This window comes from Rana temporaria, chromosome 4, assembly GCF_905171775.1.
Source record: "Rana temporaria chromosome 4, aRanTem1.1, whole genome shotgun sequence".
Classification (NCBI taxonomy): Eukaryota; Metazoa; Chordata; class Amphibia; order Anura; family Ranidae; genus Rana; species Rana temporaria.
In genome coordinates this window covers 16363716-16507894 of record NC_053492.1, presented here as the reverse complement: position 1 = coordinate 16507894, position 144179 = coordinate 16363716, and the positions used below count along the sequence as shown (strand labels likewise).

General features: G+C 43.5%; 3 protein-coding genes across 3 annotated transcripts; 2 read left to right on the top strand and 1 right to left on the bottom strand.

The window, feature by feature from the left end:
* Positions 1 to 8280: 8280 nt before the first annotated feature.
* LOC120935558 (vomeronasal type-2 receptor 26-like) lies at positions 8281 to 30040 on the bottom strand. The gene is made up of 7 exons (XM_040347608.1): positions 30001 to 30040; positions 26750 to 26858; positions 21200 to 21491; positions 16500 to 17300; positions 13118 to 13336; positions 10658 to 10781; positions 8281 to 9188 (listed from the first exon to the last, which is right to left on the bottom strand). Exons 1-7 carry the CDS (start codon positions 30038 to 30040, stop codon positions 8281 to 8283), a joined length of 2493 nt encoding a protein of 830 aa, XP_040203542.1.
* Positions 30041 to 53080: 23040 nt separating this feature from the next.
* On the top strand, positions 53081 to 75776 carry LOC120935557 (extracellular calcium-sensing receptor-like). Its single transcript, XM_040347607.1, has 7 exons — positions 53081 to 53124; positions 54371 to 54662; positions 62207 to 63122; positions 66765 to 67078; positions 71572 to 71695; positions 73611 to 73843; positions 75093 to 75776. The coding sequence occupies exons 1-7, from the start codon at positions 53081 to 53083 to the stop codon at positions 75774 to 75776; spliced, it is 2607 nt and encodes an 868-aa protein (XP_040203541.1).
* Positions 75777 to 94358: 18582 nt separating this feature from the next.
* LOC120935556 (vomeronasal type-2 receptor 26-like) lies at positions 94359 to 132394 on the top strand. Its single transcript, XM_040347606.1, has 9 exons — positions 94359 to 94383; positions 104728 to 104914; positions 109630 to 109921; positions 112786 to 113595; positions 121197 to 121415; positions 123449 to 123501; positions 124177 to 124230; positions 127204 to 127346; positions 131484 to 132394. Exons 1-9 carry the CDS (start codon positions 94359 to 94361, stop codon positions 132392 to 132394), a joined length of 2694 nt encoding a protein of 897 aa, XP_040203540.1.
* Positions 132395 to 144179: the final 11785 nt, after the last annotated feature.

Sequence of the window (144179 nt, the reverse complement as noted above, 5' to 3'; positions counted from 1 at the left end):
GTAGCACAAATGCCGTACGCCGCGCCAACGTTGCGCGGAGAGGCAAGCATTGCATTCAGCAAGCTATTGCTCCCAACGCTGCGTCAGCGTGGCGTAGGTTTCGAGGGCGCAGGCCGGCGTAGGTGGAAGTGGGCGTGACCCATGCAAATGAGGCATGACCCCATGCAAATGATGGGCCAAGCGCCAGACAGATACGTATCACGAAACTGCGCATGCGCCGTGACGTTGACGCATCCCCCTGCGCCTGCTCACAACCACGTCGGAACAACTGCCTAAACTACGCCGGATCACTGCGTACGGCGTGAACGTAACCTACGCCCAGCCAGACACACGTCCAACGTAAAATACGCCGGCTTGTGTTCCCTGGTGCAGACCTTTGCATGTCTGCTGCTGGGTTGCACCTCCTTTATGGGGAATAACTTTACGCCGGACATACAACTTACGCGCACCTCATTTGCACCTCATTTGCATGTTTGAATGGCTAATCAATGGGAGCGCCACCATGCTCCCAGCCTAAATGTGCGCCCACTCTACGCCGGCGTAAGCAAGCTACGTCGGCGGGGTGTAGCCTGTTTTTAGGCGCATATTGGTTTGTGGGTCTGGCGCACACATACACCGGCGCACATTTGCACTTACGTCGGCGTAACGTGATTTACGCCGGCGTAAGTGCTTTGTGAATCTGGGCCTTTGTGTTTACGGCAGGCTTCTTGGAAGGTGGTTAACCACTTTAGCCCCGGGCCTGTTTTTCAGATTCGGTGTTTACGAGACTAAAACATTTTTTTTTGCTATAAAATTACTTAAAACCCCCAAACATTATATATATATTTTTTCTAACACCCTAGAGAATAAAATGGCAGTCATTGCAATACTTTTTGTCACACCGTATTTGCGCAGCGGTCTTACAAGCGCACTTTTTTTTGAAAAAAAACACTTTTTTAAATTAAAAAATAAGACAACAATAAATTTGGCCCAATTTTTTTACATATTGTGAAAGATAATGTAACGCCGAGTAAAATGATACCCAACATGTCACGCTTAAAAATTGCGCCCGCTCGTGGTATGGCGTCAAACTTTTACCCTTAAAAATCTCGATAGGCGACGTTTAAAAAATTCTACAGGTTGCATTTTTTGAGTTGCAGAGGAGGTCTAGGGCTAGAATTATTGCTCTCGCTCTAACGATCGCGGCGATACCTCACTTGTGTGGTTTAAACACCGTTTTCATATGCGGGCGCTACTCGCGTATGCGTTCGCTTCTGCGTGCGAGCTCGTCGGGACGGGGCGCTTTAAAAAATTTTTTGGGGGTTTTCGTATTTATTTTTATTCATTTTACAATTTTTAACACTGAAATAAAAAAAAAAAAATTATCGCTTTTATTCCTATTACAAGGAATGTAAACATCCCTTGTAATAGAAAAAAGCATGACAGGTCCTCTTAAATATGAGATCTGGGGTCAAAAAGACGTCAGATCTCATATTTAGGCTTAAATGCAAAAAAAATAAATAAAGTTGAAAATGTCATTTTTTCAAATGACAAAAAAAAAAATGTTGCTTTAAGACGCTGGGCGGGACTGACGTTTTGACGTCACTTCCGCCCAGCAGAGCTATGGGGACGGGCGAAGGAGATTTTTCCTTCACTCGTAACCCCGCTCAGCTCCCGAACGGTCCCGATCTCCTCCGCCGCTACCGACGGCTACGGTAAGCGGCGGAGGGCGCGGGAGAGCGGTGGGAGGGGCCCTCTCCCGCCACCGATAACGGCGATCTCGCGGCGAATCCGCCGCGAAGACTGCCGTTATCGTTTACACCACCGCCCACTGAAGAGATGAATATCTCGGTTGTGGCAGCAGCTGCTGCCGTTACCGAGATATCCATCTTTAAAGTGCCGACGTAGAATGACGGTGGGCGGTCGGTAACTAGTTAAAGTAGGGCGAATTAATGGGTGGGCTTTGCAAGTCGAAGGGGTATGTCTGGAAGTTATCCAGAGGATTTGAGATAGCGGAGAAGGGGACACAGCGTGTTCTAGTTGAACCCAGGGGCGGACTGACCATTCGGGCACTCGGGCACTGCCCGAGGGCCCCATGCCACTAGGGGGCCCCATCAGGGTTGCCAGCCTCAGTAAAACCAGGGACAGCATGTAAAAATCTGTGTTTTTTTAAAAATCACAAGATTATAGCTGCCCCGCCTCTCCAGTACCTTTTTAGTGTGTGTGTGTGTGTGTGTGGCCCCATAATCAATTACCTGGGGGCCCCATAATCTCCTATTGCCCAGGGGCCCCATGAGTTATCAGTCTGCCCCTGGTTGAACCCATGCCTTTACCATAGAGTGGATGTTCCAGTCGGTTATCCTGGCCAGGTGGCATGCTTTGTGGTATTTCTGGAGGTCTGGGAGACCTATGCCACCTTTGAGTTTGGGAATCGTCAGTCTAGAGTAGCTCAGTCTTGAGTCGCCCCATATGAAGTCCGTACAGGCCTTCCGGTATGATGAGAAAAAGGTAGGAGGAAGTTTTATGGGAATGGTTTGTAGGAAATATAATAATCTAGGTAGAATGTTCATTTTTATAATTGCAGCCCTGCCAAACCAAGAGAAGAGACCAGTGGACCATGACTTAAAATCGTGCTTTATTGTTTGTAGTAGCGGTCGGCAGTTTTTGGAGTAAAGGTCTGCGAGGGAGGAGGGAAGTTGGATGCCAAGGTATGAAATTGTGTGTTTTTCCCATTTAAATGAGAAATTAGATTGGCATTGTCGACATATGTTCATAGGTAGTGTGACATTCAGAGCATGAGATTTTGTAAAATTGATATGTAGGTTGTTTAACAAATTGAAAGTTTGGAAGTCTTTGAGTAAGTTCGGGATCGTTGTAAATGGTTCAGTGAGAAAGAGAAGGATTTTGTCTACAAATGCAGCTAGTTTGTAGGTGTGGTGGGTTATTTCACATCCTTTGATATCGGGGTTTGCTCTGAGGCGTTGGAGTAATGGTTCAAGGGTAAGGACAAAGATCAAGGGCCATCCCTGGAGGGTTTCGTTCAATATTGAGAAGGCATTCCATGTGGTAGCCGTCTACACAAACTTTTGCTGTGGGATTGGCGTAGAGCATAAGTATAAGGTTTAGCATGCGATGAGGGAGACCAATGGGCTTTAAAGCTTCTGTCATGTAGTCCCATGCATAGAATACATGAAGGTAAAACAAACTTTGTGCCTTTACAACCACTTTAAATCTTTGTAAAGTGAAGGTTATCCCCTTTTAGATAGTTGTCCCCAGATCTAGTGCTCACATTGGGGCCTTCAGTGTTTTTCTTGCCAGCCAGATGCATGCTTACTTTTAAATCCTCTGTCTGATCCTACTCCTGCCTTCCATCTGTCTTGTACCCTGCTGCCTATTACCTTCCATTCCCTACCATCCCATTTTAGATAGTTGTCCCCAGAACTAGTGCCCACATTGGGAGGACCACCTTACCCCCTGTTCTGTTGACAATGGTAAAATTATATGGTAAATGGTAAAACGGTAAATGTTCTCATTAAAGCGGAGTTCCGGCCACAATTTCACTTTTTAAATATAAATACCCCTGTAATACACAAGCTTAATGTATTCTAGTAAAGTTAGTCTGTAAACTAAGGTCCGTTTTGTTAGGTTGTTACAGCATTTAGACACTTTATAAAATAGAAATTGACTGGGGCCATCTTAAGTGTGGGCATCATGAAGCCAGACTGTATGACTTCCTGGATTTCAGCCTTGCAGATCTTGCACATGCTCAGTGCTGCACAAGCAGTGTAATAGGTTTCAGATCAGGTTTCAGCACCTGTACTGTCCAAGTCACATGATTCTTCAAGACTGGGGAGTGCACAGACTCCTGGAAAGTTACACCCACTACATTCCCAGGAGTCTGTGCGGTGTAGGTTAGGAAGCTTAAGCACCTAGGTACAGGAAGAGGGAAGATTAACTATTCTGCCTAGCAACAACACTTTGAAGGCATCTAAAAAAAAAAAAAAAAATCTTAAAGGACTAATGATTTTTTTTTAAAACGACTGATGTAATGTTATATTTATGGGTGGAACTCTTCTGTCCATGTGAAGCAGACAGTATCAGTCTCCCCAACGGGAAGCAAAAACCTAATAGAGATTTGTATTACTTTTTACTCTCTCCAATGTTATAGAATTAAGTTTTGGCTTTAGATACCATTCAGCTATTATTACATTGAGATAAGAGATTACATTTTAAATGAAAGAGACCAATAAGTGCAAAACCTTTCCATTAAGATTCTGTTTAATGCGGAAAAGTCGCCTTAAAAAGAAAGTACTTGTCAACACTTCTATCATAAATTAAAACCAAACTACACAAATGGTTTATTTTCCCCTTGGTGACATTGGACAGAGTGAGGAAAAGCATTCCTATATTATTATTATTATTATTATATATACAGTACAGACCAAAAGTTTGGACACACCTTCTCATTCAAAGAGTTTTCTTTATTTTCATGACTATGAAAATTGTAGATTCACACTGAAGGCATGAAAACTATGAAGTAACACATGTGGAATTATACATAACAAAAAAGTGTGAAACAACTGAAAATATATTTCATATTCTAGGTTCTTCAAAGTAGCCACCTTTTGCTTTGATTACTGCTTGGCACACTCTTGGCATTCTCTTGATGAGCTTCAAGAGGTAGTCACCTGGTGCAGCACCCCATCACTCTCCTTCTTGGTCAAATAGCCCTTACACAGCCTTGAGGTGTGTTTGGGGTCATTGTCCTGTTGAAAAATAAATGATGGTCCAACTAAACGCAAACCGGATGGAATAGCATGCCGCTGCAAGATGCTGTGGTAGCCATACTGGTTCAGTATGCCTTCAATTTTGATTAAATCCCCAACAGTGTCACCAGCAAAGCACCCCCACACCATCACACCTCCTCCTCCATGCTTCACGGTGGGAACCAGGCATGTAGAGTCCATCCGTTCACCTTTTCTGCGTCGCACAAAGACACGGGGGTTGGAACCAAAGATCTCAAGTTTGGACTCATCAGACCAAAGCACAGATTTCCACTGGTCTAATGTCCATCCCTTGTGTTCTTTATCCCAAACAAGTCTCTTCTGCTTGTTGCCTTTCTTTAGCAGTGGTTTCCTAGCAGATATTCTACCATGAAGGCCTGATTCACACAGTCTCCTCTTACCAGTCCTAGAGATGTGTCTGCTGCAAGAAGAACCTAGAATATGAAATATATTTTCAGTTGTTTCACACTTTTTTGTTATGTATAATTCCACATGTGTTACTTCATAGTTGTGATGCTTTCAGTGTGAATCTACAATTTTCATAGTCATGAAAATAAAGAAAACTCTTTGAATGAGAAGGTGTGTCCAAACTTTTGGTCTGTACTGTAGGTGCAAGGCAGGAGTGGGATCAGGCTGAGGATTTAAGCATGCATCTGGCTGGCAGGAAAAACACTGAAACAAAGGAAACAGTAGAAAAAGGAACTAAATAACCTCCCAGCAGCCAGCATCAGATGGATACTGATCACTGGGATTGGCTGGCTGCTGGGAGACACCCATTGGTGGACACTAGAAGTACAATCTCCTTCCCATGGAACCACAGTGCCACCAGTAGGCTTTCCAGGTGCTGACAGATATACAGTATCTCACAAAAATGAGTATACCCCCTCACATTTTTTTAAATATGTTATTATATCTTTTCATGTGACAACACTGAAGAAATGACACTTTGCTACAATGTAAAGTAGTGAGTGTACAGCTTGTATAACAGTATAAATTTGCTATCCCCTCAAAATAACTCAACACACAGCCATTAATGTCGAAACTGTTGGCCACAAAAGTGAGTACACATTGGGCCCATAATTGGGCCCATATATGTCAATATTTTGAGTGGCCACCATTATTTTCCAGCACTGCCTTAACCCTCTTGGGCATGGAGTTCACCAGAGCTTCACAGGTTCCCACTGGAGTCCTCTTCCACACCTCCATGACGACATAGCGGAGCTGGTGGATGTTAGAGACCTTGCGCTCCTCCACCTTCCATTTGAGAATGCCCCACAGCTGCTCAATAGGGTTTAGGTCTGGAGACATGCTTGGCCAGTCCATCACCTTTACCCTCAGCTTCTTTAGAAAGACAGAGTTCATCTTGGAGGTGTGTTTGGGGTCGTTATCATGTTGGAATACTGCCCTGCGGTCCAGTCTCTGAAGGGAGGGGATCATGCTCTGCTTCAGTATGTCACAGTACATGTTGCCATTCATGGTTCCCTCAATGATCTGTAGCTCCCCAGTGCCGGCAGTACTCATGCAGCCCCAGACCATAACACTCCCACCACCATGCTTGACTGTAGGCAAGACACACTTGTCTTTGTACTCCTCACCTGGTTGCCAACACATACACTTGTCACCATCTGAACCAAATAAGTTTATCTTGGTCTCATCAGACCACAGGACACGGTTCCAGCCTTAGTCTGCTTGTCTTCAGTAAACTGTTTGCGGGCTTTCTTGTGCATCATCTTTAGAAGAGGCTTCCTTTTGGGATGACAGCCATGCAGACCAGTTTAATACAGTGTGTGGCATATGGTCTGAGCACTGACAGGTTGACCCCCCACCCCTTCAACCTCTGCAGCGTTGCTGGCAGCACTCATACGTCTATTTCCCAAATACGACCTGGATATGACACTGAGCACGTGCACTCAACGTCCTTGGTTGACCATGGCGAGGCCTGTTCTGAGTGTAACCTGTCCTGTTAAACCGCTGTATGATCTTAGCCAACATGCTGCAGCAAATTTTCAGGGTCTTGACAATCTTCTTATAACCTAGGCCATTTTTATGTTGAGCAACAATTCTTTTTTTCAGATCCTCAGAGTTCTTTGCCATGAGGTGCCATGTTGGACTTTCAGTGACCAGTATGAGAGATTGAGAGCGATAACACCAAATGTAACACACCTGCTCCCCATTCATACCTAAGACCTGGTGACACTAACGAGTCACATGACATCGGGGAGGGAAAATGGTTAATTGGGACCAATTTAGAGATTTTCACCTAGGGGTGTACTCACTTTTGTTGCCAGCGGTTTAGACTATAATGGCTGTGTGTTGAGTTATTTAGAGGGGACAGCAAATTTACATTGTCATAACAAAAACAAAAAACAGTCACTAGAGCTCCACCCAATTGAATAATTACTGGGGAGGAAAAGATAAAAAATAATAATAGCAACAATTCCTCAACCCAGTAAAAAATACCATCACCTTTGTAGTCCTATTTGAAGACAAGGTGTGTTCCTCTGAATAAGGGCAGCATATAGAGAAAGGAGAAGGACAGAGTCCAAAAGGATTCTTTAATGATTGGTCACAGTGATCACATGGTAATCTAAAAATGTGAAATGGTCTCTCGCGCTACTGTGAATATATAGTGAATGATTGAATAGAATAAAATGTCAAAGCAGCAATACCTAAAACGTGTTAAAGTGGGGGTTCACCCTAAAACAATTATATAACATTACATCCAGCATACTTCCGACATGTACAGTATGCTGGTATTTTTTTTTTTGCCGTACATACCGTTTTATTGTTATTTTCCCCCGCGGCTTCCAGGTTCTGATTCCTGCGGGACTGGGCGTTCCTATCCAGAGGTTAGATGATTGACGTCTGGTGAAAAACTTCCCAAGGCGCATAAGGCGTGTCACCAGTTTTCCGTAAACAGCCGACCTGCGAGTCGGCTCTATACGGCGCCTGCTCCCGCCGTGTAGAGCTGACTGCGCAGGCGCCATATACAGTAGAGCCGACTCGCAGGTCGGCTATTTACGGAAAATTGGTGACGCGCCTTATACGTACACACGATCGGTTCGTCTGATGAAAATGGTCTGATGGACCGTTTTCATCAGACGAACCGATCATGTGTGGGCCCCATCGTTTTTTTTTCCCATCGGTGAAAAAACTCAGAACTTGTTTTAAAATTATCTCATGGTTAAAAAAACAATAGAAAAAAACGATCATCTGTGGGCAAGTCCATCGGTTAAAAATCCATGCATGCTCAGAGTCAAGTCGACGCATGCTCGGAAGCATTGAACTTAATTTTTCTCAGCACGTCGTAGTGTTTTACGTCACCGCGTTCTGACACAAATGTTTTTTCAACTGATGGTGTGTCCGTTTTCATCGGATGAACCAATCGTGTGTACAGGGCATAAAAGTAAACATGCTGAGTTACTTGATTGACCAGAAAGAATTGACAAAAAAGCAATAGTACAGAAACATCATATAAATCTACTATATTTTATGTTTTATTTAGGAGTACAATTTATTACAAAACTCTTCTCTCCATTATACTTGTTTTAGTGTTCAGTTCCGGTCTCCATAAGATAATGTAACATTTGGGGAGAAATATACAACCTAAGACCCCGGCACTGGAGCTCAGTATGGCAAATATCTCCACAGCCACCATGTACTTCCCTCTGGTGCTCAGATAGGCCGGGATCATGGCAATCCACACACTGCAGAACACCAGCATGCTAAAGGTGATGTACTTGGCCTCGTTAAAAATGTCCGGTAAAGTCCTCACCATGAAAGCCAGAACAAAACTCACAGCTGCCAGAAACCCCATGTAACCAAGAACAGAATAAAACCCAATAACTGATCCTTCATTACACTGAACAATGATCTTGTCCTGATAAGAAGAGGTGTCCAGCTCCTGGAAGGGAGGAGAGATGGACAACCAGATGACACAAATTATGACTTGAATGGATGAACATAAGATGACAATGCCATTAGAAAATTTGGTCCCAAACCAATGTTGCCACGGACTGCCAGGTTTGGTGGCCTTAAATGCTAAACAGACCATGATGGTTTTGGCAAGGACACAAGAGATGGCAATAGTGAAAAGGATCCCAAATGAGATTTGGCGTAACAAGCAGGATATATCAGCAGGACGTCCAAGAAAAAAGAACACACAAAGGAAGCTCAGCATGATGGAGACCAGAAGGGTAAAGCTCAGGTTGTTGTTGTTGGCTTTTACAATGGCTGTGTCTTGGTGTGAAATAAAAACTAGTAATATCAGTCCAGTTATGGCACAGAGAACGGAGGAGAACAAGGCAAAGACCAGTCCTAAATAGTCATTAGAGTAAGACAGAAAATCCAGTCGTTTTTGGACACACCGATCCTTCTTCTCATTGGGCCATTCATCGTATCTGCATTGCTGGCAGTTTTCACTGTCTGGAAGAAAAAAAAAATGATTCAGTGATGTGGATCATTCAGTGACGTATAGTTGATTTTTTAAAAATTTTGCTTATCATTTGATTGTTTATCATTTGGTATGGTCATCATCATTTGAATGATTATCCTCTGGTAAGGATTTATTTGGATCTTCAGTCCAGATGTGTTCATACAAATTGAATGTGTCATTACGGCTTGTAAGAACAAGTGCCTGGGGAAATATAATCGTCTTGGTGTAGGCTAGATGACCAAGGGCCAAATCAACAGACGAAGTACGCCGGCGTATCTACTGATACGCCGGCGTAATTTCCTGCGTCGAATCTTTAGTTTAAATCCTCAAACCAAGATACGACGGCATTTGGGTAAGATCCGACAGGCGTACGGCTTCGTACGCCTTCGGATCTTCGATGCATTACTTCGGCGCCTGCTGGGTGGAGTTCACGTGTCGTTTTCCGCGTCGGGTATGCAAATTAGCGAATTACGACGATCCACGAACGTACCCGCGGCCGTCGCATTTTCTAATGTCATCTGTAGTCGGCTTTTTCCGGCGTACAGTATAGTTAAAGCTGGTATTTTGCGGCATATAGATAGCCATGTTAAGTATGGCCATCGTTCCCGCATCTAAATTTGAATTTTTTTTTTTGCGTAAGTCGTCCATGAATAGGGATGGACGTAACTCATATCTAAGTTAAAAAAATGACGTTGTTGCGACGTCATTTTCGCACAAAGCACGGCGGGAAATTTCTGGACGACACATGCGCAGTTCATTCGGCGCGGGGGCGCGCTTCAGTTAAATGAAACCCGCCCCCAACCCGCCCAATTTGAAATCCGCCGGCCAGAAATACACTACGCCGCCGTAACTTACGGCGCAAACTCGCTGAGGATTCGAATATACGCCAGGTAAGGTACGGCGGCGTAGTGTATCTCTGATACGCTGCGCCGATCCAAATGTATGTGGATCTGGCCCCATGTCTTTATTATCTGCTGGTGATATTCTCTAATGCTGAATTGTCCTTATAATAGGAGTGTATCATAAATTATTATACAAAGTGTTGCATCATAGAACCTAAACTAACAGAATCATTTTTACAAATTACCCAATTATCCAACAATTCTAACCATAAAATGTTTGAAAACGTATAAACAAGTGCACGGGGGTTGGAAGGTGGAATGGGGGGGGGGGGGCTTTTATAAGTTGTTGAATGAACTCTGGGACTGGGCCCTTCTGAGGAACTAAAGACCAATTACCAATAATTCTACCAATCAAATTTAGAGAAAGCTTTATTATGCCAAAAGTCAGAGTAGTCCTCAAAGTACATACATACATACAAAGTACATCCAGAGCAGAAGAAGAGACACAACCAAATTAATTCAGAATGGTGTTTCCCAATGAATATCTATAAAACTATTATTCAATATGGACATATATGGAAGAAACAACTTCAGTAATAGTATAAATCTCCATATACCGCTGACATTGGATATCTCTCCCTCTGAGCACTGGACACAGTCATAGCAGCAGGCATGGATTCCGGACCTTGGGACTTTCCTGCTTCCTGGTAAACAGTTCTCCGAACACTGAGACTTTGGGATCTGCAAATAAGGAAATAGGCTACAGAGGTTTACATGCTGTGGTTAATTTTCTCTATGCTTTGAATCAAAGAATGTTGGGAATCAACAAAGAGTTGTGCAAGCACAATCTTGTACCACTCTTCTAAACATAAAAAATACATTTTTAGGTCACCTGAGGCCAGGTGACAGATGCACACCGTTGGGGTCAGGAGTGCATCGCTATAGTAGTGAACCCTATGGCTGACTGCTGCGGATGGAACTCGGGGTTAGGACGGCAGGAGTGTAAGATCCAGCAGGTGTTCACCAGAGCCTCTAGTGGTGAGGATGGACTGGGCTGCAACTGAATCCAGGTCGTGGCCCCCAGAGTCCCCCAGCTCACGATCACAGTAGGCTATAGATATAGGGGAAAGCAGCAGCTCAGGATACAAGTATACAGTGCAAAAATTGTCCAAAAAAAATGCATATATAATACTAAAGTCAGCGTATAAATAAAACAGCTGGTAGTAAGGCTCGAAGCCCCAACCAGACGCGGTTGACACCTAATACAGGTAGTCAAAAACGGCAATGCATATGGATATCCAGAGACCGGCAGCTCATCGTATCAACAGCTGACATCATCAGGGGTCGCGGCGGATCTGGTGGGGATACGTACCACATCCGCCACCCTTTGGAACGCAGGTGGAGCGCAAACGGCATCCCTGCCTTACTCCAATAAGCAATTTTATCTCATATCTATGTAAGTGCAACCTGTATATTCTTAATACATTTTATTGATGGTACTGCACTATGAGGAGCTTCTGTTCTTGTTTTTCTGATAAATATGCCATTTCCATTCAATGATTTATGAAAATTTCTGAGCTACCGGTCTCTGGATATCCAAATGCATTGCCGTTTTTGACTACCTGTAATAGGAGTCAACCCCGTCCGGTGAGTAGGACATCTACATAGTGGTTAGTGGAAGGAAATACACTGGAGGAATTAGTAAATTCACAACTTTATCGTCATTTTTGATATTCTAAGAGTATTTACCAGCACTGTGTGTGAGTTTAATTTAATCTTTGGTGGTGGACTATTGGACTGTTTTCATTTATTTTATTCACTTGTCACTTTATGTATTATAGTAATTATTTTAGCGCTGTATGAAAACATAGGCCCGGATTCACGTAGGAGAGCGCATCTTTGTGTGGGCGTAACGTATCCTATTTATGTTATGCCTCCGCAACTTTGACAGGCAAGTGCAGTATTCACAAAGCAAAGTTGCGGCGGCGTAGCGTAAATAGGCCGGCGTAAGCCCGCCTAATTCAAATGTGGGAGATGTGGGCGTGTGTTATGTAAATGTATTGTGACCCCATGTAAATGACGCTTTTTATGAACGGCGCATGCCGCATGCGCGTCCGTGAAAGTATCCCAGTGCGGATGCTCCAAATTAACCCGCAAAAAGCCAATGCTTTAGACGTGAACGTAAATGACGCCCAGCCCTATTCGCGAACGACTTATGCAAACAACGTAAAACGTGAACATTTTTACGCTGTTCCGACGTCCATACCTAACATTGGTACGCCTCATCTACGCCTCATAGAGCAGGGGTAACTTTACGCCGGAAAAAAGCCTTACGTAAACGGGGTTTACTGCGACGGCCGGGCGTACATTCGTGAATAGGCGTATCTAGCTGATTTACATATTTCTAGGTGTAAATCAACGTACACGCCCCTAGCGGCCAGCATAAATATGCAGTTAAGATACGACGACGTAGGAGACTTACGCTGGTCGTATCTTATACAAATTCTGGTGTATCTGATTCTTTGAATCAGGCGCCAAGATACGACGCCTCAGACTCAGAGATACGACGGCGTATCTGGAGATACGCCGCCGTATCTCCTACGTGAATCTGGGCCATAGTTGTTTTTCTCTACACATTCATTGTGTACTATTTTGTGGATCTCTGAGATTGGTCACAGTGATCACATGGTACACACAAGGCCAATCACAGCCCATCTGTACCATGTGATTAGCTGTGGCCAATCACAGCTAATCACAATAGTACACACTGGATGAATGATTTCATTCATAAAAAATGGTTGCTTATATCACTGTTATAAGCAATCATAGTGTGTAAAAAAAAAAAAAAAAGCCTGATCACCTCCCCATAGTAGTATTGCTCTGGTCACAGTATGTAAAACAAAATCTGAAAAAAAAAAAAGAAAAAAGTGTAATAATACATTTAAAAAAAAAAAAAGTGTTGCATGAGCAAGCAATTGTTATTTAAAGTGTGACAGCGCTGAAAGAGGAAGATTGGCCTGGGCAGGAAGGGGGTGAAAGTGTCTGTTATTGAAGTGAACAAAGAGAGTGTATCTAACCTTATTCATTTCAGTTTTCCAGATAATATTCTCTACCATGATGAAGAAATTCTTCTGAGATCTGTTTGTTGTTAAGGTTTTGCCAACTTGTCTTTGATTTACAGAACTTTTGTTTAAAGACCTCCAATTCATAATTCTGAACGATGTGACAAGTTCACCATTTTCTTTAAAAAGTAGGTCACCCTTTGAGCTTTTCAGATTTTTGACCCAATAATAAAGCTGGTAAATGAAAGAAAAAACAATAATCATACAGTACCTTCTCTGTAATTGATCATACTAACATTTGTTCATATAATAAGCTTGTTTTAGGACAAATGTTTTATATTTATATTTATATTATACTATACTAAACTACAGTGGGGCAAAAAAGTATTTAGTCAGCCACCAATTGTGCAAGTTCTCCCACTTAAAAAGATGAGAGGCCTGTAATTGTCATCCTAGGTATACCTCAACCATGAGAGACAAAATGTGGAAACTAGGGATGAGCTTCGAGTTCGAGTCGAACTCATGTTCGACTCGAACATTGCCTGTTTGCCTGTTCGGCGAACAACGAACAATTAGGGGAGTTTGCGGCAATTTCGAAAAGCCGCGGAACACCCTGTTAAAGTCTATGGGAGAAATCTAAAGTGTTAATTTTAAAGGCTAATATGCAATTTATTGTCCTAAAAAGTGTTTGGGGACCTGGGTCCTGTCCCAGGAAACATGTATCAATGCAAAAAAAAGTTTTAAAAACGGCCGTTTTTTCAGGAGCAGTGAATTTAATAATGCTAAAATTGAAGCAATAAAAGTGTAATATTACTTTAAATTTCGTACCTAGGGGGGGTGTAAAGTCAGCATGTGAAATAGAGCATGTTTCCCGTACATAGAACTGTCCCTGCATAAAGTGTCATTTCTGAAAGAAAAAAAGCCATTTAAAACCGGCTTTGCGGCTCTAATGAATTGTCGGCTCTTTCAATTACAGAGATGATTCATTCATAAAGAAAAAAAAAATGTGTGGGGGTCCCCCAAATTAAATTACCGGGCCCTTCAGGTCTGGAATGGATATTAAGGGGAACCCCACCGTAAAAAAATAAAAAATAAAACGTAGGGTTTCCCGCAAATAACCATACCAGGCCCTTCAGGTCTGGTGTGGATTTTAAGGGGAACTCCACCCCAAATAAAAAAAAATGGCGTGGAGTCCCCCTAAAAATCCACACCAGACCCTTATCCGAGCACGTTAACCTGGCCGGCCGCAGAAAAGAGGGGGGGACAGAGTGCGGCCCCCCCTCTCCTGAACCGCACCAGGCCACATGCCCTCAACATGGGGAGGATGTCCCCATGTTGATGGGGACAAGGGCCTCATCCCCACAACCCTTGCCCGGTGGTTGTGGGGGTCTGCGGGCGGGGGGCTTATCAGAATCTGGAAGACCCCTTTAACAAAGGGGACCCCCAGATCCTGCCCCCCCTATGTGAATTGGTAATGGGGTACATTGTACCCCTACCATTTCACGAAGGAAGTGTAAATAGTTAAAAAAAAACACACAGACACCGTAGAAAAAAATCTGTTATTAATAAAAAAACAAACAAAAATCCAGCGATGTGAATCCACTGTCTCCTATCCAGCGATGGATGATCTCTCTCCAGCGATCTCCCCCTCTGACGCACCCTCGTACGTCACTGGGAAAGCCCTGTCTTTCAGGGTCTTTCCCAGTGACGTACGAGGGTGCGTCAGAGGGGGCAGAGTCACGTGATGGGTGGCCGCTTCCCCTATTTAAGTAATGTCACAGCTCCAGCGCGTCATTCCGCTGGGCTGTGTCCAGCGGAGAGTAGAGCTCCCCTGCTGCGCTCTGGACGGATGGATCTTCTGCATAGCTGGACCGGACCGCTGATCATCCATCGCTGGAGAGATCATCCATCGCTGGATAGGAGACAGTGGATTCACATTGCTGGATTTTTTTTTTTTTTTTATTAATAAAGGATTTTTTTCTACCGTGTCTGTCTGTTTTTTTTTTTAACTATTTACACTTCCTTCGTGAAATGGTAGAGGTACAATGTACCCCATTACCAATTCACATAGGGGGGCCAGGATCGGGGGGTCCCCTTTGTTAAAGGGGTCTTCCAGATTCTGATAAGCCCCCCGCCCGCAGACCCCCACAACCACCGGGCAAGGGTTGTGGGGATGAGGCCCTTGTCCCCATCAACATGGGGACATCCTCCCCATGTTGAGGGCATGTGGCCTGGTGCGGTTCAGGAGAGGGGGGGGGCGCACTCTGTCCCCCCCTCTTTTCTGCGGCCGGCCAGGTTAACATGCTCGGATAAGGGTCTGGTGTGGATTTTTAGGGGGACTCCACACCATTTTTTTTTATTTGGGGTGGAGTTCCCCTTAAAATCCACACCAGACTTGAAGGGCCTTGTATGGATATTTGCGGGGAACCCTACGTATTTTTTTTTTTTTTACGGCGGGGTTCCCCTTAATATCCATTCCAGACCTGAAGGGCCTGGTAATTTAATTTGGGGGACCCCCACACATTTTTTTTTCTTTATGAATGAATCATCTCTGTAATTGAAAGAGCCGACAATTCATTAGAGCCGCAAAGCCGGTTTTAAATGGCTTTTTTTCTTTCAGAAATGACACTTTGTGCAGGGACAGTTCTATGTACGGGAAACATGCGCTATTTCACATGCTGACTTTACACCCCCCCTAGGTACGAAATTTAAAGTAATATTACACTTTTATTGTTTCACTTTTAGCATTATTAAATTCACTGCTCCTGAAAAAACGGCCGTTTTAAAAAAAAATTTGCATTGATACATGTTTCCTGGGACAGGACCCAGGTCCCCAAACACTTTTTAGGACAATAACTTGCATATTAGCCTTTAAAATTAACACTTTAGATTTCAAATGTTCGAGTCCCATAGACTTTAACAGGGTTCTAATGTTCACACGAACATTTGGTGTGTTCGCAAGTTCTGATGCGAACCGAACAGGGGGGGTGTTCGGCTCATCCTTAATGAGAACCTTCCAGAAGAACAACTATCTCTGCAGCACTCCACCAATCAGGGCTGTATGGTAGAGTGGCCAGACAGAAGCCACTCCTCAGTAAAAGGCACATGACAGCCTGATTGGAGTTTGCCAAAAGGCACCTGAAGGACTCTCAGACCATGAGAAACTAAATTCTTTGGTCTGATGAAACAAAGTTTAAACTCTTTGGACTGAATGGCAATCATAATGTCTGGAGGAAACCAGGCACCGCTCATCACTTTGCCAATACCATCCCTACAGTGAAGCATGGTGGTGGCTGCATCATGCTGTAGGGATGTTTTTCAGTGGCAGAAACTGGGAGACTAGTCAGGATTGTAATAAAGTCATTGCTTAACTGATGTAGGTTGTTATGTACAGTACCTGAGTTATCTTCTCTGGAGCCTGACTTCCTATAGACAGATACATGTCGTGTAGAGCATGAACCAATGAATAAACTGCTCTATAAACTCGATCAGTTAAACCCGGGTTTTGAAAACTAATGAATTCAGTGACACGTTTAGTCCCAGAGCAGTTGTGAAGAGACGTTTTATATACCGTACTATAAAATCGATTACGTGACTCATTGGTTCCTGAACAGTGTAGATGTAGCAGCCATATGTGTTCCAGTAACGTGTCCTGAGGATGATTCACAACCTGAAAACTGTCATAAAAACTCTTCATGTCAGGAACAGGCAGATTATAAAATTCTAGAGTTAAACTACCTGTAAGCATTTCTCTGAAATGTTCCATAAGAAACGTATTAGAAGCAAATATTGGTCCATAAATGAATGTCTTATCATAGAGCACATGGCGCACTTCATTTAAAAGATCGGCCATATATGAAGAAAAGGTCCCACAAAGAATTATAACCTGAGCAGACGACTTTCTAATGGTCTCAATACTATTTTTAAAAGTATTTTCTGTAACGCTCAAAATTTCAGGCTTTATCTTGATCATGTAGGCAACACAAATGCCCTTCATGGTTAGATATTGAGTCAGAAGTTGGGTTTCTTCATTACCGCTGTCATCATCAGAAGAGAGAACTCCAACCCATGTCCAGCCAAAGTATTGGAGAAGACCCGAGAGTATGAAATAAATGCTCCGGTTACTTTCAACTGTCCGGAAAAATGTGGGGTAGATATTTCTGTTATTGAGAACATAAGTGGTTGCACCATAACTGACCTATAATGTAAAGATATTGGAATCCTTGTACTTCGTATCCCTATAAAAAATCTACAATTTTAAAAACAGATAAATGACAATTTGATTGTTGCATTAATATACCTAAAGACTTATTGTCACCTTTCTGAAACAAGTGACCATGTCTCTGCAAAAGCTGTGCCTGACCCCTATCATGTGATAGTGTATGGGGCTAGTGATTGGTAGTGACTGTTAGAGGGGATCGGGTCACACACGCCTCTCGCTTACATACCTTGGACCTTGAAGAAGGGGAAACACCCCCGAAAGCTTTTCCTGAAAAATTGTATGTTAGTGCAAATAAAAAAAGTATCACGGACAGTACTCAATTTTCTCTGTCACAATTGCACTAATATGGCTACAATCGCTTCCATACCTGAAAGTCCCATTTAATCTCATCAGGAGTAGGGGTGCAACGGATCACAGTTGATCCGTGATCCGAACGGGTCACCCCCTTCGGATCGGAACACACTGTGATCCGCGGATTGCCACGGCTCCGGAGCTAGGCCGAAGCCGCGGCCTTTCCTAATGTTACGGCGGCGGCTCCGGAGCTAGGCCGAAGCCGCAGCCTTTCCTAATGTTATGGCCGCGGCTTCGGCCTACCTGCGGAGCCGCGACCATAATGCTAGGAAAGGCCGCGGCTTCGGCCTAGCTCTGGAGCCGCCGCCGTAACATTAGGAAAGGCCGCGGCTTCAGCCTAGCTCCGGAGCCACGGCCATCTTGGTACACCCGGCGGCGGCCCTCCTCTGTTTACACCCACAGAGGAGGAGCCCGCACTCGTGGGACACACCGCTCGGGGAGTGTCTGTCGGTACTAGCTGGGGGGGTCACTGTACTGAGAGAAGGGGGTCACTGTCCTGAGAGAAGGGGGGTCACTGTCCTGAGAGAAGGGGGATCACTGTCCTGAGAGAAGGGGGGTCATTGTCCTGAGAGAAGGGGGGTCACTGTCCTGAGAGAAGGGGGTCACTGTCCTGAGAGAAGGGGGGGGTCACTGTACTGAGAGAAGGGGGGGGTCACTGTACTGAGAGAAGGGGGTCACTGTCCTGAGAGAAGGGGGGGTCACTGTCCTGAGAGAAGGGGAGGGGGTCACTGTCCTGAGAGAAGGGGGGGTCACTGTACTGGGAGAAGGGGGGGGTCACTGTACTGAGAGAAGGGGGGGTCACTGTACTGAGAGAAGGGGGGGGTCACTGTACTGAGAGAAGGGGGGGTCACTGTACTGAGAGGAGGGGGGGTCACTGTACTGAGAGGAGGGGGGTCACTGTACTGAGAGGAGGGGGGGTCACTGTACTGAGAGGAGGGGGGGTCACTGTACTGAGAGTCACTTTGCCTTGCATCAGCAAGGTGGTAGTGTCACATTAAAGGGCAACTTCACATTTAGACGAAACGTGTTGGCAAATTTAGTTGGCTATACAATAGATCCAATATATGTTTTTTTTTGTCTTTCTGTGTATAAGACTCTATTGCATCTTAAAATGCCTGCCTGAATCTATCTATCGTTGATTGACGGGTGCAGGACAGAGGGGGTGGCGCTCTTGCGCCCTCTATGGACGCACCCCCACTGGGGTGTACTCATTTTTGTGAGATACTGTATGTAACCAATGTTACACTCACCACTTTTCTTTTTGATTAGTGAAGTAACCCTTGAAGCAAATTATTCTCTGATCGCCCAGTTCTGGGAGGGCATCTATTGACGTCCTCCCAGAACCACGCCCTCCCCCACCCACTTTTTTATTATTGCATTTAAGTGTAAATGGGAGATCTGAGGTATTTTTGGCCCCCACATCTCACATTTAAGGGGTCCTGTCATGCTTTTTTTATTAAGAGGGATGTTTACATTTCTTGTAATAGGAATAAAAATTACCTAATTTTTTTTTTTAAAAGGACAGCCAAAAAATACGAAATAAAAAGTAAAATAAATAAGATTTTTTTTTTAAAGCGCCCCGTCTCACAGAGCTCCTGCGCCAAAAGCGAAAACATACATAAGTCGCGCCCTCATATGAAAACCGTGTTCAAACCACACATGTGAGTTATCATCGTGATCATTAGAGCGAGTGCAATAATTCTAGTAAAAGACACTGGGCCAGATTCTCAGAGGAGATACGACAGCGTATCTCCAGATACGCCATCGTATTCTCTGAGTCCGGCCGGTCGTATCTATGCGCCTGATTCATAGAATCAGTTACACATAGATTTCCATTAGATCCGACTGGCGTAAGTCTCTTACGCCGTCGGATTGTAACTGCATATTTACACTGGCCGCTAGGGGCGTGCACGCTGATTTACGCGTCTAAATATGTAAATTAGCTAGATACGCGAATTCACGAACGTACGCCCGGCCGATGCAGTACATTTACGCCGTTTACGTTAGGCTTTTCCCGGCGTAAAGTTACCCCTGCTATATGGTGGCGTAAGTGTGGCGTACCAATGTTAAGTATGGCCGTCGTTCCCGCGTCAAATTTTTAATTTTTTACGTTGTTTGCGTAATTCGTCCGTGAATGGGGCTGGACGTAATTTACGTTCACGTCGAAACCAATGACGTCCTTGCGGCGTACTTTGGAGCAATGCACACTGGGAAATTCCACGGACGGCGCATGCGCCGTTTGGGAAAAACGTCAATCACGTCGGGTCAAGCCTAATTTACATAACACACGCCCACCTCTTCACAATTTGAATTAGGCGGGCTTACGCCGGCCTATTTACGCTACGCCGCCGCAACTTTCTTTTAAGAATACGGCACTTGCCTGTAAAAGTTGCGGAGGCGTAACGTAAATAGGATACGTTACGCCCGCACAAAGAAACGCCGATCTACGTGAATCTACCCCCTCCTCTGTAACTCAAAACTGGTAACCTGCAGACATTTTTAAACATCGCCTATGGAGATTTTTAGGGGGCAAAGTTTGTCGCCATTCCACGAGCTGCTGCAATTTTGAAGCGTGACATGTTGGGTATCAATTTACTCTATGTAACATTATCTTTCACAATATAAAAAAATTAATTGTGATAACTCATCTGTTGTCTTGTTTTTTAAGTAAAAATTTTTATTTTTTCCAAATAATTTGCGCTTGTAAGACCGCTGCGCAAATACGGTGTGACATAAAGTATTGCAACGACCGCCATTTTATTCTCTAGGGTGCCTGGAAAAAATATATAATGTTTGGGGGTTCTACGTAATTTTCTAGCAAATAAAACTGATTTTAACTTGTAAACAACAATAGGTAGATTCAGGTACATTTGCCTAAACTTGCGGCGGCGTAGCTTAGCGTGTTTAGGCTACGCCGCCGTAAGTTAGCTAGGCAAGTACATGATTCACAATGTACTTGCCTGCTAAGTTACAGTGGCGTAGCCTAAAGCGGGCAGGCGTAAGGGCGCCTAATTCAAATGTGTGTAAGGGGGCGTGTTTTATGTTAACCCCCTAGATAACCCCCTCTGGGAAGCTCTCTCCCGAAGGGGTTACCTTGCGGGCGCGCTCCCGTGTCATACAATCGTCGTCCATAGCCACTGAGTGTATGACTCGGACCTGCCCCCCGGTGGCCGCGTCATTGGATTTGATTGACAGTAGCGGGAGCCCTTGGCTGCACTGCTATCAATCTATCCAATGAAGAGCCGAGAAGAGTGACGCAGGATCGCACCCATGGAAATTCGGGGCTCAGGTAAGTAAAACGGGGGGGGGGAGGCTGGGGGGCCAGGCACAGCTCTATTTGTGTGGAAAACAGCCAAAAAATTTCATATGGGTACAGTGTTGCATGACCATGCAATTGTCATTGAAAATGTGACAGCGCTGAAAGCTGAAAATTGGCCTGGGCAGGTAGGGGTAAATGTGCCCAGTAGGCAAGTGGTTAAAGTACCACTGTTAAAATAGGAGTTACAGAGAAACCATTTCCATACCTGAGTGTATCTATACAGGGCTAGTATCTGGGCCATGTTCACTGTAGTTACAGAGTTTTGATCCCCGAAAAAGCCGATTAACTTGCCGCTTTTCCTACAGGAATAATTTGGCGCCGTCTGTCCTGGTCCAGATAAGATCTGTAAGATGCTTTTCACAGCTTTCCTATTGTCATTACATGAATCGTACATATGATATCCCAGAGTCATATTTGGTAAAAGTGTTGGATCTTTATTAATTTCGTTGATGGCAAAACGAATTGTCAAGAAATATCGGTAATATGGAGGAATGGGCCTGAGGAAGTAAAAATTAGAAAAATACTGTCTTATGTAAAACAATGTATATCTCTTGATCCTCTCATTTTTTACCTCAACAGGGATGGCAATACTTGACCTTACCGGGCCATGGTTTCCTTTAAAGTCCCAAGGGATGGAAATACATGACCTTACCGGGCCATGGTTTCATTTAACCACTTAAGCCCCGGACCTTTAGGCAGCTAAATGCCCAGGCCAGGTTTTGCGATTCGGCACTGCGTCGTTTTAACAGACAATTGCGCGGTCGTGCGACGTGGCTCCCAAACAAAATTGGCGTCCTTTTTTCCCCACAAATGGAGCTTTCTTTTGGTGGTATTTGATCACCTCTGCGTTTTTTTTTTTTTTTGCGCTATAAACAAAAATAGAGCGACAATTTTGAAAAAAATGCAATATTTTTTACTTTTTACTGTAATAAATATCCCCCAAAAACATATATAACATTTTTTTTCCCTCAGTTTAGGCCGATACGTATTCTTCTACCTATTTTTGGTTTAAAAATCGCAATAATCGTTTATCGATTGGTTTGCGCAAAATTTATAGCGTTTACATAATAGGGGATATTTTTATTGCATTTTTATAAAAAAAAAATTTTTTACTACTAATGGCGGTGATCAGCGATTTTTTTCGTGACTGCGACATTATGGCGGACACTTCAGACAATTTTGACACATTTTTGGGACCATTGTCATTTTCACTTAAAGCGGGGGTTCACCCTGTTAAAAAAAAAAAAAAATGTTTTTTTTTATTAGACCATTACTTTCGGCATCGTAGCGCGAGCTACGGTATGCCGGTCTTAAATTTTTAATCCCCGTACTCACTGTGCTATCAATGATTGAAGAATCCGGGGAATGGGCGTTCCTATGGTGAGAGAAGGTGATTGACGGCCGGCCCTGGCACGTCACGCTTCTCCGGAAATAGCCAAAATAGGCTTGGCTATTCACGGCGCCTGCGCATAGCCTGTGCGCAGGCGCTGTGAATAGCCGAGACCTACTCCGGCTGTCTTCGGGGAGCGTGACGTGCCAGAGCCGGCCGTCAATCATCCTCCCTCTCCATAGGCACGCCCATTCCCTGCGGGAGTCGGATTCTTCAATCATCGATAGCACAGTGAGTACGGGGATTAAAAATTTAAGACCGGCATACCGTAGCTCGCGCTACGATGCGGAAAGTAATGGAATAATGAGGTGAAGGAGGGTGAACCACCGCTTTAAATTGCATTCTTTATTGTGAAAATGACAGTTGCAGTTTGGGAGTTAACCACAGGGGGCGCTGAACGTGTTAGGCTTCACTTAGTGTGTGTTTACAACAGTAGGGGGTGTGGCTGTAGGTCTGATGTCATCGATTGTGTCTCCCCTATAAAGGGGATGACACGATCGATGCGCCGCCACAGTGAAGCACGGGGAAGCCGTGTTTACATACGGCTCTCCCCGTTCTTCAGGTCCGGGGAGCGATCGCGACGGAACGGCTATAAACGAATAGCCGCGCCGTCGTCCCGGATCGCTCCCTGCGGGAATCTGCCCGCCGCACGCAGCTCTGGTTTAACCAATTACCTTCCGAAGACACATAATTAGTGAAATAATGTCCACCTGTGTGCAATCTAAGTGTCACATGACCTGTCATTACATAGACACACCTTTCTGAAAGGTCCCAGAGGCTGCAACACCTAAGCAATAGGCACCACTAACCAAACACTTCCATGAAGACCAAGGAACTCTCCAAACAAGTAAGGGGCAATGTTGTTGAGAAGTACAAGTCAGGGTTAGGTTATACAAAAGTATCTAAATCTTTGATCTATGATCCCTAGAAGCACCATCAAATCTATAATAACCAAATGGAAATAACATGGCACAGCAGCAAACCTGCCAAGAGACGGCTGCACACCAAAACTCACGGACCGGGCAAGGAGGGCATTAATCAGAGAGGCAGCACAGAGACCCAAGAAAACCCTGGAGGAGCTGCAGAGTTCCACAGCAGAGACTGGAGTATCTGTACATAGGATGGCAATAAGTCATATGCTCGGTAGAGTTGGGCTTTATGGCAGAGTGGCCAGACGAAAATAAATTACTTTCAGCAAAAAACAAAATGGCACGTTTTGAGTTTGCGACAAGGCACGTGGGAGACTCCCAAAATGTATGGAGGAAGGTGCTCTGGTCTGATGAGACAAAAATTTTACTATTTGGCCATCAAAGAAAACGCTATGTCTGGCGCAAACCCAACACATCACATCACCCAAAGAACACCATCCCCACAGTGAAACATGGTGGTGGCAGCATCATGCTGTGGGGATGTTTTTTAGCAGTCAGGACTGGGAAACTGGTCAGAGTTGAGGGAAAGATGGCTTGTGCTAAATACAGGGATATTCTTGAGCAAAACCTGTACCCCTCTGTGTGTGATTTGAGGCTAGGACGGAGGTTCACCTTCCAGCAGGACAATGACCCCAAACACACTGCTAAAGCAACACTTGAGTGGTTTAAGGGGAAACATGTAAATGTGTTGGAATGGCCTAGTCAAAGCAAAGACCTCAATCCAATAGAAAATCTGTGGTCAGACTTGAAGATTGCTGTTCACAAGTGCAAACCATCCAACTTGAAGGAGCTGGAGCAGTTTTGCAAGGAGGAATGGGCAAAAATCCCAGTGGTAAGATGTGGCAAGCTCATAGAGACTTATCCAAAGCGACTTGAAACTGTGATATCCGCAAAAGGTGGCTCTACAAAGTATTGACTTTAGGGGGGTGAATAGTTGTGCACATTGACTTTTTCTGTTATTTTGTCCTATTTGTTGTTTGCTTCACAATAAAAAAAAAACATCTTTAAAGTTGTGGGCATGTTCTGTACATTAAATGATGCAAATCCTCAAACAATCCATGTTAATTCCAGGTTGTAAGGCAACAAAACACGAAAAATGCCAAGGGGGGTGAATACTTTTGCAAGGCACTGTAAACAGTCAGAAAACGCACAACAAAAATTGAGGGCACACACAATCAGGGCACACACAATCAGGGCAGACATACACACATACACTAACACCAATGGTGAATGTGGTCAGGTTTGCTGTCTGCACACATTTACATGTGCAACAAATTATGCATTAGCATTCAAACAAGACAAATATAAATGAATATAAATGAAGTAAGCACACCAAAGTATCTTTATAATCTTCAAGATGATTAGAATCTGCTCACCTTAGACACACCATCATACTGTTAAGATAATCTCCTCCTGTGTCCAGGGCTGTCATAAAATGGTTGACAGTGAAAACCCCTCCAATGATGATGTCTCCGTCCTGCACATATTCATAATCATCAAAGGCTCTAACAAGATTCAGATGACAGGCCGGGGAAGGTCTCTGTATCTCAGATACACAAGGTGCCACACACATCAGCATTACACAGAGCAGTACTGTAGAGAGGTGACAGGAGGATGGAGCTGGAGATAGGACACCCCGAGATAATAACACCAAGTACCCCAATATAAGACATGAGATGAGGAGAGGTCTGTACAGCTCAGGATCAGGTAGCATGGCTCTTTGCAGGGAAGGTGATCAGTGTTGGTGACAATGATAAGAAAAAGACAGTCACATCCTTTATATACACTATAGAGTGATTGTAGATAATGAATTCTACATTTACATCTCAGTGTTTGTGCCGTAGACAGATGTATCTTCTTCTACAAAACAATGCTAAAAACTGCAATACCACTTATAGTTGGATCCATCTTTTAAGCGTAAAAGTAAAAAAAAGCGTGAAATAAAGAAATATATTCTTGTGGACTTTGAAATCACATATTTCCTCAGTTGAACGGAATACACTGCAAAAAAAAAAAGTGTATATTGTCATCTGCATGAGGACCCACGTAGACATGCGCACTGCCGAAAAATATTTTCATTTTCATTTCATTCGTTTTTCGGGTCATTTAGTTACAATCGCAATTCGCAAATTCATAAATTCAAAAATTTGTACATGCGAAAATTTGAAAATCAGAAAATTCAAAAGAATAACTAACTAACTAATAATTAACTATTAAATTATTAGTATTGGCATTTTCTTTCAGATTTGGCCGCATCTAAACAAATAGAACTGAATGAATTAATAATAAATAATAATACTAAAAAGGTTTTATTATTATTATTATTATTATTATTATTATTATTGTTATTTATTATTATTAATTGGTTACATTCCATTCGTTTAGATACAGCATTCGTTATTTCAGATAAATTTGTATTCGTTAAGTTCACTAACAGCCAAATAGAAAAGGAAATTCCAATACCTTTAATTCAATAGTTAGTTATTACTAGTTCGTTTTTTCAAATTTTCTAATTTACGAATCTATGATTTACGAATTGCGATCATCATCTAATGACCCGAAAAACTAAAACAAAATTTTTATTCGTTAAAATCACTAACAGCCAAATTTAAAAAGGAAATTCCAATACCTATAATTTAATAGTTAGTAATAGTTAAGCTATTATTAGTTAGTTATTTCAGATTTTCTGGTTTTCAGATTTCCGAATTTTACATTTCAGAAATTACGAATGTAGGAATTTTCAAATGTACGAATTTTCAAATATTCAAATCTTATTTTCGATTTTTGAATTTTCGGTTTTTGTGATTTTGACATTTTGAATTTACGAATTTTCTAATTTAGGAATTTACGAATATTCAGATAAATTTGTTAAACGGGTTTTCGTTAATTTGGACATTTCCGAATAACAAATTTGTCAAAATGTGTTAAATAACGAATTCAGAACAAAACAAATTGCACATGTCTAGTCCCACCACATCACAACATTTTGGCTGCCTTGAGCTCTATAAACAGTACATCCCGAGATCTCCTGATGAAGTCATTCTGGGAAAAGCATAGCGAGTTTTAGCAGGTGATGTACTCTGAGAGTAAGGACAAGCTTGTGATCTACCACTAATAGAGGTCAAGAAAGCCAGAATGTTCCTATAGTGGTGGGATCCTATACTGAAGACAATATTTCTATACTCCCATGAGGCTTATCATAGTGCTTAATGCAATTAAGTCATTGACCACTTGACCTCCGGCAGATTTACACTTTTTAAGTGTAAAAGTTTAAAAAAACAGAAACTGTAAAAAAAAGAAAGAATATTCATATGGGGGGCCAAATTACCTGGAAGTTGAATTTCCACACCTACATATCTCAATTTAGAGGTGATGTCATATTGCTTAGTATAAGACTTTTAGTTGAGGGACAAGGTATTCTCAATGAGCCAAATACCATTCAATGGGCATGCCATCCAAGCCAGGAATTTTATGTTTGGCAAACAAAGTAAGGGTTTTGTCAATCTCCTCCACAATTATTGGGCTGTCTACGAATTTTTGGTTATCTGGAAATAAAGAGGGGGCTGAATGTCGCTGAGATAATCCGTGAGAGCTTCAGGCCTTGTACAGTACACACGGTCGGACCAAACCGATGTGACTGGTCCGTCGGACCGTTTTCATCAGTTCACCTCTGAAGTGGCCGCACGGCCTGATATGTGTACACACCGTCAGTCCAAAATCCAATCGGGTCAGAACGCAGTGACGTCAAACACACGACGTGCTGAATAAAACGAAGTTCAATGTTTCCAAGCATGCGTCGACTTGATTCTGAGCATGCGCGGGTTTTGAACCGATGCTTTTCTGTACTAACGATGGGTTTGGTCCGATGAGGCAGCGGTCCATTGTTTCGGTTTTGAAGCATGTTTTAAAATTTTGGACCGAAGGAAAACAGACCGATGGCCTATACACACGGTCGGTTTGGTCCGATGAAACTGAACTTCATTCTCATCGGTTTGATCCGACCGTGTGTACAAGGCCTCAGAGTCATAGTTCGCTAGGGAGGTATACAGATCAATGTAAAATTGTAAAAAAAAAACATTCAAAATACATTGTAGAGGTGTGAATACTACCCACACTATCCAAAATCCTAGGGATAGTGAAGGGCTTGTGTATGGGTTTGGCTAGAAAATCTAGTAAACAACCATTTTTGTCGCCAGAGTCAACAATGTGCTGGGCTTGATACAAGAGCTTATTTTGGGTTTTGTTAGTCAAGGCAATATTGTAGGACCTTTGAGCATCCTGCCATAAAAGGTAATTCTGTTGCGAAGGGTCAGACACCTATTGACGCTCCCTGTCGACCGACAATTTGCAACAACTCAGATAAGGTAGCATTGTTGGCTTTCTTAAGATCACACACACTTGACATTTAGGAGCCCCCATTATGGCCTTGAAGTCATCCCATTGGAGGCCTGAAGAACCCTCAGGATCTATGTCCTGCCAATAAGCTCTCATGGCATCCCAACGATTGTAAAGCACCATAGGGTCCACTAGCCAAAAATGGGCTCATCCTTCAGGCCCGAAATGAAATCCAGGGATTTTTTTTTTTTTACTAGGAATGGCGGCAATTAACGACTGTCTGCACGTCGCCACCGCTGCCCGCCTCACAGCCTTTCAAGTCTCACTCTCCGGGCCCCCGGCTACTACTGGGTGGGGAGCGGAGGAAGATCACTCCACCAGGGAAGGCAAGGAGATAAGCAGGCAGGCGGCTGACCGGGACATGAGCCAAGGCAGAAGAACATGTGAACGGAGTTGGATGGGCATGCACCCGAAACTGAAGAAATATTCCAGCACACGATCGTCAAAAAGGGGCACAGATAATGGCAAAAATACACCCCTAAGCTAGTAGGAGTGGCGGAGTGGGGATGTGTAATTCAGATTTTTTTTTTTTAATTCTGCACTGACTGTCTTTGAAATTGCCCCAGCCCCTGTTCAAATCCAACCCGGGGACAAAACCGGGGGCAGTGTCCTCAATCTGGGGACTGTCCCTGAAAACCGGGGATGTCTGGTCACCCTAAGCTAGCTGCTACCATAACAATGATATCCCTCTTCAAACAGCCGAGGTATAACGACGGCGGGCCGTCCGTAAGCGGTTAAAAGGATCTCATAAACTAAAGCCAGATGACTGGATGATTATTAAAAGATATACAAGGAACATAGGTGTGTGCAGCCTATTGCATTAGGGCGTGCACCCCAAAGCTCAAACACATGGTACCAATCACTGGGTTCATACAGCAAGGTAAGAGGCCGGTAAATGACATTACCACTTCCCCCAATCATTCTGAAACATCATCTGTGTGTGCCCCCGGGAGGGGGGCCCCAGGCATCATGGGGTGATTGTGGTGCATGACATGGAAAAGTTTGGAGCCACAATATTTGGCTACACCTTCCTCTTTATTCAAGTGCTTTAATTGTAGACAATGATAAAATGTACTTTATAACATATGCATATATGTGATTTAACCACTTAAGGACCGCCTCCTGCACATTTACGTCGGCAGAATGGCACGACTGGGCACATGCACGTATAGGTACGTCCTGTGCTAGTATCCAGCTGCAGTACCAAGCTCGGGGACCTACGGGACCCGTGGACCCGATTGCCGCTGGAGGCCCACGATCGGTCCCCGGAGCTGAAGAACGGGGAGAGCTGTGTGTAAACACAGCTTCCCTGTTCTTCACTGTGGCGGCGCATCGATCGTGTGATCCCTTTTATAGGGATACACAATCGATGATGTCACACCTACAGCCACACCCCCCTACAGTTGTAAACACACATGAGGTCACACATAACCCCATCAGCGCCCCCTTGTCGTTAACTCCCAAACTGCAATTGTCATTTTCACAGTAAACAATTCATTTTAAATGCATTTTTTGCTGTGAAATTGACAATGGTCCCAAAAATGTGTCAAAATTGTCCGAAGTGTCCGCCATAATGTTGCAGTCATGAAAAAAATCGCTTAGTAGTAAAAAAAAAAAAAATTTAATAAAAATGCAATAAAACTATCCCCTATTTTGTAAAAGCTATACATTTTGCGCAAACCAACCGATAAACGCTTATTGCCATTTTCTTTACCAAAAATAGGTAGAAGAATACGTATCGGCTTAAACTGAGGAAAAAAATGTTTTTTTATATATTTTTGGGGGATATTTATTATAGCAAAAAGTAAAAAATATTGATTTTTTTTCAAAAATGTCGCTCTATTTTTGTTTATAGCGCAAAAAATAAAAACCGCAGAGGTGATCAAATACCACCAGCAGAAAGCTCTATTTGTGGGAAAAAAAGGACGCCAATTTTGTTTGGGAGCCACGTCGCACGATCGCGCAATTGTCTGTTAAAGCGACGCAGTGCCGAATCGCAAAACCTGGCTGGGTCCTTTAGCTGCCTAAAGGTCCGGGTCTTAAGTGGTTAAACAGTTGTTCAGCCAATGTGAAGTAAATTTGTCTTTTATCTGTCCTTCATTTTATGTCTGTTTCAGCTATACTATATACGTTCTAAATGCTTTTTACTTGTTGCACAGATGAGTCTGTTTGTACACCTATGGTTAAAGGAGCTGTAAAGCCAGAAGGTTTTTCTAGATTTCTAATTCCATGCATTAAGATAAAAAAGCCTTCTGTGTGTAGAAGCCTCCTCAGCACACCTCTAATACTTACCTGAGCCCCATCTCTGTCCAACGATGTCCACAAGTCCCATGGCCGTCTGAGACTCTCCCTCCTGATTGGCTGAGACACGGCAGGGGTGCCATTGGCTCCCATGGCTATCAATCAAAATAAATTAGCTAATCAGGAGAGAGAGGGGGTGGGGCCGAAAAAACAGCTCTGTGTCTGAATTGACACATGGAGCTGCAGCTCGGCTTGGGTGTCCCCATAGCAAGCTACAATATAAGGTAGGGGTTGCCACCATCCCAAATAAATCTGAATAAAAATTGTTTAAAGCCTTTCATGGGACTATTAAAAAATACAAAAATATTTTCCTTTATTGATAACACTTCATATTATTCACCGCAGATTCCCCGCAAGATCACCGTTATCGGCTTCGGGAGAGGGCCCCCCTCCCGCCGCTCTACTTCGCCCTCGGCCGCTTACCGGAGCCGTCGGTAGTGGCGAAGGCGATCAGATCCTTCTCCCTATGTGGTATGGATATGAGTGAGGGCAAGATGGCCTCCACCCGTCTCCATACTATAGCAGGGCGGAAGCGATGTCAAGACGTCACTTCTGCCCACACGTCTTAAAGGCACTTTTTTTGTTGTAATTTTTTCAAATTACATTTTTTTTATTGTATTTAAGTCCAAATATGAGATGGGAGGTCGTTTTGACCCCAGATCTCATATTTAAGAGGACCTGTCATGCTTTTTTCTATTACAAGGGATGTTTACATACCTTATAATAGGAATAAAAGTGACCCAATTTTTTTTCAATCAATAAAATAAAGTAAAATAAATAAGAAAAATATATATTTTTAAAGCACCCCATCCCGACGAGCTCACGCGCAGAAGCGAATCCATACGAGGGCAGCCCCTGCATATGAAAATGGTGTTCAACCCACACTTGTGAGGTATTGCCACAATCGTTAGAGCGAGAGCAATAATTCTAGCCCTAGACCTCCTCTGTAACTCAAAACATGCAACATGTAGACTTTTTTAAACGTCGACTATGGAGATTTTGAAGGGTAAAAGTTTGACGCCATTCCACGAGCGTGCGCAATTTTGAAGCGTGACATGTTGGGTATCAATTTAGTTGGCGTAACATTATCTTTTACAATATAAAAAAAATTAGGCTATCTTTACTTTTTTCTTATTTTTTTATTTTACTCCAAAAAAGTGCGCTTGTAAGACCGCTGCGCAAATACGGTGTGACAAAAAATATTGCAATGACCGCCATTTTGTTCTCTAGGGTGTTAAAAGAAAAAAACGTACAATGTTTGGGGGTTCTAAGTAATTTTCTAGCAAAAAAAACTTAAGTGGTTAAGGGTGGATATTTTGATCACTATCAGGCCCCGTACACACGACCGAGTTTCTCGGCAGAATTCAGCCAGAAACTCGGTCGGAGCTGGATTCTGCCGAGAAACTCGGTCGTGTGTACACTTTTCAGCGAGGAACCCGTCGAGGAACTCGTCGGGCCGAAAAGAGAACATGTTCTCTATTTCCTCGTTGTTCAATGAGGAAAGTCGGCTCGCCGAGCTCCTCGGCGGCTTCCACACTGAACTCGCCGAGGAACTCGATGTGTTTGGCACGTCGAGTCCCTCGGTCGTGTGTACGGGGCCTCACACAGAAATTACGAAAGAAGATTTGCTACAATTGTTTACATTTTTGGACACTATTATTTGTGATCAGTTTCAGCTCATCTTTGGACAACAAACAACAACAAACAACATCTTAAGCGTCTTACCTGGGCTAAAGAAAAACACACCTGGTCTGTTCCTCGGAGGTCCAAAGTCCTCTTTTATGATGAGAGCAAATTTTGCATCTCATTTGGAAACCAAGGAGCCGGAGTATGGAGGAAGAATGGAGAGGCACACACTGCAAGATGCTTGAAGTCCAGTGTGAAGTTTCCACAGTCTGTGTTGATTTGGGGAGCCGTGTCATCTGCTGGCGTTGGTCCACTGTGCTTCATTAAGTCCGGGGTCACCGCAGCCGTCTACCAGGAGATTTAAGAGCACTTTGTGCTTCCTTCCACAGACAAGCTCTATGGGGGTGCTGACTTCATATTCCAGCAGGACTTGGCCCCTCCCCCACTGCCAAAATCACCCAAACCTGGTTCAATGACTGTGGGATTACTGTGCTTGATTGGCCAGCAAACTCACCTGACCTGAACCCCATAGAGAATCTTTAGGACATTGCCAAGAAAAAGATGAGAGATATGAGGACGAACAATGCAGAAGAGCTGAAGGCCGCTATTGAAGCCTCCTGGTCTTCCATAACATCTCAGCAATGCCACAGGCTGATAGCTACTTGAGTTGCGAGGAAGGGGTTGCATCCACAAAACGCGTACATTAATATCCCCTGATGGCAAATCGCACATGTTGACACACTGGCCCAGATTCAGGTAGAACTGTGCTATATTTGCGCGGGCACAGGGCAACGATTTTGCCCTGCGCCCACGCAAATATTTTGCGCTGCCCTCGATACACGGAGCAGTAGCTCCGTGAACTGCGAGGGCGCACCGGAAAATTTGCCCGGCGTAAGCGCGCGCAAGTTAAATGATCCCGCCAGGGGCGGGAATCATTTAAATTAGGCGCGCTCCCGCGCCGAGCGTACAGCGCATGCTCCGTCGGGAAACTTTCCCGACGTGCATTGCGGCAAATGACGTCGCAAGGACGTCATTTGCTTCAAAGTGAACGTGAATGGCGTCCAGCGCCAATCACGAAGCACTTACGCAAACGCCGTGAAATTCAAATTTCACGGCGCGGGAAGGCCGGCTATACTTTAGCATTGGCTGCCCCTGCTATTAGAAAGGGCAGCCTTGCGCTAAAGTTGCCGTACGGAAACTCCGTACCTGGCTTGCGCGGGGCCCGCGCAAGTTTGTGAATCAGTTGGTAGTATGCAATTTGCATACTACACGCTGATCACAATGGGAGCGCCCCCTAGCGGCAAGCACAAGAATGCAGCCTAAAATCTGCGAGGCATAAGTGCCTTATGCCGCGCAGATTTTAGGCTGCAGTCGGTGTAACGAGGTTCCTGAATCAGGAGCACTCGTTACACCGGAGCAAGTAAGCAATTGCGCCGTGTAACTTATGGTTACACGGGCGCAATTGCTTCTTGAATCTGGGCCACTGTGTGCATCTTCAAAATTTTGATTTTAAAATGCTTAAAAAAAATTGGGCCAAAAATATACAACAAAAAAAGTAGAATTTTTGGGTGATTTAGATTCTGCATAAAACATCAATCATGTTCTTCATTTTTTGTTCAAAATCATTGATCTTTTGCTTGATCAGGTCTAAATCCCGATTGCACACCATTATGTCTTGGATGAGGATTTGTGCACTTGCACTGGTAAAACGATATTCTTCATCCACATCACCTAAAATTTTTAAAACACACCATGTATTATAAATATGCAGGCATGCATCTTTTACCTGAAGCTGTGGTGTCTAATACTGACCTGATGTGGTCTCTATTTCGCCCACTTCATACACCTCTCCTCCCTCCCCTTCTTCATGAGGTGTGGGGTTCCTGGTGTCCTCAGATGTCCCGAGTGTTTTCTCCCCTATGAGAATGAAAAAAAAGGTATACTTAGCACACAGATATTTGAGGCCAGAAATAGGAATATGAAACATTGCTTGGAAGTGTGGTACAATTGTCTGTTTTGGCAGAGTTCCAAGCTGAAGACATGATTTTTTCCCTTACCAAAGCTGGAATACTTACCTTTTTTGGACAAGTTTCACACATGGAGACACCCCAAGTATCCACTGGAGCACCTGTGTGGGACACCCTAAAAAGGTTGTTCTGGTGTCCCACACTAGTGCTCCTGAGTCCAGATGTGTAAACAGCTGCTGGGTGTCCTCTCCTTTACACTGAATCAAGTTTGCATTTCATTCTAGTTACACACATATCTAGACAACAATGTACTAAACTTATTTTAATACAAATAGGCATGACCAAATGTAGTTAACCTGTATCTGCCACAAACATCGTATTTAGTGGGCGAACAAACAATGTTTACTATGACTGATTACCGTGCCCACGAACCTGAAAGATGCCATTTTAAACTGTACAACAGTAAAGAAAAGCACATGGAGCAACATGCAAGTAATAATAGTAATAATAATAGGAACATAGGACAAATACTTTTTAGAAGCAGTTTCCTGATCCTTCTGTACTGATTGTGCTCCCTCAATATCAGGTCTGACCAGTGTTTCCTCAATTGCTCATTGGATCGTTGTACCCCAAAATTCCTGTGCAGACTTCTCACAACTTTAGAGATGATCTTGGCCTTTCTCACATTTGGGTTGGGGTACAGTCCATACTTCCCATCATAGTCAGTCCTCTTCAAGATGTCCACCATCGCCAACATCTCTACAAAGGACAAATTTTGAGGCCTTATATCTCCTCCTGGATCGGGACGTTTATGGCTCCGGGCTTTCCTCCTCGTTAGTGCTATTATCACGCACCTACTGTGTCTCCGCCATGTTCCTCTCCCACTGCACGCCGAAAGAGAAGGGGAATATACTAGAAAAAATGTCAGGGGCGGGCGGCGTGTGCAGAGTTTCACGCATGCGCAGTGTATATAAAGCTAACACGAGTGTGTCGTAACTACGATCTGTGAGCGGAGGAAAGAGTAACGGAAGCGCCGATCGTGATAACGAAGGTAACATTTTAACTTGGGGCATCAGTGGCCTATACTGATTCTAGATTGAGGCCTATATTGGAATAAGAGGGTTTTTGTCTTGTGTTTTGTCTTGCAGAGAAATTTATAAATTCAAAGACCCTGATTTCATGGGCCTGTTCATAGATTTGTATGGGAAGCTGAACAATTTGTGGCAGGCTAAACACCCTTTATACAAAAATAAACCAGCTAGGAAGGCAGCAATGGAGAAACTGCTGGATTTTGTGAACCTGGAGGTCCCCACGGCAGACATCAACTTTTTGGCAGCCAAAATTGGTGGCTCGAGAAGCACATATAAGAAGGAGCGAAATAAGGTCCTGGCTTCCCAAAAATCAGGAGCAGCAGCAGAAGACGTGTATGAACCCAGTCTGTGGTACTACAACAAAATGCATTTTCTGGAAGACCAGATTGAAGTCAGGCAATCACTTTTAACGCTTCCTTCCCCCCTTACTTCCCCCCTTCCTTTCACCATTCCTTCAACCCCAGCTGAGGCTTCCGACGATCAACCTGGGCCTTCCACCTAGGAAGAAGTGGAGGAGCCCAGCTTGTATAGTATTTTTTAACATATTTATTGTACTAAAATTAATGTTAACTAGATGTAATCAGTGATAACAAATTAATGATTTAACAAAAAGTGTTTTACATATCAATAGACAGTAGTGGCCAAGAATGGAAACTGCTGGGGTCAGAATGAGAGTCTTTTCTATTTATTAACATTCAATTTGCAACAGTCATGAGCTGAAAATTGTGTGTGATTGATGAACCAAAAACTAAAACTATGTCCCTTTTTTATATACAGGAAGACCTCAGCCAGAACGAGGCTCTGGAATGTGGCAGCCAGGCGAGGGTAAGTGGCAGGCTGGCAGCCAGGATGAGGCGGAGCCCAGTAGCCTTACAGAATCCCAGGTGCCTCCCCTCCGCCTTCCAACAAAAAGGGCCAGGAATGGGAGGAACTTTTAGGAGGCAGCACTGGGTCTCATTAGGGAGGCCAATGCGGCCCTGAGATTCCCCCCCCCCTGACGTTGAAAAGTCCTATGTCTGCTTAGTAGCTGCTAAAATGCAGAAAATGGAGAAGGGCAATCTTGTGTGAGGAAATCATTTTTAAGGGGATGAGAGGCCACCTGACACCAACAACCCACTTATGTGAGCTTGCCCATCCTCCTCCTCCTCCACCTCCTGCCACAGCTCCACCTCCAGAGCCACAGCCTCTAAGGAAACGTGTAGGGAAGGCTGGAGGGAAGACTGCAGGGAAGGCAGTAAAGAAGACAAGAAAGTGATGGCCTGGGTTCAGTCTGGTCTGACAGAAGACGCAGGCTGTTATAGTACCACAGACTGGGGACATATATATCATCTGCTGCTGTTCCTGATCTCTCGGAGACCTGGACCAGATCGTGCTCCCTATTATATGGACATCTCAGGCTACCAATTTTGGTTTTCAAATAGTTGATGTCTGCCCTGGAGTACAAAGGCTTCGCAAATTCCATCAGTTTATCCAGTGTTGCCTTCCTCTTTATTTTGTTATGAGCCAGAATAAATGGATTTTTTTTTCTGCAAATGCTTGCCTATGTGTTTTTCTTAAAAAGGACAGTTTGTTTGTGAGTAGGCAGGTACATTTCAAGAATACAATGTCAAATTAACAAGGGACATCAACCAACCTCTTTGAGATTAAAAAATACAAGATAATTAAGTTGTTGTGGTAACTTGACACACACAAAAAATAAAAAAATATGGAGATCACTAGAAAATAATTTTGTAATAATAAAAAAGGGAGATCTTGAATAAATTAAAAAAGGAAAAAATGACTATGACTATTAAAAAAAAAACATTATTATGGAGATCTGGCTTTAAAAATAAAAAGATTATTTTATGAGATCACGAGAAATAATAAAGAAATACGTTTGTCAGAGCTCTGTGTGAATATCAGCAGCAAAAAAAACTTAAATATTCTAGCATTATAAAGAAAAAAAGAATGCACTGCATTAAAGAAGCTAAAATTTGCAGCGTGACATTACGCTCCATTACGAGCGCTAGTTTTACCAGACCGAGCAATTCCGTCTCGTACTTGCTTCAGAGCATGCATGTTTTTTTTTGCGTGTCGGAATTGGATACAGACGATCGGAATTTGCTCCACAAACTTTTTTCGTCTGAAAAATTGAGAACCAGCTCTCAATTTTTTCTTGGCGGAAATTCCGACACAAAAAATTCCAACTTTTATCTGTATTGCTGGGACCCGACAATTCATTATAGCTGCAAGTAGTTTTAAAAGATTTTTTTCCTTTAGAAATGTCATTTTGTGCAGACTGTTATAAACACAGGAAACATGCACTACTTTACAGGCATACTATAGACACCCCCATGTACGAAATTTAAAGGAATATTTCGCTTTTGTTGTTTTTATTTTAAGCATTATTAAAATCACTGCTCCCAAAAAAATGGCAATTTTTAAAGCTTTTTTTGCATTGATACATGTCTCCTGGGGCAGGACCCGGGTCCCCAAACACTTTTTATGACATTAACTTGCATATTAGCCTTTAAAATTAGCAATTTTGATTTTTCACGTTCGTGTCCCATAGACTTTAACGGTGTTCGCGTGTTCGAACACATTTTTGCCTGTTCGCATGTTCTGCTGCAAACCAAACTGGGGGGTGTTCGGCTCATCCCTAATAGTAACTATCAGTATTAGCATGGTGAGGTGACTATTTTACATGCTTGTTATCTTTATTTCCTGTGAGTGTTTTAATCCTTTTTTTTTGGTTTATAATAAATGAGTGAAAACAGAAAGCACTATGGGCCAGATTCAGAGAAGAAGTACGCCGGAGTATCTGCTTATACTCCGGCGTACTTTCAAATTTGCTGTGTCGTATCTTTAGTTTGAATCCTCAAACCAAGATACGATGGCTTCTGGCTTCGATCCGACAGGCGTACGGCTTCGTATGCCTTCGGATCGTAGGTGTAATACTTTGGCGCCCGCTGGGTGGAGTTTGCGTAGTTTTCCGCGTCCGGTATACTAATTAGCTGTTTATGGCGATTCACGAAGGTACGCGCGGCCGTCGCATTCTCTTACGTCGTCGCTAGTCGGCTTTTCCCGGCGTATAGTTAAAGCTGGTATTTCATGGCCTATCTTTAGACTTGCCATGTTAAAGTATGGCCGTCGTTCCCGCGGCGAATTGAAATTTTTTTTTTTGCGTAAGTCGTCCGTGAATAGGAAAGGACGTAACTCACGTCGACGTTCAAAAATGACGTCGGTGCGACGTCATTTCGCGCAAAGCACAGCGGGAAATTTCAAAATGGAGCATGCGCAGTACGTTCGGCGCCGGAACGCGCTTAATTTAAATGATACATGCCCCATTTGAATTAGGCGGGCTTGCGCCGGACGGATTTACGATACGCCGCCACAAGTGCTTTGTGAATCAAGCACTTGCCCATAAAACTTGCGGCGGTGTAACGTAAATGCAATATGTTACGCCGCCGGAATTCTACGTGAATCTGGCCCTATGTTTATTCCATTTTGTTTCATGGTATATTATGCTGAGGACTGAGGAGTGAAGAAAGGAAAGGTAGCAGCTCTTCTCCTTGATGGGAAGAAAAGGAGTGTTTAATTAGATTCACGTGATAAAGAGATGAAGTGTTAGCAGCAATGTTTGCCTGGGTTATAAAGGTGCACTACTTTGAACACTTTTATAGTAAGGTTGAGTTGGTGGTTGCGCTGTTTATTTTCTTTAATAAACTGCTTTGACTAAGCCTATTGTGTGTGTAAATTCAGCTTAAGCTATTGAACTGTGTAAACAACTAGATAAAAAGTTAATTCTGCTGGCCTCAAAGGAGAATTCAAAATATTTGTATACAATGTTTCATATTTACCTGATAAAAAAGTCCTAAAGTTAGTAAATAAAGAAACAAAAATATGAACACAATTATTATATGCTTCCCTTTAAAATTAGGGTTCCAAAATTAGGGACTGGGATATTAGGCTGCCACTTTATATAATTCTCTGAAGTCGTCAAATGAAGTACACTGTGAGAGCTGGTAGTGGAATATTATTTGCTAGTGAAAGTCGTCAGCAGCTGATACTCCCCCCGACCTCATCAGGGAGATCTGCTTATTCTCAGTAACTAAGTTTAAGTTAAAGGTCTATTATTATCTTCTCTCAGGGGACTTTTTTCCTGCTTCTATCTATAATTAACAGGACAAACCTGGAACGTTGAACCGGCAATTTTTTAAATCTTGAACTCTTCAGATTTCAGTAACAATTCTCAGAACCTGTAATGATCGCCCTCAACTCCTGTAATCACCATGATTTATCACTGCACAGCAAATGCTTAATTTTTGAATAAAAAGTGCTACGGCCTCCCCAGAGGATCTCCAGAGAGGAAACCAAACCAGCTATTATGTTAGTTTGGTGACGACTCCCCACCTGTTCCCACCACCGGTTCCCATAATTATCTGTATGTCCTTTTCTATTTATAAGAGCGAGCAGTGACTACAAGGGAACTCGCCATACAGATTGTGTTACTCTATACAATATATATATATATATATATATATATATATATATATATATATATATATATATATATATATATATGTACACACACAACATAAATGTATGTGTTTTAATTTAAAATCCTGGAATGGAACTCTTGGACAAGAATGATACAAATAATTAATCTCTCACTGTAACACAATGGATTCTCAAGTTCATGCTATTGAGCGAGTGAGTGAGTGAGTAACTTGTATAGCGCTACAAATGCAAACTAAATTGCCTCAAGGTGCTTTTTGCAGCCAGTGTCCGCCTGTGTCTTCAGAAGAGGTGGGTCTTAAGCTTCTTCCTGAAGGCCCGATGGTTTTCTTCCATGTGGATGTCTGTGGGTAGAGCGTTCCATAGCCAGGGTCCTTGGACTGCGAATCTTCGTTCTCCTTTAGATTTGTAGCGGGTCTTGGGGATGTGGAGGAGGTTTTGGTTAGTTGACCAGAGGAGGCGACTAGGGGTGTAGTGCTTTATATTCTCGCATAAGTATTGCGGAGCGTTTCCTTGTGTGCATTTGTGTGTGAGGCAGAGGGTCTTGAATGTAACCCGATCCTTCACGGCTAGCCAATGGAGGGTCCTCAAGGACGAGGTGATTGATTCCCAGGTTTTTTTTTTTTTCATTACCAGTCTGGTTGCTGTGTTCTGGACGACTTGTAGACGTGAGCATGTGGTGTAACATTTTATTTAATCAAAGAATTATAAGAAACGTAAATAAAATTTGAACTAGATATACCATGGACCTCTAAAAACGTGGTTCCTCACTCTACTACCTATTTGCAACAAGGTATTTTTTTATTATTATTGGTAAGTGCTGAATATACTGCAGAAAATTAAATTTCAGCTCTGGCCTTAATGATTTTGTGTGTTTATAAAAATAAAAAAAATAAAGAAATTGAAGCATGCAAAATGAAGCATACAGGGGCAGATCCACAAAGAAAGTACGCCGGCGTATCTACTGATACGCCGGCGTATTTTCAAAATTCCTGCGTCGTATCTTTGTTTTGAATCCTCAAAACAAGATACAACGGCATCTGGGTTAGATCCGACAGGCGTACGTCTTCGTACGCCTTCGGATCTTAGATGCAATTTTTCGGCGTCCGCTGGGGGGCGTCCCCGTTGTAATCCGCGTCAAGTATGCAAATTAGCTATTTCCGACGATCCACGAACGTACGAGCGGCCGTCGCATTTTGTTACGTCGTTTCTAGTCGGCTTTTTCTGGCGTATAGTTAAAGCTGCTATTTGGTGGCATACTCAATGTTAAGTATGGCCGTTGTTCCCGCGTATAATTTTGAATATTCTACGTCGTTTGCGTAAGTCGTCCGTAAATGGGGCTGGACGCCATTTACGTTCACGTCGAAAACACTGACGTTCTTGCGATGTCATTTGGAGCAATGCACTCTGGGAGTTTTGACGGACGGGGCAATACGCAGTTCGTTCGGTGCGGGGACGAGCTTCATTTAAATGAAACACGCCCCCTACTCGCCGCATTTGAATTCCGCGCCCTTACGCCGCGAGAGATAGACTACGCCGCCGTCACTTACGGCGCAAATTCTTTCTGGATTCAGAGATTTGCAAAGTAAGTTACATCGGTGTAGCGTATCTCACATACGCTGCGCCCATGCAAATGTATGTGGATCTGCCCCACAATGTATATGTAAGTTTTCATCTTGAAAAAAAAAATGTAAAGAAATAATATAAGAGCATATACTATAATCAAAGTAGGTTATAAAGGAGGCAGAACATCTTAGTCTTCAGAATATCTGTACCAGTAATATCGTAGTTCTTATGGTAATCCACTCAGTAGATTAAGTTTTTCGATTACCATAGTTCTGATAGATAGAATGTTTCTGGTTCAAGAACTTTTATTGGTTTCTTAACATAGTGTAAGAAATACATTTTTACAGCAAACAAAAAAATTATATACTTAAATACAATAGATATATAAAGGTATCCCTAATAGAAAGTAAGTAGAGATACATCAAATAAATAAGATTAAAAAATAATTAATAAAGACATACAATTAATATTTAACAATTAATACGATTGTTATAATAAGTAACATTGTAAGGAATCATTTAAAAAAAAATAGAGAAGTATTTTAAGGAAGCACATGTTAAAAGAAATATGTAGAAAAAAAATAAGGAATTTTGTAAAGATAAGATCATTTATGTGTTACAATTATTAACCGTTTGCGTGTAAAGAAGAGTGTAACGGAATGGCCCATGATACCCAGAGACTTCTGAAGGATGCGGGGTACTCCTGTGCCAGCTTTACCAATGACTCTTGTGTCTAGGGTCGTCCTATGTCCAATAGGGGCATAGGATGACTGAGAAATTATATCTCGGATTACATGAGATGGGACAATAATGATAATTCATGTATTGCAGGATATCTTGAAATATTACAAGTGGTTTATTCTGACCCCAACAGGTCAATAGGACAGTATTCATTCATGTGGGGACACATAGACTGTTGAGGTGCTAATTAGGTCTACCTGGCTGTAATGATAAAAGCTTGCTGTGATTGCATTCTATTGTCTATTGTGCTAATTAAGTCTGCCTCTCAAGAACCTTTCATTGTGTATCCTAATGACACTGTATTGTGTGAAAGTTCTATTGATGATAGATATGTGTTAGCAGTCTGAAAGGTCAGACGTCTGACCTTTCAGGTGTAGTAGATTAGCATGTCAATTATGTTTACTAAAGGAATGTGTTTTATGTAGCAGGTGGGAATAGCTTATCGCGGAGTCAGAAAGTCAGTCTAAGATGTGGATTGAGGGGGACTCGTTAGCACCCCTTTGTGTGATGTGGTGGGTGGAGTGAGTCATTGTCCAGATTTGGTTTCTAACTGTATATAACCAGCTGAGTTTACCATTAAAGAATTCATTCCTTTGGAACCAGAGAACAGAGCTTGTGTCTCGTTATTCCGGGGGGGGGGGGGGGAATCCAATGGATCGTGTCTGCTGGATTGTGGAGTGTCGGATAAGCTGTCTTGGGTTGGTGGAATGTAATATCATAAACGGTCTTAACCCCTGACCGTTACAAAGAGTAATCTAACCAAGGATGCCATGTATTTTCAAATGTCGTTAGATGTTTATTCAAAATACAAGTCAATTTATCGTTGACCATAATCCTGTTCAACTTTTGTATAACATATTTAAATTGTTATGTTAGGTTTCCAACAACGTGCAATGGATATTCTAGCAGTCAAGATCATATAAGAAATTAAGCGTTTGGTGTGTTTAGGTAAACTTACAGTATATCAAATTTTTTAAAAAGAGCAATGTTAGGGGACCTAATAATATTTATCTTGGTAACTTCATATATGAAATCACATATTTTTATCCAAAATTCACGTACTCTGGGACATCGCCACCAGATGTGTATCATAGAGCCTTCTTGACCACAATTTCTAAAGCATTTAGAAGAGATTTGTCGATTCATTTAAGCCATTTTTAAAGGAACCACATACCACTTCAATGGAGTTTTATAATTCGACTCCACTATAGATGTATTTATTGAGATATTATTGATTGTGTTATACCGTTCTGAGATATCCCAGGAAAAATTCTGTTCTTTTTCCCATTGTGTCATATATGGAAGCTTATGTGTTGGTTCAATTAAAATATTATATAAGATAGATATGCGACCCGTTTTGGGATTTCTAGTAGATTCCTAGAATGTTTCTTATAAGTGGAAGGGGAAAAAGGGGAATATTATATGTTATGGTAGTGAATAGTAAATTATTTCTAAAACAGAAAAGATTATTAGTACATAATGTTTATTCCTATGACTGTAGTCTTATCAGAAGTCAGTTAGGGCCAGATTCTCAAAGGAGATACGACGGCGTATCTCCAGATACGCCGTCGTATCTCTGTGTCTGGGCGGTCGTATCTATGCGCCTGATTCTTAGAATCAGTTACGCATAGATTTCTATTAGATCCGACCGGCATAAGTCTGTTACGCCGTCGGATCTTAACTGCATATTTACGCTGGCCGCTAGGGGCGTGTACGCTGATTTACGCCTAAAAATATGTAAATCAGCTAGATACGCGAATTCACGAACGTACGCCCTGCCGAAGCAGTACAGATACGCCGTTTACGTTAGGCTTTTCCCAGCGTAAAGTTACCCCTGCTATATGAGGCGTAGATGCAGCGTACCAATGTTAAGTATGGACATCGTTCCCGCGTCGAATTTTGAAAATTTTACATCGTTTGCGTAAGTCATCCGTGAATGGAGCTGGATGTCATTTACCTTCACGTCGAAACCAATACCGCCTTTGCGGTGTACTTTGGAGCAATGCACACTGGAATATTCCACGGACGGCGCATGAAAAACGTCAATCACGTCGGGTCACATAAGATTTACATAAAACACGCCCCCTGTTCCACATTTGAATTAGGCGGGCTTACGCCAGCCTATTTACGCTACGCCGCCGCAACTTACGGAGCAAGTGCTTTGAGAATACAGCACTTGCACGTCTAAGTTGCGGAGGCGTAGCGTAAATAGGATACGCTACGCCGGAACAAAGATACGCCGATCTATGAGAATCTGGCCCTTATTGTTTTGTAGTCCTCAGGTAGTTTGAATAGGTACCAGTACCAGGATCTCCACATTTTATGCAATTGTGTGGAAGTTTCTTTCTTAATAGCGATGGTTTCTTCCATTTTATAAATTGTGTTCGTTTTTGGAAACCAATGTTTTATTGATGGTGTGTGTCTAGTTTTCCATTTTAGTGGTATGAGCTTTATTGCTGAGTTTAGTAGATGTCTCACCAGAGATCTCTTGTATTTCCTATATGAGAGATTGTTAAGAGAAGGCAACAAGCTGGGTCTACCGTGTTTCCCCGAAAATAAGCCCGGGTCTTATATTAATTTTGGCAACAAAAGACACAGTAGGGCTTATTTTCGGGGTAGGTCTTACCATGTAATGTGATGTCTTCTCTCCCCCACTCTCTTCCTCCCCATCAGGAATCCCCAGTGTGAACCGAGTTAAAATGCTGGTAAAATCCTATAATCTACAGTATTATATAATGTACAATGTGTGTTTCTGTAATATAATTGGGCCAAATACCTTCGTCATAGCGCCGCTCTGCGCTTCTGTGACCCGCCAGAGCTCTCTTTCCCGCAATTATATTACAGAAACACACACATTGTACATTATATACTACAGTAATAGAGTGGATTATAGGATTTTGCAAGCATTTTAAACTAGGGCTTATTTTCGGGGTAGGGCTTATATTGCAGCCCCCCTGGAAAATAACGTTAGGTCTTATTTTTGGGGTAGGTCTTATTTTCGGGGAAACACGGTAGGTCCATTCTTGTTTCTGTAATGTGTTTTATCCATTTTATAATCGTTTGCCAAAAGCTTTGAATTTTAAGGGCAAGACCGCCAGATATGGAGAAAGGTCCCTCTGCCTGTGTTGCATCTCCATCAACTATCTGATTCCTGAGGTGATCAACTTTTGATTTTCACAGGGGGGATGTACCACTGGCTGCGAATTTTAAAGGAGGTCTCTTAAAGGCATGTGCTTAAAGAACATTTATGGGTGAAGACACATAGGTAGATTCAGAGAGAGTTAGGCTGGCGTATCAGTAGATACGCCGACCTAACTCAGAATCTACGCCGACCTATGTTTAAGTGTATTCTCAATCAGAGATACGCTTAAACATATCTAAGATACGACGGCTTGCGCCGTCCTATCTTAGGTTGCAATATTTCGGATGGCCGCTAGGTGGCGCTTCCATTGCGGTGGGCGTAGAATATACAAATTAGTAGATACGCCGACGCAGTACTTTTAAGCCGCTTACGTAAGAGATAGGCCGCGTAAAGCTAGAGCTAGGCCCTAGTTGAAATAGTAACGTCAAGTATGGCCGCCGTTCCCGCGTCGAAATTCGAATTGTTTACGTCGTTTGCGTAAGTCGTCCGTGAATCAGGATTTACGTTGTTTTCGTCCACGTCGAAATCAATAGGCCCGTGCGGCGTACTTAGCCGCAATGCACACTGGGAAATGTAGGTGCACGGCGCATGCGCAGTAAAAAAAAAAGTCAAAAACGTAAGGTCAAGCCTTATTGACATAAAACACGCCCCCTTACACACATTTGAATTTGGCGCCCTTACGCCCGCCTGCTTTAGGCTACGCCGCCGTAACATAGCAGGCAAGTACATTGTGAATCATGTACTTGCCTAGCTAACTTACGGCGTCGTAGCCTAAACACGATAAGCTACTCCGCCGCAAGCTTAGGCATCTGTACATGAATCTACCTAACAGGCTTTTTCTTTGTTATTCTGATTGGCACTATATAAATCCTGAATAATAATAATATACGGATGTTTAGGTCCTCTCAATAATTTAATTCACTTGGTATCTATTATTTCCAGAACACTGGGGAAAGAGTTTGACACAAGATGAATTGATTTAAAAAAAATCGCCAATTTACTATTTGAATTTTTAGCAAATTTTTGGATTTTAATTTTCATAAACTGAAAAAAAAATGACAAAACATAAAATATACTGAAAAAAATAAAGTGTATTGAAGCAAAAATCCATAATTTTTCCTAATTTTTACTAAATAGATTCCCTATTGTCAGGGTCACTATATCATTCCTGTGCCAGGGTGACTGACAGCACTTCAACAAATCAGAGATGAGGTCTATTCTAGCTGAAATTTATCCAAAAACAATTCAAAACATTTTTTTTAAAACTATTTTGCAAGCCTTTGGTTTTCATATACTGAAAAAAAATTGAAGCAAATATCCTTGATTTGTCCCAAGATATTTTGTAATTATTTTTAAAAACAACAATTTAATTCATTATATATCAATTATAGAGAAAAAATGAGAGGGGAGATAGACTTCATGTAAATATAAAATAATTATCTTTTGCAGGGTTTTTTTTAGCAGCCTTTTGCTTTTTGGAATTTCATGAACTAAAAAATGGACAAAACAGTATCAAGTATATTAAAAAAAAAATCTATAATTTGTGCTGATTTTTACTAAATAAAATCCCCTACTGTTTGTGTAATTTTTTTTTACATGCTTATAAAACTACAGTGGCTTCAGGTTGAAATGTGAAGGTATAATAAAATAAATTGCACCTTGCCAATCCTTAGATGTGGTGGCCCCATTATGTTTTCTTTATTAGGCTTATTTTCTTCTGGTGATTCGGGCAGTAACCCACTCCCTGTCTTAAAGCTATGCAAGTCTGGATGGAGACGCAACAGACAGCAGCATTGCCAATCTAGGGAAAGAGTAGTATTAGATGTACTGGCAAATTTAGAAGGACTTAACAAACAACTCCAACTAACACGTTCTAAACAGTTACAGCAACAGATTTTTTTTTTCATTTGAGATGAAGGTTTTACATAAATAAATAAAAGATGGCCACGAACATAAACTGATTGCTTATTGGCACTTTGTAGAGGGAATGCATGACGCCATGAGCCAAATTCAGGTACCTATACTGTTTGTATCAAATATACATTTGATGATGTCCTAATGAATATTAAGTTGCTTTAATTTGTATCTTTTTTATCTACTTGGAGTTTAGCTTTATTTACTGAAAAAATATCCTGATGTTTACACAGCTCAGTAGCTGAAGCTCAAACTGCACACACAGAGGATACTCTGCTCTATTTAGCTCAGTAAAGACTTCCAAATAGAAAAAGACCAGTCAACTATTGTTGTGAACCCTCTATAGAACACCTACTGTATAATCTCTGTAACAAGAGAGTCATAGGTGCTCCCGATGTTTATTTGTATATATGAAAAAGCTTTTTATAGTTAAAAAAAATTATAAAACAATAAAAAAAAGATATTGATGGTGTTCTTTGGGTGTGTTCCCTTCCAAGCCTGTTTTGTTTTTGCTCACTCTTTCCAGCAGCCAGTCCACCGCGGCTATAGTTGCAGATATGCCACCCTATATAAAAGATCGGCAGTTGTCATTACAAAGTGCTAAAAGCAGTAGCCAGACAACGTCACTGCAGCTCTACTATACTGATATATTGCTAGTCTTCTTATAAAATCAGGATGACAAAAGCCAAATCAGACTATATAATACTCGAACCTCCAAGTCTGCGATATTATACTCTAACCTTCAAATCTGTTATATAATAATCTAACCTTCTAGTCGGTTATACTATACTCTAACCTCCGACACTGTTATATAATACTCTAACCTCCAAGTTTGTTATCTTCCAGTAGAACCAGCTCACCGAACACCATCTGGAAAGGTTCATATTCGAATCACTAGACTCCATCATGAGTGGGCTTCTGCAGGTCCTCCTCCTCCTCCTTTAGTGGCTGGGTGAGGGTCAGTCTAGCCCTGGCTGCAGTCTCCAGGGTTGGCCGATGGATACCTTCTCACTATCCGGTGATATTCTGATAGGTGGAGTTTTGGTGGTTCATTCTGGAATTGTTTTCCAACAACCAACCTTCCAGGAGAGGCCAAAGCCACTTTCTTGTACAGGGTAAGTTCTGGAGACCACTGTCTAATAGGTAAAATGATTTTCATGAGGGTAATTTCTGCTTGTGGTCACCTTCTGATTTTCAGTATACAGTTTTGGGCAAGCTGTTTTGTGCTCTACCTACTGTGCTGGACACTACAACATAAATTCTTTACTCCAAGATGGCTAAAATGCTGTATGGTAACCTGAGTACTAAATATGCCTTTTTACTGGACCTCCTTCTTATTATTCTTGCTATGTAATTCTGCAACATAATAATATAATTAAATAAATGTATTTGACACAGAAGATAATGGTCTCAGTGTTGACTGTATTTTTTCAAATTACTATCAGACCCCCTTATGGCCTTTCTCACCTCTACCCCTTCATTTCATAGCTCACACTTTATTCATTTTTTTAACCCAATATTGATGTTGATTAAAGTATAGCCCCCACTCTCCCCCCAAAAAATTACATGCCAAATGTGGCAAGTAAGGGGGCGAGGAGTGCTTAAAGCGAATTTCCACTTTTGGGTGGAACTCAGCTTTAAGAACTAGATCTAAAATACTTTCCTTCTGTAAGGCCTTAGGGTTCCAAGTGCAATGACTTCATTGAAGCAGCTCTCAAACCAGAGGTACACTAAAGCCTCGTACACACGATCAGTCCATCCGATGAGAACGGTCTGAAGGACCGTTGTCATCGGTTGACCGATGAAGCTGACTGATGGTCCATCGCGCCCACACACCGTCGGTTAAATAACCGATCGTGTCAGAACGCGGTGACGTAAAACACAACGACGTGCTGAAAAAAATGAAGTTCAATGTTTCCAAGCATGCGTCGACTTGATTCTGAGCATGCGTGGATTTTTAACCGATGGTCGTGCCTACTAACGATCGGTTTTGAACTATCGGTTAGGAATCCATCAGTTAAATTTAAAGCAAGTTGGCTTTTCTTTAACCGATGGTTAAATAATCTATGGGGCCCACACACGATCGGTTTTGACTGATGAAAACGGTCCATCAGACTGTTGTTCTCTGGTTAACCTATCGTGTGTACGAGGCCTTAGAGGAGAGTTCTTAGGTGAGTTTTAAACTTTCCTCTTTGAGGTCATGTTCCTGAGTTCTTGATCTTAGGATTAGCTTGGAAATACTGTCCGCCTAAACTTTATTTACCCCTGATGTATTTTATTTATTTTTTTTAATTTTTATGTGTTTATTTTAACAAGGTTCAAAATATACTATCTTCTTTTCCCATTTTTGTTCCCCTTCCCTCCCCTCCCCAGGTCTTCCCTCTCACCACCCTCAGCCTCTTTATCTATATCTTCCGAAATCTCAAGTGTCAGCCCTTAGATTTTCGACATAGCTCCAAGACCTCTTAAAAGCTCTCCATCCCTCCCATTTCTTGCTTTGCCCCTTATTGTTCCCTTCAATGCCTTCCCTTAGTTCTTCCATCGAGTATGTTTGTTCCACCGCGTCAATCCATTCCCATATCATGGGGCATTCTATCTCTTGCCATTTTCTGGGTATTAACTTTTTTGCCGCGTTCAACAAATGCGGCACCAGGGAGTCCTTGTATTTTTTAATCCCTTCTTCCCCTCCGTTTAAGAAAATGGTCCATGGGTCCTTCTTTATTTTACTCTTTGTAATTGCTTCTATAAGTTCCAATATCTTCTCCCAGAATCTCTTTATTTTGGGGCATTCCCACCAAAGGTGGGCCATGGTTCCTGGGGTCTCACAGCCCCTCCAGCAGTGTCCTGATTGGTCTTCTTTGAATTTATGTAATTTGTTCGGTGTTATGTACCATCTAGCGATACATTTGTAGTTCATTTCGGCGGTTTGGCTATCTACCGCGGAGGAGTGTACCAGTTTCAGCATTTTCTTTAGTTGGGTCCTATCCTGGTGTATTCCCAGTTCCCTTTCCCATTTTTCAATGAATGGTGGGATCTCCCGCTCGTCATTCTCCACCAAGATCCTGTATACCTTTGAGATGGTGCCCCTAGAGGTCTCTATAGAGCATAGTTTTTCCATCTCCGTTAGCTGGTCACCTGATCTTAGTGGAGATGGCAACTTTTGCACAAAATGACTGAGCTGTTGATACCTCCACTCGTTGATTTCCATCAAACTTTTTTTTTGTTTTAGTTCTAAAAGTGTTATCAAGTGTCCATCTTTAATTATGTCCTTTAATTGTGCCGTGTCTTTCTTTATCCAATTTCCCCCCACTTGTGTTTTCCCTGGTGCGAAATAATCGTTATTTTTCAGTGCTATAAGGGGTGAGTTAAAATCCTTCTCTGTTTTTTTATAGACCGTGTTCCATACTTTAAGTGCATTTTTAGTAATCTCATGTGTTTTCGTGCTTAGTTCTCTAAATTGGGGGGGATTCCATATTATAGCTTCAAGTTTCACCTTTGATAGTGTGTTCTCCAGACCGACCCACCTTTTTTCTTTGTTGACCCTGGCCCACTCCACCACTCTCGATATTATGACCGCCTCATAATATTTTTTAATGTCCGGTACTGCGAGCCCTCCCTTGGACTTAGGTTGTTTCAGAGTCTGTAAGGAGATTCGGTGCTTCTTGTAATTCCATATATAATTCATGTTTATTTTTTTCAGTGTGTTAAGCATAGATCTTGGTAGAGCAATAGGGATCATTTGGAATTTATATACAATTTTGGGAAGTAGGACCATTTTACAGAAATTTATTCGCCCTATCCAGGATATGGGTCTATTCTTTACCCTTTTTATTTCGGCCTTTATTTCATCCAGGAGAGGTATGTAATTAGTTTCGTATATTTTTTTTATAGTATTTGCTAGTCAAATTCCTAAATATTTAATTTCCCTCTTCCAGGGGAATTGAAAAGTTGATCTTAATAATCTTTCCTCTATCCTATTTATATTTATTTTTAATATTTCTGTTTTTGTGACATTTAATTTAAAGTTTGAAATTTCCCCATATAGCTTACATAAGGTCAGCAGGTTGGGGATTGATGTTATAGGGTTCACCAAGTAAAAGAGTACATCATCTGCAAATGCTGATAGCTTATGTTCCTCCTCCTCTGTCTTAACTCCTTCAATGTCCACGTTTTTACGGATCTTAGCCAGGAGAGGTTCAAGAGACAAAACGAACAAAAGGGGGGACAAAGGACATCCCTGCCTTGTTCCGTTCTTCATTATAAATGAGTCTGAGAGGCTACCATTTACTTTTATCTTGGCCGTTGGCGATCGGTAAAGAGCCTTGATCCAGTCTAACATCCTCCGTCCAAAACCTATTCTGTCCAAGGTTTGTATCATGAATCCCCAGTCTACCCTGTCGAACGCTTTTTCCGCGTCTATCGACAGGAGTAGGCCTGGGGATCCATTTTCTTTTATTTTTTGAAGAATCAGAAGGGCTCTGACGCCATTGTCTCTTCCCTCCCTCCCCTGGACAAAACCTGTCTGGTCGGGGTGGATCAGTTTTACCATATTCTGTTTGATTCTCTCTGCCAATACTTTCGCAAATAATTTCGTATCGGCATTCAAGAGGGAAATCGGTCTATACCCAGAGCAGCTTTTGATATCTTTGCCTTCCTTTGGTATGACTGTAATGATTGCCTCTAAGGCCTCTCTGCTCATGCCAAAATCTCCTCCTAGGCCATTGAAATATCTGCATAGTACCGGCAGGAGAATCTCCTTACATTTTTTATAATATGTAGCCGTAAAGCCGTCTGGCCCTGGGCTTTTACCCGACGCACATCCTATCAAGGCTGTTTGAATTTCTTTTGGTCTGTCCATCATCAAACTATCATTTTGATTCATTATTGTCAGTCCGGCTGAATTGAGGAATTCTGAGGTCTTATCCTTTCTCTCCTCCTCTGATCGGATTGTCTGTTCGACTGCATATAGCTTTTCATAATATGCTCTAAAGGTTTCAGCGATATCTTTTGTTGTATGTGCCTCCTGCCCGTTTTCTTTTTTGATCTTCTCTATATAGTTCCTTGTTTTCTTCTTCTGAACCATCCTGGCTAGGTGTTTATGTGTTTTATTTCCCCATTTGTATCTTTCCTTTGCAATGAGGTTGAACTCTCTTCTTATTTCCTGGTCCATAAGTTCTTTAAGTTTGTTTCGTTTATTCACCAAGTCCTGGTATAGTTCTTGTTTCATTCCCGTTATTTTGTGTTTCTGTTCTAATTTAAATATTTCCGTGATTAACTCGTCCTTTTTGCGGCTTTTTTCTTTTTTTTTTCTTGCTCCTTCCGATATTAGGGTCCCTCTTATTACAGCTTTGTGTGCATCCCATATTGTTGCTGTCGATATTCCCTCTATGTCGTTTAGCCTAAAGTATTCTTCAAGATCTTTTTTTATCCTCGTTAAGCTGGATTCCTCCATCAATAGCTCTTCATTGAGTCTCCAGGTTTGTCTTGGCTTCTGGTTTCCCTCTATTTTCAGGGATATGCTAATTGGGGCATGGTCGGATACTGTAATCGATTCAATTTTAGTTTCAACTACCATTTCCAGGGTGTTATGGTCTACTAACAAGTAGTCGATCCGGGAATAGCTTCCATGTACCGGTGAATAAAACGTGTAGTCTCTCTGTTCAGGATTTAAAGTTCTCCACACATCGACCAATTGGTTTCCATGGAGGCTTTTTTTAAACTTTCTTATCTGTGTATTCTTAACTTCCTGTGTCTGTGGTGTCTTGTCAATTTTTGGGTCCATGCAGAAATTAAGGTCTCCTCCCAATATTACCTTTCCTGTTCGAAACTCTTTTAACTTCCCCAGTATCTCAGCTACGTATTTTATAGGGCGGTCGTTCGGAGCGTATATGTTTACCAGGGTGTAACCTATGGGGCCCATACACGATCGGTTTTGACCGATGAAAATGGTCCATCAGACCGTTGTCCTCTGGTTAACCTATCGTGTGTATACGAGGCCTTAGAGGAGAGTTCTTAGGTGAGTTTTAAACTTTCCTCTTTGAGGTCATGTTCCTGAGTTCTTGATCTTAGGATTAGCTTGGAAATACTGTCTGCCTAAACTTTATTTACCCCTGATGTATTTAAAGGTTTCATAAGTTATGTTTTCAAGGAACACTGTCACGACCAAGGTCAGGCTTGGAGACCAGTAGCTGTGGCTATAGAGAAGCTCCCACTGAGCAGCTGGACAAGCAGGTCACCCTGGCGGACGAAGCAGGCTCGCCTGAAGTGTGGGGTTTAAGCACTAACTGGTATTCACCAGAGCTCCTGATGTTGGAGATGGGTTTTGCTGAATGTTAGTGCTAGGTGGTGGTCCACTCCTCAGGATCGCCCCACCATGAGATAAGCAAACCAGGGTCCAGTAGCAGATATAGCATGTAGGGATGAAGCAGAAGTGTAGTCAGTAAACAAGTTAAGGTCGGTAATGAGTAGTAGTTGAGATAAGGACAGCTACAGTAATGCAGAGGATTAAGATACAAAAAAAGTTGCGCTATGCAGAGGATCAAGATATTGGCTGGAGAGAGTACAATAATCTGGTAAACAGGAAGTGCAGAGACAAACTGTATCTTAAAGTTGGAAGTTCAAGGAAGGAGAAAATAGTTTAAGGTTCATGAGAAACAAGAGACAGGGCAAGATTGTCCTGAGAGATCAGATAGGGAACTGTTCAGCATCTCAGGTGGTGAGATGAGCTAGGATCAAGATATTGACTGGAGAGAGTACAATAATCTGGTAAACAGAAAGTGCAGAAACAAACTGTAGCCTAAAATTGTAAGTTCATGGAAGGAGCAAAGAGTTTAAGGTTCATGAGAAGCAAGAGACAGGGCAAGATTGTCCTAAAAGATCAAATAGGAAGCTGTTCAGCATCTCAGGTGGTGAGAAGAGCTACAGACAGACACTACAGAGGTCTCTAGAAAACTCTGATTGGAAGATATCTTTAAGAGAAGGTGGGATAAAGGAGGTCTCCTAAGCCCCCAACAGATTGGCGTCCAAAAGGAATTTTATCAATAACTTCCATATTTTGATAAGAATAGAACTGCTGTCAGGAGCTGCGGTGGCTCAACGCGATTGGCACTGTGCTGACAAGCCATTCACCTCTGCAGCTAGGGGTTCGGATCCCGGTCTCGGCTACATGTGAATTGAGTTTGGTGGTCTCAGCCCGGCTCCCGGTGGGTGCGCTATGCGAGGTAAGCCTGCGCTTATTACGCCCACCCCCCTCCCACAAAAAAAAAACCCACCACACTTTCACGCACTCGAAATTGGGTTAACATGCACGCACTTTGACCACGCGGTCTCTAAAAAAAGAGAGGCAAAGAACTAACGGGGCTGGTTGAGCGGGCTAGATCCTCTCACTCCCTTATAGGGAGTCTCTCTGCCCCCTTAAGCTTCAAAGCGGAGCAGGTAGGGCGGGCTGTGTGGGAGGACCCCCTCACACACCCGCCATCGCCACCCAGGGCATGGAGAAAGGTGGCAGATTGAGTACACGCACAAAAAAATACACTTAAAAAAAAAAAAGAATAGAACTGCTTTTTGTTCAACGTCCATAGCTAAATGTTGGGTATGTATGGGACTTTATAAAATGACCTTATCTTCAGTCATGTTTGTTCAAGTCTATATAGGGATAGAGACCGGCTGTTCTTAATTCAGTCATCTTCTCTCCATCTGTATTTCATCTTCCACACATATTTTTGAAAAATGTCATGGAGCAAAAGTGAGAATAATAATGGCCATGTGTACAGCTAGCATAATCCAACACATTTCTTGATGTTCTCTCATCTTGTGCAGGTTCAACATTCGATATTACCGGGATGTTCTTGGCCTCATGTTTGCAGTGGATGAAATTAACACTTCTCTGGACCTCCTGCCTAACATCACCCTTGGCTTCAGTGTGCTGGACTCCTGTATGTCGGAGCTCCTGGCCGTGGGAGGAGTTCTGTCCCTGCTGTCAGGACTTAGAAACCCCTTTCCCGGATATAACTGTCATGCACCTTCAACCATGGCTGGGATTGTAGGTGACAATTATTCCTTCTTATCTATTCCTATTGCCCAGATAACTGGTGTCTTCCACTTCCCACAGGTAAATAAGAATTATAGGTGCTTTATATGGATGTATTTATGCTAATACATAATGCCTTAATCGGAATTCTAGAAAAATAGCTAAATATAAGTGGATTATATAGCAGACCGCTTTACCTGCCAAAACAGTTGTATTTCTGCTTAGCCAGATTTTGAACCAGACATTCTAACTATTGGCTAGGTCAGTGACTTCTCTTTTCTGTACTGTTGATAGTGGCCTAGATTCAGGTACATTTGCGCCCTCTTACGGAGGCGCAGCGTACCGTTTTTACGCTACGCCTCCGTAAATTACCTGCGCTACACTTTATTCACGAAGCAGTAGCTCCGTAATTTGCGCGGGCGCTCTGTAAAAATAGCCGGCGTAAGCGCGCGTAATTTAAATGATCCCGTAGGGGGCGTGGATCATTTAAATTAGGCGCGTTCCTGTGCCGAGCGCAGTGCGCATGCTCCGTCGGGAAACTTTCCCGACGTGCATTGTGGTAAATGACGTCGCAAGGACGCCATTTGCTTCAACGTGAACGTAAATTGCGTCTTATGCCTTATGCCAGTCATATCTTAGGCTGCAGTCGGCGTAACGAGCTTTCTGAATACAGAAAAGTCGTTACGCCGGCGCAACTAAGCAATTGCGCTGCGTATCTATGGATACGCAGACGCAATTGCTTACTGAATCTACCCCAATGAATACACCTTGGTCACCAATTTCCCCACTGCATACTGATTGTATAGTGAAGGAGCTCTCCTAAACAATGAGTCCCTTACTCTGCTTTCTCAGCAAGTTACAACAGAAGACTACTATAATCACAGGTTCAGATACCTATACTTGCTGTACTAACAAGTTAATTTTATTCGTTTTAGGGCCTACATGCCTGGATTGAGTAGTGATCTTTTCTCTCCATCAGAAATTCAGCTTTAAAACTATTTATTGTCCTATTTATAAAAGTTTTGGATATTGATCTATGATGAGTTTAAGTAACCAGGTTACTTTAACCACTTAAGACCCGGACCAATATGCAGGCTAAGGACCTTGCCCCTTTTTGCGATTCGGCACTGCGTCGCTTTAACTGACAATTGCGCGGTCGTGCGATGTAGCTCCCAAACAAAATTGGCGACCCTTTTTCCCACAAATAGAGCTTTCTTTTGGTGGAATTTGATCACCTCTGAGGTTTTTATTTTTTGTGCTATAAACAAAAATAAAGCGACAATTTTGAAAAAAATGCAATATTTTTTACTTTTTGCTATAATAAATATACCCCAAAAAGATATAAAAAAAACCTTTTTTCCTCAGTTTAGGCCGAAACGTATTCTTCTACCCATTTTTGGTAAAAAAAATTGCAATAAGCGTTTATTGATTGGTTTGCGCAAAATTTATAGCATTTCCAAATAGATTATAGTTTTATGGCATTTTTATTAATAATTTTTACTACTAATGGCAGCGATCAGCGATTTTTTTCCATGACTGTGACATTATGGTGGACACATCGGACAATTTTGACACATTTTTGGGACCATTGTCATTTTCACAGCAAAAAGTGCTATAAAAATGCATTGATTATTGTAAAAATTACCATTGCAGTTTGGGACTAGTTAACCACTAGGGGGCGCTGAAGGGGTTAAGTGTGACCTCCTATGTGTTTCTAACTGTAGGGGGCGGGGTTGGACGTGTGACGTCATTGATCGTCTTTCCCTATATCAGGGAACAGACGATCAATGACACTGCCACTGTGAAGAACTGGGAAGGTGTGTTTACACACACCTCTCCCATTTCTTCAGCTCCTGTGACCGATCGCGGGACACTGGCGGCGATCGGTTCTGCGGGTCCCACAGTCACAGAGCTTCGGACCGGCACGCGACCCGCGGCTGGGCTCTTAAAGGCAACGTACAAGTACGTGCCTGTGCCCAGCCGTGCCATTAAGTGGTTAAATCATCTTATCAATTTGTTATCAAAACATACAAGAGATATTCCTTAACCCTCCTAGCGGTGTTCCCGAGTCTGACTCGGGGTTACATTTCTGTGCTGCGATCGGTAACCCCGAGTCAGACTCGGGCTCGCCTCGCTAGATCCACAGGCATAGTTTACTTACCTTGTCCCTGGATCCAGCGATGGCACCGCGCTGTGTGAGCGAGCGGGTCCTCGCTCGATTCACACAGCGTCCTCCTGTGCCGCCGATCTCCGTTCCCTGCGACGTTACGACGCACGGGGGCGGAGAATGGCACCAAATTCAAAAAGGTAAACAAACACAATACATACAGTATACTGTAATCTTATAGATTACAGTACTGTATGTAAAAAACACACCCCCCTTGTCCCTAGTGGTCTGCCCAGTGCCCTACATGTACTTTTATATAATAAAAACTGTTCTTTCTGCCTGCAAACTGTAGATTGTCCATAGCAACCAAAAGTGTCCCTTTATGTCAAAAATGGTTTTAGAGCAGCTAGAAAACAGCGATAATAAATTATAATCACTTGCAGAATTGTGCGATAGCGATTTGTGGGGAAATTCGTCATAAAAAAATAAAAGTAATGACAGCGACAATTCTGCAACTGAGCAAATTTCAGTGATTTTGAGTTGATTACATTATTGAATAATTTTTATTATAATTATATTATTATTTGTTATAATTATTTATAGTTATTTATTAGATTATAATTTATAATTTTGTTTTTGTATTTCAATATTTTTATTGAAGAAAAGAACAGAATAGTCGGCACACACAGGCCACTCGTTAAACAAATAACATTTCAATGAAGGAAAACAGAAAATAAAAATAATAGCGATTCCATTCATTACACAGTATTAAGGCCTTGTAAATAGAGATACAATAAACAAAAAAAAAATTGAAAATTAGCCCCAAATAGAGACAGGCCAAAATCACCGCAAGCCCCAATAGGAGCTTGGGCACCATTATACAATCTAACACAAGTAAATTAAGAGTCAAAGAGCAATACCGTGTAATATATGACAAGGAATCTTTATCCGTTTCCTGAGAGTCTAAAGATCAGATAAGATTCCAATATGACCTAGTATACCGTATGGTCAAACACAACAAGCATTAAAGGAAGAAAAGAAAGAGAAAGAAGGAAAAAGGAAATAAATTAAAAATAAGAAGAGAGGAAAAATGAGAACAAGAAAAAAGTAAAAGGGTATGAGAATAAAAGAGCAGAAGAGGGTCAACTCAGAGCTCATTGGGGAACCGAGATATACTGAATCCAGGGGTCCCAAATTTTCTCGAATTTCTCCGATTTATTATGGAGTATATGCGTGAGTTTATCATTTACCATAATCCAATTTACCTTATTTTTAACAAAATCCAGAGGGATACTCAATTGTTTCCACTGACGGGCTATTGCGATTCTTGCCGCTAGCAAAATGTACAAGATTAATTTCACTGATGTCCTGGGCACCTCATCAGGCAATCTGTGAAATAAAGCTATCTCGGGGGATCTACGGATATTCACCCCCGTCACTGAATGTATCAAATTAAAAATCCTGATCCAGAACCTGATCACCGTAGGGCACTGCCACCAAACATGATACATTGTCCCCAATTGACCACAATGCCTAAAGCAATTAGGCGAAGCAGATACATGCATTTTAGCCACCCGAGTCGGTACCAAGTACCACCGTAAAAGAGTTTTATAGTTGGCTTCGATTAACGTGGTATTGATAGAGACTTTAGATAAGTTATAAGCCATATCTTGCCAATCTGACAATTCAAAAACAATATTCAGGTCTTTTTCCCAATGCTTCATATAAGGGAGCTTTGAGTTTGGTTCAGCGAGGGACGTATAGACCACAGAAACCCGTCCTGCCACTAGCCCCTTTGCCTGGCAAACCAACTCAAATGGTGTGAGTGCCAGTGGTTCAGTTATAATTTTGTTTTTAAAAAAAATTCATACCCGGGATGCCTATTAGACTCTGGTTTGGACAGATTTAAATGAGTTATTCCTAAAAATTACAGGCCTACAGTATAAAACGCCAAATTTCCTTGCAAATAATGGTACCGCTTTCAGCACCTTTTTTCTGAAAGAATCATACCGCCAGGGAGGTTAATTGCAGAATATGTAACGGCTGACACAGGGCAGCTATTTCTGTCATTACTGTCACGTACCAGGCTGGAGGCTGAGGTGACGAGAGGGCTCCTCTTGGGGCTGAGAGCAGAGTACCCCTGGAGTTGGAGAGAGAGGGTGCTCTGCCCAGAGATGCACGGGTTGCCTGCCGATGAAGCTGTCTGATGGTTCCAGAAGTAGACACCCCAGAGCAGAGAAGGCGGTCAGAGACAAAGGTTCCCTGGAGGAGCTGGCGGATCTTAGCAGGTGGAAAAGCAGAGACGTCGTCAAAAGCCAGGCCGGGGGTCAAACACAGGAATACAGTCAGAAGCAGAGGTAGGAGGTGTGGTTGTGATTAAGCCGGGGTCAAACACAGGAAGTCAATCTGGAACAGGCAAAGAGCAGGTCTGTGAAATAAGTCGGTTCAGAGCCAGGAGAGAAGCCAGAGCAGGTCAGAGTAAGCCGGGTCGTTAACAGGTAAGCAAACAGGAGCAAGCATGCCAGTTTTTCTCCGGTTTCTTCCCTGACAATTACATACACATGTTGTGTTTTTACTATTTGACTAATATGCAGAGAGAGCTCATCTGTAGTCTTCCTGTGGTAACAACACACTCTGCATGTGGCCTAACCTATAGCTGTTGAAAAAGAAAATTGGTCGCACACCATGGAAGGGAGAACTTCTGTGGAATAGTTACTTTATTGTCAAGGTACCAAAGGACGTAGACATGACGTTACAGGAACATTGGTAGACCGGTGTTCACAACCTCTGAAACTGGTCTACCAATGTTCTTGTAACGTCCTGTCTACGTCCTTTGGCACCATGACAATAAAGTAACTATTCTACAGTTCTTCCTTCTACGGTCTGCGACCAATTTTCTTTTTCTTTAATTACTATTGACGGTGGTGAGGCGGGGCCTGCATCCACAAGGAAATCTTTATCCACAGTCTGAGTGGTGTTATACTCTTTTTGAACCTAACCTATAACTGATTGTCATGCCATCTAGAATAGACACTGACTACCCCCTTGACATACAGATGTAGAACCCTCCTAGTGTAGGATGCTCGGAAAATCTAGCGATTGTTTGCTCTGGTCTGTTCAGTATTTCACAGGCTGGGAGTTTGACTGCTTCCCCCTGCTTCTAAAAGAAGTGTCTATAACATGGGGCTGGGAGAGGCTAATGGCCAGTCTGAATATGTATCATGACCTAACCAATCATTGGAGGAGAATGTCCAGAAGGTGGTTGGGGAGGTGAAACATAGTTTTATGCCCTGGAAAGACAGTTCCTTCTCCCCAGGAGGGTTAAAAAGTTTCAGGGGCTTTTGTGTCTGAGGCCACCTGTGGACTGTGTAGCTGTTCTTGAGGCCTCGGCTTTGGCAGAGCTGAGGGCCTGGAGTGATCTCTCTGAGGAACTAGCTGTAGGACATCACCAAAGGGGATCAGGTCAGGAGAAATGTTTTCATCCTCACTGGACCGTGTCCAGTGGAAGCTGGAGCATGTCTTGAGGAATTGAGAGCAATGACCCTGGATTATTTCTTGGTGACTGTGTGCTTTTAAAATATAAGTGTTAAATAGGGATGAGCTTTGTATTCGAGTCGAACTCATGTTTGACTCGAACATCGTATGTTCGTTCGTTCGTCGAAATACGAACAAAACGGGTAGTTCGCGCCAAATTCGAGTTACGTTTCACAGACCATAATTCACTGCGGCATCACTGGCTGATGATTGGCCAAGCATGCACTATGACCCGCATGCTTGGCCAATCACAGCTTGCAAAAAACGGAGAGCCAATTATGGCTCAGGGGGTTTAGTACACGCCCCACACTATAAAAGGCCGCCTGCAGGTCGGCCTTGTGTAGTGTGTTGCGGTGGTTAAGAGAGGACAGAGAGAGTGTCATTATTTTGCAGGTAGATAGAGCAGGCAGGCAGGCTAGTCAGTTAATGTTACAGTGTGTAGAGGATATATATACATCCCAGGTGTTGTACATATATTTATACACTGTATAGTTTAGCTAGATCAGTTCTTCCTAATTTACTGGCAGGCAGGTGATTGTGCTAGCTGCAGTATTCTTGCGTGGTTTATTGCCTGTGTCCTCTGTAGTTTGCACCTAAAGCTACGTGGTGTGTACTGGCCGTGTGCTCTGTAGTTTGCACCTAAAGCTACTTGGTGTGTACTGGCCGTGTGCTCTGTAGTTTGCACCTAAAGATTTAGGAGCAGTGATTTTAATGATGCTTAAATTAAAAAGAAAAAAAAAAGAAAAATTCCTTTAAATATTGTCCTGCTGGGTGTCTATAGCAGTGTTTCTCAACTCCAGTCCTCGGGGCGCACCAACAGGTCTTGTTTTCAGGCTTTCCATTATTGTGCACAGGTGATTTTATCAGTTTCACTGCCTTAGTAATTACCACAGCAGTTTGATCTGAGGGAAATCCTGAAAACATGACCTGTTGGTGCGCCCCGAGGACTGGAGTTGAGAAACACTGGTCTATAGTATGCCTGTGAAAACGTCTTTGAGAACCCAAATCTTGGCCGAGGGAACATGTATCAATGGAAAAACAGTTCCTGAAAAAAACGACCGTTTTTAAAACTTTTTTTCCATTGATACATGTTCCCTCAGGCAAGACCCGGGTTCTCAAGGACGTTTTCACAGGCATACTGTACTATAGACACCCAGCAGGTACAATATTTAAAGGATTTAAAAAAAAAAAAAAAACATTTTTAATTTAAGCATCATTAAAATCACTGCTCCTGAAAAAACAACCGTTTTTAAAACATTTTTCCCATTGATACATGTTCCCTGGGGCAAGACCCGGGTTCTCAAAGACGTTTTACGACAATAACTTGCATATTGGGCTTTAAAATGAGCACTTTTGAATTTGAACGTTCGAGTCCCATAGACGTCAATGGGGTTCTAAATGTTCGTGTGAATGTTCGGTCCGTTCGAAGGTTCTGGTGCGAACCAAAGGGGGGGGGGAGGTGTTCGGCTCATCCCTAGTGTTAAAGGTAGCTTGGACTGAGACAGCTCCCACAGGTTCTCAGAGTACTGACTATCCCCCTGTATTCAGAAGGATCCTGGAGTGTGAGCATAGAGAAAAGTGTCTTCCTGTTACTGAGCAAGCAGCTTGGAGTATCCCATGCTCTAACCCCTCTCCTTTTTGAAGTTCCTCAAGCAATAAATATTATTATATCGCCTAGACTGTATTAATGGAGCCAGTGTGTATGGAATGGTGCTTGCGCTGGTGGGCAGCCTCTGTACTATTTTGGAAGAAACAGTGGCCCCTGTGGTTGTAGCGCTACACAGATAACCATCCATCTGAAAAAACATGACATGTTTCTCTCTGTGTTCCAATTGGGGATATGTTAATTTTCAGTCCTAGGAACACCTACATAATAAATGGTGAGGTATGGTTATAACTAGGAAAGGAAGGCATTGGCAGCAATAAAACAATGTCACAAATTCGAATTCACCCTTCACTGATATAAATGTGTATCTCCTTACAGATAAGTTACGGGTCTACCTTTTCAGCTCTCAGCAATAAAATATTGTTCCCATCATTTCTCCGCACTGTACCTAACTTACTTCAGATAGAGGCTCTTGCTGACCTTGTTGGGAAGTTTGGTTGGACGTGGGTCGGCATGCTGGTGGCAGACAATGATATTGGGCTTCAAGGTGGACAGATTATAGAAGCTGGGATAAAAAGAAATGGAGGCTGCATTGCTTTTATGGAGAAGATCCATTTCAGTTATTCAGATGAACAGATTAAGAGAGTAGTAGATGTAATTAAAAGAAGCTCTGTCAATGTGATTGTTCTTCACAGCCAGGATGTCCATGTTAAGGCCCTGCTAGAAGCTTTGTTTGATGGGAGGGCTACTGGAAAAATATTCATTGCTTCGGATCACTTTGGACTTTCACCTGGAGATTTCTCCAAGAAAACCTGGCAGGTTTTAAATGGAACCATTGGACTGATTCCACATACTGGAACAATGCCGGGGTTTGAGGAATTCCTTTTGAACCTTCACCCAAATGCCAACTCAAGTTACCCATTTATTAGACCATTCTGGGAGAAAGCATTCAGCTGCCTCTGGACTAATGGAGATAGTGAGAAGTCAAATACTCTTGATATAAAGGCAGGTGTGACCTGCACCGGGGAAGAAGAACTGGGAAATAAGGTTGCCCAGATATTTGAAACAAATGATCTCAGCTACACTTATCATGCTTACCTGGCTGTGTATGCCTATGGACATGCTCTGCATTCACTCCTTGGCTGTAATTCCAGATCAAATGAACTGTATAATGGGAAGTGTGAAAATATTAATGATGCTCAACACTGGAAGGTGAGTTACAAATGGCTTAATGAACCAATACGCATTCACTTTGCCTGCTATTCCACATATAAAAATAACCTAAACAATCAGTGTAGGTATACGCTCTTGCTTTGGAACATAGTAGACATGTGCACACTGAAATATTTTGTTTCGTAATTCCGTTTTCGTCCGAAAAATAAATGTATTTAGTTACTCCCGAAATTCGTTTTTATTTATTTCGTTTTTCGTTTAAAAAAATGCATTCGTCCGAAAATCCAAATTAAGGTCGAATCTGTCATTGAATGCTTATGGTGTCTGTCGAATGTTCTAAAAAAAAAAAAAGAAGATTCGACAGAATCTTAAAAAAAAAATTTGACTCTTCATGTCTCTCTATGTCGAATCTTCATGTCTCTCTATGTCGAATCTTCATGTCTCTCTATGTCGAATCTTCATGTCTCTCTATGTCGAATCTGTCATTGAAGGCTTATGGTATCTGTCGAATGTTCTAAAAAAAAAAAAAAAAAGATTCGATAGAATCTTTAAAAAAAATATATAATAATTTTGATTCTTCATGTCTCTCTATGTCGAATCTTCATGTCTTTCTATGTCGAATCTTCATGTCTCTCTATGTCGAATCTTCATGTCTCTCTATGTCAAATCTTCATGTCTCTCTATGTCGAATCTGTCATTGACAGGCTTATGGTGTCTGTCGAATGTTCTAAAAAAAATAAAAATAAAAAAAAGATTTGACAGAATATTAAAAAAAAAAAAAAAATTAGGCTCTTCATGTCTCTCAATGTCGAATCTTCATGTCTCTCTATGTCGAATCTTTTCTCTCTATGTCAAATCTTTTCTCTCTATGTAGAATAATATTGGACTAAAAGAGTTAAGGTTAGACACATTCGACCGCAAGGAAAACGAAAATAAAGCATTTGTTTATGTCGGATCTTTCGATTTTCGTTTTCTGTGCTTTCGTTATCGTTTGTTAAAACGATAACGAAAATACCTGAAATTCGGACGAAAATGCATTTGGCCTAATTGAATGCACATGTCTAGAACATAACATTTTATTAATTATTTGGATTATAACAAAGCACTGTACATAAATCAACATATAAACAACACCAGCGTAGCACATATAGTATGCAGAAAGTGATAAATGTTTCCCTTGCCTATATAAATCATCAAATATGGAATTGCATAAATTGTTGTAGCAGTTCTCAAGCAATCAAATTGTGGTCACATTTTTTAACTTACTTTGAAAAACACACCCTTGGCATTTCTGGCCATGGCCATCTTAAGTAAGGGCAAATGATTCATAAAAATAAGAGGAGCAAGCACTCACATTGCCTCATCCTTAAATAATATATGGGAATACAGAAAAAGGGTCCCAAAATGTGACCCAAGGTCAGACTTTTACGGCACAGTAAACAATAAGGGTGTAGAAAAATATTTATATCGGAGGACTTTATCAACCATTGACATTTCGCATTGTGGGATTCTATTCATCCATATCTCGGTATTTAATCTATGGTTATCGGCTGCTTTCCGCTAAATATATATATATATATCATCCCCTGTTTGAGATTACCATACGAGGATACCTGAAATATACGAGCCAATAGCTGGCCTATATCAGTCCTGGCTACAAGAATCGTTCTCTCTGCGAGCCAGTTCTTTTTTGCTGGACACTACCCCTTTTTGACTACTTGTTGAATAAGGCTGACTCTGTTGCAAGACAGTGAGAACTGTATCCTTTCTTTGCAACTCACAAATCCCCAATGTGTCCAGATGAAGCTTAACAGTGAAACGCGTTGATGCACTAGGGCTCACTATATATTATGCTCTTTAATATATATGTTTTTTAAACTGTGTTTCATGCTCCTTTTCGTATCATGTATGTATCTATTGTCTCAATAAACACAAGTATTTTTCTACACCCTTAGGCCCGGATTCACAAAGCACTTGCGCCGTCGTATCTCAAGATACGCCACGTAAGTGCAAATATGCGCCGGCATATCTGTGCGCCGGACCCACAAACCAAGATGCGCCTAAAAATAGGCTTAATCCCGCCGACGTAACTTGCCTACGCCCCCGTAGCGTGGGCGCACATTTAGGCTGGACGCATGTGGCGCTCCCATTGATTTGCCATTCAAATATGCAAATGAGGGAAATACGGCGATTCACGAACGTACGTGCGCCCAACACAGGTTACGCGATGTGCGCGTAAGTTGTACGTCCGGCGTAAAGTTAAGCCCCATAAAGGAGGTGTAACCCAGCAGCAGACATGCAAAGGGCTGCACCAGGGAACCCAAGCTGGCGTAATTTATGTTGGACGTGTGTGACTGGGTGTAGATTACGTTCAGGCCGTACGCAGTGATCCGGCGTAGCTTAGGCAGTTTTTCCGACATGGTCGTGAGCATGCGCACGGGGATGCGTCCACGTCACGGCGCATGCGCAGTTCGTTATACGTATCTGTCTGGCACTCGGCCCATCATTTGCATGGGGTCACGCCTCATTTGCATGGCTCACGCCCACTTCCACCTATGCCGGCTTACGCCTTAGAAACCCAGCACAGTTTTGGGAGCACTGGCTTTGTGAATTCCATGCTTGCCTCTCTGCGCTGCGTCGGCGTAGCGTATATTATTTGCGCTACGGCGGCGTAATGTGTGCCCGCTCTCAGTGAATCTGGGCCTTAGTGTTTATTGTGCCTTAAAAGTCCAACCTTGGGTCACCTTTTGGGACCCTTTTTCGGCAAATGATTCATGCAGCATCTACTTCCTAGAATCCACCTGTCCTTAGCTCAAACATGCAGGCAGGAGGGTTTGCTTAGCTGAAAAAAACCCTCTTCCTCTCCTCCCCTCCTGAGGACTGCTGGGATGTATGCAGGGGTCAAGTCCTGGGGAAAAAAGTGTGGGAACTCCCACCCAAGACCCACTCCCCCACCAAAAAAAAAAAAATTATACGCTCATATGCATAATTACTAAACCGCATTTTTTTTTCGATCCACTGTACCTTAGTAATCCTTTATGTTACTGGCCACTTCCTTTATATGGATTTATCGGGTAGTGTGCGGGTTTCCGTCACTTCCTCGATGCCGCAATGTCTCCCAGGAGCAAGCAAGTTCTTTCTAAATCCTGCGATATCTTGTGGCAGACCTCCGCAATGTCTCCTGGGAACAATGACAAAACAATGACAAAAGCTCCCAGGAGACATTGCGGCATCGAGGAAGTGACGGAAACCCGCACACTACTTGATGAATCCATATACAGGAAGCGGCCAGTAACATAAAGGATTACTAAGGTTCACCTGCCCCTGTCAGTGACTCGAGCTGGGCATCGCCGCTTAGTGAAGGATTGGCTCGGGCGGCTCGGCTGCTCTCGGCTGTTCTAGTCCTGCAAAGGGAACTGAGTTCCTGCTGTGAAAAAAGTGCAGGAACTCCATTCCCACACGTTCCCACAGGACTTGAGCCCTGGATGTATGACATAATTTGCCTAGGCAAGACACGCCGATAAATACGGTAATTACTTTAATTTGTGATGCCACGGAAGCCAGTGGTCTGATCTTCACAGTAATGTTGGAGGGCATTTCTATATGATTAATGTTCAGTCCTGGACAAGCGGTTGTCACTGGTTTTGCATTTTACAGGATTATGTTGACAAGAGGGGGGTCATAGACTAACAAAAAAGTGGAAAAAGTCAGACCATCTACTTGAAAAAATAAGCATTAAAACATTTATCAACTGGGGAAATAGGGGCGCAATGTTTCCTTTTATTTATGGGCTTTAAATGTGGCCAAACAAAAAACTTCCAATATGCTTTTGGTGTCCAAAAAATAATACAGGTGCTCCGTTACCTCAAGAAAACCAGTTTCCATGCAAAGTCCGGGGAGATGATGAAGTTTAATGCCGAGGGGGACCTTCCTGCTTCCTCTGATGTCTTGAACATGCAGTTCCCCAATGATAGCTTTAACCTGGTGAAAGTAGGGAAGATTGACCCCGAAGCCGAAGTTGGTGATAAGATCAGCCTAAACTTTAGCGCCATGCTCTGGAATGACAACTTTTTACAGGTAATTGATGCTGTACCACTTTCACTATCATTTTGTTAGATTTTGGTGGCTTTATATGTGGGCTCCTAATGTTGTTGTATCAGTCTGGGAAAGTCTCTTTTCTGTTGCCCCTGTGCACAAAACCAGCTCCATAGACATGACAAGATAAGACCAAGACATGGTTTGACCAGTTTGATGTGGAGGAACATTTACTGAAGATCTTAAGCCCTGTACACACGATAGGTTAACCAGAGGACAACGGTCTGAAGGACCGGTGTTTCAGGTTAACCGATGAAGCTGACTGATGGTCCGTCACGCCTACACACCATAGGTTAAATAACCGATCGTGTCAGAACGCGGTGACATAAAACACAACGACGTGCTGGGAAAAAGAAATTCAATGCTTCCAAGCATGCGTCAACTTGATTCTGAGTAGGGTTGTCCCAATACTGATACTAGTATCGTTATCGGGACCGATTCCGAGTATTTGCAGGAGTACTCGTACTCCCGCAAATACCCCCGATACCAAAATAGAATACTAACACCCCCCCCCTGCCGCCGCCGAACGAATTCCGCCGCTACGCCGCATCCCGCCGCATCCCCGCTTGGTTAATACGGGCGGGGAACATTACAGCATTCATTTGAATAGCTGTAGTCTTTCCCGCCGCGCCGCATATAGACACTCCCCCTTGCTCGGGTGAACTGTCCAATCCCGAGCAAGGGGGAGTGTCTATACGCAGCGCGGCGCGAGATACTACAGCTATTCAAAGCTGTAATGTTCTCCGCGCGTATTAACCAAGCAGGGGGGATGCGGCAGCAAGTACGGTAAGGGGGACATGGCTGCTTTTTTGGGGGGGGGCATGGCTGGATATGGGGAGGACATGGCTGCATATGGGGGGACATGGCTGGATATGGGGGGGGTCATGGCTGGATATGGGGGGACATGGCTGGATATGGGGAGGACATGGCTGCATATGGGGGGAAATGGCTGGATATGGGGAGGACATGGCTGCATATGGGGGGGACATGGCTGCATATGGGGGGGGACATGGCTGGATATGGGGGAGACATGGCTGGATATGGGGGGGACATGGCTGGATATGGGGGGACATGGCTGGATATGGGGGGGACATGGCTGCATATATGGGGGGGACATGGCTGCATTTGTGGGGGGACATGGCTGCATTTGGGGACACATTTAAAAAAAAGTATCGGTATTCGGTATCAGCGAGTACTTGAAAAAAAGTATCGGTACTTGTACTCAGTCCTAAAAAAGTGGTATCGGGACAACCCTAATTCTGAGCATGCGTGGGTTTTTTAACCGATGGTCGTGCCTACTAACGATCGGTTTTGACCTATCGGTTAGGAATCCATAGGTTAATTTTAAAGCGAGTTCCTATTTTTTTAACCTATGGTTAAATAACCTATGGGGCCCACACACGATCGGTTTTTGACCGATGAAAACGGTCCTTCAGACCGTTGTCCTCTGGTTAACCTATCGTGTGTACGAGGCTTTACAACACAAAGAATAATAACCACCAGTGGCGGTGCATCCATAAGGGGTGCACGGGCGCTGCCCCCTCTCTCCAGCCACCCCCCTAAATCAACAATAGATAAATTCATGCATAGCATGAATCTATCTATGGCCGTCGCTGCCACCCCCTGTTCAGGTGCCCGACCCCTTTTCGGGTGTCGGGTGCTTGAATTACAGCTGCAGGGGTTGTTTTTGGAGCACTTGATTAAAACCATAGGCTCTAATAGGCGTCAAAAAAGGTAAACAGCGAGTGCCATGCTTAGCACTCGTAGTTCACCCAGCTGTGTTAGAAAAGTGAATGAATAATCGTTTCCTAACACTGAATCGCCTCTCAGTCAATCATAGCATGGGCCTGTTACCCATCACCTGATTGGTTGAAACGACAGGCTCTATGATTGGATGCTGATAAAGCATCCAATCAAAGGAGAGGACGGTAGGAGTGGGCGGGAGAAGACATCGCCGGCATGGAGGAGCATGGGGGACACCGCTCGCTGCCACGGGCGGGTGGGGGGCACAGTGTCAGCGTTCAATGGGCACAGTGGGAGCATTTGATAGCACAGTGGCAGAAATTGATGGCACACTGGTAGCTTTTGATGGGCACACTGGCTGCGTTTGATGGGCACAGTGGCTGTGTTAGATGGGCAAAGTGGCATCATTCGATGGGCACAGTGGCTGCATTTGATGGCACAGTGGCTGCATTTGATGGGCACAGTGGCTGCTTTTGATGGGCACAGTGGCTGCATTTGATGGCACAGTGGCTGCATTTGATGGGCACAGTGGCTGCATTTGATGGGCACAGTGGCTGCATTCAATGGGCACAGTGGCTGTGTTCGATGGGCATAGTGGCTGTGTTCGTTGGGCACAGTGGCGGCATTTGATGGGCACAGTGGCTGCATTTGATGGCACAGTGGCTGCATTTGATGGGCACAGTGGCTGCTTTTGATAGGCACAGTGGCGGCATTCGATGGGAACACTGGCTGCGTTTGATGGCACAGTGGCTGCGTTTGATGGCACAGTGGCTGCGTTTGATGGCACAGTGGCTGCATTTGATGGGCACAGTGGCTGCATTTGATGGGCACAGTGGCTGCATTTTTTGGGCACAGTGGCTGCTTTTGATGGCACAGTGAGGCTGCAATTGATGTTTTTTTATACAGAAGGTTTCAATTTGTTTGCCCCCCCAAGAAAATTGAGCACCAGCCACCACTGATAACCACTGATGTATTTCAACCAGTTCTGGGCATAATCATAAAAATAATGGTTGGGAAATTTACTAATATATGGGGGCCGTGGCAGAGGGCGGCAGGGAACCTATGAGGATGGTACTAGAGAAAGTGCTTCCAGGGCTACATGCCCCCCCCCTTTTTTCCGTTAGAAGTGGCTGCCACTTATTGCGGCGAGAGCAGGACTGTCGGGAGCTCTAATAGGGATTAGCGATTTTGGGTACATGACTTTTACTACCAACACAAGAGACAAGGGTAAATCACGGCCCCCTACTCTCTTATGTTCCCGCCTGATCGATTAGCGGATTAGTTAATGGGGTTGTACGCTCCCTTAGATAGTTAGGGGGAGGGTGGGGGGAGGGGGAGGAGATTGGATACAGGGCTAGAAGACTTAGTAGATACTAGGTACATCCGGTTATACAAGCTCAGTATTGATGGTAGCTTGTTGTTTTTTCCTTTTTTGTTTGTTTTCTCACGCATGTTTGTATATTGAAAGATGGTTACTTGTCTAAATAACCGATTGATGTACCAGTCATTTCAAAATCAAATAAAAAGAAATTAAAGTAAACAATAAAAATAATGGTTGGGCAGTGAATTTATAATGGTAGTGGGCAGGTTATCTATGAGGTTTTTATTGACCAAAGGTGACCATTGACAGGTGAGAGAATTCTGTCTTTTTTGGCCAGATCTACTAACACTCTCCTATAAACAGCGCAGATTATGACAGTTTCAAATGAGGATTCTCAGAGAACAAAACAATCAAATAGAAACTCTTGCACAACTGCTCCTATTTTACTAGTCACTAAGACTGACACTATTAGCTAGATTCAGAAAGGGCGTCCTAACTTTGCGGCGGCGTAGCGTATCGTGTTTACACTACGCCGCCGTAAGTTAGCGAGGCAAGTACATGATTCACAAAGTACTTGCCTAAGTTACGGCGGCGTATCGTAAATCGGGCAGGCGTAATGGCGCCTAATTCAAATTTAGCTGAGGGGGCGTGTTTTATGTTAATGGGGCTTGACCATGCGCCGTCCGCCTACATATCCCAGTGTGCATTGCGATAAAGTACGCCGCACGGTCCTATTGATTTCGACGTGGACGTAAATGACGTAAAAACCCTATTCACGGACGACTTACGCAAACGACGTAAACTTTTCACATTTCGACGCGGGAACGGCGGCCATACTTAACATTACTATTCCAGCTATTTGATGGAATAACTTTAGGCCTGATAATGCGTTACGTAAACAGCGTATCTGTACTGCGTCGACCGGGCGTACGTTCGTGAATAGGCGTATCTAGTGACCTAGCGGTCAGCCTAAAAATTACACTGTAGGATACGACGGTGTAAGACACTTACGCCGCTCGTATCTGAGCCTAATTTAAGCGTATCTGGTTACCAGAATACGCTTAAATTAGCGCCAACGCAAATTCAGACTTAGGCTGGCGTATCTACTGATACGCCAGCCTAAGTCTCTCTGAATCTAGCTATATATTTCTTCTTTGCCCTCACTCATATGACTAGGTTGGTCCTGTTTGGGGGAGAAATTGGCCTACAGGGGTCATAATACAAGCAGTTTATGCATGCAAGTCCCCACGTTTTCAAGGATCTTGGCTAGCCCATTACAGTCTGAAAACAAAGCAAACTCTTGCTGCATTTGTTTTAATGACACAAAGAAGGGTTCATATCTTATGAAACATCAATTCTATTGGTCTGCTTCCTCAATATGCCATTCATGATGACTGTGTCTTCTTGGCAGGTGCCGATCTCTGTCTGCAGCAATAGCTGTCGGCCTGGGTACAGGAAAGCCTCTCTGCAAGGAAGACCTATCTGCTGCTATGACTGCATACCCTGCTCTGAAGGAGAGATGACCAATCACACGGGTATCAGATAGTGAAGTCGCTGGATCTTTGAAATTGGAGATTGAAGATGGAGAGAGATAGAAGGGTTATGGAGTTTGAATATAAAGATTAGAGATGAGGCTCATACCAATGTAGGATTTGGTTCAACTTTTGTTGTTTCATGAATGGGCTAACTAAATAAGGTGTTTGTTTACCAAGCTAAATGTCCGACTGCAGTGGGAAGTCATACATTTTGTAGCAGTATTACTAACACTGCAGTTTTCTGCTAAAGTCAGTGTCCCTTACACATTCATGTGGGGGAGGAAGCAGATAGCGGGAGGACTCTTATCTTAAAGGGACTTTCTAAATTCTGATAAGCTCCCCACTCCATTGGGCCAGGGTAGTGGAGAAAAGGCCCTAGTCCCTATCAACATAAGGACATGGTGCCTCCCTATGTTAAAAGGAAACCATGTGGCCTAGTTGGGTTTGGGGAGATGCATGTTTGCTGTCTACCTTTGTTGCTTTCCAGGTAGTATGCCTGGATTAGGATCTGATATAGTTACTTAGGGGACCCCCACTTTTTTGAGTGGTCCTCGTTTATTATCTATATTGGGCCCTAATCACGGATTGAGGTCTTGTATTGATTTTGGGGGGAGACCCTACTTTTTTTTGCCTTTAGTCCCCATCCCAAGTAGCACACTTGTAGGATGTGTTATGCCGCGTACACACAGTCAGAAAATCCGATAAGAAAACCATGGCTTTTTACTGGCGGAATGTTGGCTCAAACTTGTGTTGCATACACACGGTCATACAAATCTTGTCGGAAATTCCAACCATCAAGAACGCGGTGACGTACAACGCGTACGGAGAGCCGAGATCAATGAAGTTCAATAGACAGTTCAACTCTTCTTATTAATTCTGAGCATGCGTGTTTTTTGCACGTCTAAATTGCATACAGACAAACTGAATTTCCGATAGGAACTTTTTCCATTGGAAAAATAGAGGGCCAGATTCATAGAGATCTGCGGCGGCGTAACGTATCGTCTTTAAGTTACACCGCCGCAAGTTTTCAGTGCAAGTGCCTGATTCACAAAGCACTTACCTGCAAACTTGCAGCGGTGTAACGTAAACCCGTCCGGCGCAAGCCCGCCCAATTCAAATGGGGCGTGTACCATTTAAATTAGGCGCGCTCCCGCACCGGACGTTCTGCGCATGCTCCGTTCGTAATTTTCCCGACGTGCTTTGCGCGAAATTACGGCGGCCCGACGTGTTTGTGAATCGCGACGTGCGTAACGTCATTACGTCGGAAAAAAATAATTCAGAATCGACGCGGGAACGATGGCCATACTTTAACATGGTGGAGTAATTTTACACCATGTTAATAGCACACTTAACTTTGCGACGGGAAGAAAAGACTTGCGCCGACGTAACGAACGCGAAAACCTTCGTGGATCGCCGTAACTAATTTGCATACCCGACGCTGGAAAACGACGCAAACTCCACCCAGCGGCGGCCGAGGAACTGCATCCTAAGATCCGACGGTGTAAGTCAATTACACCTGTCGGATCTTAGGGCTATCTATGCGGAACTGATTCTATGAATCAGCCGCATAGATACAACAAGAGATACGACAGTGTATCAGAAGATACGCCGTCGTATCTATTCTGTGAATCTGGCCCTGAATTTCCGATAGGAACTTTTTCCATTGGAAAAATAGAGAGCCTGCTCTCAATCTTTTGTTGGCGGAAATTCCGACAGCAAAAGTCCGATGGAGCATACACACGGTCGAAATTTCCCACCAAAAGCTTACATCGGACTTTTCTTGTCGGATTTTCTTGTATGCGGCATTAGATACACTGCTGATAGGATTATTATTCACAATACCTTTATAAAATACTACAACCAAAGACATAATTAATTTTGAGCATCAATATTATATTTTCATATTCTTATTTAGATATGGACGAGTGTATCAGATGTCCCTTCGATCAGTGGTCCAATGAGGAAAAGGACAGGTGTGTCCCGAAGGTTTTGGAGTTCCTATCATATGATGACCCATTGGGAATCACGCTGGTGTTAACAGTTGTCATGTTGTCAGCTCTCACACTCTGCATCCTAATTATCTTCATTCAATATCAGGAAACACCTATTATCAAAGCCACCAATAGAGAGCTGAGCTACATCCTGCTGGTATCTCTCATTTTTTAAACAATATAAAAAGCCGCGCCAAAATAACAAAATAAATATAATAGTACAACAGTCCACAGGTAGTGTAAGTAATAGTGGATATTGGATTGATTCTCCAGCAGAGAAAAAAACACTGTATTGATCAGAGGCTGATTTGCATGTAAAGATGTTGATTTTTCAATGCACCGGGTGACATGCATACAGTGTGTGAGATCCCACCACCGGAATTGTATATCAGCTTACCAGATAGCAAGCCTTTGGTGCAGTTGGCTATAACCCAGCCACGGCCTTTAAATCCCCCGGGCTCAGATTTCCAAGCAAAAGACAGCTGAGGTTTGAAGTTGGTATGTATTTCCGATTTAGGACACCCCACAATTCATCAGCAACCACAGTATACCGATAAGCGTAGCCCAATCCGGCTCACATGTAGACAGGAGAATAGAAAGGGACGCAATAGCGTGATATCGTAGGTATACAAATTTATTTAAGAAAGTAATGTACTTACACTTAGGCAGTATAAACACAGCATTAAACAGATAAAACAAGCCGGCCGGCTTACGGAGCCCTCCTCCTAGGCGTGGTGACGTGGAGGAGGGCTCCGTAAGGCAGCGTCAGTGACGTCACCACGCCTAGGAGGAGGGCTCCGTAAGCCGGCCGGCTTGTTTTATCTGTTTAATGCTGTGTTTATACTGCCTAAGTGTAAGTACATTACTTTCTTAAATAAATTTGTATACCTACGATATCACGCTATTGCGTCCCTTTCTATTCTCCTGTCTACATGTGAGCCGGATTGGGCTACGCTTATCGGTATACTGTGGTTGCTGATGAATTGTGGGGTGTCCTAAATCGGAAATACATACCAACTTCAAACCTCAGCTGTCTTTTGCTTGGAAATCTGAGCCCGGGGGATTTAAAGGCCGTGGCTGGGTTATAGCCAACTGCACCAAAGGCTTGCTATCTGGTAAGCTGATATACAATTCCGGTGGTGGGATCTCACACACTGTATGCATGTCACCCGGTGCATTGAAAAATCAACATCTTTACATGCAAATCAGCCTCTGATCAATACAGTGTTTTTTTCTCTGCTGGAGAATCAATCCAATATCCACTATTACTTACACTACCTGTGGACTGTTGTACTATTATATTTATTTTGTTATTTTGGCGCGGCTTTTTATATTGTTTATTTTTCTTGTCATCACACGCTAGCCGCTGCCTATATTTATGGTGTTGTGTTAGCGCGTTTTTTTAGTGTATATCTCTCATTTTTTGCTTCCTCTGCAGCCTGGTCTTCATTGGTCAACCTTCCACTTTTAGTTGTCGCTTCAGACAAACCTTCTTCAGCGTGGTCTTCTCCATCTGTATCTCCTCAGTCTTGGCCAAGACTATCATGGTGATACTTGCCTTTAAAGCCACCAGACTGAACAGCCCTTTGAGGAAATGGCTGGGTCCTACCATCCCTCGGAGTGTTGTTGGGATCTGTTCTGTTTTGCAGATTAGCATTTGTTTATTTTGGCTTTACAGGTCCCCTCCGTTTCCCATGCTGAACACCAAAAGCCATAAGATAACATTTGAGTGTAATGAAGGAGAGAAAATATTTTTCTACTTAACTCTAGGGTTCATGGGATTTCTGGCCATGATAAGCTTTCTAGTGGCCTTCCTAGCAAGAGACCTTCCAGGAACCTTCAATGAGGCCAAACTGATCACCTTCAGCATGCTGGTCTTCTGTTGTGTCTGGATCTCCTTCATCCCGGCCTATCTGAGCACCAGTGGCAAATACACAGTGGCTGTTCAGATATTTGCCATCTTGGCCTCCAGCGCTGGACTACTAAGCTGTATATTTCTTTCCAAATGTTATATTATTCTGCTGAGACCAGAGAGGAACAATCGAGATTTCTTATCAGCCAGTAAAAACAGGACAAATTTGAATAAATAAAAACTTCTAGCCAGATTCAGAGAGAGTTACGCTGGCGTATCAGTAGATACGTCGACGTAACTCGGAATCCGTCGTAAGTTTAAGTGTATGCTCAAACTGAGATACACTTAAACCTAGCTAAGATACGACAGCCTGCGCCGTCGTATCTTAGGGTGCAATTTTTCCGCTGGCCGCTAGGTGGTGCTTCCGTTGAGTTCGGCGTAGAATATGTAAATGCCTAGATATGCCGATTCATGAACGTGGGTGCGCCCGTCGCAGTAAAGATACGCCGTTTACGGCGTAAAGTTAGTCGAACAAATAGTGGCCTAGTCAATGTTAAGTATGGCCGTCGTTCCCGGGTCGAGATTTGAAAATTTTACGTCGTTTGCGTAAGTCGTCCGTGAATGGGGCTGGACGTAATTTACGTTCACGTCGAAACCAATACGTCCTTGCGGCGTACTTTGGAGCAATGCACACTGGGATATGTACACGGACGGCGCATGCGCTGTTCGTAAAAAACGTCAATCACGTCAGGTCACCAAACATTTACATAAAACACGCCCCCCATCCTCATTTGAATTAGGCGCGCTTACGCCAGCCCCATTTACGATACGCCGCCGTAAGTTAGGAGGCAAGTGCTTTGTGAATACAGTACTTGCCTCTCTGACTTAAGGCGGCGTAGCGTAAATACGATACGCTACGCCGCCTTAAAGATGCGGCGCCCTACCTGAATCTAGCTATTGATCTTACTATATAGAATTGATGTCAAAGGGAAGCTTTTTTCAATTATTTCATTTTTTAGATCTTCATAAACTTGCAGAGAACATCGGTAACAAGTAAAGTTTGGCCAGTTAGAAGAAAGCATTGTTTGGTCATTTTTTTTTCCATAATTAAATTTAATAAACAAATGTACTATAAGTGCATTCATACTTGATGTACATAAACAAAATACGCATTGAGTTAAAGCTTACATGGGCATATAACAAAGTTAGTATCATGTAATGTTTTCTATGCACTGGTCATATTTTGAAGCACTAAGATACAGTATATACTCGAGTATAAGCCAAGTTTTTCAGCCCTTTTTTTAGGGCTGAAAATACCCCTCTCGGCTTAGGCCTCGTACACACGACCGAGAAACTCGTCATAAAAGAAACATGGTTTTCCTCGACGAGTTCCTTGTCACGCTTGTTGAGAATCTTGTCAAGCTTTCTTTGCGTACACACTGTCAAGACAAAATCTCGTCGTTCTCAAACGCGGTGACGTACAACGTGTACGACGGCACTATAAAGGGGAAGTTAGATTCCACTGGCACAACCCTCGGGGCTGCTTTTGTTAATCTCATGTTACTGCGTGTTAAGTAAAAGTTTGGTAAAAGACTATTTGCGCTTTTCAGTCTGTTACAGCGTGACGAATGTGCTATCTCCATTACAAACGCTACTTTTACCGAAGGTGCGCTCCCGTCTCATACTTTATTCTGAGCATGCGCGGGTTTCTAAGCATACACACTAACGTGTTTCTCGTCGTAAACCAGCCTGACGAGAACCACAACCAGAAAATTGAGACTCCCGACGAGAAAAAAGAGAACTTGTTCTCTTTTTTTCTCGTCGAGATCCACGACAGTTTTCTCGACGAAAAACATACACACGAACGTTTTCCTCGGCAAAAAAGCTCTGCCACCAAGTTTCTTGATGAATTTTGTATCGAGGAAAAAGGTTGTGTGTACAAGGCCTTATACTTGAATCAGTGTACCTGCATTCTCGACAGGCGTCCATTTTTTTAAAAGTCGCGGCTTCCTCCTGGCGTTCCGTTCCGTGATAGGTATTTAACAGTGTTCCGCCTATCATGGAGGTCCTCTCATCCTCGGACAGTTTCCCAGCAGACTATGGCCCAGATTTATTGTAGGAGAGACGACGGCATATCTCCAGATACGCCGTCGTATCTCTGAGTCTGAGCCGTGGTATCTTGGCGCCTGATTCAAAGAATCAGATACGCCAGAATTTGTATAAGATACGACCAGCGTAAGTCTCCTATGCCGTCGTATCTTAACTGCATATCTACGCTGGCCGCTAGGGGCGTGTACGCTGATTTACGCCTAGAAATATGTAAATCAGCTAGATACGCCAATTCACGAACGTACGCCCGGCCGTCGCATTACAGATACGCCATTTACGTTACGCTTTTCCCGGCGTAAAGTTACCCCTACTATATGAGGCGTAGATGAGGCGTACCAATGTTAAGTATGGACGTCGGAACAGCGTAAAATTTTTCACCTTTTACGTTGTTTGCGTAAATCGTTCGCGAATAGGGCTAGGCGTCATTTACGTTCACGTGGAAAGCATTGGCTTCTTGCAGGTTAATTTGGAGCATGCGCACTGGGATACTTTCACGGACGGCGCATGCGCCGTTCGTAAAAAGTGTCATTTACGTGGGGTCACATTAAATTTACATAACACACGCCCACATCTTCCACATTTAAATTAGGCGAGCTTACGCCGGCCTATTTACGCTACGCCGCCTTGCCTGTCAAAGTTGCAGAAGCGTAACGTAAATAGGATACGTTACGCCCGCACAAAGATGCGTGCTTCTACGTGAATCCGGGCCACTGTGTTCAGTGTTCCGCCAATCACAGACGTCCTCTTGTCTGAGGATGAAAGAATGTCTGTGATTGGCGGAACATTGAACACAGTGTCTGCTGGGAAACTGAGTCTGAGGATGAGAGGACATCCGTGATAGGCGGAACACAGTGTCAAATGCCTATCATGGAACGGAACGGCAGGAGGAAGCCGCGACTTTTAAAAAGTGGACGTCTGTCAAGATTTCAGGTACTCAGGCACAGTGAGACTGCAATGGGCACAGTGAGTACCGTATGGCACAGTGAGACTGCAATGGGCACAGTGAGCACCGTATGGCACAGTGAGGCCTCGTACACACGACCAGTTTCCTCGGCAGAATTCAGCTTCCGACCGAGTTTCTGGCTGAATTCTGCCGAGGAAACTGGTCGTGTGTACACTTTCGGCCGAGGAAGCCGACGAGGAGCTCGACGAGGAAATAGAGAACATGTTCTCTATTTCCTCGTTGTTCTATGGGAGCTCTCGTCCCGCCGAGCTCCTCGGCGGCTTCAGGGCTGAACTGGCCGAGGAACTCGATGTGTTTGGCACGTCGAGTTCCTCGGCCGTGTGTACGAGGCCTGAGACTGCTATGGGCACAGTGAGACAGCAATGGGCACAGTGAGTACCGTATGGCACAGTGAGACTGCAATGGGCACAGTGAGGTATGGCACAGCGAGACTGCAATGGTCACAGTGAGATATGGCACAGTGAGCTTGCAATGGGCACAGTGAGGTATGGAACAGTGAGGCATGCAAATGGGCATTGTTGACCCTCTTTTCCGCTTACAGTGGCTGCTGCATTCTCACCCTAGGCTTATACTCGAGTCAATACGTTTTCCCATTTTTTTTTGTGGTAAAATTAGGTCCTCGGCTTATACTCGGGTCGACTTATACTCGAGTATATACGGTAAGTCGGAAGGTAATGTGTTTGAGCATTGTAAATCTGTTCATTAACATAGTCATCTTAATAAAGGATTTTTACTCCATCCAGTTGTGTTGTGTTGTTTTTTTTTATACTGAATACCAGTTTATGAAGGCAATTAGGATATAGACAGTGTGGTATTTGGGTGAATTTATTTATGTGGTAGGTGCTTTTTCCCAAAAGGTTGTGCCAGTCCAAACTGTATTTTAGGGCCTGGCAACCCACTTTCATTGAACATTTTTTGTTTCATTTAGGAGTGGGATTCCCTTTAAAATCCACACCAGATGCAAAGGGCCTGGTATGGATTGCAAGGGGGAGAGACATTCCTTGTAATAGAAATAAAAGTGCTAAAAAAAATAAAAAAACAAAGGGACAGTGTAAAAAAAAAAAAAGATAAAAAGTATAATAAATGTAGCGCCTGTGTACTTTCAGTCCAGGTACTATTTTAAATTTAGAGGCGGATGAGAGAGTTAATGAGCTCTCATCCAAGTGATTTGTGCAAATTGGGCCTCTGTTCTAGCTGGGCTGTACTGTCGGTTCATTCTGTGTTCCTGAGGTGCCTTTCCACCACGGGGCAACAGGTGGCAGCAGTGGAGTTCAGTCTGGAGCGCCTCTTGCCAGCAGCCAATCAGGAGAGGTTTTCCCTCGCGGGGCATGCTGGGGGAGGGTACTTCTTGAGCAGACGCCATTAGGCGGGGTCTTGTTCCGGGTGTGGCACCCACCTTCAGGGTGGCCACGCATCACGGGCCCCGGCGATGTGGCCTACCAGGCCGGGGTGCACGTCCTACGCGGTGTTCTTGGTTACGGGACCCTGTTGGCCCGGGGCAACTGAAGCTATGGCGGGGCCCCAGTGATTGACTGGGTCCCCAAATTTTCAGAAGAGATCCCAAGCAAGTTGTGCTGTTCGGCAGGGAGTCAGCCTGAGGAGAGCCAGAGAGGCGATCCAACAGGGCCTTGACAATCCATCGGGGATCGAGGTGACCGGACACTGAGAGGTTAGATGTTAGCAACCCGTCAGTCGGTGACCAGTTGAGGAGATTCAGGCACTAAATCCACTAAGGAAGATTTACTTCACGATCTACGTTCTGGAAAAGGGCCTGTGGCAGAGGTTCCTCCCTGATATTCATTTGCATCAGGTCTGTGGCAGAGACTTGTTCTTCTTCAATTTTTCCGAGTGATACTCTGGCTGCCAGGTCGGTGTGAGAGGCCTGTCCAGGTACACTATACCCACTCCGGCTGGAGTGGCGACGAAAGCAAAGTGCTGTTAGAAGCAGGACTGCTTCTGTATTGTTTAAGCCTGAATCTGCTGTTTTTCTCCTCTTCATACATCTCTCCTATCTACCTCAAGTTTATTGTTTACTGGGGTTAAAAAAAAATTAAATTAGCCTTTTATAGTACAAAAAAGCAAATCGCTACTGTAAATATTACTTTCACTGTCCCACAGTAAAAAAATTAACCCCTTACAGTAGCGATTATTTGCTCTTTTTGTACTTATTTTAGTTTTTTTAACCCCATTATGTTACTAAACATCTCAGGCCTGGGTTCACACCTCTTTTTGGTGCTTTTTGCAGAAACACACTACAGTTCATTTACATGTTTTCCTATGGAACACGTTTACATCCATGATTTTTTTTCGGCTGCTGCGTATTTGGAAAGGGCAAGGACTTTTTAACTCAAAACGATGCCATTTTTTATTTTATTTTTGGTTCAATATACTTCAATGGAGAAGCTGCAGAAAAGCATATGTGTTTTTGCGGCAATTTGTGTTTTGTAATCTGCCCAACAACAAATTGACTCAAAAAATGTAAATGTAAAAATTAAATTTTTTTTTTTTTTTAAGGCTATTATCCGATTAATCGATTAATAGAAATAATAATCGGCCAACTAATCGATTATGAAGATAATCGTTAGTTGCAGCCCTAGTTTTAAGTAATTTTCTACCAAATAAAATTAATTTAAACTTGTAAACAAAAAGGCCTGGCCAACAAGTTTAATTTATAAATATCTGCACAATGTTTACACCAGAATCCTATTTTTATGTAAATTTAGTATAAATAAAATGTATTCCTTTTTTATGCACAGTAACAATTTATTTTTAAACTAACGTAGTAGAAAAGGGGGGGGGAACCACAAAGAGAGTACGCCGGCGTATCTACTGATACGCCGGCGTAATTTCAAATTTCCCGCGTCGTATCTTTGTTTTGAATCCTCAAAACAAGATACGACGGCATCTGGGTTAGATCCGACAGGCGTACGTCTTCGTACGCCTTCGGATCTTAGATGCAATTCTTCGGCGTCCGCTGTGTGGCGTTCCCGTCGTAATCCGCGTCGAGTATGCAAATTAGCTATTTCCGATGATCCACGAACTTACGAGCGGCCGTCGCATTCTTTTACGTCGTCTCTAGTCGGCTTTTTCCGGCGTATAGTTAAAGCTGCTATATGGTGGCGTACGCAATGTTAAGTATGGCCGTCGTTCCCGCGTCGAATTTGATTTTTTATTTTTTTCGTTTGCGCAAGTCGTCCGTGAATCGGGCTGGACGTAATTTACGTCCACGTCAAAACAATGACGTCCTTGCATCCTTAAATGAAACACGCCCCCTACTCGCCGCATTTGAATTGCGCGCCATTACGCCACGAGAGATACACTACGCCGCCGTAACTTACGGCGCAAATTCTTTGTGGATTCGAAGCTGGGAACAGTAAGTTACAGCGGCGTAGCGTATCTCACATACGCTGCGCCCATGCAATTGTTTGTGAATCTGCCCCGGGGTGTTTTTTGTTACAAATGTTTGTCCATGGATTGCATGAAAGTAAAACTTTTTTTTTTCAAGACAATATCACCAAACCAATACTGTAAATGTACAGTAAAACCTTGGTTTGCGAGCATAATTCGTTCCAGAAACATGCTTGTAATCCAAAGCACTTGTATATCAAAGCATTTTATTTCCAGGGTATAAAAGAGAAGAGAGGCACTTAGAGGCTCCTCTCTTCTTTTTTATACTCAGTTGTGACATGACGCTACTCTTATATCAAGACATCGCTTGTATATCAAAGCAAAATGTATTAAAACATTTAGCTTGTCTATCAAAACGCTCTCAAACCAAGTTACTCTCAAACCAAGGTTTTACTGTATAACTTTGTTAAGTAATGATAACGTTATTGTCAAATCAATAGATTCATAGTAGAGATGTAATAATTGCTCTGCTCCATTGGGGAATGTTCAGGTGCGAGAGCTGAAATGAATAATTATCTCTCTTATCTTAGAAAATTAATCACCAGTTATGAAACAGCATAGAGAATAAAAGATTGTTTTTCCGCGAGTGATTTTCTTTGCTGGAGAGTAAACGGATCATTTCTACTGGGAAATATTTTTTTTAGAATGAAAATAAAACGTACTTTTGATATGTATTTCTACAGTGTTATAGCAACACTTTGCAATAGTTTGTAATATTAATTATTTAAATTGTAAAAGAACAAAAGTGTAATATATTGCAGCTTAACCACTTCCATACCAGGCACTTACGCACCTTCCTGCCCAAGCCAATTTTCAGCTTTCAGCGCTGTCGCACTTTGAATGGCAATTGCGCGGTCATGCTACACTGTACCCAAACAAAATTGGCGTCCTTTTTTTCCCACAAAGAGAGCTTTCTTTTGGTGGTATTTGATCACCTCTGCGATTTTTTTTTTTGCGCAACAACTAAAAAAAAAGACTGAAAATTTTGAAAAAAAATATGTTTTTATTTTTTTCTGTAATTTTTTTTTGTAAATAAGTATGTTTTCTGTTTCAGTTACGGGCACTGATGGGCACCGATGAGATGGCACTGATGGACATCGATGAGGTAGCACTGATGGGCACCGATGAGGTGGCACTGATAGGCACTAATTGGCGGTGCTGGTATGCGGCACTGATGGGCACTCATAGGCGGCACTGATGGGCACTCATGGGAGGCACTGATGGGCACTCATAGGCGGCACTGGGCACTCATAGGCGGCACAGATGGGCACTCATGGGTGGCACTGATGGGTACTTATGGGTGGCACAGATGGGCACTGATAGGTGGGCACTGGGCATGGATGAGCACTGTGGGGTGGCACTGATGGACACTGTGGGGTGGCACTGATGGACACTGTGGGGTGGCACTGATGGATCCATGTTGCCAGTCAGTGCCCATTTGTGGGCACTGATTGGCATCTTTTTTTATTTTTTTTACTGACTTTTTTTTTATTGCCCCTTTTTTCCCTGGTGGTCCAGTGTGGCGATCCGAGGGGGGGCTGCGCTGATAAACAATCAGCGCGAACCCCCCCCTGTCAGGAGAGCCGCCGATCGGCTCTCCTCTACTCGCGTCTGTCAGACGCGAGTGAGGAAGAGCCATCAACGGCTCTTCCTGTTTACATCGTGATCAGCCGTGATTGGACATGGCTGATCATGTGGTAAAGAGCCTCCGTCGGAGGCTCTTTACCGAGATCGGAGATGCAGGGTGTCAGACTGACACCCCGCATCACCGATCGCCACGCTGCGTGCCCCCACGGGCACACGCTGGCATTAAATCCTGCAGGACGTCAATAGACGTCCAGTCAGGATTTCAGAACCACTTCCCGGACGTCAATTTGTTATTGACCTGGCGGGAAGTGGTTAACCACTTGTTTTTATTTTTATTTTGGAAGTGTCTCAGTTCTACGCCTTATACATTTTAGCATTTGTAGTCTACCCTCATGTATTATACAGTGCACCCGGAAAGTATTCACAGCGCTTCACCTTTTCCATATTTTGTTATTTTCCCCAAAATTCTACAAACAAAACCCCATAATGCATATCGTTTGGTTATTCTGCGCTCACCGAACTGACTATATACTCATAAAAATGTGAAAACAAGTGACAGTGAAATATAAATGATCTACATATGCTGCTCTCTCCAATAACCAAATACGCAATTCATAAACTTATATATACACAAAAAGAGATTGTGCAAAAACCCCAAAAAATTAATACATAATCGTGCAATCATGAAAAATTATCAAAAATTATCCAGTGAATAAGATAATCAAAAATTGATTAATTAATTAATTGGTAACATGTTCAAATTAGGTGCAACCACAATAACCTGTGTCTCAAGTGAGAAAATTCAAATGAATAAATAATCAAAGTAGATTAATTAATTATGTTTAACCACTTAAGCCCCGGACTATTATGCAGGTTAAGGACCTTGCCTCTTTTTTGCGATACGGCACTGCGTCGCTTTAACTGAAAATTGCGCGGTCGTGGCACCCAAACAAAATTGGCGTCCTTTTTTTCCCACAAATAGAGCTCTTTTTTGGTGGTATTTGATCACCTCTGCGGTTTTTATTTTTTGCGCTATAAACAAAAATAGAGCGACAATTTTGAAAAAAAATGCAATATTTTTTACTTTTTGCTATAATAAATATCCCCACAAAATATATATATATATATATATATATAAAAAATTCTCCTCAGTTTAGGCCGATACGTATTCTTCTACACATTTTTGGTAAAAAAAAATCGCAATAAGCGTTTATCGATTGGTTTGCGCAAAATTTAGAGCGTTTACAAAATAGGGGATAGTTTTATGGCAACATTACTAATATTATTTTTAGTAATGGCGGGGATCAGCAATTTTTATTGTGACTGCAACATTATGGCGGACACATCGGACACTTTTGACATTATTTTGGGACCATTGTCATTTTCACAGTGAAAAGTACTATAAAAATGCACTAATTACTGTGAAAATTACACTGGCAGTGAAGAGGCTAACCTGTAGGAGGCGCTAAAGGGGTTAAGTGTGACCTAATGTGTGTTTCCTACTGTAGGGGGCGTGGCTTGGCATGTGATGTCACCGATCATCCTTCCCTATGACAGGGAACAGACGATCAGTGACAGGCTCACTAGGAAGCATGGGGAGAGGTTTGTTTACACTCTCTGTGACCCGATCGCGGGACACCGGCGGCAATCAGGTCCGCGGGTGCCACAGGCGCAGTCACGGAGCTCAGGAACGGGTCGCTCTCAGTATTACCTATTTTTTTCCAGCTCAGCTCCTGTTGGGACTTTTTATAATAAACACATTTTTTGTGTTTTTTTTGCCTAAAGTTTACCCCCTTTTTTTTATATGTTTTTTATGTTGTTTGGGACTTTATTTAACTGCTTAAGGACCGCCTCACGCCGATATACGTCGGCAGAGCGGCACGGCTAGGCATAAGGACGTGCAGGTACATTGCCCTTTAAGAGCCCAGCCGTGCCGCTCTGCCGACGTATATCGGTGTGAGGCGGTCCTTAAGCAGTTAAATAAAGTCCCAAACAACATAAAAAACATATAAAAAAGGGGGTAAACTTTAGGCAAAAAAAATGTGTTTATTATAAAAGGTCCCAACAGGAGCAGAGATGGAAAAAAACAGGCAATACTGAGGCCTCGTACACACGACTGAGAAACTCGACGGGCGAAACACAACGTTTTGCTCATCGAGTTCCTTGTGAAGCCGTCGAGAAACTCGACAAGCCAAGTTTCTCCATTCCCGTCAAGGAAATAGAGAACATGCTCTCTTTTTGGCTCGTCGAGTTTCTCGACAGTTTCCTCTACGAAAATGTACACACGACCGGTTTCCTCGGCAAAAAAATATCTCCCAGCAAGTTTCTTGCTGGTTTTTGCCGAGAAACTCGGTCGTGTGTACGAGGCCTGAGAGCCACTTCTAATGACGTTTTTTCACAATCTACAATGATGACGGGTCAGATGTTTAAAATCCAGGCGAGGAAGTAAGCAAAAACTGCCAGATGGCCTCTTACCGAATTTGATGGACCCCAAATTATAGGGGTCGGACTCGCCTGGTATCAACAATGATCAGCTGTAGACTACCACCTGGTCCACCTCTAAAAAGAATAGCCAGCCATCCCTGTAAGAGTTAGCAAGATGGATTAAAACATTTCTCAATTGCTCCGCTCAATACTCCTACAGCAGATTTTAGGATATTTAAAAAAGCAAAGAAGAGGAACCTCATAGTGCGATAAATTATTGGTATTTTATTCCAAAAATTCTTCTCATGCACAACAAAGGAAGAGACAAACAAACACACAGCTACAAGCTATCAGGCTGCCAGCTGGTGCGTGGTGACGTCACAAGATTCTCTCCAACCAGGTTATTGTGTTTGCATCTCATTTGAACATGTTACCTATTAATTAATCAATTTTTGATTATTTTATTCACTGGATAATTTTTGATAATTTTTCATGATTGCACGATTATGTATTAATCTTTTGGGTTTTGCGCAATCTCTTTTTGTGTATATAATACCCCACATTGACAACGTGAAAAACGTTTGTTTGAAATTGTTGCAAATCCTGTTTCCACTGATCATACTTGAGATGTTTCTACAACTTGATTGCAGTTGATTGGACATGATTTAGAAAGGCACACACCTGTCTATATAAGCAGGGTTGGACTGGGACAGAAATTTGGCCCTGGACTTCATCCAGACTGGCCCACTTTAACAGGTCTCTCCCATGGCGGCCGGACAACTCCCACACCCCCCCCCCCGGCCACCCAAGCCCCCTCTCCCATTTTACTAGCCGTTCTACTTTATTAGAGTAGAACGGCTGGTACTGGTACTCTTATAGGCAGTACCAGTGGGGAAGGTAGACATTATTTCACCCGGGGCAAAGAATCAGTTCGGTGCCCCCCTTATGGGACAAGATTAGGCAGAAGTGAAAAACTACCAGGCCATAGCTGTTGAGTCAGCTGTCTGTCCCCTCCCCCCATGCTCCTTTGTCATCCCCCCTGCTCCTCCCCCTGCTTCTTTGTTCCCCCCCAGGTGAGCCCTACGGGGAGGGAGAGATAGAGGAGCGGAGGGGGGCAGCAGTCCGCTGTCACTGAAGCCGGCCCACTGAGCCATTGGCCCACTGAGCCATGTAGTCCCAATGGCCAGTCCATTCCTTTATATAAGGTTCCACAGTTAACAGTGCATGTCAGAGCACAAACCAAGCCATGACCTCCAAGACAGGATTATATGAATGCACAAATCTGGGGAAAGCTACAAAAACATTTCTGCAGCATTAAAGGTCCCAATGAGCAAAGTGGACTCCATCATCCATAAATGAAAGAAGCTTGGAGCCACCAGGACTCTTCCAAGAGTGGGCCACCTGGCCAAACTGAGCTATCGGGGGGAGAAGGGCCTTAGTCCATGAGGTGACCAAGAACCCCATGGTCACTCTGACAGAACTCCAGTGTTTCTCTGTTAAGAGAGGAGAACCTTCCAGAACAACCATCTCTGCAACCCTCCACCAATCAGGCCTGTATGCTAGAATGGCCAGACCGAAGCCATTCCTCAGTAAAAGGCACATGACAGCCCACCTGGAGTTTTCCAAATGGCACCTGAAGGACTCTCAGATCATGAGAAACAAAATTCTCTGGTCTGATGAAACAAAGACTGAACTCTTTGGCCTGAATGGCAAACGTCCTGTCTGGAGAAAACCAGGCACCGCTCATTAGTGTTGCTCACGAATATTCGCATTGCGAATATTCGACTCGAATATAGCATATTCGAGAAATCGCGCTATATTTCGAATTTCGCGGTGAATATTCGCAATTCCGAATATTCGAATTTTTTCAATTTTATTTTTAAAACAGATCACATCCTATCGACGTCTAAAAGCATTGCTGGTATGATTAGAGACCCTGGGCCGAGTAGCTAAGCTGAGGCGATCCTTTTATGTTGCCAAATTGAAAAAAAAAAAATTGCGATTTTTCGCTATTGCGAATGCGAAAATGATTGCGAATTTTCGATAACTGTGGTAGGAGAATTCTGATTGTCTCTGATGCAAAAGGGGGGGGCTTTGTGTATGTGTATGTTATGAATATTTGTATGTTTGATATTATTATTTTTTGTAAGAAGGAAAAAATTGCGCATACCTTAAAAAGGGGAGAATACAGCAGCAACTCAAAAATGTTATACAACATAAATTAATACAAGACAGAAAATGGAGTCGCTCTACAAGAATAAAAAATATGTCTAGTGACAAGACATGTGGGCAAATTATAAAATAAGCAAGCGCAAATAACTTGTGAAATACACAGTGAAACAAATATATAAAGAAATATAGTCCCAATAATAGAAAAATAATCTTTCATAAAAATGTCTTTGATATGTGAAGTGAAAAAAAGTCCAAAGCATGCAGCATGAACGTGTTCAATCTTCAAGGTGTTTGATTGACAAATGGCTGTGACAGATGGATAGAGTAAAGAATCACCACCAATGCAAAACACTTTTTATTTTCTATTGTAAAATATCACGAATATTCTGAGCCAATCAGAGTGCTCCTTCCGCATTTGCCGAATATTCGCAATTATTTTGTATTGTAAAATATCAAGAATATTCTGAGCCAATCAGAGTGCTCCTTCTGCATTTGCCGAATATTCGCAATTATTTTGTATTGTAGAATATCAAGAATATTCTGAGCCAATCAGAGTGCTCCTTCCGCATTTGCCGAATATTCGCAATTATTTTGTATTGTAAAATATCACGAATATTCTGAGCCAATCAGAGTGCTCCTACAGCATTTGTCGAAATTGCGCAATAAATATCGCATTCGCATGTTGCGATATTTCGATAAAATATCACGAATATTCTGAGCCAATCAGAGTGCTCCTACAGCATTTGTCGAAATTGCGCAATAAATATCGCATTCGCATGTTGCGATATTTCGATAAAATATCACGAATATTCTGAGCCAATCAGAGTGCTCCTACCGCAGTTATCAAAAAATCGCAATTATTTTCGCATTCGCAATAGCGAAAAATCGCAATCATTTAATTTCGATAAAATATCACGAATATTCGAATTTAGCGAATATATCTCGAATATTCGAATATATATTCGAGATATATCGCGAAATCGAATATGGCATATTCTGCTCAACACTACCGCTCATCACCTGGCCAATACCATCCTAGCGCTCTGGACCTCAGACTGAGGCGAAGGTTCATATTCAAACAGGACAATGACCCTAAGCAAACAGCCAAGATAATAAAGAAGTGGCTAAGGGACAACTATGTGAATGTTCTTGAGTGGCCTAGCCAGAGCCCAGACTTGAACCCAATTTGAACATCTCTGGAGAGATCTGAAAATGGCTGTGCACCGACCCTATCCATCCAACCTAATGGAGCTTGAGAGGTCCTGTAATAAAGAATGGGAGAAACTGCCCAAAAATAGGTGTGCCAAGCTTGTAGCATCATACTCAGAAAGACTTGAGGCTGTAATTGGTGCCAAAGATACTTCAACAAAGTGTAGCACTACCCCCGAAGGAGCTGCTGGTTTGATTTGGGTGGCACGTTACCTCTATCTCCCTGCAGTCTATAGTACTGGATGAGAGCTGCAATAAAGTCAATGTCAATTTTCTGTGCTTTTATTACCCAGCCGGGTAAAAACTATAGAAGTGAAAATAGGTGAAGGGATAGAAGAAATGAAAATGGCGGATTCAGGGTTAAATGGTACTGGAAACAGTCCTGCTTCAGTGCACCTGGACAGGCCTCTCTCACCAGCCTAGCAGCCAGAGTGTCACTCAGAAACTTTAGGGTGAAGTCTCTGCCACAGACCCTCCTAAAGGTGGAGATAATCTTGGTCCAAAATCCTTCTTAACTGGATTCAGCACCCGGATCTCCTTCAAATAGCTTTAGTTGCGTCAAGAACTGATAGGCGACCATCGTCCAGCCTCTCAGACACCAGCCTCGTGCTCAGTGACCCCCAGACAGGTTCTCCATCGATCGGCTTCCTCCTACTTTGGACGGGCAGCACAGGTCCACTTGCAAATTGTAGACTCAGTCTGCCTACCGAGTCTACGAGGTAGATTAATGCTTCGGCCCAACATGGTCCCCGGAGCCAGGAACACTGCGACACACACACCCCGGCCAAGAGGGCCACACATGGGGGTGGTGGGACGACTTCCCAGGTGGAAGGCGGCAAGACGACGACCCCTAACCAATGGCATCTTCCCTCTAAATTCCCCTCCCCAGCATGCACAGCGAGGTGATCAACCCTCCTGATTGGCTGCCGAGGAGAAGTATCCACACAACCCTGATTCTACTGCTGCTACCTACCATCTGGGGGTGCCTGAAGTCCCCAGACAGCAGCCGTGGACACACAGTACAGCTAGAGCTGGAACAGAGGCCTTAAATGTAGCCAAATAAACATGGTCAGAGTCAATTAACTCTCTGACCCCCTTCTAAATTTACAGCAGCACCTGCTATGAAAGTAGCCAGGCGCTACAAAGTATTGAGCACAGGCTGTGAAAACTTATGTACATGGGATTGTTTTAATTTTTATTTTTAACCGCTTAAGGACCGCCGCACGACTTTTTACGTCAACAGAATGGCATGGGCAAATGGGCGTACAGGTACGTCCCCTTTAATTTGCCGCCGTGTGGTCACGCTCGCGGGACCCGCGGACTCGATGTCGGCCGGTGTCCTGCGATTGGGTCACAGAGCTGAAGAACGGGGAGATGTCAATGTAAACACAACATCTCCCCGTTCTTCCTAGTGACATGTCACTGATCGTCTGTTCCCTGTCACCGGGAACAGCGATCAGTGACATGTCACTCGTAGCCACGCCCCCTAACAGACGCACTTCCTAGGACACACTTAACCCCTTCAGTGCCCCCTACACTGCCAGTGTCATTTTTACAGTTAACAGTGCATTTTTATAGCACTAATCGCTGTAAAAATGACAATGGTCCCAAAATGGTGTCAAAAGTGTCCTAAGTGTCCGCCATAATGTCGCAGTCATGATAAAAATCGATGATCGCCGCCATTACTAGTAAAAAAAAAAAGTATTAATAAAAATGCCATAAAATTATCCCCTATATTGTAGACACTATAACTTTTGTGCAAACCAATCAATAAACGCTTATTGCGTTTTTTTTTTTACCAAAAATATGTAGAATACGTATCGGCCTAAACTAAGGAAAAAATGTGTTTATTTATACATTTTTAGGGCATATTTATTATAGCAAAAAGTAACAAATATTGATTTTTTTTCAAAATTGTCACTCTATTTTTGTTTATAGCGCAAAAAATAAAAACCGCAGAGAAAAGAAAAGAAATATCTATTTCTGGGGGAAAAAAAGGACGTAAATAGTGTTTGGGAGCCACGGCGCAATTGTCAGTTAAAGCGACGCAGTGCCGAATTGGCCTGGTCTTTTGCCAGCCAAATGTTTCGGGGCTGAAGTGGTTAATAAAACAAACTTTTTTCACGTTGTCATTATGGGGAATTGTTTGTAGAATTTTGAGGAAAATAATGAATTAAATCCATTTTGGAATAAGGCTGTAACATAACAAAATGTGGGAAAAGTGAAGCGCTGTGAATAATTTCTGGATGTAATGTATGTATATCATTTTTTGAGGATTTTGAGGAACAAATTGGAATTTGGTATCAGCTTTGTTTATACATATTTTTATTTCCTAGGTTTTTCTGCAGAAATCTATCTATCTATCTATATATATATTTATGGTCGTTACCCTCTGACTGAGAGAGATGTGGATCACATAAACACGCGACAAGACTTACAACATAAATAGACCTGAAGTGTGCCTTGGTGGTCTGGTCAGTATGCCAAGAAAAGGGGGCATACCCAAGGTAAGTAATGGGTAGTTATTTGAAGAAGGATATGCTGAGAAGTGCCCTGAAAAAGGGAAGAGCGGGAGGGTGTCGAATGCGATTGAATGCGCAGACTCACGGACATGAGGTGAGCTGGGAAGAGTCGGCCCAGTGACGTGTAGTACCGCACACTGAACCGACAAAGCATGTGTGAGTGGGCTGCTTAAATACCCTCCGGGCTCCTCCCAAAAACTCAGGCAACCATACTGGCCTTCTTATTTATGGTCGTTACCCTCTGACTGAGAGAGATGTGGATCACATAAACACGCGACAAGACTTACAACATAAATAGACCTGAAGTGTGCCTTGGTGGTCTGGTCAGTATGCCAAGAAAAGGGGGCAAAAGACTCAGATAGGGAAATAGCTTTTATTGTTTTCTTGTATCTATTGAGCCAGCTTGGTAAAGGCTTGTGCCATCTCTTCCTGAGGATTTGGGATGTATGTGGCAAAACAAGGAGACTTCCATCAGCCTGGTATCTTGATTACGTAGTCTGGTACTCCCTGTTGGGAGGCAGCTGAGGCTGCTCTAATTCGGAAAGAATGTCCAGAGAACTGACTGGGGTTTGAAGCCCAAGTTGCTTAGAAGGATTCTGACATGCTTGACAAACTGGCTGCCACTCAGGGAGCTGGTTTAGAAAGGGCACCATCAGATTGGCTGGGTAGATGGAGCAGTAGTCGGTCAAGCACCGTCACTGGGCGTCAGGCGTTGTTAGTCTGAAACAGGTTGATGTCAACCCCCGGGGCTGGTTTGTTGCGTTTGCAGACTGTGAGAGTGTAGTGGTTCGAAAGCAAGTCGGTTGGCGTCGGAGCAGTGTCTGACTGCTGGAGCCACTGACTGTAAATTCACTAGGTCGTAGGGAACTGTAGAAGGCCTGGTAGATGGCTGTTTGGATAACTATGCTGGGCAAAGCCCTAAACGGGGGAACGAGTAAGGATTCCAGACATGTCCCTAAAGAGGGCACTCTTGAAAGGTAGGCGCTTGCCACTGACTACAGGTTGATGTTCCTGTATGCCCTGTAGGAGGGACTTGACTGCATGGGCTCGAGAATACTGACGGTTTACTGGGGTCCTGCAGGGACAGGAAATGCTGGACGCCATCTAGATATGGCGTGATAGTATTGTGAGAAAGGGTCAGCTGCGTGTGGCAATACGATATGAAGGCTAGGACATGTCTAACATTGCCTATTGCTGCAAGGGGCCAAAAATGTTCGGTTAGTGTTCCAACCAGTGCGATAGGCCTTCAGTGTGTTGCGTGCCAAGGAGTGGTTAATAAGCTGGGTTGAGTTGGTGAGATGCGACTTCAGTCCATCGTCAGTAATGACCAGGGTGGGACAGGTATAGTTGTTGGGTCGGCTCCAGGCTCTTGCTGGAAAAACAAAGTATGGTTGGAATGGGACAGAGCATCAGCTGCGATTTTGCATTGCCTGGAATATGTCTACAGAAGATATTAAACTGGTGACGGAGTGATAGCTGCGCGAGCCTGCGCAGGAGGGACGTGATGGGGAGTGACTTAGATCTACCTTAATTGATGATGTCGGCTGTGGCCCGATTGTCTGCGGTGAAGAACACTCTCTGTCCTGTTCAAGTGTGGCCCCAGACCTGGGCAGCTGCCACGATGGGGTACAGCACGAGGCGTGATGAAGACTGGGTGAAGCAGAAATTTAAGAGAATTTCTGGGGGCCAAGGTTTGGAGAACCAGTGGCGGCTGAAAAATGGCCGCAAAAGCCCGTGGTGGCTCGGCTGACACTGCCGGGATGAAGATTGAAATGCTGTTCTATCAGGTGGGGAAGTTGTCCCACATAGCTAAGTCTGCTACGGATGCTTGGTCTAGTTTGAGAACTTGGACTGGATCTTGCATTGGTGTGAGAAAATCAAGACAATACACAGGTGCTCAACAAGACGATATACGTGCGCTCGCTGACCAACGTGCGTCCGCAGACCAACGCCCGCCCACAGACCAACGCGCACTTGCTGGTGCTGGATGGAAACCTGAACTAACCGCAGGGAAAAAGACAGAGAAAAGATGAATGGCTCGCGTGCCACTGAAGATGAATGGCCAACTAGGTGCCACTGTGTGTTTGTGTGGCTGAATGATTGTCACTGAGGTGTGTTTGCAAGTTTAGTTTGTATTCGGGTTTGCACGTGGTGCGTGCTGCAAGGTGTTTTATGCTACTGCAGACAATGTTGTGTGGTTGCAAGTGTGTCAGTGAGTGTCAGGTTGCTGGGATGATATTGTGTGGTTGCAGGGGCCTCGAGTATGAAGGTTTATTTTGAGACAGCATTGCGTGGTTGCAAGGGTTCAGTCTGGTTTGCTGAGACGATATTGCGTGGTTGCAAAGGTCTCAATGATTATGAGGTTTATTTTGAGATGGCCTTGTGTGGTTGCACGGGTATCAACAAGGGAGGGGTTGCTGAGACGATGTTGCGTTTTGCAATGGTCTCAAGTGAGTGTCGGGCTGCTGAGATCACTTTGTATGGCTGCAAAGGTCTGAATGGGTGTCAGGTTGCTGAGATGATATTGCGTTTGCAATGGTCTCAAATGAGATTGTGTGGTTGCAAAGGTCTAGACGAGTGTGAGGTAGCTGAGATGATATTGCATTTTGCAAGGGTCTCAAATGAGTGTCAAGTTGCTGAGACAATATTCCTTTTTTTTTTTTTTTTATGAAAACGACTGTGAATGAAACGATGGTAAACATGAGTTACCGCGTCTGGAAGTGTTTACAAGCTGTTACAGGCATTGGCGTTTCGAATGCCTCTGAACATCCGTCTGAAACCATATTTTTTTTTTTTTGGGAAGGTTTCTAACTCAACTGCCTAGAAACTACTATAAATGATCCTGTGTAGATGTACTGATAAGATAACATAATATAGAGGAGAGATTGGGGATCCTGTGTAGATGTACTGGTAAGATAACGTAGAGGAGAGATTGGGGCGGCTAAAAAAACACCCAACTGTTCCTAATGTCCGTTTACCAACAGCAGTGTACATGAGACCTAAGACGATTTGTCTGGCTGCAAGGGTCTCAATGAATGCCAGGTTGCTGGGGCGGGACTGCGTGGTCACAAAGGTCTTTAATGAGAGGGAGGTTGCTTGAGACGGTATTGCATTGTTGCAAGGGTCTTGATGAGTGTGGGGCTGCTGAGACGGTATTGCGTTTGCAAGGGTCTCAAGAAGGGTGTCAGGCTGCTGAGACGATTTTGCGTGGTTGCAATGATCTCAACAGGTGTCAGGTTGCTGGGCCGATATTGCGTGGTGGCAATTTTTTTTTTTTTTTTGTGTTTTAATATATATTTTTTTCTCTGCGTTTTTTTTTGCGTTTTTATATATATATATTTTTTTGCATTTGGTAAGGGTCATGTGTTGCATGGGTCTTAACAAGGGTTGTCAGGCTGCTGAGATGATTTTACGTGGTTGCAAGGGTCTCGATGAGTGTGGGGCTGCTGAGAAGGTATTGCGTTTGCAAGGGTCTCAACAAGGGTGTCAGGCTGCTGAGACAATTTTGCATGGTTGCAACGGTCTCAGCAGGTGTCAGGTTGCTGGGCCGAGATTGCGTGGTGGCAACGTTTTTATTTATTTTTTTTTGCGTTTTTTTTTTCTTCTTTGCGTTTTTTTTTTTTTTATTTATATATTTTTTTCTTTGCGTTTTGTAAGGGTCATGTGTTGCAAGGGTCTTAACAAGGGTGTCAGGCTGCTGAGACAATTGGCGTGGCTGCAACGGTCTCAGCAGGTGTCAGGTTGCTGGGCCGAGACTGCATGGTGGCAAAGTTTTTTTTTTTTTGCATTTTTACATTTTCTTTTTCTTTGCGTTTTTTTTTGCATTTTTATATATATATATTTTTTTCTTTGCGTTTTGTAAGGGTCATGTGTTGCAAGGGTCTTAACAAGGGTGTCAGGCTGCTGAGACGATTTTGCGTGGTTGCAACGGTCTCAACAGGTGTCAGGTCGCTGGGCCGAGATTGCGTGGTGGCAAAGTCATTATTTTTCTTTTTGTTTTTTGTGTTAGTAAAGGTCATGTGTTGCAAGGGTCTTAACAAGGGTGTCAGGCTGCTGAGATGATTTGCATGGTTGCAAGGTTTCAATCAATAAGAATTGGGTTACTGAGAAAGGATAGAAACACCTAGGTTTGTTTGTTCCTTTAAGCAAGCAGCATAAGGTAGAAGGACAACGTCCGTTTGATTTGAAGGTTCCGTAGGGGCCACCAACGAACGATATGGGAGACAACGAATGGTAGAAAATTGATAGGACATAAAGAATGTAATAGCAAATCTTACTTGCGACAGTAGGCCATGCGAATGAGTTTGCGGCGGACTGTGGCTGGAGTGAAACATATAGGGAAGCTGTAGCGTGATGCTGTGCATGGGGCAAAACAACAAGGTTTGGTGTAGCAAATAGAACGCGAGAAGTGCGTACGAATAATTTGTAAGCTCCACTGTGGGAACCAAAACATATGGTACGGGTGACACCATGAGTGGCCATGAATTTGACATGACAAACAAGCTAACGAATCCTACCTGGGACAGTGAACGTGCGACTGGGTTCGCTTTGGACTGGAGTGGGTGTGCGACACATAGGAAGAGTGTGGTGTGGCGCCATGCATGACGCACAGGCAATAACTTTGGTAAATACATGAGAGAGAAGAACCGTGTATAACAATTCGTAAGTTCCACTGCGGGAACTAAAACACACGGCATGGGGGAAACAACGAATGGCAACGGTAGAAAGTATGCAATGTATCTGATACAAAACAGTTATAAAGAGAAATTACTGATACAAAACGGTTGTAAAATGCATGAAACAAATCCGATACAAATCGGTAGTAAGGAGTATTGAACAAATCTGATATGAATTGGTTGTAGAGTGTATGCTACCCCTTGCTGTGAAACAGAACACCTACCAACCACCAGGCTAATCAAGTGCAGACAAGGCACCAGGTGAGTCCAATTACCACCTCAATCTGCCAAAGAACCCATACAAACAATCAGGGGCGTAACTAGAAATCACAGGGCCCCATAGCAAAATGTTGTATGGGGCCCCCCAGAGCCGCCCTAGTGTCAATGCAGCGTGACCTGTGCCCCATGCAGCGTGACCTGTGCCCCATGCAGCGTGACCTGTGCCCCATGCAGCGTGACCTGTGCCCCATGCAGCGTGACCTGTGCCCCATGCAGCGTGACCTGTGCCCCATGACCTGTGCCCCATGCACCGTGACCTGTGCCCCATGCAGCGAACGTGCTCGAACGTTCGAATTCAAAAAAGTGCTCATTTTAAAGCCCAATATTCAAGTTATTGTTGGAAAACGTCTTTGAGAACCCGGGTCTTGCCCCAGGGAACATGTATCAATGGAAAAAAAAACGTTTTAAAAACTGTAGTTTTTTCTTGAGCAGCGATTTTAATGATGCTTAAAGTGAAAAAAAAAAAAAAATCCTTTAAATATGGTACCTGCTGGGTGTCTATAGTAGTGGCACGTGTTTAGAAATGTCCCTTCACAACATGAGATTACTATATATATACATACACACAGCATATGTATGTTTTATGTACTACTTTTTTAATGAATAAACTGCAATATTTATTGTGAAGCGCCAGTTTATGAGTTGAGGACACATCTAACATTCACATGCATTAAACAAATAAATATAGCACAGATGTAACAACAAAATAATTTAATCTGTATGCTATACTAACAATAAAACACACCACACTGTGTGATAATGGTTCCCTCGCAGGGAATTTCTAAAACAAGTTGCAACAACTGGGACTCCTTCTGCACTATATTTCTATTCAGGCTCCAATGTGTGGGACCCCTGCTGCCCCAATGCGTATGCACACATGTGTTAATCTGTGCAGAAGAGTAAGTTTGGAAATGCTGAGTATGCCGGCTTGTGGCCCCTCTCCTCAGGCTGCCTGCCCTGGGCCACTCACTCCTCAGTGCCCATCAAATGCAGCCTGATTAGTGCCCATCAATGCAGCCTTGCCAGTGCCCATCAAATGCAGCATGATCAGTGCTCATTATTGCAGCCTTACCAGTGCCCATACAATTCAGCGTGATCAGTGCCCATCAAATGCAGCCTGATCAGTGCCCAGTAATGCAGCCTTACCGCCTTACCAGTGCCCATCAAATGCAGCTTGATCAGTGCCCATCAATGCAGCCTTGCCAGTGCTCATCAAATGCAGCTTGATCAGTGCCCATCAATACAGCCTTGCCAGTGCCCATCAAATGCAACCTTACCAGTGTCCATCAAATGCAGCCCGATCAGTGCCCATGAAATGCAACCTGATCAGCGCCCATGAAATGCAGCCTTGCCAGTGTCCATCAAATGCAGCCTAATCAGTGTGCAGCAATGCAGCCTGATCTGTGTCTAGCAATGAAGCCTGGCATGTGTCTGAATCTGGGATTTGAATATCCCAGCGCCATCCTGTCCTCCCCTCCCTCAGTCCACCTCCTCCTCCTCCAGTGGCCGCTGTAACAAAGTCCCGGCTCCTATAATTTACATCACATTGATTCAATTTGCCAATGAATCAGTGTTCACCCATCACTAGAGCTGGGACTTTGTAACAGCGGCCGCTGGAGGAGGAGGAATAGGAGGACCAAGGTAGGGGAGGTCGGTGCACCTTGACAATGAGAACGGCATTCCTGCTGTGGAAAAAGTAAAGGAACGTTGTTCCCATGCGTTCCCGCAGGACTTGAGCCCTGGGTGTTCACACCCATGTGATTCAATTCCTGTCCGATCGCACTGCGATATGCGAACTGATTTGGGGGTGCCATTAAGTTTTAATTGGCACTCCCAGCAGTTCATATGGGGCAGTGTAAACTGCCGACAGGAGACATGCGATGTGGGAACTGCTCTGCATTTGCGATTCCTGTGCGGGCTGCGACTCCAGAAATGGTGGAGGGTCCTTTTGACCTTTTCTTTGTATTTAAGGAGGCACAGCAGCCCACACAGTATAAATGGGCTGCCATGCCCACACAAAATACACCTTGCAGAGCCACATCAGTGTGAACTAAAGGAAAAAATCCCCCCCTCTACTGCTTAAGAACCCCCACAAGCAAAACTCCCCACTGAAAAACACCACCCTCCCTCATATATCCCCACAATATTAACCCCCCTGTCTCTGATCACACCTCAAGGCAAAAATATCTCCCTCATATCTAATGCTAAATAATATCTCCCTTCATTTAACAAACTTCCCACCCAGAACCAAATCCCTGCCAACCACCCCCTGTAAACTTCTCTACAAGAAACTTACAGGGGGGAAAGGGGTGCTTCTCCAAAAGCAAACCCACCCCCTTTCCTTAACCTCCCCACTAAAATAAACTGCTCCAGGCAGGAATTCTCACCCCCTCCTTCCTCCACATAGAAAGCCATGCTTCTCCACCTACCTGACCTCATCTTCAGAAATCGGCACGGCACAGAGGCAGGAAATGAAATATTCTGCATCCCCGGTCTCCCTTCGGCTGTGTCAGAGCTGTGAAGTCTCTAGGAGATCCCTCGGCAGTGTGCTCTCATTGGCAGAGCGTGCCTGGAGCAGTGTGTGTGTGTAAGCAGCCACAGCTGCTAACGGGAACAACGTTCCTGCCGGGCCCCCCTGATCCTCACTTGGCTGCGGGCCCCATAGCGTCCGCATGGGTCGCTATGGTGGTAGTTCCGCCACTGCAAACAATACATGCTAATCTCCAAATGAATGACACGGCAACTATGGAGAGTAAATTTTATAACCAGTGAAGCCTTGGATTTACAAATGAATCGTATGTTTGGCAGGAGGAAGTTACAAAAGTACTACGCCTGTGCCGAATGAAGTTGGAACATGAGCAACAATAACTCAGAGGCAGGTTTTTTTTTTTTTTTTTACAAAAGAAATGCAGGATAGGAAGCATAACGAATTGCAAGATTGCACAGGATACGAAAAGGTTTGAATCCTACCTGCGACAGTAAGCGGGAACCGCCGTCGAAAGAGCATGAATGGAGAAGCTGCAATGCGCTTGCGATGTCGAATGCGATTGAATGCGCAGACTCACGGACATGAGGTGAGCTGGGAAGAGTCGGCCCAGTGACGTGTAGTACCGCACACTGAACCGACAAAGAGCTTGTGTGAGTGGGCTGCTTAAATACCCTCCGGGCTCCTCCCATAAACTCAGGCCACCATACTGGCCTTCTTATATATATATATAGATATAGATATATATATAGATATATATATATATATATATATATATATATATATATATATATATATATATATATATATATATATATATATATATGTATGTATATATATATATATATATATATATATATATATATATATATATATATATATATATATATATATACATATATAGATAGATAGATAGATATATATAAAAGCATGTTCCTATATTTTTTTCAATTTTTTTTCTCTGTTGTTAACACAATATTTGTATTATTGAGAACCTTGAGAAGCCATCAGTAGAGATCAGCCTTAAAACAGCCACATAAATATGTGTTGCATATAAGACATTGGATATAAGGTGCTTTTTCCCTGATAAAGCCATAATCATGTGAGAAGTACACTATTTACCACTGCAAAAACATATAAATTATAATGAAAAAAATAAATAAAAAATACGTAGAGCGGCGCATATTTATGCCGGCGTAGCGTATTGAATATACGCTTCGCCGACGTAGCGCAGAGCGGCGAGCACAGTATTCACAAAGCACTCGCTCCCAAACTTACTCTGGGTTTTCCCGGCGTAAGCCAGCGTAGGTGGAAGTGGGCGTGAGGCATGCTAATGAGGCCATGTAAATGAAGGACTGAGCGTCATAAAGATACGAATAACGTACGGCGCATGCGCTGTCACGTGGACGTATCTCAGTGCGCATGCTCAGAACCGATTGAACGCCTAAGATACGTTGAATTACTGCCTACGACGTGAACGTAACCTACGCCCAGCCCTATTCACGTACTACTACGTAAACGACATAAATTACGACGGCAGTTCCCTGGTCCATGCCTTTGCATGAGTTGCGCCTCATAGATGGGGAATAACTATACGCCAGACGTAAGCATTACACAAACTGCGTATATTAATGCGGCGGGCGCAACTACGTTCGTGAATCAACGTATCTCCCTCATTTGCATATTTGCAATGGGGCGTCCAGCATAACTATGCGCCCACGATACGCCGGCGTAGGCAAGTTACGTCGGTCGTAAGAAGCCTATTTTCAGGCGTATCTAGTTCTATTGGCACGGCGCATAGATACGACGGCGCATATGTGCACTTACGCGGCGTATCTCGAGATACGTCGGCGTAAGTGCTACGTGAATCTGGGCCTATGTCTATTTAGTCTTGCACACCTGCAATACTCAAAAGTCAGTTCCGCAAGGCACTATCCGGTTGACTACAACAAAAACATGTAAATCCTGTGTGGGCATCACAAGAACTGTCAGTGTCAAACCCGGGAGGCTAAACGTGGAGTTGAGAAGACATCACTCACTCATTCACTCACATCATTAGACATGTTTTGATCCTGGACCACTCATAAGACTAGGAGCTTCAATGGCGCCTTCATACTTTCTCCTCAATTACTGCTAACTTCAATTAACACATCACACATTTCTCTTAATAATGCTAGTGGAAACAAGGGACACTGCATGAGAAATACCCAGCTACAACCAACACTCTTTGTTATGGATAGAGAAAAAAAGGACACAGGTCACCACCTTCACCCTAGACTATAATATAACCCTACTCAGTATCTCCTACATCATACAACCCTACCCAAACAAGCCTACCAGAAATCATTGGCCATGCACATGGTCAATGCGGCCAGATTCTGCATTCCCATACACTGGCAGTCAACAGATACCCCAACCATTAAAAAATGGCTGGTCAGAGTTGCCAAGATAGAGGAGATGGAGGAATTGATATATACAAAGAACGCATAGAGAAGTCCACAAAGACCTGGGCCTGTTGGACGCATTTTAGGAAATCGGAATGTCACAGCTCCTATTTTCCTTCAAAGCATTCGATCATCTAGAATTCCTACTGATGATTCCCCTGTGGCCTTAACTGGACCGGGGGCTCTGGGACGAGGAGCGTCCCCCACTTCCCTCTACCCCTCTTTCTTTCTTCTCCCTCCTCTCAAAGCTTTCCCCTCCCCCCTACCCAACCTTCTTCTCTCAGATTATATTTACTCTTTACTCATTATTTTCCCTTTCCACCCTCTTTATACCCCCACAGCGATATAATTGACCAAATTTGTCTAGGTGCCCCACCATAAGCACCTGACACCTTTCTTGCCACAGAGATATCAAGTTTAAAGCTGGGGTTCACCCAAAAATAAATGTTTAACATTACATTCAGCCGAGTTGTCCTAATGACAATCGGCTGTTTTTTGTTTTTTTTTTCCCCGTACATACCGTATTTTCACCGCCGCTTCCAGGTATGTCTTCTGCGGGACTGGGCGTTCCTATCTGATTGACAGGCTTCTGACCGTCGCATACAGCGCATCACGAGTTGCCGAAAGAAGCCGAACGTCTGTGCGGCTCTATAAGGCGCCTGTGCACTGACGTTTGGCTTCTTTCAGCAACTCCTGACGCGTGGTATGCGATGGTCGGAAGCCTTTCAATCAGATAGGAACGCCCAGTCCCGCAGAAGACATACCCGGAAGCGGCGGTTAAAATACGGTATGTACGGAAAAAAAAACAGTCGATTGTCATTAGGACAACTCGGCTGAATGTAATGTTAAAAATTTATTTTTTGGGTGAACGTCCACTTTAAGGTTTCATCCATGGCCACGGTTAGACCTGTTGAGATTGGTCTCCATGGTCATGCAACCAGTTACAAAGTTACTTGATTCAAGCCAGGCACCTTACCTTGAGAAGTACATGTGTTGGTTATCCATACAATGGCCCGGATTCACATACATCGACGCATATTTATGCCGCCGTAGCGTATCTTCTTTATGCTACGCCGACGTAGCGCAGAGGCAAGCACTGGGTTCACAAAGCCAGTGCTGCCAAATCGGTGCTGGGTTTCTTAGGCGTAATTCGTAGTAAGTGGAAGTGGGCGTGATCCATGCTAATGAGGCGTGACCCCATGCAAATGATGGGTTGAGTCTCAGACAGATACATATAATGAATGGCGCATGCGCCGTCCCGTGGACGCAACCCAGTGCGCATGCTCAGAATCACGTCGGAACTACTCCCTAAGATACGACGGATCACTGCCTACGACGTTAACGTAACCTACGCCCAGCCCTATTCACGTACTACGTAAACATTGTAAAATACCACGGCTGTGTTCCCTGATCCATACCTTAGCATGAGTTGCGCCTCATATATGGGGAATAACTTTACGCCGGACGTACGACTTACGCAAACCGCGTATATTATGCGCCAGGCGCAAGTACGTTCGTGAATCGACGTACCGTATCTCCCTCATTTGCATATGTGAATAGGAAATCAATGGGTTTGCCACCTACGTCCAGCGTAATTATGCGCCCACGATACGCCGGCATAGGAAAGTTACGTCGGTCGGATGAAGCCTATTTTCAGGCGTATCTTGGTTTCAAAGTCCGGCGCATAGATACGACGGCGCATATTTACACTTACACGGCCTATCTGCAGATACGTCGGCGTAAGTGCTTTGTGAATCCGGGCCAATGTCTATAAGCCTATAAGATGTATCTGGTTATTAATTCCGCACCCCGCTGTTCTATTTCCCATGATATACGATGTCTTAACATTCCGTGCTACATCATTGTGAAAAACTGTCATGGATGTATCTGCGGTTGATATGATAAATGTAATGTACACACAACTTTGTTTTCTTTCAATAAAACTCTTTTGTGAAAAAAAGGACCTCTGTTACCATGCTATGGTGGGAGAATTAGGATCAGTTCTCCTATAGACTCTGGTACTCCCCTTCACTCACATGTTCTGGGTCAGTTATTCATTAGGTAATAAAACCAGAATTGAGAAGACACCTTCACCCTTATGCCACGTACACACGATCGGAAATTCCGACAACAAAACCGTGGAATTTTGGCTCAAAATTGTGTTGCATACAAGCGGTCACTCCAAATTCCGACCGTCAAGAATGCGGTGACGTACAACACTACGACGAGCCGAGAAAAATGAAGATCAATGCTTCCGAGCATGTGTCGACTTGATTCCAACACGCGTGTTTTTTGTACATCGGAATTGCATACAGATGATCCGAATTTCCGACAAGAACTTTTGACAAGAACCTGCTCTCAAATTTTGCTTGGCGAAAATTCCGACAGAAAAAGTCAGATGGAGCCTACACACGGTCGGAATTTCCGACCAAAAGCTCACATAGGACTTTTCTTGCCGGAAATTCCGACCGTGTGTACGCGGCATTAGAAACAAATCTGCAAAAGTAGCTTTCACATTTCTATCTTGACACAATGGCTATGAAGAGTCAATTTATCTAAGGAATTGCAGTGTTATATTATTACTCTGAACTCTTTTAGTAACATCATTTCAGTAAAAGGATAAACCTGTCTGCAGCACAAACACTCAGATGAAGAATTAATTGTCGTGAATCACTCTATAGTGTATATAAAGAGGATCTGAATGACTGTATCCCATCACTATCACCAACAGGTCACCCTGCCTGTGCTGTGTCATGTTGCCTCATCCTGAGCTATGCAGACCTCTCATCATCTCCTGTCTTACGTTGGGGTATTATTCTCTGGTGTCATTATCTAGGGGTGTCATATCTGCAGCTCTATCCTCCTGTTATTCCTCTAAAGTACTACTCCGCGTGTTCCTTCTCTGTGTAGCACTTTGTGGATCGGAGATCCAGAGACCTTACCCGGCCTGTCATCTGGAGCTCGTTGGAGCCCTCGATGATTATGAATATGTGCAGGACGGAGACATTATCATTGGAGGGGTTTTCACTGTGAACCATTTTATGGCAGCACTGGGACCAAGGAGAGATTATGTTAACAGTGTGATGTTATGTCTAAGGTAAGCAGCATTGGGATTCTAATCAATTTATTATATTATACATCAGACAGAGGGAAGTTTACAGGGTGCAGCTCCAGAGAAGTCGCACAATCACACCGACAGAATTCTTCATATCGCCTGTATTCTGATCTGCAAGAGGCTTCACAATATGATAGAGAATAGGGATGAGCCGAACACCCCCCCTGTTCGGTTCGCACCAGAACTTGCGAACACACCAAACGTTTGTGTGAACTTTAGAACCGTATTAAAGTCTATGGACTTGAACTTTTGAAATCTAAAGGGCTAATTGTAAAGGCTAATATGCAATTTATTGTCCGAAAAAGTGTTTGGGGACCTGGGTCCTGTCCCAGGGGACATGTATCAATGCAATTTTTTTTTTAAAAACTGACATATTTTCAGGAGCAGTGAATTTAATAATGCTAAAAGTGACACAATAAAAGTGAAATATTCCTTTAAATTTCGTACCTAGGGGGGGGTGTAAAGTTAGCTTGTGAAATAGCGCATGTTTCCCGTACATAGAACTGTCTCTGCTCAAAGTGTCATTTCTGAAAGAAAAAAACGTTTAAAACTGACTTGCGGCTATAATGAATTGTCGGCTCTGGCAATTCAGAGCGAATTCATTCATAAAAAAAAAAAAGAATAGCGTGGGGGTCCCCCCAAATTCAATTACCAGGCCCTTCAGGTCTGGAATGAATATTAAGGGGAACCCCGTCGTCAATTTAAAAAAAAAATTACGTGGGGTTCCCCCCAAATATCCATTCCAGACCCTTCAGGTCTGGTGTGGACTTTAAGGGGAACTCCACCCCAAATTTAAAAAAAAAATGGCGTAGAGTTCCCCCCAAAAATCCACACAAGACCCCTTATCCGAGCACGTTAACCTGGCCGGCCGCAGAAAAGAGGGGGGACAGAGTGTGGGCCCCCTCCTCTCCTAAACCGTACCAGGCCACATGCCCTCAACATGGGGAGGATGTCCCCATGTTGATGGGGACAAGGGCCTCATCCCCACAACCCTTGCCCGGTGGTTGTGGGGGTCTGCGGGCGGGGGGCTTATCAGAATCTGGAAGACCCCTTTAACAAAGGGGACCCCCAGATCCTGCCCCCTATGTGAATTGGTAATGGGGTACTTTGTACCTCTACCATTTCACGAAGGAAGTGTAAATAGTTGGAAAAAACACACACATACACACCGTAGAAAAAAGTCCTTTATTAAAAAAAAAAAAATCCATCATTGGTAATCGACTCGGTCCGGCTTCCTGCTCCAACGTTGTCTGTATCCAGCGACGGGTGATCTCCTCTCCGGTCCAGAGATGAGAAGATCTTCCAGGATCCACAGCGCAGCATCGCCGGCCTCCTCTCACCGGAAATTTAAAGGAATATTTCACTTTTATTGTTTCACTTTTAGCATTATTAAAATCACTGCTCCCGAAAAAACAGCCGTTTTTAAAACTTTTTTTTGCATTGATACATGTCCCCTGGGACAGGACCCAGGTCCCCAAACACTTTTTAGGACAATAACTTGCATATTAGCCTTTTCAAATTAGCACTTTAGATTTCTCCCATAGACTTTAACAGGGTGTTCCGCGGCTTTTCGAATTTGCCGCGAACACCCCAAATTGTTCGTTGTTCGCCTAACAGGCGAACAGGCAATGTTCGAGTCGAACATGAGTTCAACTCGAACTCGAAGCTCATCCCTAATAGAGAATAAGACCAGATTCCAGAGGGAAGGTTTAGTGATTTTTTTTTACTAAAGAATATAAATATTTTGTTTCGGAATTTAGTGTTCGTCTGAAAAAAATATATTTTTAGTTACTCCCGAAATTCGTTTTTTATTCATTTTGTTTCGTTAAAAAATGCATTCATCCAAAAATCCGAATTAATTAAGGTCGAATCTGTCATTGAAGGCTTATGGTGTCCGTCGAATGTTCTAAGAAGATTTGATGAAGCAGCTAAACTGTACAATGCCGCAATCGTACATTTCCGGTCGAATGCTCCGCCCACAAGCTATAGTAAAATTCTAATGTTGTATGACTAGTAATAATTATATTTATTAATTATTATTACTATTCAACCAATATTAAAATTCTTCTATAGTCTATGGGTGGAACATTTGACCATTTGAACATTTGAAGAGTGCAGAGTTCAGGGGTGTGCTACACACAGAGTGCAGAGCCTTCTTCCACAGCTACTTACTTCTGCATCCTCCATCCACATCTCACCTTCACCCTTATTCTTGCCTAGTACCTCCCCGCACACTATAGGTGGTTCTGCCTCGCTCCTTTTCAGGGAGATCCTCCAGTGGGGGAGTCAGCATCTGCACTGCACCCCAGGCACCTACATCTCCCAGGTCCCCATCCTGCACTCAGTGGGAGCCTCTCAGGAGATCTATGGGAGCTGTTGGAAGACAAGCTGTCACTTGTAAACACAGAAGCGGATTTATTTTCAACATTGTGTAAAACTTTGAGCAAAAGAGTTTCACATATGTGTATTTGATCACCTCTGTGGTTTTTATTTTTTGCGTTATAAACAAAAAAAAACAAGACAATTAAAAAAAAAGCAATACTTTTAACTTTTTGCTATAATAAATATCCCCAAAAATATATAAAAAAAAAATATTTCTCAGTTTAGGCCGATATGTATTATTCTAAATATTTTTGGTAAAAAAAATCGAAATAAGTGTATATTGATTGGTTTGCGCAAAAGTTATAGGGCCAGATTCTCGTACATATCCGGCAGCGTAACGTATCTCGTTTACGTTACTCCGCCGCAAGTTTAACTGGCAAGGGCCTGATTCCCAAACCACTTACCTGTAAACTTGCGGCGGCGTAGCGTAAAGTCCACCCGCGGAAGCACTCCTAATTCAAATGATCCTGGTAGGGGGCGTAGATCATTTAAATTAGGCGCGCTCCCGCGCCGATCGTACTGCGCATGCTCCGTCGGGTAAATTACCCGACGTGCATTGTGCTAAATGACGTCGCACGGACGTCATTTGTTTTGACGGTAACGTAAATGGCGTTCAGCGCCATTCACAGACGACTTACGCAAACGACGTTAAATTTTCAAATTGCGACGCGGGAACGACGGCCATACTTAACATTGAGTACGCCACCTAGGGGGCATGTTTATCTTTACGCCGCGTATCGCTTACGGAAACGACGTAAAAACACTACGACGGGCAAGCGTACGTTCGTGAATCGGCGTGACTAGTCATTTGCATATTCTATGCTGACCGCAAAGGAAACGCCACCTAGCGGTCAGCGTAGATATTGCAGCCTAATATACAACGGCGCTGGCCGTCGTATCTTAGGCATGTTTAAGTGTATCTCAGTTTGAGAATACACTTAAACATAGGACGGCCTTAGAATCGGACTTACGTTGGCGTATCTGCTGATACGCCGGCGTAATTCTTTGAGAATATGGCCCATAGTGCCTACAAAATAGGGAATAGATTTATGGCATTTTATTTATATATATTTTTTTTTAGTAGTAATGGTGGCGATCTGCAATTTTTATAGTGACTGTGACATTATGGTGGACACATCGGAACCCTTTGACGCTATTTTTGGACCATTGTCATTTATACAGCTATCAGTGCTATAAAAATGCACTGATTACTGTGTAAATGACACTGGCAGGGAAGGGGTTAAACACCAGGGAGCGATAATAGGGTTACAGTAAGTGTGTCCTAGGGAGTGATTCTAATTGTGTGGGGGCTAGGCAACAAGTGACACGACACTGATCACTGCTCCCGATTAGGGATGAACTGAACACCCCTCGGTTCGGTTCGCATCAGAACCTTCGAAAGGACCGAACGTTTGCGCAAACTTTAGAACCCCATTAAAGTCTATGGGACTCAAACGTTCAAAATCAAAAGTGCTAATTTTAAAGGCTAATATTCAAGTTATTGTCCTAAAACGGGTCTTGCCCCAGGGAATGTATCGATGCAAAAAAAAGTTTTAAAATGGCCGTTTATTCGGCAGCAGTGATGCTTAAAGTGAAAAAAAGTGAAATATTCCTGTAAATATCATACCTGCTGAGTATCTATAGTATGCCTGTGAAGTGGTACGTGTTTCCAGTGTTTAGAACTGTCCCTGCACAAAATGATATTTATATAGGAAAAAAGTCATTTAAAACTAATGTCTAGTCCCAGCAATATGGATGAAAATCATTGAGAAAAGTGACATGGGTCCCCCCTCAGGCCATTACCAGCCCCTTTGGGTCTTGTATGGATATTAAGGGGAACCCTGCACCCAAATTTAAAAAAGGAAAGGCGTGGGGCCCCCAGGCCCTATATACTCTGAACAGCAGTATACAGGTGGTGCAAACAAGACAGGGACTGTAGGTTTGTTGTTAAGTAGAATCTGTTTGTAATTTTGAACTGGTACTTCTTTAAAGTGTAGCTCCAGACAAAAAATCTATTTTTAAGCTTTTTGGAAAACATAGGGAAGGGTCATCACCCCTGTAACATTTGTCTTGCTGTCTGTGCACCTGTTCAGATGATTTCACCTCACTTTCTGTCCCAATGACAAATGTTTTTTTGAAAATTATTTTTTTCTAGTGAAACAAGGATTGTTCAGGTACATCCCTTTGCGCAGCCGTGCCATTCTGCCGACATAAATGTACATGTGGCAGTCGGCAAGTGGTTAAACAGTATTATTTATCATATTGTGCAATAAACATATATAGTAACTAATCATAATTATGTTTTTTTCCCCAAGGCCAATGCCTCCGTATTACCGATATTTTCTGACTATCCGCTTTGCCATTGATACAATTAATAAAGACCCAACAATTTTACCTAATATTAGTCTGGGATATCATATGTATGATTCATGTGCTGACAATAGGAAAGCTGTGAAAAGTGTCTTGCAGATCTTATCTGGACCGGGACAGACGGTGCCGAATTATTCCTGTAGGAAACATGCCAAGTTAGCTGGTTTTATTGGAGACCAAAACTCTGTAACCACAGTTAACATAGCCCAGATACTGGCCCTGTATCGCTACACTGAGGTATGGACATTATATCGCTCTAATTATTTTTTCATACATTGCTGCTCAAATTAGACATGCCAGTAACTTTACAAGTCTGCATTAAAATCAATAGGAACCAAATCACGACCGTTTTTCATGACGAGAACAATTCCATTTTTTAAATTGGTCATTAAAAACGACCGTGTGTAGGCTCCAGGGCATTTTTCTTGACGTGAAACATGGGCATTAAAAATTAAGAACAAGCTCTATTTTTTCTCGTAGTTTTTCACGTCGTGAAAAATGGTCGTGTGTAGGCTTTAACGACGGGGGAAAAAACGCGCATGCTCAGAAGCAGGTTATGAGAAGGGAAATTTGCAAAATCAGCCAAAAGGGTGTCGCCAATCGAATGGAACTTCCCCTTTATAGTGCCGTCGTATGTGTTGTACGTCAACGCACATTGCTCAAGCATTTTTTTTTCACGATCGTGTGTATGCAAGGCAGGCTTGACAAGAATTACGTCGAGAAAAACTGTGTTTTTTTCCATGACATGAAAAATGGTCGTGTACGTGGCTGTTTTTTTTCTCAAACAAAGGTTTTTATTGAGCAAAGGTAGAAAAAAAAACATACAAAACTTCAGAGCATAATCACAAAAGAAAACACAAGGAAAAATACACAGACAGCGTGGCATAGCATGTCGCCAAACGCTAATAGGTGGAACAAAATAGAATAAAATGAAACAATCCCCAACCCCCCCCCCCCTAGTGGACATTTAAAAGTTTTCAGGTACAGATCAGCGCCCATTATCCACGTCCTACCTCCCTCCACTCCAGCAAGTATACAGCACAACATAACATACACATGTGTCCCCTCATCCCATACCTAGAACAAACGATCATACACAAGATCTATTGGGGCCAGACCCGGGGTGTTGAGCCAAGGGGCCCATAACTTTTCATATTTACCACTGGTCCCTCTTCTCTGATACACAACCTTTTCCAGCCTCAACGTGACCCCCATTTGCTTAATCCACTCCTGCACTGTAGGTGGGTCAGTGTCCTTCCAGTGCCTTAGGATCACCAAGCGAGCCTCGAACAGGGCTCTACCAATAGCTTGTCTAGGGTATCCTCCACTAGGAGGCCTTCAGTTATCCCTAGTAGACAAATCTTGGGCTCCAAGGGAACCCGAACCTGGAAGGCCCCATTAATAGTGTCAGTAATCTCTGTCCAGTATAAGTGGAGCTTTGGGCAGCGCCACAGTAAGTGGATAAGGTCACCGTGTTCCCTGCTGCACCTAGTGCAGCAGGGGTCTACCCCCAGTCCCATGCGTGCTAGCTTGGCTGGTGTGTAGTGGACCCTCAGGAGAATGTAGAGCTGTGACAGTCTGTGCGCCACGTTCAGGGAGCACATGGGGACCGCCTGTAGGGCCTCCTCCCACTGCTCATCCTCAAACGCGCCCACATCCTGTTCCCACCGAGCTACCGCCTTCAGAGGGGCACCCGGTAGGAAGAGATTGAGTAACATAGCATAGCAGCTGGATATAAATCCCTTGTAGGTAGACACCTCAAACAGGTAGTTAAAGACCGGTGCCGAGTCTATGGACCATATATCGGCTTCCTTCTGTGCATCAAATGCATGTTTAAGCTGCAAGTAATAAAAGTGCATGGACGCTGGTAGCTGGAAGTCAGCACTGAGCTCCTGGAAGGATCTCAAACAGCCGGCTCTAATTATGTGCGACAATAGGGATACCCCGTGTTGTTTCCACTTCAGACCATATGGTATTTTAGCTATTTCCCTATAGTATGGGTTATCACAAATGGGGCTGTATTTAGTGAACCCTGTCACCCCTTGTAGAATCCTGACCTTGTTCCAGATCTTTTTCCGGACATATGTAAACGTATTGATGTAGTGGTACTCTGGCCCAATTCCAGAGAATAAACCCATTCTGCCGTTGACCCAACTCATAATAGTGAAACACGCAGACCAGAGAGAGAAACAGTCTACATCCTTCACCTTTACCAACGTTCAGCCAGAGAGGAAGGGGTGGAGCTTTATTGGTCTTTTTATCAACAAAATGACATCACACACATGAACACACTCATAGGTCAATTCATATAAGGTCAGTCCATATAAGGTGTTCTTCCTGTGAGTTTATCCTTGGCATGCTGCACACGTTCTTTTTGCCATGTGGCACAAAAGTCCCTCATGGTACACAGGGTCCCATTCTCAATCTTACAGGGATTTTTATTTTCAGAGTCATATATGGGCATAGGTGAAACAAGGAAGAAGGAGGGGGTTTTTGGAGTGAAGAGCGAGGAGGGATGACAGCTGAATAGTTCTATTATTAGTCCTCTTTGTCCAATGCTGAGATGTACTGTATCTTTAAAACATTATAATCTGACATAACTTAATTTAAGGATAATAACAGTATTGTAGTATATACCCATACATAATAACTCTATATATATCTTATATAGATAAAGAAATAAAAACAATATAAGAATATAAAAGAAATAGACGAATATAATGAAAGAAAAACAACATTTCAATGGTTCTAATCATAACACAAAATAGCATAGAATAAAATAGGAATTGTAGTAACTTCCATCACAGTATGAGCACAAATGTAAATATAAAATAAGATGTATTAACTCAATCCCTTGAGGATCCTTTATATTACATTTTATAGTTATGTGTAAATAAACAAAATAATATCCACCATTAAAGGACAAATCAATTATTTCTTCACTTTGCAATTACAGGAATCATAAAAAATCAGGGAGATAAAAAATCCTCAAAGGCAAAGTTAAGCACAATGTCAAAGCAAGTCACATTTTCCTGTTTCTAAAACGTTTTGTTTTTCATATGGTTGAAATTTTATTAAGAAATCCAGTAACTCTTTTGTAGATCAGCTATGGAGCAACCAGCTATGTACTAAGTAACAAGAATAACTACCCATCATTTTTCCGGACTGTTCAGAGTAACAAGGCCATTTATTTAATGCTATCAAGTCTCCTCCAATTCTTTGGCTGGACATGGGTTGGAGTTCTGTCTTCTGATGATGACAGCGGTATTGAGGAAACCCAACTTCTGACTCAATATCTGGCTATAAAGGGCATTTGTATTGCCTACATGATAAAGATAAGGTTTGTTGTACTAAGTGGTGTAAATGAAATTGTAAAAAACAACATTGAGACTATTAGAAGGTCATCTGCTCAGGTTATAATCCTTTGTGGGACCTTTTCTTCATTCATGGCTGATTTTTTAGCAGAAGTAAGCCATGTGCTCCATGATAAGACTTTCATTTTTGGACCAATATTTGCTTCAAAACAGTTTCTTGTGGAACATCACAGAAAAGTTCTTGAAGGTAGTCTGGCTGTAGAATTTTTTAATCTTCCTGTTCCTGATATGAAGCATTTCTATGATAGTTTTCATCCTGAGGACAGGTTACCAGGACATATATGGCTGGTAAATTTACATTGTACAACGAATGACCCCCGTAATAGAATCTATATGAATGTATATAAAAGTCCTCTACTTCACAACTGCTCTGGGACTGAACGTATCAGTGATTTCTCTAGTTTCCAAAGCCCGGGTTTAACTGATCGAGTATATGAAGCAGTTTATTCTTTGGCTCGTGCGCTACACAACATGTATCTGTCTCCGGTCAAAAAGTCTCAAGATAAGATGACTCAGGCACATAACTACCCACACCAGGTAAGCAGTTACTTTAATACATAGATGATTTGTTGGACATATAAAGTACCTTTATTCATTTACAAGAAAACTGGGACAAAACCACAAATTTGGAAAAAATCTCACATTTCTTTGAGCCTCAGTTGCGCAAAGGTCATGTCATTCCTCCATTAATGAGATCCTAAGAAATGGTGAACACTTAACATCTTCTGAGGAGATGCTACAACACAGTGCTGGGAATGTCTGGGATTTGGAGTACTCTACATTCCCCAAATCTTACTGGAAGGTAGATGAAGTGTTCCTTGGGTGCCTAAATTGAAGAGAAAGGTAAGTATATTATGTAGCCCCCACCACACCCTACTGATTGTTTGTTCTTAAACGTTCATGCTGCTTTTCAGAAATGGAGAGTGAGGAGTGGGGAGGGGGCACTTGGAAAGTGAACTATATTCACATCTACATTTTAAAGAATGGGTCCACTTTAAGTAGTAATAAATAGAATTTATCAATTTCACTTTTCAAAAATCTCCCCAGAATTTGCCTATTTTTAGCACAGTTGAGCCCTCTTAGAATAAAAGGGATTCACGTGCCTTCTTCAGTAGACATGTGCATTCGTTTTCGTCCGAATGCATTTCCGTCCAAATTTCTGGTATTATATCGTTTTAACAAACAAAAACAAACCCGCAGAATCAGAAATCCGAAAGATCCGACATAAAAAAATGCTTTATTTACGTTTTCGTTGCAACAACAGTTTGATATAGACAGGAGATTCGACATGACGCTGACAATAGCAATCTGTGTCTATCGAACCTGAGGTCGAATGTGCCTAACCTTAACTCTATTAGTCCAAGATTATTCTACATAGAGAGGAAAGATTCTACATAGAGAGAAAAGATTCGACATAGAGACAGTGTTGTGGTAGACCATTCGACATGAACGATGAGGATTTGATGAAGCAGCGAAAAACATACAAACGTCAAATCTGTCATTGAAGGCTTATAGTGTCTGTCGAAAGTTTTAAGAAAATTTGACAAGCATCTAAACTGTACGCCGCAATCAAATGCTCGGCCTATAGGCTATAGAATTTGAATGTTGCTTGACTAGTAATAATAATTTATAAATATAATTATTACTAGTGTCATACAACATTAGAATTCTTCTATAGCTTGTGGGTGGAGCATTCGATCGGAAATGTACAATTGCGGCGTCGTACAGTTTAGCTGCTCCGTCTAATCTTCTAAGAACATTCGACAGACACCATAAGCCTTCAATTGACAGATTCGACCTTAATTCGTATTTTCAGACAAATGCATTTTATAACAAAACAAAATAAAAACAAATTTCGGGAGTAACTAAATACATTTATTTTTTGAACGAAATGCCAAAACAAAATATTTCAGTGTGCACATGTCTATTGTTGAGTCACATACTTCAAAAATAAGAGAATTATACTGCATAGCCAACACTGGCTTTGACATCAGTCCGTATGGCTTCTAGGTTTAGTGCAGTCACCAAAGTCAAGTTTCTAAATGAGCAATTTACTTGAATCCTCATTATTACTGTGTTCGCACTATGGGGTTGATTTATTAAAGGCAAACAGACTGTGCACTTAGCAAAGTCAGTTGCTCCCGAGCTTAGTACAAAAACAAAAATAAATCTGCGCTATCCAAATACTTAGCAGCCACAAACAATCCAGTGAAACAAGAAAGCAGTGAAAAAACAGAAAACAATTTTGTGGCGCTAAAAATAATAATAATAATGATGATGATATGGTACTAATAGTCTGTGTTAACACCAATTGACAGTGTAATCAAATGAAAAAGTCCATATATAATAAATCAATGACAGTAGATAGTTAAAAATAAACTGTTGATGGATGAGTAATCAAGTGAATGGTTCCAAACACCACGGTGAATCAAAGTAATTGATTTGTGAAAATGACCACCACCAGAAGCAGAGGCTTACCAGAGGTATTGAACCCAAATAAGCATACGCTTAAAGGGTCAATACAAGCTGAATGTAAGTTGGTGAAGACCACATCAACCGGATCTGGATATACGATTGGGAGGATACCCTGAAGACATCACGTAAACCAGCACAGGGGGGAATGGCAGCAACTTGGAGGTAATTCTCAAAGGATCAGGCCGTATCCAAAGTGCATGAAGGAAAACGAAGGCACATAGTGTGATACCGTAACAATGTTGAGATTTAATAACGGTTAAAAACACTTACAGTTTTGCTGAATAAAAAGGACATCAATAAGAAATAGTGCATGGCAGCAGCAGAGTCCCGACGCGTTTCGCAATAGTTTGCATCATCTGGGGTCTGCTCCCGAGCTTAGTAAATTAGCAGAAGCTCTGCTGATTTCCATCATCTAATCATGTGCAAGCAAAAATGCTGTTTTTTTTTCTCTTGCACGTGATTTCTCTTTTCAAAGTGAAGCCATACTAAGCCCTGAAGCAACTTCACCTGCAGAGGGCATTTGCACTTTGCAAAGTGCAGTGTCTATTTGCTTTTAGTAAACCAACCACTATGTTTGCATTTGTAACCCTACAATTGCCCGTATACCTACTGTACAACTAAGCTACATTAATCTGAGACAGTTGGCTCTACTCTTTTAGTCATCATTTTTAGGTGGACCAACATAGAGTGGAGCCACCCCGCAGTCTTGGCCTGCCCTGTGCAACTATCCAGCTCCCCATGCACCTCCTATGTCTAAGTGACACTGTGTCCATTAGGGTCACAGTGTGACTGAGAAAATATGTCTTGGATTACTTAAAATGGGACAGTAATATTTATCCACAAAATCTCCCAGGATATATGTAAAGACTATTCTTGTTTTTTTTTATTCTGAACTCATCGTGTTAGTTGAGAGAGCTGATCACATTGGCCTCTGGACAATGTAGGAGACGGGCCAACTCCTGCTGGAGCTCCTGCTCTTGTATGAAGGTGTCCTGTGTTTATACTTACGGTAGAGTATAATCTACTGTGTGAAGCTCGGTCACAACAAGTCTGACCTGTAGTGAAATCCTGATTAATCACAACAATGCCCAGGAGGGCACGGAGTCACATTGGCTGCTTTAAGGGATTAGTTAATTAGCTCATGTTAATTTATGTTTCTGGTTACAGGTGTATTGTTAGAGTAATATGAGCAGGAGGGGGGAACCTCCTCTTCAAGTGTATATAAAGCCTCGTACACATGCTCGTTTTTCACGACAAGAAAACTGCTGGCAGAGCTTTTTTCCGAGAAAAACGTTCGTGTGTATGGTTTCTCGTCGAGAAAACTGTCGTGAATCTTGATGAGAAAAAAAGAGAACCTGCTCTCAATTTTCTCTTCGGGAGTCTCAATTGTCTCGTCGCGATTCTCGCCTGGGAGGTTTACGACGAGAAAAACGTTTGTGTGTATGCTTCTCTGAGTCTTAAAAACCCGCGCATGGTCAGAATCAAGTATGAGACGGGAGCGCATCTTCGGCAAAAATAGCGTTCGTAATGGAGATAGCACATTCGTCACGCTGTAACAGACTGAAAAGCGTGAACCGTCTCTCACCAATCTTTTACTAACGTGCGGTAACACGAGATTAGCAAAAAGAGCCCCAAGGATGGCGCCAGTGGAATCGAACTTCCCCTTTATAGTGCCATCACCGCGTTTGAGAACGACAAGATTTTGGCTTGACAGTGTGTATGCAAGGAAAGCTATTCCAAAGAATCCTGTCAAGCTTGACAAGAATCACGTAGAGAAAAAACGTTTTTTTTTTACGACGGGATTCTCGGCTGTGTGTACGAGGCTTAAGACTTGTATTCTTGTTCTAATAAACAGTTCATGGTGAGCAACCAAGTGAGTATCATCTTGTTTATGGTTCTCAGTGGTTGGAATATCTATTATCTATTTTCAGACTGGAAGCAAGCGGTATGTGACTAAAGCACTCAAGCGGAGTGTGGGACGTTTTGTTACAGTAAGTGTGTGCTGAAATGGCCACCGGTCAGAGCAAAGGATATGTCATCAGGACACCAGAGAACTCCATAAGAGGGTCCAACACTTAATTTAATGATCATAGCAAAGGACAACAATGTCTCAGAGTCACGCAAGACCGATGCATTAGGTGTGTCGACTAACTTTGAGCAAAATTTTGAGGAAATTACTGGCCTCAGGTGATATACAGGAATGCCCCACGTTTAAGTACACAATGGGACCAGAACATGTATGTAAAACGAAAATGTACTTAAAGTGGAACAATAACTTTTTTCACTTCTAGGGTGTAGTGGGGGTGTCAGGAGCTGTAGCTGAATTCTCAGGGGCTGTAGTGGGGGTGTCAGGGGCACACTGGAACAGGGCGGGCTATGGTCTCTGTCGCTTCAGCTCCTTCTATTGCGGCTGCAAAATGTCTGCACAGTACATGTAAGGCACTTTAAATACACTTAAAGAGGATTTCCACTGAAAAAAAATATTAAAAGCCAGCAGCTATAAATACTGCAGCTGCTGACTTTTAATATATGGACACTTACCTGTCCTGGAGTCCAGCGCCGTCCGCAGCAGAGGACGAGCGATCGCTCATCACTCTGCTGCTCCCCCCGCCATCCTTGGTGAGGGAACCAGGAAGTGAAGCGCTCCGGCTTCACTGCCCGGTTCCCTACGGCGCATGCGTGAGTTGCGCTGCGCCTGCTGATTGGCTCCCGCTGTGTACTGGGAGCCGAGTGTTCCCAGCACACAACGGGGGGGGGGGGAGGTGACGTAATGCCCGTAGTCTGCCCGAGACTGTGTGGCCGGAAGTGGGTGCAAATACCTGTCTTTAGACAGGTATATGCACCCCCCTCCCCCCTGAAAGGTGTCAAATGTGACACCGTAAGGGGGGAGGGTTCCGATCAGCGGGAGTTCCACTTTAGAGTGGAGCTCCGCTTTAAGCGTATGTCCTTACTCGTGAGTGTATGTAAAATTAGTGTACTTAAAGCGGGGTATGCCTGTATAGAGATAAAACAAATCCTCCTACATAAGGTGTACCTTTCTATCTGAAGTCTTCTCTTCTCTACAGCTGTTTGAAGTGCTGAATTTATAAATCTTGTCTGATATTTCAGAAAACAGGGGGTGGAAAGCTGAAATTACACTGTGCAGAGCTCAGTGAGGAGAGCTCTGAGGCCTCGTACACACGACCGAGAAACTCGTCATAAAAGAAACATCGTTTTCCTCGACGAGTTCCTTGTCAGGCTTGTCGAGAATCTTGTCAAGCTTTCTTTGCATACACACTGGGAAGACAAAATCTTGTCGTTCTGAAACGCGGTGACGTACAACACGTATACTATAAAGGGGAAGTTCGATTCACTGGTGCAACCCTTGGGGCTGCTTTTGCTAATCTCATGTTACTGCGTGTTAAGTAAAAGTTTGGTGAGAGACGATTCACGCTTTTCAGTCTGTTACAACGTGACGAATGTGTTATCTCCATTACGAACGCTACTTTTACCAAAGGTGCGCTCCCGTCTCACACTTTATTCTGAGCATGCACGAACCTGTTTCTCCTCGTAAACCAGCCCGACGAGGAAATTGAGACTCCCGATGAGAAAAAAGAGAACTTGTTCTCTTTTTTTCTCGTCGAGATCCACGACAGTGTTCTCGACGATAAACAACCACACGGCCGTTTTCTTTGGCAAAAAAGCTCTGCCACCAAGTTTCTTGATGGATTTTGTCGAGGAAAACGGTCATGTGTACGAGGCATGAGAGCTGATTGGAGGGAAGAGACACCCCGCCCCCCCTCCAGCTCACAGGAAGAGAGCTGAAGCTGTCAATTTGCTGGAGGTCCCTTCCCTGTTACCATTTTTCTCTTGGTGTCAGGAGGACTTGTCAAAAGTGACTCATGCTGATAGCAGAGGAACGAGGCAGCAGACAGAAATTACGCTTAGTGCTTTTAATTGAGATGAGTACACACTATAGAAGGATCTGCTTTGTTCAGACTTAAGCTTGATTAGTAACCCCACAAATGGCCAGAATTATATAACAAAAGTTGGCCCCTAAACTTCAATGGGCAATATTCACAAAACCATTCACCAGCCGAACCCAGGAAGATTTACATACCCTAAAGCAACTGTTTTAAATATTAATTTTGAACAATATTACATTTTTATGTAAATCATGTACATAGTCCAGACTTTTGACTTTTCAGACTTTTGACTTTTCAGATATATAGAGTAATTAAATGTGTTCTATTTCTTTCTTTTAGCTAATGTTAATGTAAAGCCAAACTAGATAAAATGTTTTTGCATTAAAAACAGTTGCCATGTTTTATTTTCCTTGCTTTAACATTCGTTCTTTGTCCTGTTTACTGTATATGCAGTCCATGGTTGTATGGCATCTCCAAGGGGGGGGGGGGGTGTCAGGGACAGTGTTCCTCACCCCATAACAGGAAGTTCCTGAATACTGAAAGACCCTCATGACAGGATCACCAGGGATTGTTTTAATGAAAATTAAAGATTTAAATTGATTACAATTTTAATTTATTTTTTTCAATTAAAGCTTCTTTGAGATTTTGGTGATTGTTTTTTTTTCTACTTTAATGGATTTTAACCCCTTGACGGCCGCGTCACAAGGATATACGTCGGCAGAATGGCACGGCTGGGCAAAGTAACGTATATATTCACGTCACTTTGAATTTCCTGACACAAGCTCCGTGACCGTGCCCGCGGGACCCGCGGACTCTATATCCGCCAGTGTCCCGTGATCGGGGAGAGGCAGAACAGGGAGAGCCAAGTGTAAACAAGGCATCTCCCCATTCTGCCTTGTGACACAGCACTGCTCCCTCTCATTGGGAGCAGTGATCAGTGAAGTGTCACAGTAAGCCACACCCCCACACAGATAGAATCACTCCCTAGGACACACTTAACCCCTCCCTATCCCCCTAGTGGTTAATCCCTTCCCTGACAGTCACATTTATACAGTAATCAGTGTATTTTTATAGCACCGATCGCTGTATAAAGGTGACTGGTCACAAAATAACGTCAAACGTGTCCAATGTGTCTGCCATAAAGACGCAATCACAAAATCGCTGATCGCCGCTATTACTAGTAAAAAAAAATAATAATAAAAATGACATCAAACTATCCCCTATTTTGTAGACGCTATAACTTTTGCGCAAACCAATCAATAAACATTTATTGCGATTTTTTTTTACAAAAAATATGTAGAAGAATACGTATCGGCCTAAACTGAGGAAAAAAACGTTTTTTATTTATTTTTTGGGGATATTTATTATAGCAAAAAGTTAAAAATATTGCTTTTTTTTTCAAAATTGTGGCTCTATTCTTGTTTATTGCGCAAAAAATTAAAAACGCAGAGGTGATCAAATACCACCAAAAGGAGAAAAAAAGGACATTCATTTTGTTTGGGAGCCACGTTGCACGACCGCGCAATTGTCAGTTAAAGCGACGCAGTGCCGAATCACAAAAAGTGGCCCAGTCATTTGGCAGCCAAATCCTCCGGGGCTGAAGTGGTTAAAGCATCCATATTAACATATTAGATAAGATAGGTCTCCATAAAGGATGTGTTTCACTGTAATCTTTAGTTTTTTCAAAATTGCTGGTCACAGATTGCTCTCTGTGTAGGCAGCCTAGAAACTGTATAATTTTTCTTTTTAATTTACCAGCTTTATTATTGGGTCAAGAATCTGAAAAGCTTGAAGGGTGACCTGCTGTTTGAGGAAAATGGGGAACTTGTCACGCCATTCAACATTATAAATTGGAGGTCTTTAAAAAATGGCACTCTACTTGTTAGACGAGTTGGCAATTCCTTCATAGCAAACGGATCTCAGCAGAATTTCTCCATCAGGGTACAGAACATTTTATGGAAAACTGGAGTTAACAAGGTTAGATATGTTCTTTAAATTCCATAAAATATCAAGTGTATTCAAAAATAAAAAAAGGTTTCCTTTTCCCATTGTCCCATTGGGGAGATTTCCCTTTGCATCCTGTAGACGTGAGTGGGAGGGAGTATATCTTGAGGACAATCACTTTACACCAGAAAAGGTTTCCATATTGAAGGGTTTCCCCTCAACTTCAGTTATGGTGACAATGCATTCATTTATTTAAATGTTTTATATTTTATTGTGTTTATACTAGACATGTGCACACTGAAATATTTTGTTTCGGGATTTCGTTATTGTCCGAAAAATTAATTAATTTAGTTTCTCCCAAAATTAAAAAATGCATTTGTCCGAAAATCCGCATTAAAGTGGGGGTACACCTTAAAAAAAAAATTCTAACATTACATTAAGCTCCATTCCGACATTGACTGTACGCTGATCTTTTTTTTTTTTTTGCCGTACATATCGTTATATCTTTATCCCCCCCCCCCGGCTTCCGGGTAGTGAATCCCACGGGAGTGGGCATTCCTATGCACAGACTAAGTGATTGACGTATGACATAAGCTTCCCCCCGGCGCATACGGCCGCGTCACGAGTTGCCGAAAGAAGCCGAACGTCGGTGTGCAGGCGCCGTATAGAGCCGACTCGCAGTCCGGCTTCTTTCGGCAACTTGTGACGCGGCCGTATGCACCGGAGGGAAGCTTATGTCATACGTTAATCACTTAGCCTGTGCATAGGAACGCCCACTCCCGCGGGATTCACTACCCGGAAGCCAGGGGGGGGAATAAAGGTATGTACGGCAAAAAAAAAAAAAAAAAGATCAGCGTACAGTCAATGTCGGAATGGAGCTTAATGTAATGTTAGAATTTTTTTTAGGGTGAACCCCCGCATTAAGGTCGAATCTGTCAATTGAAGGCTTATGGTGTCCGTTGAATGTTCTAAGAAGATTCGACAAAGCAGCTAAACTGTAAAACGCCGCAATCGTACATTTCCGGTCGAATGCTCCGCCCATAAGCTATAGTAGAATTCTAATGTTGTATGACACTAGTAATAATTATAGTTATTAATTATTATTACTAGTCAACCAACATTAGAATTCTTCTATAGTCTATGGGCGGACCATAAATGTCCACTTGCGGCGATCGTATGTTTTTAGCTGCTTCGTCAAATCTTCATGTCTCTATAATTTCAAATCTTTTCTCTCTATGTCGAATAATCCTGGACTAATACTGTTAGGTTAGGCACATTCGACTGCAGATTCGATAGACACGGATCACTATTGTCACCGTCATGTCGAATCTTCTATCTATATCGAACTGTTGTCACAACGAAACGAAAATAAAGCATTTTTTATGTCGGATCTTTCGGATTTTGCGCATTCGTTTGTGCGGAAATTCCCAAAATTCGGACGAAAATGCATTCAGACGAAAACGAATGCATATGTCTAGTTTATACATTACCATCATTTCATATAGAGCGGCAAAGTAAAAGGTCATAAAATGGTCTAAAAAAAAAGAGTACATACAACTTTATTTTTATTTTTTAAAGAGTAAAGATTTTTTCACATCTTACAAAGACTCAAGCCTCGTACACACGTACGGGTTTCCCGGCTGACTTTTTACTGTGCTCGTAGCAGTAAATTCGAGGGGAAAGCCGAGAACCTGCTCGGTCAGTCTTTCCCCTACATACGACCGGGTTTCCCGACAGGAAAACTGCCATGAGAGCTTTGGTCAGGAATCCCGGCCGTGTGTATGCTCACCTGCAGGCTTTCCCCATAGGAAAACTGCCGGGTAAAAAACCGCCGGGAATACCGGTGGGAAAAAAGGAAACATGTTCTCATTTTTCCCGCCTTGATTCCTGGCGGTTTTCCTGTCGGGAAAACTGCCAGGGAGCATACACACGGACAGTTTTCCCGGCCAAAAGCTGTCATGGCAGTTTTCCCGACGGGAAAACTGGTCGTGTGTACGAGGCTTTAGAGAAAACATTTAGATACATATAGACATCATCTGTTGATACATGCAATGTTCAACTCTCAGCATAAACATCATCTAAGAAAATTAAATAAGGGCACACTAGTTGGGGTAAACCGGTAACTGTTTAGAGTCATTTTTTAGATACTATATAAGGTGCAGCAGCTGGTTCATTTCAATGAACCTTAGGTGGTACTTGTAATGTTGAGAGTTTCTAGTCCAATAATACAATTGCAAAAGATTGTTTGTTCAGTTGCACTAACCTGGCTTACTAAAGGAAAAGATAACAGAGAGAAAAAGAAAGAAAGAGAAATCCCTATTGAGTAACTGTAAAAAGATCAGCATAGAGTAGAATAGAGAGGTTAGAGTCCGGTGAGGGTACAAATTAAAACAGGTTGGGTAGGAAAGGTGTTGAGTGACCATTTTGGGGGGGGGAAATCCTTAGGTATTCATGTGTGCCTCAGGTGCTTTTAGGGGAATGTTTTTGAATCATGGGGAACCTGAGAAAATGATCCATGTGGTTCACCACATGGTCACATAAGTAGGGTACATTATGTTTTTTTATTTGGTTTTAACAATAAATTACAGGGGCAACATTTACAGATCAACAGAAGTTAGGTGGGTACAGAAATTACAGTACTCAGATGTGTTACAGGTGTAAAGTACATAATCAATAAAACATTTTAGTCGTTCGGTCAAAAGTTCCATGCTTCTTGGAATTTTGTGGATGACAAATTCAATGAGAGTTTCTCCAAAATGTTGTTCATGTGGACAATATCAATTACTTTTCATAGGTTGGGAGCTAATGTTGACTTCTACCGCAACATTTACAGATCAACAGAAGTTAGGTGGGTAAAGAAAGTACATTACTCAGATGTGTTACAGGTGTAAAGTACATAATCAATAAAACATTTAGGACTATGTGCGTGAAAACCTGTTAGGGTAGGTATCTATACCTATTTTGAGAAGGACTAGTTCAGGGCAGGGGGACACAAGCACCCCTGTACATGAGAAAATGCATTAAAAAAATTGGTTCCCGAAGCCTGTTAATGCCGGGCACTCCCACAAGACATGTAGTAGGTTCCCTACTTGGCCACAATTACGCCAGCATAAAGAAGAGTGTGAGGAGGAGAATTGTGCCAACCAAAAGGGTGTATAATACCATCTGTTAGTGATTTTTAGGATCATTTCCCAGTGAGTGGTGCAGTTGGAGGACTTGGAAATAGAGTGGAGGACATTCCTTCATTGTTCTTGGCATTGCCATTTCTGCATGGGATTGCAAAACTTATTTTTATCTGGTAAAATGCAGTAGAAAAGAAAGACTCCCTTAGTTTTGTGTCCTGTGGATGCTTTTGGGATGCTTTTGGGTGCGTGAATAATCTCTCTGGGGGGTATTTTGTTAGGAAGTTTAGTATATGGGTGAGTGTAAACACATATGTTTGAGGTAGGCAAAATTCTCCTATCAAAAACCCTCTGGTTTTAAGCTTGTTACTGTCATAGAATAGAAGGACATCATATATTCCGTGCTTGATGAGATAGTTGGTTTTTAACAGAGGGATCATGGCCTCTAGAATATTCAGAGGGAGAGGAGTGTTGGGTAGTAGATCATACGAGTCATGGTGCTTGTACAGATGCCTCCATGCTTTGTGTGGGAAGAGGGAGCGATGTAAGACCCCAAGGTTTCCACAAGTCACAAAGGAGCATCGTACTGAGATCTCTAGATGGAGTTAGATTTTCTTCTATCTCCACCCATAAGGGAGTTTCTCCTTTAGGGAACCAATGTTTTATTTGATCCAAGTGCACTGCCCAATAATAATCTAGTAGATCTGACATACCTGCACCCCTCGTGGATCTATGTTTGATAAGAATGGGACCTGCCTAGCGCGCCCTCTTTTCCTTTCATATGAACTTATGAAGGAGACTCGACAGGGTTATCAATTGTTTAAGTGGGAGCGGTATTGGGAGAGTTCTAAAAAAAATATGGATGTTGGGGTAGTATGTTCATCTTAAAGGCGGCTAGCCAACCTGCCCCCCCCCCCCCAATAAGTGTTCAAATTGGGAAATCTGGAGGTGTGATAGTAGAGGAGATTAATTGGGACATATTGGCTGGAAGGGTAATGCCCAGGTAATGTACTCCTTCCTTACACCATGGAAATGGAAGTTGGGTATTTATTGTGGAGGTTTTTACTCCAAGATCTAAGATTACTGATTTTGAAGTGTTTACATTTGATGTTCTGTATTTATTGGTGTATAAAACACACCTTTCCCCTGAGAATAGAGGGTAAACTGTGCCTACCTGTTATACACCATGGGGGGTGTCAGACTGATTGGCCTGCCTCTCCTGGCCCTGGTACAGCGCTGCCAGCATACTTTAAAGTTAAGAAAACATTACTGCCAGCTCTTTCTCATACACCGCTCCTCCCGTCTCACCCTCAATGTAAATGGAAGCCTCAAAATACCTCAATTAATGCCGCTCTTTCTAGTCGTTTTTCTCCTCCCGCTCTGCCTCCTCGAGTGTAGCTTTTGATTGGAGGAGGAGGAGAGCGGTCATGTGACCTTTAATGAAACAACAGAGGAGAGCAGTCACAAGACCGGGTCCACGAAAGAGCAGCGTTAATTGAGGTATTTATTAACTTCAGAGTATGCTGGCAGTGCTGTCCCAGGAGAGTGGGGGGCTTTATAATAAAAGGGGGCTGTGTACCTTGCAGGGAAAGGGGGCTGTGTCCTGTGCAGGGAAAGGGGGCTGTGTCCTGTGCAGGGAAAGGGGGCTGTGTACCGTGCAGGGAAAGGGGGCTGTGTACTGTGCAGGGAAAGGGGTCTGTGTACTGTGCGGGGAAAGGGGGCTGTGTACCGTGCAGGGAAAGGGGCTGTGTACCATGCAGGGAAAGGGGCTGTGTACCGTGCAGGGAAAGGGGGCTGAGTACTGTGCAGGGGAAGGGGGCTGTGTACCATGCAGGGAAAGGGGCTGTGTACCGTGCAGGGAAAGGGGGCTGAGTACTGTGCAGGGGAAGGGGGCTGTGTACCATGCAGGGAAAGGGGTCTGTGTACTGTGCAGGGAAAGGGGGCTGTGTACCGTGCAGGGAAAGGGGGCTGTGTACCGTGCAGGGAAAGGGGGCTGTGTACTGTGCAGGGAAAGGGGGCTGTGTACCTTGCAGGGAAAGGGGCTGTGTACCGTGCAGGGAAAGGGGGATGTGTACTGTGCGGGGAAAGGTGGCTGTGTACGGTGCAGGGAAAGGGGGCTGTGTACCGTGCAGGGAAAGGGGGCTGTGTACTGTGCAGAGAAAGGGGGCTGTGTACTGTGCAGAGAAAGGGGGCAGTGTACTGTGCAGGAAAAGGGGGCTGTGTACTGTGCAGGGAAAGGGGGCTGTGTACCGTGCAGGCAAAGGGGGCTGTGTACCGGGCAGGGAAAGGGGGCTGTGTACTGTGTAGGGAAAGGGGGCTGTGTACTGTGCAGGGAACGGGGGCTGTGTACCGTGCAGAGAAAGGGGGCTGTGTACCATGCAGGAAAAGGGGGCTGTGTACCATGCAGGAAAAGGGGGCTGTGTACTGTGCAGGGAAAGGGGGCTGTGTACCGTGCAGGGAAAGGGGGCTGTGTACTGGGCAGGGAAAGGGGGCTGTGGAAAGTAATTTTTTTCTTAAACTTCCCTCTTAAAATTAGGGTGCGTGTTATATGCCCGTGTGTGTTATATGCCGATAAAAACTGTATTTTTTATGTTTAGAAGAGTGGTGCGAGATTGTGCTTGCACCACTCTTTGTTGATTCCCAACATTCTTTGATTCAAAGCATAGAGAAGATTAAGCACAGCATGTAAACCTCTGTAGCCTATTTCCTTATTTGCAGATCCCAAAGTCTCAGTGCTCAGAAAACTGTTTGCCAGGAACCAGGAAAGTCCCAAGACCAGGGATCCACTCCTGCTGCTATGACTGTGTCCAGTGCTCGGAGGGAGAGATATCCAATGTCAGCGGTATATGAACATGAATACTATAACAGATGTTGTTTGGTAAATAAAGCATAGAAAAAGAAGCGCACCGTGCGGACATTCAAGTGTTTTTCAGCTCTCATCAAGTACCCTAGACGGCAAAGGAATAGAGGTAACATGCCATCCAAAATAAACCAGCAGCTCCTTCGTGGGTAGGGCTACATAATCATCATTAGCCGGATTCAGAGAGACTTACGACGGCGTATCAGTAGATACGCCGTCGTAAGTCCGAATGCGCGCCGTCGTATTTTTGCGCGCATTCTTAAACTGAGATACGCCTCACTGTTGCTAAGATACGACCGACTTAAGTCTCCTACGCCGTTGTATCTTATGTGCATATTTACGCTGGCCGCTAGGTGCGTGTACGTGGATTTACGAGTCAAATATGTAAATGAGAAAGATACGCCGATTCACGAACGTACATACGTACGCCCGTCGCAGTAAGCTACGCCGTTTAGGCAAGACATACGCCAGGCTTTACGGTGATAAACCACCAAAAAGATGGCATAGCCCATGCAAGGTATAGACGACGGAACAGCCGTCGTATTTTACGTCGTGTGCGTAAGCGTACGTGAATGGGGCTGGGCGTAGGTTACGTTCACGTCCAAAGCATTGAGCCAACGTCGTTTCGTAGGGAGTATTTGCAACGTTATTCTGAGCATGCGCGCGCATGCGCCATACGAACGGCCCTCATTTACATTGAGGGGTCACGGTTAATTTAAATGTAGCCCGTCCACTACATGCCTACTTTGAATTAGGCGGGGTTACGCCAGCCCATTTGCGCTACGCCGACGTAACTTACGGAGCAAGTGTTTTTTGAATACTGTACTTGCCTCACTATGTTACGTTGGCGTAGTGCAAATGGGATGTGCTACGCCAGCCAAAAGATGCGCCATTGTATCTGAATCTGGCTACATATGTTTTGGGGATTCAGAGTGGATAAGCGTGACAGCTTATTGCTATCAACAGTTGCTAAGGAAACAGCTGGTGCTTGCAATCGCCACATCCTTATTAATCACTCATGTCACTTGACTCATTCACTTATGTGATTCACAGCCGTGGAGGCCAAGGGTTGGGAATAGTGGGTAATATCATTACCTAAATAGAGCCACATAGCCATATTTAGGCATTCAACTTTGATTGGAAAAATTAAAAGAAACTGCGCTAAAATGAATACAAAAAGAAGAAAGGAGAGAAAAAGACCTGCAACGTATTTGAGCGTCGCCTGAAGCGCGACGCTCAAATACGCTAGAGGGGAAAAAATACATTATTCCCTAAGGAGATGGTTCACATCTCCATGCCAATACGCCTGACGACGAACGCCTGAAGCTCAAACAAGTTCCGGACCCTTTTTTGTTGCGCGTATCGGGCGGTTTGGTCGTTTTTGAGCATTTCCATTTCCCATAGAAAGTAATGGAAACGTTTGATTCAATCGACTAGCGAGACAACGAGCGTTTGCTACGGGCATTTCGTCGCTTTAATCAATAGAACTTTTCACCCAGGCAGAAGATTAAAAAAATCTACCAACATAGCAACAAGTGATGAAAAGCTGATAATTTTTCCTATTGGCTAAAATAAAAAAACGTTGAAGTACAAAAACGTCGGACGACGCTGTATGCAAACACGCAAATAAGCATGAATACGCCGGAAAAAACGACCGAACGACCGACGCTCAGGTGTGAATGCAGCCAAAAAACCTCAGCAATCATAATGATAATAATTAACAAAATACCAAAGCAAAAAACAAAAACAAATGACATTAAATCCAAAACCATCAACTGAATATAGATTTTTGCTCTGAATAGGTTAATATGCAGTGCAAAATATTGACAGTAGAAAGTCCATAAATAGCAGGAAAAATTTCAAACATCTGTGCATCTGTGCCACATTACGGATTGGTTGTAAACGTGTCCAAAAGAAAAAGTGACATGTCCTCCACCAGATTTATAGATTGGCCTCTTACCGAATCCCCACGATCCCTTATGACAGGGGATCAGAAACAGCATTTAATAGGTCCCAATCTCGCAATTACAACCGCGCAATTGACAGTTAAAGCGACGCAGTGCCGAATCGCAAAAAGGGGCCTGGTCCTTAACCTGCATAATGGTCCGGGTTTGAATAAAAATTACGGCTTAGTGGTTAAAATTCATTCCATACCAAATCATTTGCTCATCTGTAGTGCCGTAATTTTGACTCAAACTTGTGTTGCATACACACAATCACACCAAATTCCGACCGTCAAGAACTTGGTGACGTACAACACTACAGCGAGCCGAGAAGAATGAAGTTCAATGCTTCTGAGCATGTGTCGACTTGTATCCGAGCATGCGTAGGATTTTTCTCCGTCGGAATTGCATGCAGACGATCAGAATTTCCGACAAGAACTTTTCCCGTCTGAAAATTTGAGAACCAGCTCTCAAATTTTTCTTAGCGGAAATTCCGACAGAAAAATTCCATTGGAGCCTACACATAGTCGGAATTTCCGACCAAAAGCTCACATCGGACTTTTCTGGTCGGGAAATTTCCCATCGTGTGTATGCGACATTAGTCTATGATGTTAAATGTTGTAATGTTAAGTATATCTAAATGATGTAAATCTATGTCAGGACAATTGCAGAATTAGAGAATAGACTACAAAAAGACAAATCCTTTTCCCCAGACACGTGTTCTTACAAACATTCAATATGCATGAACAAATTTGGACTGAAGACCCATTGAAATTTATTGATTGAGAAAATTGCTAAGCCATACAAAACTATTAAGAAGAGGTGTCCAGTTCTTGGAAGGGAGGAGAAACCAACCTTCTAGTCAAATGAATATTAATATTATTCATGATTTATATAGCGCCAACAGTTTACGCAGTGCTTTACAAAGTAGAAGGAGGACAGCACAATATCAGTGCAGTTCAATGCAGAAGGTACAGGAGAGCCCGGCTCATAGAGCTTACATTCGAAAGGGAGGGGGTGGTGATACAAAAGGTAATAGCTGCGAAGAAGGATTTGATGGTGGTGGCTCAGGGACAGATGGTAGGTGGGTGTGGGATAGGCTTCTCTGAATAAATGAGTTTTCAGGGGGAGCTGCGGTGGCTCAACGCGATTGGCACTGCGCTGACAAGCCATTCACCTCTGCAGCTAGGGGTTCGTATCCCGGTCTCAGCTACATGTGAATTGAGTTTGGTGGTCTCAGCCCGGCTCCCAGTGGGTGTGCTGTGCGAGGTAAGCCTGCGCTTAGTACGCCCACCCCCCTTCCACAAAAAACACCACACTTACACGCACTCGAAATTGGGTTAACATGCACGCACTTTGACCACGCGGTCTCTAAAAAGAGAGGCGAAGGACTAACGGGGCTGGTTGAGCGGGCTAGATCCTCTCACTCCCTCTGCCCCGTTGGACTTCAAAGCGGAGCAGGTAGGGCGGGCTGTGTGGGAGGACCCCCTCACACACCCACCATTGCCACCCGGGGCATGTAGAAAGGTGGCCTGCCTACTCCCAACTCCTGCAGTCCGGTCCTCTCTCGAGTACACGCACAAAATACACTTTAAAAAAAAAATAAGAAATTAGTTTTCAGGGATCTCCTAAATGTTGGCTGATCAGACATACTAGGGCAGGGAGTTCCAGAGGATGGGAGAGGCTCTGGAGAAGACCCGAAGGCGAGCATGGAGGAGGTAACAAGGGAGCTAGAGAACAGGAGGTCCTGGGAGGATATATTGGGCGATATCTGCAGATGAGGTTGGTGATGTAGATGGGGGCGATGTTGTGAATGGGCTTGTATGTTGTGGTTAGCATTTTTTATTTTACACAGTGGGATAGGGGAAGCCAGTGAAGGGATTGGCAGAAAGGAGCAGCAGTCACGGATCGGTTAGTGAGGTGTATAAGTCTAGCAGCAGAATTCATAATATACTGAAGAGGGGAAAGCCTGCTTAAGGGTAGGCCATTAAGGAGAGACTTGCAGTAGTCAAGGCGGGAAATAATCAAGGAGTGAGTGCTTTGTGGTGTCATTAGTCAGGAAGGGTTGAATCTTGGAGATGTTGCGGAGGTTAAGGTGGCAGAATGAATGAATATCAACTATACATCACTAAATGATATGGGACATTATTTATGTGTCCTTTTTTTTATCTTGCAGACAGTGAAAACTGCCAACAATGCAGATATGATGAATGGCCCAATGAGAAGAACGATCGGTGTGTCCAGAAACGGCTGAATTTCCTGTCTTACTCTAATGACCTTCTAGGAATGGTCTTTGCCTTGTTCTCCTCCATTCTTTGTGCTATGACTGGACTGGTAATACTGGTCTTTATTTCACACCAAGACACGGCCATTGTAAAAGCCAACAACAGGAACCTGAGCTTCATCCTTCTGGTCTCCATCATGCTGAGCTTCCTTTGTGTTTTCTTATTCATTGGATGCCCGGATGATATATCCTGTTTGTTACGCCAAGTCTCATTTGGAATCCTCTTCACGATTTCCATCTCTTGTGTTCTTGCCAAAACCATCATGGTTTGTGTAGCATTTAAAGTCACCAAACCTGGCAGTTTGTGGCAAAACTGGCTAGGAACCAAACCTTCTAATGCCATAGTCATCTCATGTTCATCAATTCAAGTTATAATTTGTGTCATCTGGTTGTCTATCTCTCCTCCCTTCCAAGAACTGGACACCTCTTCTTACCAGGACAAGATCATCGTTCAGTGTAATGAAGGGTCAGTTGTTGGGTTTTATTCTGTTCTTGGTTACATGGGGTTTCTGGCAGCTGTGAGTTTTGTTCTGGCTTTCATGGTGAGGACATTACCGGACAGTTTTAATGAGGCCAAATACATAACCTTCAGCATGCTGGTGTTCTGCAGTGTGTGGATTGCCATGATCCCGGCCTATCTGAGCACCAGAGGGAAGTACATGGTGGCTGTAGAGATATTCACCATACTGAGCTCCAGTGCCGGAGTCTTAGGTTGTATATTTCTCCCCAAATGTTACATTATCTTATGGAGACCGGAACTGAACACCAAAACACATTTAATGGAGAGAAAAGTTTTACAATAAATTGAACAATTATTAATTAATATATATAGTATGATATGGTTTTAGGATTTTGTCTATTGCATTTTTAGCATTCATTATGACTCAACATGTTTACCTTTAAACTATAGATTTGCCTTAAAACACAAAAAATAAATCAAAAAACTAGTTCAATATGGCACTAAGTGCATATTTGTCCCCTTATTAATGTGCCTTAGAAAAAATATATTGTATGACTAGGGTTGAGCGAACTGTAAAGTTCGGGTTCGGTACGGACTTTGGGTTTTTCCCGAACCTGGACCCGAACCCGAATAATTGGAAAAAGTCCGGGTTCGGAGTTCAGGTATGTTTTGGCGCGCTGCACGGCAGCCAATCGCCATTCGTGTTACTACTGTACTGGGAACTTATCACAGCCATGCCTACTTATGGCATGGCTGTGATTGGCCAGTGCAGCATGTGACCCATCATGTGACCAGTCTCTATATTAGATAGAGGCACACAGCACAGATCGTCACTCTGCTTCACTCGTGATAGGGAAAGGCTGCTGGAATCTGCTGCTTAGGGAAAGTCTTAGGTGTATCTGGCTCATTGTCACTGTGCTTCACTTATGTGAGGGAAAGGCTGCTGAATCTGCTCAGGGACAGTGTTAGGTCTATGCTGCTATGCTGCTCCAGAAATAACAAGAAGCACACTTTATTTCTTTGATATCTGCATCATCTTATGGCATCTGGCTCGTTGTCACTGCTTCACTTATGTGAGGGAAAGGCTGCTGAATATGCTCAGGGACAGTGTTAGGTCTATGCTGCTTAGCTGCTCCAGAAATATCAAGAAGCACACTTTATTTCTTTGATATCTGCATCATCTTATGGCATCTGGCTCGTTGTCACTGCTTCACTTATGTGAGGGAAAGGCTGCTGAATATGCTCAGGGACAGTGTTAGGTCTATGCTGCTTAGCTGCTCCAGAAATATCAAGAAGCACACTTTATTTCTTTGATATCTGCATCATCTTATGGCATCTGGCTCGTTGTCACTGCTTCACTTATGTGAGGGAAAGGCTGCTGAATCTGCTTAGGGACAGTTTTAGGTGTATGCTGCTCCAGAAATATCAACAAGCACTCTATTCCTGTGACATCTGCTGTGCTTCAAATAGTTTAGGAATTGTGTTCAGCTATAGGGGCAGTTTGCAATCTATAGGTGACTCTGAATATTTCAACAGCACTGCACCTGCCACACCCCCTGTGCACCTGTGATATACTGTGTTTTTGTCAAGTACATAGTCAGGGACAGGTTCCTGAAATATTTTTCCTATAGGGGCAGCCAGCACTCTATAGGTGACTGAGTATTTCAACAGCAGTACACCTGCCACACCACCTGTGCACCTGTGATATACTGTGTTTCTGTCAAGTACATAGTCAGGGAGAGGTTCCTGAAATATTTTTCCTATAGGGGCAGTCAGCACTCTATAGGTGACTGAGTATTTCAACAGCAGTACACCTGCCACACCACCTGTGCACCTGTGATATACTGTGTTTCTGTCAAGTACATAGTCAGGGAGAGGTTCCTGAAATATTTTTCCTATAGGGGCAGTCAGCACTCTATAGGTGACTGAGTATTTCAACAGCACTACACCTGCCACACCACCTGTGCACCTGTGATATACTGTGTTTCTGTCAAGTACATAGTCAGGGAGAGGTTCCTGAAATATTTTTCCTATAGGGGCAGTCAGCACTCTATAGGTGACTGAGTATTTCAACAGCAGTACACCTGCCACACCACCTGTGCACCTGTGATATACTGTGTTTCTGTCAAGTACATAGTCAGGGAGAGGTTCCTGAAATATTTTTCCTATAGGGGCAGTCAGCACTCTATAGGTGACTGAGTATTTCAACAGCACTACACCTGCCACACCACCTGTGCACCTGTGATATACGGTGTTTCTGTCAAGTACATAGTCAGGGACAGGTTCCTGAAATATTTTTCCTATAGGGGCAGTGAACACTCTATAGGTGACTGAGTATTTCAACAGCAGTACACCTGCCACACCACCTGTGCACCTGTGATATACTGTGTTTCTGTCAAGTACATAGTCAGGGAGAGGTTCCTGAAATATTTTTCCTATAGGGGCAGTCAGCACTCTATAGGTGACTGAGTATGGTCAGTAAGTGAATCTCTGCCTATTTCACCAGCTTACACTTTTTTGTATTTAAAATTTCTCAAAATTAGGGCAAGACCCTAAATTTGAGAAATATATAGGTGAATCTCTGCCCATTTCACCAGCACTCCACCTGTCCCCTGTGATATACTGTCTGTGCAGTACAATGTTTAGTGCTGGCTTCCTGCTTATTTCTATAGGTAGAGAAATATATAGGTGAATCTCTGCCTATTTCACCAGCTTACACTATTTTGTATTTAAAATTTCTCAAAATTAGGGCAAGACCCTAAATTTGAGAAATATATAGGTGAATCTCTGCCCATTTCACCAGCACTCCACCTGTCCCCTGTGATATACTGTCTGTGCAGTACATTGTTTAGTGCTGGCTTCCTGCTTATTGCTATAGGTAGAGAAATATATAGGTGAATCTCTGCCTATTTCACCAGCTTACACTATTTTTGTATTTAAAATTTCTCAAAATTAGGGCAAGACCCTAAATTTGAGAAATATGAGGAAAACGTCAAATAAGGGACGTGGTCGCGGTCGTGGTGCTGCTGGTGGAGCTCCTGTTACAGGGAGAGGACGTGGTCGATCTGTGCCAGCTACAAGCACAAGTGAAACACCTTTCTCAGGTGCGAGTAGCCGACAGAGCCTGCAGCGGTATTTGGTCAGGCCTAATCCAGCTCTACGAATGTTGAGGCCAGGAGCAGAACAGGCGGTAGTAGATTGGGTTGCTGACAGTGCCTCCAGTTCCTTCACATTGTTTTCCAACCAGTCTTGTGCTGAAAGCTCAGAGTTGGCGCCTGCAGCCGATGTCCACCATCAGTCTTTCACCTCACCCCCTTGCAAATCAGCCAAGCAGTCTGAGCCCCAAAGCATGCAGCAGTCTCTTCTTCTTTTTGATGAGTCTGTTAGCATGTGTTCCCAGGGCCATCCACCTAGCCCAGCCCCAGAAGGGGAAGAGATTGAGTGCACCGATGCCCAACCACTTATATTTCAGGATGAGTTCATGGGGGACCATCACAGCACGTCTTGCATGATGATGATGAAACACAGTTGCCAACTGCTGGTGCTTTTGCAATTGTGCAGACCGACAAGGAGGGCAGTGGTGAAGACTGGGTGGAAGATGATGTGGAGGACGATGAGGTCCTCGACCCGACATGGAATCAACCTCATGCAGGTGACCCATGTAGTTCGGAGGAAGAGGCGGTGGTCGCACAGAGCCACCAGCACAGCAGAAGAGGGAGCAGGGTGCCAAAGCAGAGCGTCTGTCCCCTAGACAGTACGCCTGCTACTGCCCAACGCAGCAAGGGACCAAGCACACCAAAGCCAGGTCCAAGGAGTTCCCTAGCTTGGCAGTTCTTCACACAATGTGCTGATGACAAGACACGTGTGGTTTGCACGTTGTGCAATCAGAGCCTGAAGCGAGGCATAAACGTTCTCAACCTGAGCACAACCTGCATGACCAGGCATCTAAGTGCAAAGCACGAGCTGCAGTGGAGTAGACACCTCAAAAACCAAGAAAGGTCTCTGGCTCCTCCTGCTTCCTCTTCTGCATCAGTCTCGGGCCTCTCTGCCTCTTCATCCACCTCCGTAGTGACAGTGCCACCTGCCACCCCTCAATTAGAGGACCGGCAAGCAACACTACCACCTGGGTCACCAAACATCTCCACAATGTCCCATGGAAGCATTCAGCTCTCCATCTCCCAAACACTGGAGCGTAAGAGGAAGTACCCCTCTACCCACCCGCGATCCCTGGCCCTGAATGCCAGCATTTCAAAATTACTGGCCTTTGAAATGCTGTCATTCCGTCTGGTGGAGACGCAGAGTTTTAAAAGCCTGATGGCATTGGCTGTCCCACAGTACGTCGTGCCCAGCCGCCACTACTTTTCCAGGCGAGCCATCCCTTCCCTGCACAACCAAGTGGGGGACAAAATCAGGTGTGCACTGCGCAACGCCATCTGTGCCAAGGTCCACCTAACTACGGATACGTGGACCAGTAAGCACGGTCAGGGACGTTATATCTCCCTAACAGCGCACTGGGTAAATGTAGTGGCGGCTGGGCCTGAGGCGGATAGCAGTTTGGCGCATGTCCTTCCACCACCGAGGATTGCAGGGCGCTTCAGTTTGCCTCCTGTTCCTAACTCCTTCTACTCCGCTTCCTCATCCTCTACCGCCTCCTCATCCAGTCAGCGTAACAAATTCACCACCAACTTCAGCACAGCCATGGGTAAACACCAGCAGGCAGTTTTAAAACTTTCCTGTTTGGGGGAAAAACCACACACCGCGCAGGAGTTGTGGAGGGACATGGAACAACAGACCGATGAGTGGTTGGCGTCAGTGAGCCTCAAGCTGGGCCTGGTGGTGTGCGATAACGTGCAAAATCTCGTAGCAGCTCTGGGCCTAGCCGGTTTGATGCACATCCCTTGCCTGGCGCATGTGCTGAATTTGGTGGTGCAGAGTTTCCTGAGAACTTACCCCGATATGCCACAGCTGCTGCAGAAAGTGCGGGCCGTCTGTGCGCACTTTCGGCGTTCTCACCCTGCTGCTGCTCGCCTGGCAGCGCTGCAGCGTAACTTCGGCCTTCCCGCTCACCGCCTCATATGTGATGTGCCCACAAGGTGGAACTCCACCTTGCACATGCTGGCCAGACTGTGCGAGCAGCAGCAGGTGATAGTGGAGTTCCAGCTGCAGCACGCACGCGTGAGTCACTCTGCGGAACAGAACCACTTTACCACCAATAACTGGGTCTCCATGCGAGACCTGTGTGCCTTGTTGCGCTGTTTTGAGTACTCCACCAACATGGCCAGTGCCAATGACGCCGCTCTCAGCGTGTCAGGGCACTAACCTTTTACGGTTGCATTCCCCAGTTGGCTCTGGGTGGAATCGAACCCTGGATCTCTTCATTACAAGTCCAGCTCTTTGCCTCTGAGCCACTGCTCAAGTGTTACTTTGCTTGCTGTCCGTTGGAGCCTGGTGCTGAACCTATGTTACTTTGGACCAATCGGTGGCCTGAGCGGCCTATTTAAGCCAGCCCCTTCCTCCTTGCTAATTGCTGGTTCGTTGTCAGCTTTACCTGAAGTACCTTGGAAGATTACCTGTATTCTGACCTGTTTTGACCCGGATTTGGACTTGACTACTCTTTGCCTTCTCCTACGCTTTGACCTCCTGGCTTGTTTACTGGACCTGCTTCCGTCTCCATTCCTTTGATCCCTGGCTTCCTGTTTTGGACTCTCTACCTTCTGGAACCCCTGACCATTCGGCTTGTTTCCTGGACTTCCTGCTTGACCTGATCAGGCTCTCAAACCTGTGGACTCTGACTTGCACCGGCATCTTCACCTCATCTGCTACAGCTCCCTTGGTGTCTCCGAATCATAGCTTCAGTGACTTCCAGCTAATCATCTTCCGCTGCCGGCAGCCGGTGCCTCTTTGTGCCCCTCCTCGCTGTCTCCATCTCCAGAGGGTGAGGTGCACAGAGTCGCAAAGGTAGCCACCCTCGGCATCTCGGTCTCGGTGAGTACTTACCTTAACGGTCCTGACACAGCGTGACTATCCCACTTCTATGCCTCCTTGAAAAAACGCTATGGGCGATGATGGAAGAGGATGTGGCACAGGAGGAGGAGGAGGAGGAGGAGGAGGAGGAATCAGGATCATTTCCAAGGCTTTCAGGGCAGTCATTCACAAGTGGCTCCGAGGGTGGGTTCGTGCACCAACAAAGGCCAGGTACACAATTGTCTAGCAAGGGCACAGTTCTGGAGGATGATGCGGTGGAGGATGAGGAGGAGGCCCCCCCCCCCCGCAGCAAGCAGCTTGCTATGGGGACACCCAAGCCGAGCTGCAGCTCCATGTGTCCATTCAGACACGGTGCTGCAGTTTGGCCCCACCCCCTCTCTCTCCTGATTAGCTAATTAATTTTGATTGACAGCCATGGGAGCCAATGGCGCCACTGCTGTTTCTCAGGCAATCAGGAGGGAGAGTCCCAGACGGCCGTGGGACTTGTGGACATCTTTGGACAGAGGTGAGGCTCAGGTAAGTAGGGGGTGCTGGGGAGGCTGCTACACACAGAAGGCTTTTTTTATCTTAATGCATGGAATTAGAAATCTAGAAAAACCTTCTGGCTTTACAGCTCCTTTAACCATAGGTGTACAAACAGACTCATCTGTACAACAAGTAACAAGTATTTAGAACTTACATAGTATAGCTGAAACAGACAAGTCCACATAAAATGAAGGACAGATAAAAGAGAAATTGACTTCCTCTTGGCTGAACAACTGTTTAAATCACATATATGCATAGTGTGACAGGAAGTCGGGTAAATCTGTGGGTGTTGTCACAGACGGGACATACATTTCTGCCTTGTTTAGACAATACACCAATTGTTGTTAGGCGTCGGCTGCAAATGTGGCCAGGAAAGGCTAAAGGCCGTTGAAAAACTTCAGCTGTTCAGAATGAGGCAATTAAGGCCTCTATAAGTAATCCAGAGGATTGCCACTGATTTGCTGCATCATCCTGAGTCTTTGTGAGTAAGGAGAGCAGTGCCAGAAAGTCTTCTGAGGAGGTGAGGAGAGGATTGATTTTTCTGTGTGATAAAAATCAAAAGACTATTGTTTTTCTGCTGTATGACCAGCACTGTCTACCCAGCAGTAGGCTGTGCTAGATTTCATAGATAGGTTCCTGTGTGGAAGGTAGACGCCCAACGTGGCCAGGGTTTATTTTGTGTTTGATTTTGTTTATGCTGTTTGGATGCTTGCACTTGTTTTCCAGCAAGATGGAAGAATAAACCAAAATCTTTGTTTTCAACCGTCTTCGACTGCCTGTCTGTATAAATTCAGCGTGTGGTGAACCCATCCAAGGGGTCACACACCCCGCTACCGAGCTAACCCCTTGCAATAGATTATAAAGTAAATTGTCTCATTGCCTACAATTAAAGCACTTGAACACATGGATTAGTATCCCAGGCTTTTCTTCCTAAAGAAAACCAAATCGAACAACGCGTTACTTTCATTTAGAAACATTTTGCCGTGTCTGGTGTGGCTCCTTCAAGTTTTTCTTCATGTTTTAAAGAGGAAGGTGTGGCCAGCTATACGTACATTGTGGCTCCAAACTTTTCCCTGTCATAGGCATGCACCCCAATCACCCCATGCTGCCTGGGGCCCCCCTCCCGGGGGCACACACAGATGATGTTTCAGAATGATTGGGGGAAGTGGTAATGTCATTTACCGGCCTCTTACCTTGCTGTATGAACCCAGTGATTGGTACCATGTGTTTGAGCTTTGGGGTGCACACCCTAATGCAATAGGCTGCACACACCTATGTTCCTTGTATATCTTTTAATAATCACCCAGTCATCTGGCTTTAGTTTATGAAATCCTTTTAACTGCTTACGGATGGCCCGCCGTCGTTATACCTCGGCTGTTTGAAGAGGGATATCCTTGTTATGGTAGCAGCTAGCTTAGGGTGACCAGACATCCCCAGTTTCCAGGGACAGTCCCCGGATTGAGGACACTGCCCCTGGACCAAGTCTGTTCCCGGTTTTGTCCCTAGGTTGGATTTGAACAGGGGCTGGGGCAATTTCAAAGACAGTCAGTGCAGAATTAAAAACAAAAATTCAGAATTACACATCCCCGCTCCGCCACTCCTACTAGCTTATGGGTGTACTTTTTCCCATTGTGCCCCTTTCTGACGATCGTGTGCTGGAATATTTCTTCAGTTTCGGGTGTATGCCCATCCAGCTCCGCTCGCATGTTCTTCTGCCTTGGCTCATGTCCCAGTCAGCCGCCTGGTTACGTGGCCAGCCGCCCAGTTCAGTTCTGTTTAGCAGTAAAACATTATGCACTTATCTGTAGTGTCTTGGAATACTCATGATCTGAACTCTAAAATTAAAATATCACTTGTGTTTTCTCAATGAAAGAAAATTGGGGCTCAGATTATTTTTCTTCAAGAGACCCATTTAATGGGCTCAAGAGTGCTGGCCTTGAAAAGACCACACATGCCTTTCATGCCACATATTCCTCTTACTCCAGAAGAGTATCTATCTTATGTACTTATGCCACGTACACACGGTCGGAATTTCCACCAGCAAAAGTCCGATGTGAGCTTTTGGTCAGAAATTCTGACCATGTGTATGTTCCATCGGACTTTTGCTGTCAGAATTTCCGCCAGCAAAAGATTGAGAGCAGGTCCTCTGATAGAAAATTCTGATCGTCTGTAGCAATTCCAAAGCGCAAAATTCCGACGCATGCTCGGAAACAATTCGACGCATGCTCAGAAGCATTGAACTTCATTTTCTCGGCTCGTCATAGTGCTGTACGTCATTTCCGCTCCTGTGTACAGGGCATTAGGCCTTGTCTGTATAGATAGAAGATGTCTGTACCACAGGGTCATTAGATGTAATTAGCTGCCAGGATACCTTTTATACATTAGTCAATGTGTAACCCCCCCCCCCCCCCCCCGCAGTTTGACCCTCGGAGGCTTTCAACATCTAAAATGCTACAGATGGTGGAAGGAACCATTTTAATAGCAGGTGAATTTAATGAGGTCCTAAATCCCTCACTGGACAGATTGGGAGGCACCCGCACTCATGCTACTTTCTTGAAGAGATGGGCAGATGGTCATGAGTTTGTTGATATCTGGAGGTGGAAATATCCTGATCATAAAGTGTACTTCTATCAGACTCTCATGGCACTTTGTCACGTTTAGACATGGTTTTAACCACACTGACTTTTCTGCACCAGGTTTTGGTTAAAGTTACACTTTGTCTGTCCCATGCACCTGGCTTTCGGGCCTGAAGGATGAGCCCTTTTTGCTAGTGGACCCTATGGTGCTTTACAATCGTTGGCATGCCATGAGAGCTTATCGGCAGGACATAGATCCTGAGGGTTCTTCAGGCCTCCAATGGGATGACTTTAATGCAGGCATCTTAAACTGGCGGCCCTCCAGCTGTTGCAAAACTACAAGTCCAATGAGGCATTGCAAGAATGACAGTTACCAGCATGACTCCCACAGGCAGAGGCATGATGGGACTTGTAGTTTTACAACAGCTGGAGGGCCACCAGTTTGAGACCCTTGCTTTAATGCCATAATGAGGGCTCTTACATGTCAAGTGTGTGCGATCTTAAGAAAGCCAACAATGCTACTTTATCTGAGTTGTCACAAATAGTGGGCAATAGGGAGCGTCAATATGTATCTGACCCTTCGCAACAGAATTACCTTTTATGGCAGGATGCTCAAAGTTCCTACAATATTGCCTTGACTAAAACCCAAAATAAGCTCTTGAATCAAGCCCAGCACATTGTTGACTCTGGTGCCAAAAATGGTTATTTACTAGATTTTCTAGTCAAACCCATACACAAGCCCTTCACTACCCCTAGGATTTTGGATAGTGTGGGTAGTATTCACTAGACATGTGCATTCGTTTTCGTCCGAATGCATTTTCGTCCAAATTTCAGGTATTAACAAACGATAACGAAAGCACAGAAAACGAAACCCGAAAGATCCAACATAAACAAATGCTTTATTTTCGTTTTCGTTGCGGTTGAATGTGCCTAACCTTAACTCTATTAGTCCAATATTATTCTACATAAGGAGAAAAGATTTGACATTAAAGAGAGAAAAGATTCAACATTATAGAGACATGAAGTCCTTCCTTGGACTACAGGAGAGTCAAGACGCTCTCTCCGTTGCAGATAAAGAAAGGAGCTGTGTGTTAGTGGGCGTCCTGACTCTCCTGTAGTCCAAGGGAGGGGGCGAGCACGACACTCCACACCAGGGAGAAAGCCTTGCATTGGAATTTCCTTACCTATTTGGCTGTTAGTGAACTTAACGAATACAAATTTATCTGGAATAACGAATGCTGTATCTAAACGAATGGAATGTAACAAATTAATAATAATAAATAACAATAATAATAATAAAACCTTTTTAGTATTATTATTATTTATTATTAATTCATTCAGTTCTATTTGTTTAGATGCGGCCAAATCTGAAAGGAAATTCCAATACCTATAAATTTAATAGTTAGTTATTATTAGTTAGTCAGTTAGTTAGGGCCAGATTCACAAAAGAGATACGACGGCGTATCTTCTGATACGCCGTCGTATCTCTGTTTTAGGGGCTTCCTAACTATGCGACTGATTCATAGAATCAGTTACGCATAGTTTGCCCTAAGATCCGACAGGTGTAATTGTTTTACACTGTCGGATCTTAGGATGCAATACCGCGGCCGCCGCTGGGGGGAGTTTGCGTCATAAACCAGCGTCGGGTATGCAAATTAGTACTTACGGCGATCCACGATGATTTTTCGCGTTCGCTACGTCCCTGCTAGTCTAGTTTCCCGTCGCAAAGTTAGTCGTCGTTTTAGCTGCCCTAACTTTACTCAGCCCATGTTAAAGTATGGCCGTCGTTCCCGCGTCGAAATTCAAAATAAAATGTTCTTGCGTAAGACGTCCGGGAATACGGAAGTACGCTACGCACGCCGCCATTCGAAAAAATGACGTCACTTCGCGCAAAGCACGGCGGGAATTTCGAAACGGAGCATGCGCAGTAGGTCCGGCGCGGGAGCACGCCTAATTTAAATGGCACACGCCCCTTTGAATTACGCGGGCTTACGCCGGAGGCCGCCAGCGTAGGTTTTCATTGCAAGTGCTTTGTGAATCAGGCACTTGCGATGAAAACTTGCGGCGGTGTAACGTATCTACGATACGTTACGCCGCCGCACTTCTACGTGAATCTGGCCCTTAGTTAGTTAGTTATGGCCAGATTCACGTAGAGCTGCGCAAATTTCGTTTTTTCCTAACGTATGTCAGTTAAGTTAAGGCGGCTCAATTTTGTGACGTAAGTGCCGTATCCACAGAGCATTTGCGCCCAAATGTGCGCCCGCGTAACGTAAATACCGAGGTGTAAGGCGGGGTTATTGCAAGTGGGAAGGAAGTGGGCGTGCTCCATTGAAATGAGCCGTGACCCCATGCAAATGAAGGGCTGGCCGAACTGCGCATGCGCGCACGAATCTGCACCTCACTGGGCATGCTCAGAACTCGCGCTCGTCTGCCGTCCGTTCGGTACTGCTCCCGGTTAGTGCTCTGGGTCTGGGTTAGTGCTCTGGGACCCAGAGCACTAACCGGGAGCAGTACCGAACGGACGGCAGACGAGCGCGGCGCTCGTGGATACATGATCGCCACCTCACTGCTCCATGTGAGTTTTTTACTTTATGATTTTAGCTATTAAAGTTTCTGTACAGTTTTATGCTATGTGCACTGTCTCCTCCCTCCGTCCCCTGCTCTCCTTATCCTGACACGAGTGGACAGCCTGACACAAGATTAAGAGCCACAAGCTGTCAACAGTGAAAAGTACCAGGAGACGAGTTTGGCACTCGTGGAGATGTGCAATTTTTCCCTACACACTGTGTAAGTTGTGTAAGTGGAGACTATATCTACCACCTTGCCAATCAAATCCTATTAGTATCAGGAGTACAAGGCTACAACATTTTTTCTTTATTATCTTTGTCTCTCTATGTGTGACCAATTACTGAGAACTGGCAGGAAAATTTTCACCCAACTGAAAACTGGTAACGTTTATATCCTATGTGTCTGGCCCTTTATGTCAGCTGGAAGGTAAGCTGCACTTATCACTGAGGTGTGGGCTGCATGCGTTTGTTTGGA

What these genes read in the sequence shown, in the direction of transcription:
- LOC120935558 (XM_040347608.1), bottom strand. Translation starts at nt 30,040, where the DNA reads ATGGGACTTGTGGACATCGTTGGACAGAGATGGGGCTCAG. An exon ending in CTCCAGAGAAGATAACTCAG is followed by an intron (nt 13,337 to 16,499) that starts GTACTGTACATA and finishes TTCATTTACCAG; the next exon opens with CTTTATTATTGGGTCAAAAA. An exon ending in GGAAAACTGAAATGAATAAG is followed by an intron (nt 10,782 to 13,117) that starts GTTAGATACACT and finishes CCTTATTTGCAG; the next exon opens with ATCCCAAAGTCTCAGTGTTC.
- LOC120935556 (XM_040347606.1), top strand. Translation starts at nt 94,359, where the DNA reads ATGTTGCGTTTTGCAATGGTCTCAA. An exon ending in CACATAACTACCCACACCAG is followed by an intron (nt 113,596 to 121,196) that starts GTAAGCAGTTAC and finishes TTAATTTACCAG; the next exon opens with CTTTATTATTGGGTCAAGAA. An exon ending in TACAGATCAACAGAAGTTAG is followed by an intron (nt 124,231 to 127,203) that starts GTGGGTAAAGAA and finishes AAACCTCTGTAG; the next exon opens with CCTATTTCCTTATTTGCAGA.
- LOC120935557 (XM_040347607.1), top strand. Translation starts at nt 53,081, where the DNA reads ATGCAGAGGATCAAGATATTGGCTGGAGAGAGTACAATAATCTG. An exon ending in GGAGAGAGTACAATAATCTG is followed by an intron (nt 53,125 to 54,370) that starts GTAAACAGGAAG and finishes CATCTTGTGCAG; the next exon opens with GTTCAACATTCGATATTACC. An exon ending in AAATAACCTAAACAATCAGT is followed by an intron (nt 63,123 to 66,764) that starts GTAGGTATACGC and finishes CTGGGGAAATAG; the next exon opens with GGGCGCAATGTTTCCTTTTA.